General features: G+C 34.0%; 12 protein-coding genes, 1 long non-coding RNA gene, 1 other non-coding gene and 1 pseudogene across 24 annotated transcripts; 6 read left to right on the top strand and 9 right to left on the bottom strand.

Annotated features, from left to right (window-relative positions):
• The first annotated feature begins 12,514 nt into the window (after positions 1-12,514).
• LOC7491262 (histidine kinase CKI1) lies at positions 12,515-17,256 on the top strand. The gene is made up of 7 exons (XM_052447142.1): positions 12,515-12,568; positions 12,814-13,050; positions 13,181-13,849; positions 14,081-14,456; positions 14,554-15,110; positions 15,262-16,602; positions 17,035-17,256. Exons 1-7 carry the CDS (start codon positions 12,515-12,517, stop codon positions 17,254-17,256), a joined length of 3,456 nt encoding a protein of 1,151 aa, XP_052303102.1.
• A 2,632-nt stretch (positions 17,257-19,888) lies between these two features.
• Positions 19,889-22,730, bottom strand: LOC7495218 (pentatricopeptide repeat-containing protein At3g62470, mitochondrial). Of its 2 annotated transcripts, none has more exons than XM_024585075.2 (2): positions 22,569-22,730; positions 19,889-22,094 (listed from the first exon to the last, which is right to left on the bottom strand). In XM_024585075.2, exon 2 carries the CDS (start codon positions 22,074-22,076, stop codon positions 20,109-20,111), a length of 1,968 nt encoding a protein of 655 aa, XP_024440843.1. In that variant the 5' UTR covers positions 22,077-22,094; positions 22,569-22,730; the 3' UTR covers positions 19,889-20,108. The 2 variants fall into 2 exon arrangements, with proteins under 2 accessions (XP_024440843.1, XP_052303099.1); XM_052447139.1 differs by lacking the exon at positions 22,569-22,730 and adding an exon at positions 22,201-22,356.
• Positions 22,731-22,842: 112 nt separating this feature from the next.
• Positions 22,843-24,126, top strand: LOC7491260 (uncharacterized). The gene is made up of 2 exons (XR_002977790.2): positions 22,843-22,946; positions 23,716-24,126. It is a non-coding gene; the product is annotated as an uncharacterized LOC7491260 (long non-coding RNA).
• A 3,158-nt stretch (positions 24,127-27,284) lies between these two features.
• Positions 27,285-28,780, bottom strand: LOC7491259 (ribosomal RNA small subunit methyltransferase). The gene is made up of 2 exons (XM_002320268.4): positions 28,354-28,780; positions 27,285-28,283 (listed from the first exon to the last, which is right to left on the bottom strand). Exons 1-2 carry the CDS (start codon positions 28,669-28,671, stop codon positions 27,540-27,542), a joined length of 1,062 nt encoding a protein of 353 aa, XP_002320304.2. The 5' UTR covers positions 28,672-28,780; the 3' UTR covers positions 27,285-27,539.
• A 2,142-nt stretch (positions 28,781-30,922) lies between these two features.
• LOC7491256 (uncharacterized) lies at positions 30,923-44,754 on the bottom strand. Of its 4 annotated transcripts, none has more exons than XM_024584845.2 (25): positions 44,548-44,754; positions 44,224-44,386; positions 41,800-42,163; positions 41,093-41,244; positions 39,926-40,162; positions 39,339-39,448; positions 39,149-39,226; positions 38,960-39,066; positions 38,613-38,707; positions 38,410-38,540; positions 38,189-38,292; positions 38,038-38,115; positions 37,803-37,881; positions 37,436-37,604; positions 36,770-36,840; positions 36,171-36,251; positions 36,006-36,076; positions 35,388-35,484; positions 35,189-35,248; positions 34,753-34,807; positions 34,259-34,659; positions 32,710-34,182; positions 32,026-32,595; positions 31,870-31,928; positions 30,923-31,377 (listed from the first exon to the last, which is right to left on the bottom strand). In XM_024584845.2, exons 3-25 carry the CDS (start codon positions 42,147-42,149, stop codon positions 31,170-31,172), a joined length of 4,836 nt encoding a protein of 1,611 aa, XP_024440613.2. In that variant the 5' UTR covers positions 42,150-42,163; positions 44,224-44,386; positions 44,548-44,754; the 3' UTR covers positions 30,923-31,169. The 4 variants fall into 4 exon arrangements, with proteins under 4 accessions (XP_024440613.2, XP_024440615.2, XP_006375438.3 ...); XM_024584847.2 differs by having other exon boundaries at positions 44,224-44,345; XM_006375376.3 differs by lacking the exon at positions 44,224-44,386.
• Positions 44,755-47,055: 2,301 nt separating this feature from the next.
• Positions 47,056-54,447, bottom strand: LOC7491255 (DNA replication licensing factor MCM7). The gene is made up of 15 exons (XM_002320264.4): positions 54,290-54,447; positions 54,131-54,198; positions 53,977-54,036; positions 53,674-53,897; positions 53,071-53,248; positions 52,667-52,789; positions 52,487-52,576; positions 51,934-52,076; positions 50,915-51,092; positions 50,488-50,679; positions 49,922-50,094; positions 49,451-49,654; positions 48,830-48,995; positions 48,244-48,465; positions 47,056-47,465 (listed from the first exon to the last, which is right to left on the bottom strand). The coding sequence occupies exons 1-15, from the start codon at positions 54,318-54,320 to the stop codon at positions 47,361-47,363; spliced, it is 2,157 nt and encodes a 718-aa protein (XP_002320300.2). The 5' UTR covers positions 54,321-54,447; the 3' UTR covers positions 47,056-47,360.
• A 94-nt stretch (positions 54,448-54,541) lies between these two features.
• On the bottom strand, positions 54,542-54,613 carry TRNAH-GUG (transfer RNA histidin (anticodon GUG)). The gene has a single exon. It is a non-coding gene; the product is annotated as a tRNA-His (tRNA).
• Positions 54,614-59,779: 5,166 nt separating this feature from the next.
• LOC7495217 (vacuolar protein sorting-associated protein 51 homolog) lies at positions 59,780-68,329 on the bottom strand. Of its 2 annotated transcripts, none has more exons than XM_024585406.2 (20): positions 67,960-68,329; positions 67,743-67,882; positions 67,603-67,657; positions 67,382-67,489; positions 66,771-66,869; positions 66,556-66,633; positions 66,005-66,082; positions 65,598-65,756; positions 65,414-65,514; positions 65,229-65,296; positions 63,571-63,644; positions 63,364-63,430; positions 62,954-63,069; positions 62,327-62,590; positions 62,098-62,214; positions 61,405-61,476; positions 61,271-61,321; positions 60,844-61,074; positions 60,577-60,753; positions 59,780-60,336 (listed from the first exon to the last, which is right to left on the bottom strand). In XM_024585406.2, the coding sequence occupies exons 1-20, from the start codon at positions 68,131-68,133 to the stop codon at positions 60,217-60,219; spliced, it is 2,349 nt and encodes a 782-aa protein (XP_024441174.2). In that variant the 5' UTR covers positions 68,134-68,329; the 3' UTR covers positions 59,780-60,216. The 2 variants fall into 2 exon arrangements, with proteins under 2 accessions (XP_024441174.2, XP_002320299.3); XM_002320263.4 differs by having other exon boundaries at positions 65,598-65,753; positions 67,960-68,328.
• Positions 68,330-70,286: 1,957 nt separating this feature from the next.
• On the top strand, positions 70,287-71,576 carry LOC18105274 (bZIP transcription factor 53-like; annotated as a pseudogene).
• A 2,943-nt stretch (positions 71,577-74,519) lies between these two features.
• On the bottom strand, positions 74,520-75,119 carry LOC7495216 (calvin cycle protein CP12-2, chloroplastic). The gene has a single exon (XM_002320262.4). It carries the CDS (start codon positions 75,036-75,038, stop codon positions 74,658-74,660), a length of 381 nt encoding a protein of 126 aa, XP_002320298.1. The 5' UTR covers positions 75,039-75,119; the 3' UTR covers positions 74,520-74,657.
• A 5,193-nt stretch (positions 75,120-80,312) lies between these two features.
• Positions 80,313-86,430, top strand: LOC7455430 (probable glutamyl endopeptidase, chloroplastic). 2 transcript variants are annotated; one of them, XM_024584797.2, is made up of 11 exons: positions 80,313-80,607; positions 81,064-82,033; positions 82,226-82,354; positions 83,078-83,377; positions 83,472-83,930; positions 84,067-84,132; positions 84,611-84,671; positions 84,766-84,915; positions 85,083-85,220; positions 85,444-85,757; positions 86,173-86,430. In XM_024584797.2, coding segments are annotated over exons 1-11 (2,862 nt in total). In that variant the 5' UTR covers positions 80,313-80,333; the 3' UTR covers positions 86,174-86,430. The 2 variants fall into 2 exon arrangements, with proteins under 2 accessions (XP_024440565.2, XP_006375435.2); XM_006375373.3 differs by having other exon boundaries at positions 81,052-82,033.
• Positions 86,431-89,242: 2,812 nt separating this feature from the next.
• Positions 89,243-90,875, bottom strand: LOC7495215 (cytochrome c oxidase subunit 5C). 2 transcript variants are annotated; one of them, XM_024584462.2, is made up of 2 exons: positions 90,721-90,875; positions 89,243-89,645 (listed from the first exon to the last, which is right to left on the bottom strand). In XM_024584462.2, exon 2 carries the CDS (start codon positions 89,626-89,628, stop codon positions 89,437-89,439), a length of 192 nt encoding a protein of 63 aa, XP_024440230.1. In that variant the 5' UTR covers positions 89,629-89,645; positions 90,721-90,875; the 3' UTR covers positions 89,243-89,436. The 2 variants fall into 2 exon arrangements, with proteins under 2 accessions (XP_024440230.1, XP_006375433.1); XM_006375371.3 differs by having other exon boundaries at positions 90,623-90,799.
• Positions 90,876-95,943: 5,068 nt separating this feature from the next.
• Positions 95,944-98,686, top strand: LOC7495214 (uncharacterized). Its single transcript, XM_024584763.2, has 2 exons — positions 95,944-96,562; positions 97,845-98,686. Exons 1-2 carry the CDS (start codon positions 96,118-96,120, stop codon positions 98,393-98,395), a joined length of 996 nt encoding a protein of 331 aa, XP_024440531.1. The 5' UTR covers positions 95,944-96,117; the 3' UTR covers positions 98,396-98,686.
• Positions 98,687-99,758: 1,072 nt separating this feature from the next.
• On the top strand, positions 99,759-101,470 carry LOC18105272 (protein trichome birefringence-like 6). Its single transcript, XM_052447024.1, has 4 exons — positions 99,759-99,928; positions 100,805-100,942; positions 101,043-101,309; positions 101,392-101,470. The coding sequence occupies exons 1-4, from the start codon at positions 99,759-99,761 to the stop codon at positions 101,468-101,470; spliced, it is 654 nt and encodes a 217-aa protein (XP_052302984.1).
• Positions 101,471-101,638: 168 nt separating this feature from the next.
• LOC7455428 (histone-lysine N-methyltransferase EZA1) lies at positions 101,639-109,539 on the bottom strand. Of its 4 annotated transcripts, none has more exons than XM_024584759.2 (17): positions 109,383-109,539; positions 108,869-108,970; positions 108,512-108,777; positions 108,082-108,240; positions 107,442-107,526; positions 107,170-107,319; positions 107,025-107,072; positions 106,814-106,885; positions 105,476-106,143; positions 104,969-105,119; positions 104,332-104,552; positions 104,035-104,166; positions 102,955-103,042; positions 102,807-102,854; positions 102,596-102,724; positions 102,216-102,293; positions 101,639-102,145 (listed from the first exon to the last, which is right to left on the bottom strand). In XM_024584759.2, exons 1-17 carry the CDS (start codon positions 109,419-109,421, stop codon positions 101,954-101,956), a joined length of 2,628 nt encoding a protein of 875 aa, XP_024440527.1. In that variant the 5' UTR covers positions 109,422-109,539; the 3' UTR covers positions 101,639-101,953. The 4 variants fall into 4 exon arrangements, with proteins under 4 accessions (XP_024440527.1, XP_024440526.1, XP_052303088.1 ...); XM_024584758.2 differs by having other exon boundaries at positions 109,347-109,458; XM_052447128.1 differs by lacking the exon at positions 109,383-109,539 and adding an exon at positions 109,301-109,319.
• Between the last annotated feature and the right edge of the window lie 1,204 nt (positions 109,540-110,743).

Below are 110,743 nucleotides of genomic sequence, written 5' to 3'. Positions count from 1 at the left end.
CTAACTCCTTCGCCCTCTTCTACATGGATTTACCCTCTTCTACAGGGTTTCTTTAATCTTTCTCTAATTTTCTGGGAATTCTAATTTTTTGTACCTTTGACTACCCTGTCCTATATCACATATGCTATGCTTTATTCTAACTGTTTTTTTCCCTCTGTTTTTGGGAGTTATGGGAGGTGTTTTAACTTAAATTCGTGGTCGACATTGGTGTGTATGGATGTTTAGCGTAATCCCATCATTAACTGAACCATATGGTGTTTTAGTAGACATTTATTTGCGGGCAGTTAATTGTTTGCAGATGACTGGTTGTTGAAGCTATCAGCATTTCTTTCCAGAACTTCCTTGCTGAAATTTTGACAATCGTTCTTCATTCTTCTTCTTCGGGATAAAAACGGCAATCTGCTTCCCTTTTGGAATGTTATTGTTCCTGTTGTTTTCTGTTTCATTGTCATTTGTTTCTACTGTTGGTAGATATGGGGTAACATGTGAAATTTCTGAATTTGACCTTATTTTATGGTAATAGTAAATCACAGAACTAGATGAATCTGCAAAGTTGTTTCCTGAATGGTGGATATAACTTGAAGTTTGAACCTTGTTATTGTTAAAGTAATTCAGATGAAACATAAAAGGAGGCTAGAATTCTCAATAATATGTTTATTATGAGTGCTTAAGTTAACCTAAATACAAAGAAATTATATATAGGTTAAACTGAAAATACTATTCTACCCTTAATAAATAAAACTAGATAAATATTACTTAACATCTCCCCTCAAACTCACGATGCGACATCTACAAGCATCGAGAGTTTGCCAACTAGAAAACAAAAACGAGATATGAAATGCGTCTTGGTAAAGAAATCTGCAATCTGCAAGGAAGAATGAATAAAAGGCAAAGTAATGGTGCCATGCTTGAGATGATGACGAGTAAGATGACAATCGATTTCAATGTGCTTAGTTCGCTCATAAAAACCGAGTTGTGAGCAATCTGAATAGAACTCTGGTTGTCACAATTCATAGGAGTAGGATGAGAAAAGAAAACTCTCATATCAGCAAGTAACCAACGTAACCAAACAATCTCTTTAGTAGTAAATGCCATGACAGAAGCTGAAGGAAAGTCGAAATACCAGATTTTGCAGAAGCAGAAGACAAAATATCACTCCAATTTTTTTTTTTTTTTTGTAGAAACAGAAGCTGATACCAAATTGCAGAAACTGAAGAGAAGACGAAATACCAAAACAATTGCAGAGACAGAACAGAAATACCAAATTGCAGAAGCTGATACCAAATTGCAGAAACTGAAGAGAAGACGAAATACCAAAACAATTGCAGAGACAGAACAGAAATACCAAATTGCAGAAGCTGATACCAAATTGCAGAAACCGAAGAGAAGACGAAATACCAAAACAATTGCAGAGATAGAACAGAAATACCAAATTGCAGAAGTTGATACCAAATTGCAGAAACCGAAGAGAAAACGAAATACCAAAACAATTGCAGAGACAGAACAGAAATACCAAATTGCAGAAGCTGATACCAAATTGCAGAAACCGAAGAGAAGACGAATACCAAATTGCAGAAGCTGATACCAAATTGCAGAAACCGAAGAGAAGACGAATACCAAATTGCAGAAGCTGATACCAAATTGCAGAAACCGAAGAGAAGACGAATACCAAATTGCAGAAGCTGATACCAAATTGCAGAAACCGAAGAGAAGACGAATACCAAATTGCAGAAGCTGATACCAAATTGCAGAAACCAAAGAGAAGATGAAATACCAAAACAATTGCAGAGACAAAACAGAAATACCAAATTGCAGAAGCTGATACCAAATTGCAGAAACCGAAGAGAAGATGAAATACCAAAACAATTGCAGAGACAAAACAGAAATACCAAATTACAGAAACCGAAGAGAAGACGAAATACCAAAACAATTGCAAAGACAAAAAAGAAATACCAAATTGCAGAAGCTGAAGAATCTAAAATAAAGTTTCAGATATTAATTCTTCAGCTGCAAGCACAAAACCTGATCTTCATCCTCCATCTTTTAATAGGTCAAACAACCCATGTCTGATGTTTTGAAAAATGGATCTGAAGTTAAGCTTCAAAAGAATGCATTGAGCGTGCTGGAACATCCTACAGGGAATGAAGTGGATGATGATAATGATTTTGATACGAGCAGTGGCTCTGACATTGGTGAACATGATTTCTACAAGGACAGCGAGTTCCATAAAATTAACAAACCAAGGGTTCGATCAACTAGGCTCTGATACCATGTTAAAGTAATTCAGATGAAACATAAAAGGAGGCTAGAATTCTCAATAATATGTTTATTATGAGTGCTTAAGTTAACCTAAATACAAAGAAATTATATATAGGTTAAACTGAAAATACTATTCTATCCTTAATAAATAAAACTAGATAAATATTACTTAACAGTTATGGATTAAGATGTTTTAGTGATACGTGAGTTATCATTGTCGATGTTAGCACTGGTGCAACAGCTTGGGAGAATCAACTCATTACATGACATAACCAATCTCTGTGGTGTTGTTCTGATTTGGATTTCAACAAGTTTTGCAACAAGGATAAGGTTGGCACCTTCCATCTTGTTTAACTTCCATGTTCCAAGTGTATCGTTTTGAGTTCCTTAATTCATTTATTATTATTTGAAAATTTTTATAAAATTACATTTTTTTTTTTCAATTTCATTCTTATTCAACTTTTTAATTGGTAAGATTTGTTTCTCATTATTTTAATAAACTTGAAAAAAAACACATTAATAAGCTATTTTCCAGCTCTTTTTTCATAACATAACCAAATAGTAGAAAATGTTTTTCAATTTATTTTTTATGACATCACCAAACATCGAAAAATAATTTTCTTTGATTATATATGCATTCAAATTGCTTTGGCATGGAGTATTCAGAACACTATCTTACGAAATTAGGGCAAGGAGTGATCCTATGTATGCATCTAGTTAAGAAGGAGATCGGTCTGTGAAAGATTTTGAGGTGCCCTGTGTGGCCAATGCCAGTAGATATAGGGGTGATTGGAAGTGTGGTCGTGATTATTTTTTAAAGTGTTTTTCGTTTAGAAATGCATTAAAATAATATATATTTTTTATTTTTAAAAAATTATTTTTCACATCAACACATCAAAATAATCCGAAAACATTAAAAAAATATTAATTCAAAGTAAAGAAAAAAAATATTTTTTTTCAAAAACAATTTTAAAATATAAAAATAAACAAGTCCATAGTGGTTTTGATGCACATTTTGTACGGGTTAAGGAATCAGGATGCTACAACTTGTGTATTGTGGATGGTCTCCTACTGCTTGAGCTTTCAGGAGTTCAAAGGAATTTGAACGAAGCTTCTTTGTAAAGGTTCTCCAGTATTGGGGGCTTTATTGAAGGACATTTGGGGATTGTTTGGCCTGGTGTATCTCACTGTTTTGTTATGTCACAATGGCCAGAGGCAATTACCTAGTCTTCATTATACTTTGTTTCGTGGTTGCGTGGATAAGGCGTGAAAAAAAAATATTATTTTATATACAATGAATTTAACATGGATAAATATATGATTTTCTTTTAATCTTTTTAGAATTACTTCTTGTACCAAGACGTATAGGGATGTATTACTTACCAATACAACTTTTAATTTGAGCACCAAAATATCCTAAAAATTTGTCAAATTATTCTATAGTTTAACTTGTCAAACTCGCGATCCAGGTAATAAGATCAAGATAACTTCATATAAAAAATTAAAAACAAAACACAAAACTCAATTTTCAACTAACACAATGTTGAAGAATAAAATAAAACAAAAAAAATCTAAGTTAAATCAAGTTAACTTGTTAAACTCGCAATCTGAGACATGTGACTAATATAACTTCATAAAAAGCAAATAATAAAAATTACGAAGCTCCATTTCTGACAAGTTCAATGTTACAGTTTGAAATCAAGAAAAAAAAATAAATTTATGAGATCGAGATGACTCCACAAAAACAGTTTGTAAAAAAGATATGAAGTTCAGTTCTCAAACAGCTTAGTATTAAAGGAAGAAATAAAAAAAAATAAGATCAAAATAATTTCATAGAAAAAAAATAAAAAAAATTAAGAAGTCCGATTAAAAAAAATATTCAATTAAAAAAAAAAAACAGAAAATAAACAAAGTTAACTCCAGTCAACATGTCAAACTCGTGACATGAGTTATGAGATCAGAATATCCCTGTATAAAGCAAATAAAAAAAAGATATGAAACTTAATTTCTAACTAAACCAATATTTAATGATGAAATAAAAAAAATTAATTAAAAAATAACAAAAAAAAACCCAACTAAAGTCAACTTGTTAAACACGCAAGTTATTTCATTAAATCAGGATAGATTCATAAAAATAAATAAATAAATTATGAAGCCTCACTTAAAATTATTGAAGATTGAAATTGATAAAAAAAAAAAATTAATTAATAAGAACAGTGTATAACTCAATGAAAAAAATTAAAATTAAAATTATAAAACATAATTTTCAAAATAATATCATATTAAATGATAAAGTTTAAAAAAATTAAATAAAAAAAATCAGGTTGTTAAAAAAATAAATTAAAAATAATTATTACAGTTACTAGTATTTTGTGTGTTCGTCGACACTGATTCAGCCACGACTTTAGATGTTTTGTTAGTATTAATAAAGACGAGTTAGCAGAGCAGTAGGGGTTAAGTAAACATTGATTGTATGGAGTTTGAGTATCAGTCCACACATTGAAATATGGCAAATTTGCAAACTTTTTTTTTTTTTAGTTTAACGTGGATGTCCGGACCAACTTGCGCGTACCTCAACTAATCTCACGAACCCTGAAATTAACGACAAACTTGGTAAAAGACATCTGTGCTTTCATTTCCATTTAATGCAGTATCTACTGGGTCCACGAGTGAGTAATTGCTGCATCTCATTCCATTAATTGTGATTTTTTATGATTTTGGTTTGTTTTTGTGTTTTAAAAATATTTTAAAAAAAAATTAAATATTTTTATTTTAAATTAATATTTTTTTTGTATTTTCAGCGTGTTTGAAAGTGTAGTTGTGATTGCCTTTTAAAATACTTTTCACTCAGAAATGTATCAAAATAATATTTTTTTTATTTTTTAAAAATTATTTTTGACATCAGCACATCAAAATGATCTGAAAACATAAAAAAATATTAATTATATAAGTAAGAAAACCTGATTTTTGTGTTTTGATAATTAGTTCTTGAGAAAATAATAGAAATTAAAAATATTGATTTTATATAATTCATTTTTCACAATACATGCCCTACTATTTTTTTATAAAAAAAACCTGTATATAACAAAGCACCAAGGACATCGAATCCTTCATTTAAGTAAGTAATTGAAGTTTAGTTTCACTTCTTGTAGCATCAAATATGTTTTGCTTTACAATCTAAAAAAATTCTTTACCTAGTAACTCATGAGTTATTATTCATTATAACATACATATCATCAAAAAATTATCATTTAAAAAAATAATTATTTCTCTTGATATATATAATACTAAAACAAATAATTTATTTTCATGGTCATAACACACGATATAAATTAATAAATTACATCACTCCGAACTTTCTTTTAGGATTAACAAACTTACTAAAATAAATTATTTATTTTCATGATAACAAATAATATAATTAAATCAATAGAATAATAAGATATATATATATATATATATATATATATATATATATATATAATAATAATAATAATGAGTTTAATCGATCACTCCAAACTTTTAGGATTAACAGACTCACTGTTAATCTAAAGATACGATCAATTAATAATTACACTTAATAATTTGTTGTTTTTTACTAAGAAAATTATCTTCTCAATAAAATATATATAATAATAAATTTAATCGATCACTCCAAATTTTTAGAATTAATGAATTTGCTGTTAATCTAAAGATATGTACGTTCAATTAATGATTACACAATAATTTGTTGTTTTTTACTAAGAAAATTATCTTCTAACAAATAAAGTTGTACGGGAAATAAGTATAGAGTTTATATATATATATATAATTTAGTATGGTCTTAAGTAAATTGAATTTAGGCTTTCATGTCTGAAAATGAAAAGGAAAAGGAAAAAATCCATAGCTATTTAATTGGGTAATAGCATACTTTTTAATTGATATGAATTTAGCTTTCATAGCTATTCAGTATTCTTCTATCTTACTATTTATTAATATTTTAAATACAAGATTATTTAGATTATAAGAGAAGACTAGATTATAGAGCAAGATTTGATAAGTAATTATCAAACAATTAGAACTTACTTATCAATGCATGTTTTTATATTTGAATTCGTTTCATTAATTCTTTTAATTGCTTCCATATACAGGTGCTAGCTAGTGCAATTAGTGCAGATAGGGAGGTTGGTGGCAAAGCTTTGCATGGTTAGATGAATAAAATACGCGAGGACGTGAAAGATTTCTAAGCTTCCAGGGAGGTTGTTATCATTTTTTAATTTTTTTTTTGTTTGTCATTGAAAAAAAATTGATCTGTAAAATATTTTCTAATAAAAAAAAAATTGTTTGATTTTCAGAAAAGTATTTTCCTTTTATTTTGGATAAAAAACACTTTCCAGAAGTTGTGAAAAATTTAGAAATATCATATTATTTGTTAATTATATTAAATTTGATCCTCAAACTTTTGATTGCTATATATTTTGTTTGAATCTTTTTTTTTTCAATTTTATCCCTTAAAATTTGATTTTTACATTAACTTTGGTCTTTATTTTTATGATTGTTATTTGTTTTTCTCTTATTATTTTTTTAATTGAAATTTTTTATCTATCAAATTTGATCATCATTTTTTTAATTGTTACTTATTTTATTTAAAATAATTTATGAAATTTTAATTATTATTATTTTAATTTCATCATTTTTTAATTTTTTTTATCTGTTAGATTTGATCTCTATTATTTTGATTATTATTTATTTTATTTAAGATAATTTATGAAATTAGATTTTTTTTTAATTTTATTCTCATTCGACCTTTTAATTTGTAAAATTTGTTTCTTATTATTTTAATAAACTTGAAATAAAACATTAATAAAAAATTTTCCCAGCTCATTTATCATAACATAACCAAATAGTAAAAAATATTTTCCAACTTATTTTTTATGACACTATCAAAGATCAAAAAATAATATTTTTTTTTAGAATTCACTTGTAAAAAAAATATTGCATTTCTACAGACAAACAGGACTCATTTGTATCTTCTTTCCGTTACCGCTGCAAAGAAAGTTCAAAATTGTATATATTGTGCTTGTAAATTGGGAAGGAAGCATCACTGTCTTGCTAAGATTTTCTCTTTGTTTCTCCGTTATCATCTCGCATTCGTGTGCACGAGGCAATTTTTTTTAATGAATGTTCTGGTTTTAATGTACATGGCATTTTATAAAGCATATAGTTATTAAATCCGGTTTAATTTAATAAATCGATCGAATAACCCATCTAACCCTATGTGACCAATTAAAAAGAGATCTTTAAGCCTTTTTTGTTTTTTTTTATCAATTCGAATTCAAAGTTGAGGTATATGTTAAACACATACATGATGAACCCTAGCTTTAAATATTTCATCCAGAAGCTTTCACTCTTCTTTGCCGACTTGGGGTGTGTACGTACGTCTTTGCTTTTTGTATTGCATGGGAAATTATGTGGTTAAACTTAGGTGATCAGGCTAAAGCTTAGATGAGATCTAGAGTGAATAGTTTTTGTTTAAGTTTTTATGTAAAATAATATCATTTTATTAAAAATAATTAATGGACTTGTGATAACTCGTTAATTCGTGATTAACTTATTAAACTCATAAAAAAACCAATTAAAAAAATATTTAATTTAAAAAAAACTCAAAAAATAAACAAAGTTAACTTTGATTATGAAATCGAAATAATATCATAGAAATCAAATAAAAAAATATAAAACTTATTTTTCAACTAGCCCAATATTAAATAATGAAAAAAAATCAACTAGAAAAATTATAAAAAAAATCAACCCGAGTCAACCTAGGTTAACTTATTAAACTTATAACTTAGGTAATTAAATTAGGATAAATTCATAAAAAAGTAAATAAATTATGAAGTCCTACTTCAGAGGAATAGATCTATTGATAAAAGTTGAAAATAAATAAAAAAATAAATAAATTCATAAAACTGGTATATAACTAAAACAAAATAGAAATAATGATTAAATATAATTCCTAAAACAATTTAATATTAAATGATAATTAATTTTTTTTTAAAATAAAATAAAAAATTATGCTGTTAAAAAATTAAATTGAAAAATAATTTATTATAATTAATAGTATTTTATGTGTGCAGCTACGTCGATTCAGCCACAAACTTTAGATATTTTGTCAGTATTAATAGAGACGAGTTAGCAGAGCAGTTGGGGTTAAGTAAACATTGATTGTATGGAGTTTTTGAGTATCAGTCCACACATTGAAATATGGCAAATTTGCAAACTCGGTAAAAGACATCTATGCTTTCATTTCCATTCAATGCAGTATCTACTGGGTCCACGAGTGAGTAATTGCTGCATCTCATACCTTTAAGTGCCATATTTTTTAATTCTCAATAAGTAAGAAAATCCGATTTTTGTGTTTTGATAATTAATTCTTGAGAAAATAATAGAAATTAACAAATATATATTAACTTTATGTAATTCATTTTTCGCAATACATACGCTACTATTTTTATATATATAAAAAATAAATCTCTTGAATGTAACAAAGCACTAACTACATCGAATCTTTCTTATAAATAAGCAATTAAAGTTTAGCTGAGATACGCTGACCCGGACATCCACATTAATAAAAAAAAATATTTTGCTTTACGATGTAAAAAACATCTTTACCCAGTAACTCATGAGTTATTATCCATTACAATATACATATCATCAAAAAATTATCATTTAAGAAAATAATTATTTCTCTTGATATAATACCAAAACAAATAATTTATTTTCATGATAAAACACGATATAAATCGATAAAATAATAAGATATGTATAATAACGAGTTGAATCAATCACTCCAAACTTTTAAAATTAACGAACTTACTAAAACAAATGATTTATTATCATGACAACATATGATATAAATTGACAGAATAATAAAATATGTATAATAAGGAGTTTAATTGATCACTCCAAACTTTTAACATTAACGAACTTACTAAAACAAATGATTTATTTTTATGATAACACACGGTATAAATTGATAGAATAATAAGATATGTATAATAATGAGCGCAATCGATCACTCCAAACTTTTAGAATTAACGAACTTACCGTTAATTTAAAGATAAAATAATAAGATATATATAATAATGAGTTCATTCGATGACTCCAAACTTTTAGAATTAACGAACTTACTGTTAATTTAAAGATACGATAAATTAATGATTATATTTGATAATTTTTTGTCTTTTACTAAGAAAATTATCTATCTAGAAGTAAAGTTGTACGGAAAATAGAAGGTACATGATTTTTTTAAAATATAATATTTTATTATGGTCTTAAGTAAATTGAATTTAGACCATCAGTATACTTTTAATTGATATGAATTTAGCTTTGTTACATAATTATATTTTTCTACACACAAAAATACATTATCAACTTTGTCTATAAACCTGTATCCCCCCCCCCCCATATTTTTTAAGCCTTCTCATATTAATTTCTTTCAGGCCAAGAACGGCTTGTTTTCATGAATTTCTAAATATACCAAGATCTCGAAAGATATTAAGCAATACAATGTGCTCTTAAAATTTCTTTTTTTAATTTTACTCCATACAATTTGCTGCCATGCTGGTACCAATACTGCTTGATTCTCTCATTCTCTCTCAATTAAATGTCTTAACTGTATATAGAGAAATCAATATATAGGGCTGAGAAAGGAAAACAAAAGGAAAAGAAATTATTGGGGTCAGTACCCCTAGTATTGCAGAAAATAACCCCTGGAGCTTATAGTTCTCCCATGAACAAGAAAAAACGAAAATAAATTATAAGTTAATTATTTTATTCAATTATTTTGTATGTATATTTCGCTTTTTTCAAATCAATTCATGCAGAGATTGTTGTTGCATGGAGCCAACGTGGTGCTTCTATCCTAAAATTTGTCAACAAAACGATAATTACCTTGCCATATATAGCTTAAATTTGTTTATTTCAATTAGTTGCTTTTCTGAATGATCAGTCCTTGGCGGCCAAAATTATCGAAATTCCCATTACTTACCTAATATTTTCCTTTTTTGAAGAACAAACTTTTCCTTGTAAATATACACTAAATATTGCTCAATATTTGTCTATATAAGTGTCAAATCTTCCTTGACAGACATGTTACTACCTTAACGAGCTAGAACAACATACTTAGAAGAACAAAAAATCACAGACAGAGAGTGAGGTTTTCTGCTTCAAACGAGGAAGACATTGAGAGAGAGTTGGAGTTAGGCATAGGATTTTGTGTCCGTTTTTATCCCCTCTTTTGCGGCGCAGTCAAAGCAGGTTCTCTCCTTTTTCTCTCTCAAAACTAATATCTTTCTCTACGTTTTTTTTTCCTTGTGTTTTTCCGTCTATGTGTGTAGTACGTAGTCGATCTTCTATGTCCCTCTATATCATATAAAAAAAAAATATTAAACGATTGAATCGTCTATATATGTTCGTAGAAGACTGAAAATTAAGGATAGTTGATATTTTATAACATTATTTTAAGCATGTGGATATTCTTCTTTAATTATTTTTATTGATGATTTCTTACTTTAGAAATTAAAACATGTTTATGTATATTTATATGGAGAAGAATATTATTCAAAGATTTTTTCATTAGTTTTTAAGAATAATATTCAAAGTAATTCCTAAAAGAATACTCAAAGTTTATTTCTAGAGAGTTTTGTTCCTATAGGGTTAAAAATAAATAAAAAACATGGTTTCCCTTTTTTTTTTTTTTGGAGCAGTAGAATGAGAAAGAAAAGATTAAAAAAAATATATTCAAGCATGTACCGGTTTTTTGTCTTAATTAAAAACATGCATGTTTGTTATTAATCACTTGAATTTCTTTAATTATCAGTACAATATGTGTGTAAATTTGATATGATTTTTAAATCTCCACTGCCATGCCAGATTAAAATAAAAATGTTTGTGGACATATATATATATATATATATATATATATATGAGAGAATTTCTTTAACCAACACGACTTGTTGCATTGATAGTTAATATGAGAGAGTTTTTTTTTTTTTTTTTTGTGGTGAGAATTGAGAGATTTTGATACAATTTTGTTTTGAAAAAGAAGAAGAATACACGTATATCATTGATTGAACTATAAGCTCAGTGATCAACTCAATTCTTTTTTATTTTTTTATTTGAAATTTTTTTATTTTTTATTTTTATTTAAAATTAATATTTTTTGATATTTTCATATCATTTTGATGTACTGATGTTAAAAATAATTTTTTAAAAATAAAAAATAATATTATCTTGACATATTTTCAAATAAAAATTACTTTAAAAAATAATTATTACCCAACTTTCAAATACCTCCAAAGTGCACCCGCTATCAAATTGACATATCCCTTTTAATCAACCTAATTTAGATATACCATAAAATTATATATTAATAATTTACGTTGACATATTTACTGATGTGGCGGACGGCCTATTTTCTCGTTAACAATCTCATACATAAACCTATGAACATGTTTGTATAGACGTTGTCTAACACTATTTTGTTATAGTATATGTAATTATTGCTAAAATACTCATTTTACCAAAACAAGGGAAAGAAGATAAATCTCAATCACCTCTAATAATCCGAGGATAGAAAGGTTATACAGTGGTCGTGGAGTTGTGAAATCTAAAAAATCATTTCATTTAATATTCAAATCACAAAACATGATTTATATTGGGCAAGAATCTCTAAAATAAGTAATAACAATCCCCTTCTCTATCGAAGGAAAAAAAGAAAAATACTTCATTAACATCACAGCATCATTAGTCAATATTATATTTATTTTTGTGTTTTAAAAATAATTTTTTTAAAAAATATATAATTTTTAAATTATTTTTTTATGTTTCTATATCGTTTTGATGTATTAATGTCAAAAATATTTTTTAAAATTTTTATTTTGTTTTAATACATTTAATAATAAAAAACAATCCTTATCACCCCAATATTTTTCCCTGTTTTTTTCTTCGTCAAAAAGGAGGATTTAGAAGCAAAATGATTTGATAAGAAAGGAAGTAGAAACTAGAAACGTTAATTACCATGTATATTTAAATATCAATCAGATATGATTTAAATCCTCTTACATACAGTCATTCATGAAAAAGATATATATTCTTCTAATTATGAATAACGATATTCAACCTTATTAAATGGCAATATTATTGATTTGATTCTCTATGGTTTTCATGGATGCAGAGAGTTCATTTCAGCCTTGTTTGATTACATCTACAAAATCCAATGAAACTCAGCTCATTGATAGCGTCAAGGCCTGTTATCATCTTCATCATTCTGGTACTGCACTCGTTCATTTTAATAAAACTACGTACTTGCATGCAAAATTCTTACTAGTTGTTTGATTTTCAACGTAGCTTATCACTGCATGCCTGAAATATACTGATGAAAATATTTAATTTCTCCGATGATAATCACCTATGATTTAAAGTGGGTTTTCATCTGATATTTCTTTAACAATTATTACATTCCTTTTCTTTTATTCCACGGAATTGCACTCAAGGTTTGTACAAACTTAAATGCAGGTAATTGGAGTTTTGCTACTCCCTTGTGTAGTGGTACCATGGTGGTATAATATGACCAAACATATGAAGAAGCACATGGATTTCAACGCCCATGTTGTTCAATCTGGATTGTTGTCTGAAATTGAGAACATAGCTAAATATTTGCACCCCATAAACTCATCTGCAATAAATTTAGCAAAAGTTATGAGTTCCTCCATCAATGGAAGCAAACTCTCATCATATGATGTTGAGAATAAGGTTTGTGTCCATACTCAATTAATATACTTTAGAAGTTACTAGTATTTGTAATAATAATATGTTACAAAGAGGGGTAATTTACTATTAAGAGGGCTAAGTTAAGTTTTTTTTCTTCTCCTTTTGTCTGCAGGTAGCTCCCTCGTTGTTTCAAGCATTTTCAATAATTCCTTTCATATCGCAGATTTCATATATTGGATTGGGAGGTCTTTTCTTCTCATACTATTATGAAGGCAACCAAACGTTTGCTATGTACTCTAACTCTACAGCTTCAAATGTGAGGAACTTTTCTTGGTATAGACAACCTGTAGATTCAGACACAGGAAGAGTATATGGAGATGCAGTTAAATCCCTTCCTTTCATTACGACTAATGCAAGTTGGATTGAGCAAGCATTAAATAGTAGTCAAGGGTATGCATCATTTGAGAGTGGATGGAATAGTGCTCAAGATCCTCTATTCCTTAACACAGTTAGTTTACGTGGACAAGGAGCCCTCTCTTTAGGGTTTTCCGCTAAAGCATTAACTAGTTTCTTCAACAATGTAGAACTTTATGGTGGGAGCTTGTACTTGGCTACCCAATCCGGCAAAGTTCTTGTAGGAGGACTGCCTAACACTCAAACTGTGATAAAGGAAAACTCACTTTCTCTATACATGACAAAACTGAATGGTGATCAAATTGATCACGTCGGAAATGTTTCATGCATGCCGAACAATGGCAAACTAGAAGATTCAGTGTTGTACCTTGGGGAAGCAAAGTACAGAGTTTTCTGCTCCCGGGTTGAAATCGTGGGAGTGCAATCGGTATGTATCATTCTTGAAAAACAAGTTTTTAGTCACGAATTACTTTCTGGTCACTTTCCATACTTTGTTGTGGTATACCGCTGTGTTTTCATTTAGAGCTCATAAAATTCGAGCCTTTTATATGTGGTTGTCCCTTAAAATCATTCATGCAAGACTGGCTCATAGATTAATTTGAAATTTATTGATAACTGCTTTCTGAATTCATACAATTTATGGGAATTTGGATTGCAGGTATATGCATTGGCTTTCCCATACAATGGACTAGCGAGCAGTGTCAACAGGAGCACTAAAATATCCCTCATTCTATTCATAATAATGATTGCTGCGATTTTCATTTCGATTATTAGTTTCATATTGCTAGTGGTTAGGTCTGCAAGAAGGGAAATGCACTTGTGTTCAACACTAATAAAGCAAATGGAAGCAACGCAACAAGCAGAACGAAAGAGTATGAATAAGAGTCTTGCATTTGCTACTGCTAGCCATGACATTCGAGCGGCTTTAGCAGGCATTACTGGTTTGATAGAGATATGCTATGCAGAAGTGCGTGCAGGTTCCGAGTTAGATACAAATTTACGACAAATGGATGGTTGCACAAAAGACCTAGTAGGTAAGCTTATATATGGACTAATCTTTTTAGCACATTAGAATTATAGCTTTTTGTATAGAATCTTCTCTTTAATAATTTAAATTGCTTAACTGTACAGGTTTGTTGAATTCTATTCTTGATACCAGCAAAATTGAAGCCGGCAAAATGCAACTTGAAGAAGAAGAATTTGATTTAGCCAAGCTTCTTGAAGATGCAGTTGATTTGTATCATCCTGTGGGCATGAAAAAGGGTGTAGATGTGGTGCTGGACCCCTATGATGGTTCCATTCTCAAACATTCTCGAGTGAAAGGCGACAGGGGAAAACTAAAGCAAGTCCTGTGCAATTTACTTAGCAATGCTGTTAAGTTTACATTTGAGGGGCACGTATCAGTTCGAGCATGGACTCAAAAACCCAGTTTGGAGAACAAGATAATGGCTTCCAATCAGAATGGTTTGTGGAGATGTTTTTCATGCCTTTTTTCCAAGAACAAAAAAGAATTTAATGCAATGAAGCCAAAACAAAGCTCTATGGAATTTGTATTTGAGGTGAATGATACAGGTAAAGGAATTCCTAAAGAAAAGCAAAAATCAGTGTTTGAGAATTTTGTTCAAGTCAAAGAAACAGCTCTTGGACAAGGAGGAACTGGCTTAGGACTTGGCATCGTTCAATCTTTGGTACGTACTCAACTTTTGCACAAATTAACTAGTAGTTTTTTATAGCACATTAAGTACCAAAGATTGTTTAAATCCTCAAAACGTTTTCCTTTCTTGTTTATGCTTTTGATTATATTTCTTCGATGAACCTTTGTTAAATAATTTTCACCAGGTGCGTCTAATGGGAGGAGAAATAGGAATCGTGAATAAAGAGAATGGCGAGAAGGGAACTTGCTTCAAGTTCAATGTTTTCCTTGACATATGCGAGATATCTTCAACAGATAACAAAAATGCTGAAGTTGAGATTGAAGGGGATTCAATGCCCGGTGGTGAACATAACTATTCGGAGCTGACTATTAGAACTCCTTCTCCAGGCCTAGTGATTCGCACCCCGAGTCCTAGGCTGTCTATACTTGGTTCTAGTCCCAAGATTGAAGGATCCCATGTTGTTCTCCTGATTCAAAATGAAGAGCGGCTAAGAAGTTCACAGAAATATATAGAGGGTTTGGGGATAAAAGTATCATCTGTGAAGGAATGGGAGCATCTTCACTCTACTCTAAAGAGAATAAAAGCCAGGCAGAATGTTTCTCCACATAGTTCTTCAGGAAAATCTGATTTGGGCTCAAGAAGTGACCATTTTAACTCTAGATCAATGAAGGACGTGCCTTTAAGTTCCATGGACGGGATAGATCAAAAACCATCTGCAAGTGGAAGTAGTAATCTTAGAGGTGCACCAGGCTTTGTATTGCTTGTGATTGATGCTGGTGCTGGACCATTTCAGGAACTTTGTAGAGTCGTTGCTGAATTTAAAAGAGACCTTCACAGCAGTTGCTGCAAGGTTGTTTGGCTAGATAAACCAACTTCACGAAGTATCAATTTGAGAAGCTTTGAACAGGACTTGATCGATCCAAGGGATGACATTTTGTTGAAACCATTTCATGGTTCCCGCTTGTATCAAGTGATACGACTTCTACCTGAATTCAGGGGTCATGGACTTATTTCGAGATCAAAGAGAGGAAGTACAATCCAAGCAACAAATGCTCTTAAAGATCCTGGTTCATCTTCATCAACGCATTCACAAAAAACAAAGTTAAAGGTTCCATCAACTTGTGAAAACTCATTTCAACAAGTGGACTCACAAGCAGAAGGCAGCTCAAAAAATGAAAAAAACAGGAAGAATCCTTTGTTGGATGATCCAGATCATTCTCATGTTAGATCCAAATCAAGACAGTCTCCAATTGAAAGGCTCCTAGTTAGATCATCAGAGATCCAAGAAGTAGGTGGTAATCTAAGCAAAGGCAAATCCTTAAGCGGGTTGAAATTCTTGGTCGCTGATGATAATGAAATATCCCGCAGAGTGACCAGGCACATTCTTAAAGGGCATGGTGCAACTGTTGAGGTTTGTGAAAATGGAGAGGAAGCTTTGCAACTAGTTCGCATAGGTCTGCACAACCAAAGGGAACATAGCCACTCTATTGTGCTTCCTTATGACTACATATTAATGGACTGCGAGGTAAAGAATATGAATCTCATTCCTTTCATGTTGTTATCAATTGTTTTCGTTCCTAAAATGCCTACTTATCTTTTATTTTCTTAAAACATACAACAATGTGAGCACCAACATTAAACTTAAAACAGGCTAGTAATTAGTTGATTGACAAGAAATTTCCTGCAAATCTCACGAAATAAAACAGTATGCTGTCTAACCTTCCTCGTGTTTCCCCCCAATATTATACTGTCAGTTTGCTTTTATTTGAGGATAAAGAGGGGAGAAGGCTATGGAGGTGAGTTTTGACAGCTAAATGATTTATTAGTTCTTGCAACTAATATACTGGATGGAAGATCATGAGGAAATATGTTGCCACTTAAACTTGGTTCATGCAAATAATTTTTATCTTATGATAAAGTTTACGCTAACCATGTTATAATATCTTGTGTTCAACAGATGCCAAAAATGGACGGGTGTGAAGCAACAAGACAGATAAGAAAAGAGGAGAAGTTTTATGGCGTTCACATCCCTATCTTAGCATTCTCAGCAGATAACTCAGGAGGCGAAGGTAAGAAGATGGAGGAGGCTGGAACAGATGGCCGAGTGAATAAAAAAATCAATATGGAACAGCTGGAGGAGACCATCAGAAACATTCAACGAAAAAGAATGCATCTTTAATCCCTTTAATGTATCTCCATTGTAATTTTGTATTGCTTCTACTCATTAGAATAATGCATGCATGCATGTAAAATGAGTCCTTGTACTAATTTATCCTAGAAGTAATGCTAACCTTACTGTATATCCTTTTCAAAAGCAATTCTGAAAATTTCATGCATTGAATGAGTGGACCTTATAAATCCAATGGTTGAGATTTTTCAATAAGAATATCTTAAGTAAGATAACAATACTCCCCCTGAAAGCAATGCAGTTTGTGATAGTTTAGCACGGGAGTTGAAAGAGTAGATGATTTTGCATTATGGCTTTATTTTTCTCTAATCATGAATGCCTCTGCTCATCATTTGCTGTTTGGTTTATTTAATTTCTAATTGGTTCTCCTAGAGTCTTGTTTTTGGCCTATTCTTATTTCAGTTCTTGATGGAGAATGTGGATGGTTACCAGGCAAAACAAATATTTTGAAGGATAGATAATTTACCTGGGCCAGAATCACAGCCAAACAAACTTGCCGAAGAAGAGTAGATTTTCCACCCATGTTAGGACCAGTGAGAAGGATAAAGCCGGCACAACCAGAACCCCCAATACTAATGTCATTTGGGACAAATGCACCCTTTCCCAAAGAGTCGCTCCTAAGAACAGGGTGTCCTAATTGTTTTGCAGAAAGGCACGGTACTTCACTTGACAATGATGAACCTACGATGGTTGGACGACATGCAGGTCCTTCATAATAGTCACTTGCAATTGCCAGACTGATCAAAAGTTCAAAACATCCAGTTCTGCATCATGTGTGACTAGTTTCAGTAAAGAAAAACAAATTGAAATCATACCATGACAATAGTTTCATCCCACAAAGGAGTGGGAGCGCCTGCGTGTTTGAAAGAGAGAATTTGGATTCTACTTGAAATACAATTTGCTCTTGTTAGCTTTCTACAGACATGTTGTAGCGTAGAGAGAGATGCATATTCATAATCAAGATCCTATCCTACGTGAATAAAGTTGGTGCACAAACCTGCAGTTGCAGAAACTAACTGTCTCCACTTGTCATGGTACTTGCAAAAACTTACAATTAACCTCTGCAAAATGCTCTTCAATGCCGACTCCTTTTCAGATTCAACTTGTGAGAGCTCTCCTAAGAACTTCTTTATACTTGGAGTCCAGTACCTGCAGAAGCCCTGCATGTCCCAGGCAGCATGTAGAACAAGACTTTAAACAAGACAGCGACGAGGAAAACCAAATTTCCTAAGACCAGTAAGCTATTTGCTATAGCCGAAGTTAAGATCCCAGCCACAATGTTTCCTTATCCGACAAAAAAGGGACCCAGTTAACATAGATTGTAGTTTGTAATAAATAAATGTAAAATCAGGTCGTTATTATACATGCATACACCATCATTCTCATTCATACTCTTTGACACCTAATCACATATTTGGAACCTGGCAGCTTTTATGGGCATGCTAGCTGATACTGACCCTATCTATTTATATTATAAACCATGTTTACAAGGCCTTTTCTTTAAATATTTCACATGACCATGATAAAAATTAGGCAACAGCAGTATAAACGACTTAAATTCCAAGTTCTTTTGTTGCAATTCCATGGCACAATGACAAGCACATTCTTAAGGAAGCTAAAAAAGCAAGAAACACAATTCATTTGCTTATGTTTGCATATGTGTTCACAATGTTTGTTAATGCATTCTACCACAACAGTATTTGCATCACCACATGACAGATGGTGATAACTTTTCAAATGTTTTTAACAATAGAATCAACAAATTAGATGATGTTACACCTGTCACATTGATTAATTGGCCAATCACTTGCTATTTTTTCAAGAAAGTGTCATAAACCAAACATTCAATATGCATCACTTACCTTTTTGGATGAACGCAGCTCATAATCTTGAGGAATACTACCACGCAGATGTTCAGGAACTTCTAACAGGTATGCCTCTTTTCCAACTGTGACATAAGTAATCTGTAAAATAGGTCATGTAATGAGAGAACATGTTATTCACTAAAACCAATTAAGAGAAGACTAATATTTCTGGACAGGATCTTACTGATTTGTCCCCTAGTAATTTCTGTTGTTCCTTCAGGTGTCTAGCCAAACTAGATTCAACCTCTTAAACATTTTTACCTCTGGGGGTAAATTTTACCTCTGGTGAATCAAATGTCATAACGAGTGTGATAGAACCTTGGACTCCAATGCTAGCTGGCCAGCCCTAAAAATTTGTACTTTAAGTTATAACATCATAGCAGTATGACCTTCCACAACCAGTCATCTGAAACAATTCAATTAATTGCCTCAGAAATTTTAGATCATATGATTCATTAGTGATTATAGCTGTGGCCTCAATCTTGAAAACTAACTTCTGCAGCAAAATGGTACATGGTTCAGATGTTCAGGGGATTTCACTAAACATTCACCCATACCCACGTCAGCCATGAATTTAACCCATGCAGCCTCTACTTTCTTTCAAAAGTGACCCAGGAAATTCACTTAAATGATTTGTTTTACCTTTAATTAAATCAATGCAAACCTCAGCAACAACGCTAGAAAATGGCAGAGAAACACAATAGTTTTATTCGCTACATGAAAGAAGAGATCTAATGCTTAATAGAAGAAAAATCATAGAGAAGGAAAGTTCAGTACCAATAAAAACTGGCCCAATTTATATTGCATTAAAGACAAGTGACATATCTCTTGAAAATAACTAAAATAAGAATTAAAACAAGAAATGTGGGACGTAATGAATACAAAAATATATAACACAAACCAGCACCATTGGTAATGGGCAATCATTAAAAAGATATTCATCAGTAAAGAACAGGAAGAAATGATTTTCGCCATCCATCATCCATCTGCCATCTCATAAAGAGAGTACCGTTGGCCTTGGGCAAGTTGAGTACACTTTCTATTACCAGGTTCTCTTCTCTTAACTCTCTTCTTCATCATCTCAGCCCACCTGGCAAACACATTAGAGACTTCGAACTTGCCAGAGAACTTCATTTTTTGAGCTAACTCCTCAAGTATATCAGGCTTCCCAGCTCGGGAGAAATCAGCCGCGAATTTGTTGTAGTCTAGTTGAGGAGCTTTCATTCCCTTTTCTATCATCTCCTCCAAATATTTGCATGCCTCTTCAGATCTACCCTGACTTATAAGCCCTCCAATGAAAACAGTATAGGAGTTATCATCAGGGCAAAAACCTTTCTTACTCATTTCATCCCAAACGGCATGACCCATTTCATAGTTTCTTATTCGAAAGTAAGATTTCATTATCATATTGTAAGAGTGGATTGAAGGTTCAATTCCATTTTGAATCATCTTCTTGTAAATCCTCACTGCATCATCTGGCATTCTCTGGCTGGTCATCAACTTGATAAGGGCATTATAAGTTTTCCCATCAGGTGGACAGCCCTTTTCTTTCATCTCCTTCAACAATTCATAAACCATGTCCATCCTCTTATGATTCCCATACCCTGTCATCAAACATGTGTAAACTGCAGCATCAGGATGACAACCGGAATCAACCATCTCATAAAAATATCCAACTGCCTCTTTCATCTTAGTTTGTTTGCATAGATCCCGGATCAAAATTGTATAGCTTCGAACATCAGGTGATGGGCCCTTGGCTTTCATGACCTCAAAGAACTTGATTGCATCAGACCTCTTTTTACTCCTTAACAACCCTTCAAGCATAATATTATGGGTGACAATATCAGGCTTAAAACCCTCATCAAGCATCTCGTTCCAAATCCTCCCTGCCTCCATTAAATTCTTCACCCTGCACCATCCATTAAGCAATACAGTATATGTCCTCAAATTTGGCGTAAACCTACCTTCCAACTTCCCAAATAGTGCCTGAGCTTCTTTCCCAAGCTTGGCCCTCCCAAGACTATCAAGCAGAGCATTAATGGTCTCAACACCCACTCTATATTTGTGATTCTTCATTAACTCAAAAATACCAACAGCCTTTTTCCTCTCCTTTGCAGCAGCAAAAGCTCTCATTGCAATGGAAAATGTGTCCAACGTCAAAAGCCTTTTTTCACCCATCTCTTCAAGCATTGACATCATAGTCTCAAACTGTCTAGCCTTAGCAAGTATGATCATCATCGAATGGTAAGTCCTTGAATCATGGACAAAACCTGGCTTCTCCGCTGCCCAACAGAAGAATCGGAAAGCCGGTTTTCTAGCATGACGGAATCTTTCCAACACCTCTATGACCAGGTCATGTGATAAATTGATCCCACATTCATCAAGAACTGCCTCCATGTTGTGGTCCAATGCAAACAACTCATCAATCACCTTGCATACCTTATGAACCTCAGCAGGATCTGCAGTTGATTTAACAATAGCACCTTTGTTTTCTCTTTCACAATTATCACTCTCATCATTCTCATCATTTTCAGCATCGGAATCTGTATCATCATTGCTGGAGCTAGAAAACCACCTAACACTTAGCTCTGAAACTTTTCCCTGTATAGTAAAACTGGGCAGTAAAGAAGTTTTGGATTTATTACTAGCTGTTGAGTTTAGAATTCGGGAGAGTTTTTCTTGTAAAATTGTTCTTGGTGCAGAGGAGTATGGCCAAACAAATGGGATTTGACCGTGAGTATGACCAACTCTACGATCACGAGAAGAACAACACGAATGAGAGAAGGGCAGAGAGCTACAACCCGGGAGGCACACTTGCTCTCTGCTACATTGTCCTCCTCCTCCTCCTCGCCCTTGTCTCTGATAGAGGGGGATTAACTTTGTGTTGGAGTAGAGTTGGCCTTTGAAACTTGAATGCCAATTGGAGTGCAAGCAGCACCGTATCATTTTGTACTTACCAATTACCTGAAAAGGTGAACCAAGAACAAGTTTTATCACTGAGTCTTAGAAACATAAAAACACAACCTTTCATAATTAGACCAATCCCAGCTGACTTAGGTAGGAGTCGGACCTTGAAAAGCCAGCAAGGGGCTTCAAAAAGACTAAATTTTTTAGCAGAAATATTGCTGGAACAAAGTATGAAGGATGGCAGCTTTGATCAATGTTGAATATCTACAACTCAAAATTCATATATAAAGACGCAACAAAATTTATGAAATCAATAACTCAAGTGAGAGGGTGAAAAAAAAAAATCAATCTTCAGGTTTAACAGCATCTTTTTTATAGTTTTCATTCACTTGTCCATTATCTCAATCCGAACAATCAAACTTGCAAATTGCATAAACAAATTCATAGCTCAAGGAAATATGGCAATAAAAAATAGTAAGTATTATATAAGCCCACAAAAAAAATAATCAATAGTGGTAAAGAAAGCCTAACCAAATAAATCGACGGTGCGAGGCAGTCGAGGGAGGAGAAGTAGAGGGATATCCGACATAAATAAATAAGTTGCTTTTGGAAACCCACATAGGGAGGGAGAAGGAGAAGACAACCCAAAAGCACTACAGAGTAAAAACCAACCTGTAAGTAAAACAAGGAAGTAAAGCAAGGGTAATAAAATCAATGGTCAAGTCGGGCAATTAATTAATGAATAGGGGAAATTTCAAAATTCTTTTTAAATATGCTGGGGGCAGAACTGTAATTATGGTGCGGAAAGTAAGATGAAGAGGAGAGGTGGAAAGGGAAAAAACCCTTGCGTAATCTCAGCTGCCGCCTCCTGTTCTGTCTTCATTGCTTGTGCTTACTAGGAAGGTCAAGGTCAGTTCCTCCTCCTCCTGCTGCCACTTCTTATTATTATGTTTGGGATTTAAGCCTTTTGTTTTGTGTTTAATACCACCCAGTAGAATGGCTTTCACTTTGATTTTTCTGCTGAGTTGAGTTTAAACTCCTCCTCCTCCAACTCATCAACTGCTGAAAAAACCCTTCTAAGTATTTTTTTTTCCTGCACAGCTACTTTATCTAATTATTTTTTCCTTTTTTCTGATTTTTTAAAAATCTTTGGTATTTATTACCTTACATGGATTAAACTGTATTGCAAAACCCAGTGAATTTCTGTTTTTTTTATTCCATTAACCAGTTTATTTTTTCTGTAATTGAATTACGTAAATATAAACAATTTTGCTTACTTTTCCGTAACAAAAAAGAAGTGAAGTAACCCTTTACTTGAAGTCACTGCAGCAGTCGCCTGAATTGTTTATTTGCATGTTATACAGATCGATGACCTCTTGGGTCTGTATCATGCCTTTCTGTCAACGTTAAAAAACTGTTATCGTTCTTTTTTCTTAATGCATGATATGTTGATGATTTGAAATGCTTTGTGACCCATTTTTTCTAGGCTTAAATCATATTATGCGTTACTGCTACGATTTCTCCATTTAAGCATTGCTTGTACAATGAATTATATTATAGGCTTTTATTCGATTCAAGTTGATGCACAGAAACTCAAAGGGAAGTGTAGGGTTGTTACAATTATATGTATAGTACCACTGGTGAAAATCTCATGTTGAATCCACCGGTTAAAATGCAGTGTTTGCGAAGGAGACAATGGCGGGACAAGCTGCTGACAGCATTAATCAAGGGCTTCGTGTTAAAGCAACGCTTAAACTTGGGTCAGAATTGTATGCCGTCAATTCATGCAATGGTAATACTGTTTCTGAGCAATTGGTTTCCATGAAAGAGCAGAGCATGAGCATTTTGAAGGAATTCATCACTAAACATAATGTTCCTCATGATGTCCCTGATGAAATAGCTGAAAGCTCTTCAGAAGATGAAGTCCTTGAGAATCCTCGAGTTAAAACGAAGAAATCAAAACTTACTTGATATTTCCTTTTTTCTTTGCTTGAAGTTGAAAACATGGAAGTTAAGCTTCTTTTGTATGATTCTCGTTATCCTGAACAAAATATTCCAAGTATTAAGAATAGGTAGTTATGTTGCTTGATATTTCTTAGTCATCGATCGCCTTCTCTCGCTTCTCGCCGAAACAATATGTGATGATAACTTTGGTTGTTTAGTACCCACTAGAACAAATGCTGAATTTGCAATACAATTCTAGCTCAAACACTTGCAGTGAAAATACTGAGAACTGGATAAAAGAGCACGGTTGAGCAGAATATGACTTTCAGTGTTCAACTAAGCCGAGGAACACCGTGAAGGCAGACGCCTATCTCGTGTGCCTCTTCCTCTGGCTGGTCGAGTAAGGAAGTCAAAGTTCTCTATGCTAAAGTATTGAATGCTTTCAACACGTTACTAGATCTAAAGTCTCTCCATAGCCTTCTGCTACTCTACACTCTGTGACGCTTCTATATATGTCGATGGCTCTACCACTTTCTTCTCTGGCTTACAAAGTCCTGCAATGAATAAATCCACTATCGGTGCAAAACAAAGCCAAGGAACACTGACAAGGCCGGTCTTGTAGTCTTTAAGTGATCAAATCCTCACTTTTACAGGCGTGCTAGACTAGCACAACCCAGCGGGAACAAATTATCCCTACTCTTGGCTTCAAAAGAGATTGTGTAGATTTGATTAAAAACATGAACCGAAAAAAATTCTCAACTGATAGCTATGGGTGAATGTTTAGTGAAATCCTCCTGAACATCTGAACCATTTACCATTTTGCTGCAGAAGTTAGTTTTCAAGATTGAGGCCACAGCTATAATCACTAATGAATCATATGATCTAAAATTTCTGAGGCAATTAATTGAATTGTTTCAGATGACTGGTTGTGGAAGGTCATACTGCTATGATGTTATAACTTAAAGTACAAATTTTTAGGGCTGGCCAGCTAGCATTGGAGTCCAAGGTTCTATCACACTCGTTATGACATTTGATTCACCAGAGGTAAAATTTACCACCAGAGGTAAAATTAAGAGAAGACTATATTTTTAGGGCTAGCCAAACTAATATTTATGACATTTTTTTGCCTTACCTTTTAACTGAGATTAGTTTGTTGATCTGACAACTTTGTGGAATTTAATTTTAGGCTGAACAGAGTAACAAAGACATATACCGACAGGCCAGGGCTGTTACTTTTCCACTAAACTTTGTTTTAAGCAGTTCTAATTTGCTCCAGAAGTGCTTCAAAATTTGAGTTGGGCGTTTGGTGTTGAATGCAAATTCTGTTACCCTCTTGTTTCGATATTAATTTCGATTGATCTCTAGGATTGATTTGTGACGTTACTTGGTTTGCTTGATAAGGATCAAGTATTGGATCTGATAAATTATTTCTGTGGTTCTTACAAAGGAATCAGCGGGGTGAATTTGAACCAGTATGCTCATGTAGCAACTGCTGGTTATTGGTTTTGTGTGGTCTAATTATTATCAGTTGTACCGTTAAACAGAGGACCTCATTTTCTGAACTATGCTTGATTACTTCTGCAAAGTATACTCACTGGCTTGCCTGGATGAGATATTTTGGATTGAGTCCTTTATGCAGCATTGAGATATTCATTGGTGAGTTTGATATATTTACTAGCAACGTATTTAGTTGCTGTTCCTCCGGAGGTGCTTCATGATGCTAAACTCGGAGATCATCAACTGGTCTACTCTGTTTTGTTATTGGCTTGACAACATTTCACTTGATCCGCACTGCTTTCCGGTATGATTAAGGGCCAATGCTTTGTTTGATTGAGTGCTTTCGTCTGAGATTGTTGACTCTAATGTCCGGTGTGATCAGATGCCAGTGTTTTTGACGATTTTATTTCAGGCCTCCACCAGCCTTGCCTCCATGCTTTGATTTGGAGTTATAATTCTAGTGTGGTTATTTTTTACTCTTCATTCTTGAGTTACTAAGCCAATGGTGTTATTCTTATTGCCCTCCCTTATCATCACTCAAGACTTCTGGGATTTCTCTTAACAATATTGAATCTGATTTGCCCCGAGGAAAGGAACTTTCCTTTAGGAAATTATCAAAAAAATAATTAAAAGCATCTGTCTTTCTCTGAAAGCTTCTTCTAACATTTCCACGAGAGAAGTCCCATATGAATCATTTGATGAAAGTCATGTGCGCCAGGTATGGTGAGTTTCTCATAATGTAAGCACCACGGGTGCAAGTGTGATTATAGTGGTCGAGTGCGGATGTTTGAAGGGATTTTGTTTTCGACGTTCTTTTGACTTTCGTTGCTGTTGGTCTTTAGCTGCCTTTGTGATTCCTGTTATGGACGTTTTCTGTGAACATCACTTCTTTCAAGTTTCTACTGTTGTCCTATGATTAGGTGGTCTGTCTGAGTTCCTTATACTCCCATTAGTTTCTGCTGTTGTCCTGTCTCTGAGTTCCTTGTTCTACCATTATTTTGATCTAGCTTTTCCTTGTAGGTTTGAGGTTTCAAAAACCATTATTAAAATAAGAGATTTCAAAAATAATGCAATTTAAGGTCTGTTTGAAATTATCACTCGGTTGTTTTTCAAAGTATTTTTTATGATAAAATACAAATGAATATTTTTTTTATTTTTAAAAATCATTTTTAAAATCAACACATTAAAACAATTTAAAATATATAAAAAATTTAATTTTTAATTAAAAAAAAATTCTGCCTTTCCAAAGAGGCTCTATTTAACGCAATAAAGTTCCATACTGTGTTTTCATCAAGATTTCAAAGAGCATAACATTAATGGAGTTCCTCTTTTTAAGAGACACTCAGGTATGGGAGAGAAAAGGCCACATTCAGCGTGCTTCGCTACACTGTATCATTTTTTCCCACGATTCTTGGATTTGTCATGTCAGGTTCGTATCTCCCTGGAAATGGAAGGCATCATCATCATGTTCAAGGTGAGGTCCTGAACCTGAACTCTCCAAAACAAGTAATCACCCCAATTGTAACGGGCCTGGATATCAAATTATCAAAGCAAACATAAATCTCGACACTCACTAACACTCTACAGGGACACTTTGCTTTGCTTCTTGTAGTGCAGGATTGCTACCCTTTGAAGCTTTGCTTTCGAGCACTACAGTGTCTAATCCGAGCTCTCTCAGTTAGTCTCCCGAATAAAAACCTTGACATCAACAATAAACAGTATAGCATACTACATTAAGTATTGACATAATAAGATACTATAATTCGCAAGTTGAAAGCTGTGCAGCAAATTTTGTGCTAGTTAAGCTTCGGAAAAGAAAGAAATTTTTGAAATTGTTAATTAGGAGTGTTTCAACAAGAGGGTATAGGGGAAGATAAGGGGAACATAGCATGTGAGACAAAAATTAACCTCCTACTACAGAGGACTATTTACATCCTGAAATCAATGCTCAAACTCAACCATTTGAAAGAACACCATAAATAAGATTTGTTGTAGCCAAGCAAACAGCAAACAAAATTGGGTTAAACTTCAAATGAAAAGGAGTAACATCTGAAACTCCAATCAGGAGAAGTGTATGCCAGCCATATTGAACTGAGAGAGCAAGTGTAAGAACTCCTCTTGCGAGAGTTTGGATGACCTCTTTTCAGAATAATCTCTCTCTTTCAACACAGCCAAAACCTTTTGCTTGAATTCAGAGGCCTCACCGTCTGCATCACCATCCTCCACCTCCATTTCGTCATCCGTTCCATCATCCATGTCCATGCTTCGATCCTCCTTAGATTCTCCCAGTCCCAAAATGTCCATCTCAGCATTGGTACTCCCCGAGGAACCATTTTGCAATTGCTGCAGCGCCTGAAGGGTCTTGTAGTTCTTTTCAAGCATGGAGAGGACATTTTTTATCCTAAAAATAGAACCAAGTGTCTTGTTCTTTCGAATGAAACAAATCCTTATGAATCCATCCCATTCCTTAGGATTCACCTGGGGACGTGGTTTCCTAGGCTCAATTCGAACAACAGAGGAATCCACCTTGGGAGGAGGCCTGAAATTGTTCTTCCCAACTTTGAGAAGATGGGAGACTCTAGCATAGAGTTGGGTATTAACAGAAAGACGACAGTATAAGGTATCACCTGGCTGAGCAACAAGTCTCATAGCAAATTCTCTCTGAAACATAATGATGGCACACCTGAAGGAAGGTTGATGATTCAATAATTTGAACGTGAGGGGTGAGGATATCTGATAAGGGATATTTGCCACACATATATCGAAATAAGGAAGGTCTGTCTTTAGCACATCACCCTGGATCACCTGTGAATGCCGAGTGATTAGTTTTTTGTAAGAGATAAACAACTTGCCAAATTAACAATGATAATGATACCTTTAAGCGATTAGAGAAAGCGGTGCCTTGAAAGCGGCGTTGAAGCTCGAGAACCATGCGAGGGTCGAGCTCAATAGCAACAACCATTTTGCCAGCTTCGAGAAGTTTCTTGGTGAGATTTCCAGTACCAGGACCAATCTCAAGAACAACGTCGGTGCTCTTGATGCCTGATTTTTGGACTATGGAGTCAACAAGTAGAGGGTTCTTGAGGATGTGTTGTCCTTTGGATTTGTGGAAGGATATGCCTCCTTGGTAGTGATTTGAGGAAGGTGCCCCCCGTGATGATGGCTTCTCTTTTCTTATCTTACCGCCTGCCATTGCTGCTGCGGCTGCTGGTGGTAGCAGAGATACGCTACACTATAGATTATAGAAAGCGAAGGAGGCAGGGAATACAATACTGGGCTTTAGGGTTTGACGCTTGATAATTATTTCTCGATGGCTATTAAAGGCAACGCCTTTTTTATTTTTTCTTTTTTTTGGGGGGGATGACAAGTTCAGCCCCTCAACTTATGCTAAGTATGTCGGTTTCGTCCCTAGAGTAAGGTAGACAGATTTTGTGAGGAAAAGAGAGGTTCTCCCATGGAAACGAAGGAAAAGCAAGTTAAATTAGTTGGCTTAATAACATTTTCAGTTTATGAATTTTTATTTTTTTCTATTTGAGTATCTCTACTTTTATTTTTTCTATTCGAGTTCATTAACTTTCAAATATTTTATAATCAAGTGTTTCGTTGAGTTCCGTCTACTTTAAGCTAACATAAACCCTAGATACACATGACCTGATGACATGTTTTCCAAGTGTTCATGAACATTTTAGTTTGTTTCTAGCTAATTGTTTTTATTTTTGTTTCTTTATTTAAATATTTATACTTTTAGAAAAAGCCATATTTTTTTAAGGAAAAATTACCCTTATTATCATTATTTTTTATTTAATAACGTAAAAATAAAAAATAATATCATCAATATTAATATTATAACTTTGTTATCAAATTAATATTACAACTTGGCAAAAAAAGACTAAATCAAACACTTTATGTGCAATATAAAATCGACGCTACTTCCATAATTCTCATAAATACAAATGCTATAAAATCAAATCTAGCCACCCAGGAACTTCATAGAGTACCTAAGAGGTTGCATGTGTGATTCATGTTGTCAGGGCTTGCTCCAAATTCCTGAGAAAGGAAAGCATGCGCTTGTTTTCTTGTTGTCAAGATTGTGTTGGAATTTTAGAATGCTTCAAAATGAAACGGGATGATCTTGAAAACAGCTCTGTATTTGTTCATCATGATCCTGCCAGACTGCAAATACCAATGCAATAGAAGTAATGGATTTAGACCGATGAGAGCACAAGAGTGCAGGGATAGCTATATTCATGTTCTCCATGGTTGTCCTTTCAAGGCATCTATCAGAATCTTCCAAGGGCTTTGATTCTCCAAACACCAGTAGTCCCGCTGAAACCAAGGAAATTCAGGAATGCACCATTCACTTGCTGAATTTCAAAGTCTCAATTCACCAAAACACCAACTTAATTTCAAAGTCCCAAACTTTCGACAAATTTTGGCAAAATTAGGAGAAATAATTATTGAGTTTTCCAAAATTGAGCATGAGTTTTGATTAATGATTGTTAATGTCCAGAGGGAAAGAAGAGATGGAGAGAGAGAGAGAGAGAGAGAGAGAGAGAGAGAGAGATAAGAAAGGAGAGAAGGTAAGAAGGAAGAGACTAAATAATATATACAAGGATAATTTAATTATTTTATTAAATTTAAAAATTTATGTTTAACCAGGGTGTAATTGATAGTTTTTCAAATTAGAACAGGTAATTGTAACAGGAACCAAACTATTATGTGCAAAATGTATTTTTTTTCTTTTTATATAAAAAAATAATTTGATTAATATTTATAATATTGAATGCTATCTTTGTAATTTTCATAAGACTCGAAAAAATATAAATAAAAAATTAAAACAACAAAATAATATATATATATATATATATAAATTATTCAAATTAAAAAAAAACAAAAAAAATTAACATGCCTTGAAAAAAAAAGATTTTAGACACATTCAATTTCCTCCACTTTTTCCATGATTAAATATATCTCTTACCTTTATTTTGGTAAGTTAAAAAATTAATTATTTTTTTTTTCAAATTTTTATCCCGTATGAAGATGTCAGTTGATGGAAACATCAACTACTGACTAATGAATTACAAAAACACTCGATTTATAAATTTTGAAAGTTTAGACATTTAAATATAAAAAGAGAAAGGTACACGACACTAAAAAGAAAAGTGCAAGCACTCAACTAGTTTGTGTGTATTTGACAATCATGTCACGTGTCAATCTTATGGTCATGTGAGAACAAAATAGATGGAATCTGAAGGAAACATAGTATTAGTAAAAATTTAAAATTCAGATTTTTAGCAAACAATATTTAAACCACGTTCTTCTGACTTTGATGCACCGCCAGATAAAAAAGTCTATTCAGGTTTGTTCACACACAAATTCCAGTATTGAACCCAGCCACTCGTTCAGAATCGACCCAGTTAACTCGTTAAGAGGTCATCCAAGAATCCGACTAAATATCATTTTCATTTCTTTTTTTTTTCTATGAAATGCAATGCCATGGAAGCTATAGTGACCTGTACATTAAGGGAAACTCTCACCGTATCCATTTCCCCTCCCATTCTGTCAAAAAAATGATTGCAACAGCTATTTTCATAGGGCATTCTAGCATCCTAAAGTTTGTAGGATTCATTTTACAAAAATTGGACAGATGAGGAAGGAAAGCTTAAAAAACTATAAAAACAAAGGGAAAAATTATTGGACTTCCAACATCTTTGATAATTTCCTTGTAAACCATTCAGAGAGGCGCTTCATTTTGTGTGATAGCTCAGCGCTTAACTCAAAAAAATCTTGGGCATTTTTCATCATCACCTGTATGTCATGCTTCACCGCTTCTAAGCTCCGATAATAGTTGCTTTCTAACCTCGACCGGATAATTTCAGGACACAGAGGTACTGAAAATCTGCAAAACTCCCACAAAACCAAAGATCAGTTGAAGAATTTCTACATCCACACCAGCAAATGCAGCTCTAAATAGCAAATTGTATCGACAAGTGAATACAGAGCACTACATTATCTATAGATGCCTGCATAAACTGCATATCCTTTCTAAAGGGATGTAGCACTGCATTTGCACAACCCATCAATTGTAAGGTTTATTAGAATCTTTAAGTTATATCGTGGAACATAAAAGCACACACTAACTTCATAATCTGTTGTTTCCAGAGGCTGATTGAGTGGTTACCAGTAGATGGCAGGAAGCGACATTTCCACAGACTAATATCTAATTACATTTGAACCTTTTTCAACAACTCTGAATACAAGCTGGTTTCTTTGTAGTAGTACATCACGACAGGAGAAAAAAAAATTGTTCGCAAAATAAATAGAGTAATGACCCTCCTAGGCCAGAGGGGTGACAGATAACAAAACAAAGAGGAAGCTTCATAACATATACCTGTTAAAGAAATCCCACTTATGAGAAGCCTCATTCAATTTTTGAATTCCGTAAGAATCCTGCAAGATTTAGAGTAGAACCATCAAAACCATGAGAAAACACTTTCCATGTTCAAAAATTCAGATAGAACGGATTTTCAGATGAAAACTTCTCTACCTGATTTTTCTTTGCTGATAGCTCTAATTTATTGAACAAAGATAGTAGTCTATTTGTTATATCAAAATCTATATGGGGGTGCTCCCATGGAATGCCAAGATCATGCAATTCCCATGGACTGTGTTTGTGTAAAGTTGGATCAGACGTGTATATGACTTCATATCTCTCCCAAGGACTATCCGGAAAGTCAACAGATTTTGCCTGCACAGAAACAATATCCCCTTCCCACCATTCACCACCTTCCCCATTCTCATTCCTCCACCACACCTCACATCTATCCCTGGTATTCCAATCTCTATTGATGGAAGCATCATATCGTGTTTTTTCAACAATAAAATCAGGAAAATCAATCAGTTCAGGCAGGGTCAGCTTGAATGCTTTGCCAAAAGCAACAGATGAAGGATCTACAAATCCAAGTGTGATTTTACAGCAGCTATCCCCCGAACCAGGAACTATGGCATAATCAAGGTCTTCTACCTTGCAAATTTCCACTGCACTTAGGCGTCCCTTGATTAAACTCCAAGGACCTTTTTCTCGTAGACTATATAAATCAATATACTCTTGGTGGCCCTGGGAATAACAAAACCATTGATAATTCATTAAAATAGAATTTACTTCGAGAGAAGCACAGAACTCAGGATTCAAAGACACAAATGCCATAAATCAAGAAAATAGAGAGAATACCTGTCTCAAATAAACAACTTCGTCGCCCAACTGGGGGATATAACGGTATCCATCCTCATGCTTTGACAAGCTTAACCATGATAATTTTCTTATGGGTTGATTTGATTCTCTTCTAATAAATCTCGTATCATTATCAGAATACTTTCCTCTCTTGTTTTTAGCCGACCTTGGTCTAACTGCTGTTTTCGAACTTGACACCCACTCTTCAGATAGGAACTCATCACCTGCAGCATTCTTTGACATCCCAACCAATTCATGGCCCATTTTCACCCCAAGGTTATGATTTTGAGCACTTGGTTCCCGCTGGGTTGCCTTCATCTTCATGGATCTTGTTCTACGTATTGCATCACCATTTTCAGCTTCAGAGAGATCAGTTCCAGAATCACAATGGTCATTTGCTGGTGAGGAATTTTCTTTTATAACACTATCAAAACCTTTTAAATCAGATCTAGCCTTGTGTGTCTTTTCCCTTTTGTTTACACCATGCAGAGAAATTGATCTGCCCAAACTTTCTCCACCCCTCTCTGGTACTCCTGATATTTTATCCTGTCCCAGATAAGAGGGAGTTTCAGACATTACATCACCTCCATTGCTAGTTAAGTCACCACCTGTTCTCGAATATTTCAATTTAGAGGGACTGCTTGAATCCTTCGAAATTGCTTTTGTTTTTATTTTTAACCTTGTTATCTTTGGTGGAGGGTCCACTTTCAACTCCTGAGAATGGTTTGTACCAAAAACTTCACTTATATCTACTGGGTCACAACAACTGTGTTTATCAGATCTGGACCAATTTTTGTCTCCCTCATTACAAATTTCATTGCTTGAAGCTGTGGAAGCACCAGTAAGATCACCTCTAGTGTGGTATTGAGACAGTCCAAAGCCAGACACATTCGAAGAAGATGCCCCTGGATCTTCAGAGCTTATCTTGATGTTATTTTCTTCAATAGGTCCAGAAGATAGGTTAACAAAATCAATATGATTTTCACCATTGAGTCTGCTCTCTTCTGGAGACACAGGCTTCTTGGAGTCACGTAATGAGAACTTCAAGACTATTTTTTTCCTATTTCCCAAAACTGATTGAGATTCAGGGAGTTCAGGAGGCTTGGCCATATCCTCAACCAAAACAAGTTTATCTTCCTTCGTACATTTTTCTTGTGCATTCTGCAAGTATCCATCTCCTCTGTTGTTTTGGACGGTCAAATCTTGAAGCCCTGACTCACAGTTGGATGTATCGTCTTCTGAATCATCATCATCTTCATCTGTAGATGTTCCAGTAATTTTGGAAAGCATGTTTCGAGCATTGCGGGCAGCAACACGCTGAGGTCTTGATGACTTTGCTTTGGAAGACTTCCTCTTAGAGACTTTCTGAACACCTTTCAGTTTCTTACCTCCATTACTTCCAGATAATGAGCCATCACGCTCATCCATGTTTCGTTTCTTCAATCGCCTCCCAGAAGATGTCATTAGTTCAGCCTGAAAACCAACAACTTCAGTATTTTGTATTTATAGAGAAACAAGAAAAGAGAGATATAGACAAACCACTACTTACTTCAGTCTTGTGTTTTCTCCTCCTTGACCTGCGAATGCTATCCTTTTTACTGTGTTCAGCATCAGTGTCCCCTGTACTACAATTGGGATCGCTGGGAGAGCTGAAACACAAACTACCCTGCTCCTCCTCACTGGTGCATTCCTCTGCAACATTATACTCAGAATCAGTGTTGTCACTTATGACTTCATTTTCTGGTTCCCAGTAAATGGCATCCATGAACTCAGGCAGTGGGTCAAACATTCTTTCTAAATCTTCCAATGGAGGCATTTGATAATCCTGGCCTAAACCAATATCCGGACCAACAGCAAATTTGATGGATGAAGGACGCCACTCAACTCCTAGTGCACCAAGTCGACGTTGCTGAAACATGGTCTGATAAGGTTCTGGGTATGGAATCATACCTGGAGTTTCCAATAAGCGATTACATTAGGGGAGGTGCTGTCTCGGAATAACATTTCAAAAAATTAACATACATAAAGGAGCCATAAACATACTTGAGTCACACAGAGGATCTTCAATGTTCCTTCGATGCGGAGCCAGTTGTGTCTCCTGCACCAGAAATGATCTCATACTAATAAGTTATTTAGCATTGAGAAGAGTCAAAGACACTAGATAGAAAGATCTTTGACTACTAATCTCCCATTACAACTGAAAAAGTCAAAGACACCAGACACAAACAAGCTTAGCACTCCAAATTGACCACGTCAACAAAATCAATTTTCCAAAACTATTCATCTGTGCCAACATGATAAACTATCAGAAATAAATCCTCGAGAATGGGGAAAAGGTCACTACTTCAATTTTGATGACTTTAAATCTTGCAGGTTGTTAGGGTGCGCATATTAATCATTATCCGCATCCTGTAGTGTACTTTTCTAATAGACCAAAGTAAAAAATTCTTCACAAAGAAAGAATGCTGCAGGAGCTAACCTGATCGAGGACATTTCCTGCAGCATCACGGATAAGGGGTCTATAATCCCCAAGGAAAAACTGCATGAGAAAAATAACCAAAACAACCATTGTAAAGAAACAGAAGAATTATTATTTAATTAATAGGAAAGGGAACTCCGGCTCACCCAGGGAAGCAGGAGAGAGGTGAGAAGAACTGCACAATTAAGATTTCGTGTACCTGGTCATATTTGGCATCCTTTTGAGACTCACCCTGGCCTGTGTTTAGCAAGTATATTTGGCCAACATCATCAGAAAGCACAACAGATGTCCCATCCCTATCACAAAAAGAAAACATGTCAAATCACCAATGGAAAAACCACAAACCAAACACCACGTGTGAAGAATTCTCAAGATTCAGCCAATTTTTTTTAAAAAAAAAATGTGTGCATGACAAGAATATCACATCATTACTATATCTCAAATCCAAGGCAAATGCAACACCTGGAAGCTGACTGATATAAAATTACCCAACCCATAAGAACCTCATAAAGGAATGAAGCACACCGTCCAAAAGCATATCATTTAGACCAATGCTCATATGATGCAATCCCACTATAAATAATTGAAATATAAATGAAAAGATTAAAAAAATCCAACCAGTCATATTTGACATTTAATCATCACTTTCAAGAATAATTTCCAAATAACTGTGATGAGGGGTCAAGTTTAGGCATAGCCTAACAAGTCAAAACCCACTCGCTTCCTCATACTTAATTACCATAATCTGAAACATATTAGCTGAAGGACAAAAAAGAAAGGTAAAATTTGATTATTGAATATGTTATGGTTTACTTACGGAGAAAACTTCCCATCAATCAACTTGACATGACCAATTTCATATGTGCGAATAGGAATGCCCTCCCATATCTATCATATAACATGCAGAGTTACATAAAAAATAGGCACTGGTGGAACAATATCAGTGAGTCAACATGAGGAACTTGTAGAACCAGAGACTTACATCCCACACTATCATTTGACCATCATACCCAGCACTCATAGCTATCCGCGGATTGAAAGGATGAACATCTAAAACATAAGACTGCCAAAATGAATAAAAAAACAGTTAATTAATGACATTAAAAAAATAAAATATCAAATTAACAAAGATTCAATGTAAGAAAAAAAATAAAATCACAATTGAACAATCAGATGGAGCAGATAGAGTGCCCAGATGACCAAGTAAACTAAGATTATGTGAAGTATATGCAGAACAATTGAGTTCGTGCCATTCTGTGAAATTCAGCTAAAATCTATTGAACAAGGATTTGAAGCCAGTAAACAATACTACAAGATTTTGTTGTGAAGATACTAGAAGTAATTAAGATCAGATGAGATGTCAATAAGTTTCCTCCCAATGTCACAGATTTTGGAGATTGACCATATTAAAATGATTGAGAAAAAACAAGGACAAAGGAAAATAAGACATCTAGAAGGATGACTTCAGATAAGAAGGAAGGAATCAACCCATAATGATTCATTTATTCGAATAGAGGTCAAAATAAGCACATTAAATATGTCAATCCATGATGGGGACCAAAAAGTTCAGAAAACACTTACAGACTCGGTATGGCCAGTCAAAGAATGCACTAAGCTACTATCAGCAGCATTCCAAACACATATTCTGCAATCTGCATGTATGTGGAATAATTGAGGGCCACCAGAAGGTAAGGACAAGATTTAAAGAGAGCATTAAAAAATATTCACATCCAAAATTCATAAAAAAAATTGATTGTCTGTAGATCAACATCCATAAGCACAGATTAGCCATTTCTCTACATCAACTGGACTGGGCAGACTTGCAACAAGACAAGTAGAAGTTAAGAACTTAGGAGTTTTGAAGCCTTAGACCTCATTTTAAGATGGCTAAGCCAAGACATCGACATAGAGTAAACACATGCTCTGATTGATCTTATTTTTGAATTTTCAGACACTACAAGGACCTAATCTAAAGATCCATGTTGAAATAAACATTAAAAACCATGTCCACAAAAAAAGTAAAGGTGGGAAGAATCTTTGCATCCAAACGAAAGCATAAAAGACAGAGAAGCAAGAAGTTATTTAACACAATCAGGATTCTATAACATATGGTATGTATGGAATAAAGTCACTAACTTTTCATTGCATACAAAAGAAGAGCATAGCAAAATACAAAGAAACAATACACAAAAAGGGGCGCCTTAACAAATGCTAGAGGCCAATCCATACTGCAACAGTAAAATTTACCCATAACAGCTGCTAAGACAAAGCGCTTATCAAGACTCCACACAATCATATTAACACCACGAGGAGTTGGAAGAATTCTTTGGCGTGGTCCTCCCCGAAGAGGTTGTGGAGGTAGTGGAGGAGGTGGAACTTTCAGATGATAAGACATTGTCCAACGTACAGATTTTCCCTGGGGCAATAAAAAGAAAAGACAAGTAAAAAATCTTTCCATGAAATTCATTAACTTCAAGCTTAGCAATTCAAACATTGGAGAGCAGAAGGTACAAATAATTCTCCTAAGGTTCATAGAAATGGAAACATTTATAATATGCCTCCTCCAAACTACACACTGAAAACCATAGTGGGAAACTATTTCAAAGGAACTCACATGCGATCTCCGTGATATAGGTCTCCATATGATTGCACTGCCATCACGGGAGCAGGTGACTATTTTGTCATGACAGAACCTAAGAATCATGAAATTTAAGCAATAAGTACCCCATAAATTTGCCAAGTATGTACAGGGTAAATTGTTCATTCTATTCTACTTAAAATCAAACTAACTATAGAAATGGACTATTGACATTAAATAACTGAGAATGGAAAGGAATATATTGACAGACCAGGAGGTTTTAAATTTCGGAACACTATCCTCCTTCAAAGTGTCAGACATTGAAGATCTTGGAGCCACAGCACAGCCACTGCAGATGAAAGCAGATGGTTAAGGGTCAGACACCCCAAAATAAAATAATTTGCTAACAAGGAACAACTAACCTGAATTGAACATAATTGACATCGTTCTCATGGCCGGATAATACATCCATCTCATGTATAGGTTGTTCTGACTCATCTGTGTTAGATTTACATGCATTCCAAACCTGGAAATATTTTGTTATTTGAAACACATCAAACAAAACATATAGTAACACCAACAAAGATAGTGATGAAAAATGAACCTAAGAAGTTATTTCAAGAGAAAAGGCATTCAAACACACCCTAGCATACGTATCAGAGCTTCCAGTGACAAAAGCAGTTCCATTGGCATTGTAAGCACAACACAATATCTGATTGCTCTGTGGACCATTACTCGAGGAAGGTCCATTGCTAAAAGTACCACTGCTCTTACCTGCAAAAAAACTCCCATTTACCAGGCCTGTAATCAACAATACAGTACTAATGTAAAAGGCAACCATCTAACCAGTAAGAGCATCTGAAGGCTTTGGAACATAAATTCGTGGACTACAATGGGAATATCTAGCATCCCAAACTCGACAAGTTCCATCATCTGATGACCTACAAATAGGCATATTAGCTGATTAACTAACAATGCCAAGTCAGATAAATACACATGCCTCCAGCCAGAAGGCAATAGAAAAAAACATCCCCATATCAGAACATCGCATTGAAGAACTCCAGAAAAATCACAGAGTGACCCTAGCCAATACAAATGAAATTTTTACATGAAACTCAAAACGATCACAGAGGATCAACTGAGTATATGAACATTTTTTAATTACTATCAATATCTCTAGAAAAAGGACTCACGATAAAAGGTGATACACAGAGCCAAGCCTGGGACTAAATGCAATGGCAGTAACAGCTCCAGTGTGCCCCTGCAAGACTGAAATGGGCATCCCATCTGGCAAGCGCCACTGCATTATACCAAAAAGAACTATTTATTTATCAGAGTGAATGAAACTTGGAACGCTAAAAGATGAGGTAGAGAACTCCTACCACTCGAATGACAAAATCATTGGAAGCAGATGCCACTAAAGCATTGTTGGAACTTACAGCCAAGTCAGTAATGTCACCCTTTAGTACATACAACCAAAAGAGTAAATTAAAATAAATAGGACAAAGATATTTTTAAAAGCATTTCAAGCCCTCACAATCACCATATATTACGTATGCAATCTGAACTCACTTCGTGTCCTCTGCAGCTGGCCAGGCAAAATGCAGTCTCCATTGACCAAATCTTGACAAGACGATCATCCGAACCAGTAATAACATACCTTCCTGAGCGATCAAATATTGCTAGAGAGATACAGGCAATAGTTATACTTGTTAATAGACAAAAAGGCAATGAAACCCATACAAGCAAGGAAATGGAAACTGTTGAACGAAAAAAGTTCAGTAAATTTCACCATAATTCAGTTATCACGGTAATTGCAGGTTAAGAAACAATATATAACCATTTACAGAATTTTTGGTTGGTAAAACAAAGGTAACGCATGCAATAATATGTTCAAAGAAAAATTGTGAACCTTTTTAAATGAGACCGGTGAACAAAATTTTCAATCTAAGAGACCAATCAAAATGATGGCTCCCATTTGCTCTCCAAGAAAACAACTAGGGAGACTACAAATGCCATGGGTAATTACTGCTACCATATCCTAAATATCATCCTGTAAAAAACACTTAATAAGCAGGCATCATCTGCTAAAAATAGAAAGGAGAATTCCCATTTAAGGCAAGATGTCAGTGTTCAAATTCAAAGCAACGAATCCTTACCACAATAGACAGCAGTACGGTGTCCCCTTAACTTCTTTGTATTTTGCATCTTTTGCACCATGGTCAATGGCTTAGCAATGGCATAAGAAGCATAGCGAATGGATGGAGCACGATGGTGCTTTGCAAAACCACCTCCGAGTTCCCTTAAACTCAGCCCATGCACCTGATCAATCTGCATGTGGGGCCAACGCAGGTTTGCTGGCAGGGGCATAGCTTGCTTATGCATACTCTTCTCACCTGGATAATAGGACGCAACATCAAGGAAAAGCAAAGAAAATAGGATAAATCTTAATAAATAGTCACAAGGCAGAGATATTGAAAATCTAAGTCCTAACTCATAATTTATAGCAAATAACCAAACTTAGAAAGCACGTGATGAAAGGGCCTTGATAAGAGGAACCGTGCAGAAAAGAGGGAATGTTCCAATAACTAAGAAAATAAAATAATTTCAGATAGCAAAAATATAAAGGCCAAACCTACAATAAGAAGAAATTGCTTTTGTTGAGAAATCTAGCCCCAAAACTAATAGTAAAGTACCGTTAAGGAAGAGAGAATAGTGAAAAGCGGAGTTAGTTATTTATATCCAAAGCATATTCTGCTTAAGTATCTATCACCTAAGAATGCATGTTCAACCAAAAAAGCTATGAAATTTGATGAATGTGAAGAGAATTTGTTCTTTTGATTAGCAAATGAAAGACATTTCTGCCTAGGAATTGCAAGGTAGATTCATGGGCCTCATGAAGGCCATGCCACAATCAAGGGCATGGCAAGTAATTAAAAATCAATTTCCCAGGACCTGACAATAAAAATTTGTTATATCTGAACCAAATGAGAGACTTGTATCTTGGAATAAAGTGGCTGCTCTCATGTCCTGAGTCTACATCTTAGTTACAACCTTTAAGACCTATACTGTTACACAAAAGCATGGCTAATTCGAAAGACCAGACTAGTATAATAATTTACTGGAAGGTGTTGAGATGAAGGATGAAAAGTGGGAAAGGCTAATAGAAAGAAAGACAACTGAAATGCAGCCAAAATTTCAGGCATGAAGCAATATTTTCAGTGGGACACATGTTGAATTCAATTGAGAAACAATCACATTGGAGGAAGAGTATTTTTACTGGCATTTATCTTAAGAAAGAGTAAAGCACTGGACGGAGCACATACAATCAAGAAGCGAAAAAGAACCAGATCCCAGTATTGTAGGAACATGAGCTGCATTTAGAGTATTTCTTCCAGCCTCGCCAAACATAGAATCTGTGTTCAGCAGCAATTGTTTCAGAAGCTTTACCAAATGATCCTTCTCAACATGAGGATACCTGATAGTTATGTAAATGACAGCAGTTACTCCATTATCACATTTGAGGTAAAAAAAAAGTAGAAAAGATCCCAATAAAGTGTAAGAAAATTACAACTTGTCAGTGACGAACTCCAACAGAAAATTACAATGGTTAAGAGTTATCAGATGTACTTTATAAAGGAATTTCAAATTAATTGTTAAATTTCCAAATTATGCAAGAAGTTAAGAACATTGGATGGCATTACTTTAAAGAAAAGATTATGGAAAGAGGTCTCTATTGGCCAGTTTATCTTCCAAAACCAAAAACAATTCCTGATAGTTTAGAACCAAATTTTATTCTGCAACAATGTTGCCATCATTCAACTTCAGGAAACAAGTAGTGAAACACAGAGGTACACCAGGAAAAATTGTATGGAAATACAAGTGGCTAGCATGGCATATAAATCAATGGCATCAGAGGAAAACGAATAGAAATGAGAATGGAGGAAAGCCATTACCATAAAGTTTCTCCCACCAGGTTATAAATTATATGACCAAAGATGGAAAATAAAGAGTAAAATGAACCTTATTGTACCTTTCCACCAATTTATCATAACTTAAAGGAAGAGAGACACCATCATTGTTATCATTCCCATTATGTGCACCACTTCTTGAAAACCAAGCATGATATCTTCTTGGTAGAAGCTCATGTCCTAAAACTTCATCCTGAAATTGTCTAAAAGTCCTATGGAATGGCCCGGAAGATAGAAAATGCATAATCAAAAAGTAAATTTCTCTATGGTCTACATCTATTTTTTTCTCATTAACACGAACTCTCCCTTGTTGTTCAAAATGAGCCTTCTCCATCACCGTATTTGAAAAATCCAACAGTGGCTTGCCAATGGAAGAAGCACCACCAGAAGATGAGCGATTCCAGATATCCATATTTTAGGTAAAACCTGAGAAACAAGGAAGCACTTGTTCATTTATCTTTCATAAACATAGACATAACAATTGAAAACATACCAACAGAGTCTACAGAAAGATACAGCTGATAAATAAAAGATTAGATTTAACAGGAAAGTCCTAAAAAAAATAATCATGCTTTATGACAACTGAGGCTTGTAACACCTAGTTCCCCTGCTTCTAGCCCCAAGGCAGTCCAGGAGGGAGTGAGCTCCTGGGAACTGTACAGTAACCATCTCCATTGTATCCTTTGATTGTGCAAGCAACCATGGATAATTGCATGCTATTGTAAATCTAATCTTGAAATAGAGTCTGTAACACATCCAAGATACGAAGGTGTATCTTAATTGTATAATTCTTCACACCATACGAGAGATCTAGCATTAAACATCACTCAACAATAACTTGGGCTCAGGGTAATGAGAGGGCAAGGATTACCTCCCATTGAGTAAGACAATAATGTCAAAGAACCATCTCAACCCAAAAACTTAAACAAAGGCCCACACTACCTTATGCTTAATTTTATTAATTAGAATGAGGTGATAAGATTTGAACTCGTGATCACTTAGTCAACAAGACTTTAATATCATGTAAAAGAATCATCTCAACCTAAAAACTTAAGTTGTTAGGTGAGGCTCTAAGATATAATTTATATTATTCTCTAACAAACAATTGATGGAAAACAACATGTATGGCACAATGTGCATCAATGAATGAAAAGGTCATCATATAAAGACCGGAATCCAACAGACAAACAGACTTCAAGTCCATCAGAAAGAACCCAAAGGCCTAACAAAGAGCATGCCATATTGCTTTCCATAAAATGTTGAACCCCAACCTCTCATTAGTACCTCTAACGAAATTGTGATGTATATGTATATCCCAAACGCTATTGTTACAAATGTCTTCCGACTATTAAATGTCTGACATTATAATTCAAAATGGGCTTTGACATGTGGCACGCCTCTAAAATTGCAGTTGCAAGAGGTAGTTGTGGATCTAAGTGTCAAGACGCTAAAAAGGGTAAGACCCCTTTAACCAACATGTTCTAACATCCAACACATAAATCTGATTGTAAAAGATTCATGGCTCCAAATTTATTCGATGCCTCCTTACTACGCGCTACATCATATGATGTATCATGATGATGCAGTGGCTCGCAACCCAATCAATATCGATTACAAGAACACAACCCTGTCTGATGAATACAGACCCGTTGAAAAGGCTGACTTAGATATTTGAGAGTTGGGAAATAGAGATAGAGACAAGGGAAGGAAGCTGGGAAAGTTTTTGTTGCCGTGAGAGGACTGGTCAAAGCACAAGTCAATAGTAGCCATCTTTTCAATATTCTTCATTTAACAGAGCATTTTGGTCATCTATTCCCATGAAATACTAGGATTACACATAATGGCATAATTTTATGTTTTTTTTCTCATTGTTCCTGATTTTTTCATCTTCTTCTGGTTTCGTATTCAAAAGATAATCTTAGATTTACCGAAGCAATAATCAGTTGTAGAAACCCAAATTGTATAAATAGTTAAGTTTCTGAGACTACTGTTAATTCACATAATGTAAAACAAGCATTTTAAGATATACTCAAGCATGAGGTTTCACGGTAAGCAAAAGGGGGGCCAGAAGAGACATTGCCACTGCAAACAAATCCCTATAAAATTATAATAACAACACAATTGACACTACAAGCAGTATAATCCATTAACACTATAATTTAAGCATATGAAATGAATCATTTACATAAATGATGATGTACGTCATTTCTCCTCCCTATCTGCATGTCAGTTACCCTATCGGTTCACTTCCACCTACCAAAGGTCATTAGACGAGCTACAACTCAAGAATGTCAAAATTACCAAAAAAAAAAAACAAAGCTGAAATGGCAATAATTTCCAGTACCATAGCAGCTAGAGAAATGCCACGTTAATTACGTCAACACCTGATGAAGTTGGATATCGAGTAGTTTGTTTGCTCACTAACAAAAACCCGACTAAACTCTACAGCAAAAATTAAAAACACATTCAAAATAAAACCAGATTACCTTCAATTACCAAAGATTACAAGGAATATGTTGTCACTTTCTCCCAGCAGTGCATCAACAAACACCCATGACTAGTTTTGAAGGAATTTCATGACTTAAGAGACCAAAGCAATCAGCGGTGTCTTTTAAGGAGATGAATGGGATTAAAAGCTAAAATCATCAACTAATTACGAAAAAAACATTAAAATTAAAGGACCGGGGATCTAATCTAATCTAATCGAAGAGAAATGTACAGAGCAGCAGAGTATTAGACCAAAGGGAAAAAAATTCTGAACAGAGTAGTTACTAGAGAAAAAAATTAAAAGGAGATCTTTGTTTGCTTACCTTATACAGACAAAGAGTCAGTTAAAGATAGTAATTAGCATGGTGGATTGGAATATATTTCACTGCTGCTAAAATTTACGAGAAACACTGGAGACTTGCAGATATTAAAAAGTTTGCTTGTTGTTTTCGTGTTTTACTCTGTAGAGAGAAATTGAAATGGGGGGATTTAAAAAGGGACGTTTCGTTTCTTTTCTTTTCTTTTCTTCTTTTTTTTTATTTTTTTTATTTTTTTGAGAGAGAGAGAGAGAGGTGAATTAACGGAAATTTTTTGGAGATTAATTAATGAGTAAAATGATATACTTACTTGAAATAAATAATGCGATAATTCTTACTATTATATGGCCGCTCCGGAACTAGATGTGCGGGACGCCGTCCTGGTGAAATGACTACCATGCCCATGGTCAATGATGCTTTCATTGGCAAGTCGCTAATGGGTCCAGGTTATTATTGTCTTCTTGACACTGTGGCGGCTGTTATTATTTTATAAAATGTTTTTTTGTTTATAAATATATTAAAATAACATTTTATTATTATTTAAAAATTATTTTTGATATTAAAATATAAAAAACTAATTTAAAGTTTAAAAATTTATTTTTAAAAAAATATGCACAAAATTTTAATTTTTTTTTTGTCTTTTGTGTGTGTTATAGCTGCGTTCTTCATGTAAAAAAGTTGCTGGCAAGGATGGTAAAATGATGAGAGATTAGGATCACAGGGAGGGAATAGCGTGCATGTTTTTTTTTTCTCTCGCTGCGAAAAAGCACGCAAATTTAAAAATTCAACTCTTCCCGTATCAGGAACAAGGCCGTGTTTAAAATTTCCATTTAAATATACCTTCCATCCAGATTTAATTTTATTTTATCTTTTTAGTTATACCTTAGGCCCCTCAAATATATGTGTTAGAAAAAGAAAAACTAGTTCCGTGTCAGCTAAAAAAGAATTGACTGGATGCATGCGATATTATTTAATTTAATAATAAATTGGCTGCGTGTTTTTTTTTTTTTTTATAACAAGGAACATGCTCGAATTAGCTTATAATTCTTATACATCAATTTAGACTGTCATGTCTCGGTAACTCCACAGCACTTTAAAAAAACAAAAAAAAAACTCCACAGCAAGCCCCTGTTGTTTTGAGAAAAATTCAATTGGCAGATGACATGTTGTACAGTATTTCTTGAAAAATAAATCTGAACGACATGTCGCTGGTATTTTCAAGGTTTAAAATCAAAGGTGTTAATTTCATTCTATTTTGTTTGGAATAGGCGAAAGATTTCATACCAATTCAAAAAATATAACAAAACAAAACAATTTTCATCTCATTTCAAATCCCGGTCCATTCCGGATTTTTCGGTTTCATTCCACATGTTCCGTTCTGATCTTGAAAAGCTATTAAATCAAATTGCACCTAGTTCAATTTCATTAATTAAATCACCCAAGTATAAAAAGCTTTTTTTCATTACTATTTTCAATAACAATGATATTAATAATAATATTGAAAATTATTATTACTATTTTCATTAACAATTATATTAATTTTTTAAAATTAGATTTATCACTGATATATACGATTTATATTCATGTTGTTTTTTTCATGTTTGTACTTTGTAAGAATTTGAGCAAAATAATTGATAATTTAGATCTTATTAACCTTGATAACATTAACCTAGCTTTATATTTAAAATATTTATGTTAAAACATTTTTTTTTCATGATATTTTGTTTAAGTTGAATTATTTTAAGTTAAAGATCTATTTAATCTTGACTATTTATAAATATTTAAAGTTATATTTGATTGACATTGTGTTTGTATTGCATAATTTATTATTAATTTATCTTGAACTTAAATTATATTTGTTATATATATAAATAGCATAACCCCGAAACAATACATCAAAACACTCCAAAACTTCATTCAAATTCAATAAAAAAAACACTTATCAAAACAAAATTCACAGAATTAACAATCTTAGATTTAATAGCCGGAAAAACAAAGTCCGTGCTTTTTTTACTGGTATTAAATCTCTTTAAAAAAATCCAAGAATAGGAATTTAATTCAATTAAAAATGAAGCAAGAAATGATAAACTTCTCAAAGTAAATTGGAAGTTAATAAATCCAGACGACTATTTTCACGAAGAAAAACCATCATAGTAATTTGTAGCAAACCACACGAGATAACAAAGGAACGGCGGTGTCAGCACACATTTGGTTTTATCATGTTCACTTCTAAAAAGGTTGTTTTGCATTTTTTATATATAAAAAATATTAAATTAATATTTTTTAAGAATTTTTATAATAAAAAAACTGATTTTTTAAAATAAATAATACTTTTAAAAAATATCATACGCCCGTAATAACAATATGCAAATGTATTATCCGTGAAGAGAAATGACTGATATCGATGCAACAATCACAGGAACCTTGACTGTTCAGCCTACAACTCTAACCCCAAAGAGCTAAGCTTGGAAGAATTGGTTCTCTTATATGCATTTATCCAGAAAAAGATCACGGTTCATCAAAACGAAGAAATCAATAATCTTTTTAAATCTCCAATCCATTCACTTCCTAAGCAAATCTAAGAAAAAATGAGCACAGCACACTGAGACGCATGTAAAACAATTTGCAATCCTACAGTCAAGTTAGAAGCAGAATTGTTCAGATACACTATCCATCTTAAACCTTTCAAACTCTGATAGCTGAAAACCAGAGTCTACAACACTAAAAACAGCCTTCACAATCCAGCTAAATTTGGAAGTTGGCTCAATGACAAGCTCAGCAAGATATGACTACAACACAATAATTAAGAGCAACCCACGTCAGGCATCGATAAATCGAATATCAAAGGTGTGGGGATGTATCTGCCAGACATTCAAGGATGCATATTCCTCTAAACATTCTTTCAACTGCGCTTCACTGTATCCCTGTTCACAAGCAAGCAATCAGATTTATTTGGACTTTTAGAAACAAAATGTAAATTTTGCTAGGTTAGTAGAAGAATCAACTTGGCTCAGGTTGGAAGTCAACCCAACATAGCCAATAAAAAGAATATCCTAAATCCTAGAGCCAAATTGGGGCTCAAACATGTTCTTGATCTGTGATAACTACTTTTGCAAAATTTGATCTTGTTATGCATTTGTAGTCTTTCCCAGAAAATTTCAAATACTGGAGGATTTACACAGACTATATGATCCAATTATTCAAAATGGGGTTGCACTTGGTGGTCACGATCCCTTGATAGAACTATACATTGTTGACAAATAAGAAAACAACGCTCAGGAATTGAGACATGAATAAACCCAATATTTCTAAGTCAAACACTGGAGAGCACATCATGTTATAGACTGTAGTTTCAGAAAAAGCTAATCTCTGGGTAAAATGAAGCTGGAAAGCATCTTTTAGATGGAATTGCATTCTAGAGTTTAAGTTTGAAAACTTCAAGTGCCCTTTAATTTTCTAAATCAAATGCAAAGCAGGTTACATGAATTAGCACAAAGAGTTCCATCAAAGAAGCTAAAGGATTCCAAAAGGAACTGCCTGCTGATGATGTTAGGAAGGTTCCTACCAGGCAGGATTAGCAGCAGCAAGAACAGCAGTTTTTAATTTCAATCAATACTGGGATGACATGTCGTTTTGCGTGTCCCTTTTTTCCTAGAAGCACTAGATATTAACAATTAAATTCAATCAATAAAATCAACAAACCTTTCTAGAAATCCAGTTGAGTGCATGGGCATAGCTCACATCCATTTTATTGGCTCTTGCAGCTTCATCCCGCAAGATTGAATAGATGTCAGAGATGGCATCCAGACCAGATCTCTGACGATCATCAGAATATAAAGAGAATTTTGACATCTGCATTAACCTCAGTGCCTCATCCACATCACTCTGAGCCACACTTTCAGAAAATCTAAGTCTTGCCAAGGCCTGTAACCAAATGAAATCAACTTCAACTGGTTGATACAACTCAAAAATCAAGATAAATTTGACATGTCAACTGATTTATCCTATGGATGGGATCAGGTGTCTTTGGTCTAGCTATCAGCAGCTTAAAATCAGCTTTCTACAATACAGCTGAGCAATTTTCAACCTGGACTTCGTAACCTGAAGTACAAGCCAAATTGGACCTGCAAAATGCTGCCCTCGTTAAGGTGGAATCCTGGTTATAATTTGTCAAGGAAGTAGCCCCGCCCTTTGCCCAACCTAGACCAGATAGTGTCCCATACCCCATTTCGATGCACTAGAACAGCCATCTCTTATGATTAGAGAACAAATGAAAATCAGGACTTACAGCTGATATGCGGAGTATGCTAAGCAGAGTTCGGACAGTCGTGTAGGAATGAGGAGTATTCGATTTAGCTTCTTCTTGCCGCATGCCCGAGTATGCAGTAGCAATGTATTCCTCCAGTTCCTTAGGCACATAAGGGGACAATCTTCTTGCAGTAGAAATATATGCCCTATGAAACATTGAAAGACAAAGCAATCAATTTTAAGGCATTTAAATGCTGGTCACCTAGAAACCAGAGTCAATTTTACTATAGTCAGTATTTTTATTCTAAATACCTTCAACATTTGGAATGAAGCAAAAATCAATTTTTTAAACTTAAAGATCTTTTTCAAATGCCAAGGCCTCCCTTAATCATCATGAAAAAAAAACAGAAATTAAAGGAATTTAAAGAAACCAATAAAACAAATGTAAATATATAAAGAGCGGTAATCAAAGGAGCATGTCTACACCAGACAAAGAACTTATATGTTTGAGCAACTTCAATATTGGGAGTGTGAGTTACAGAGCAATTTAAGGATCCATGGTGAGAAAATATAAGCTACTCAATCACCTGGAAAATTGTGAAGTGAGTCATCCATAAAACTTGGTACTGTCAATTAAAATTAATTATGTAGAGATGTATACCGGAGAATAGATGGTTCAAGTGGAGTGAAACCAAGAGCAGGAGATTCTTTATTCTGGTGCACGTAAACAACGTGCCTAGCCATTTCAAGGTCGCTGTCCATATCTGCTCGATCAAGGATCAACCACAGAAGATCAAATCGTGATAGGAGAGCAGGAGGTAGATTGATATTTTCAGCTGGAGTTCTCCGTAGATCATATCTTCCCCTTCAACACAAATAACAGGACCACCAAACAAATTTAGACTAGTTTTTTGTGCATTGTAGCCAGGGCATTTGTACTGTTTAAAGCAAGAAATTTATATTGGCTTATTTGTGCACAATAGCTAAGAGGTCTTGTTTTGTTCTGTTTAAAGAAGGGAAAAAAAAGGAAAAACTGCCATGTACTTAGAGCAACATATTTAGGTAAAAGTAATGGAAATAATATGGAATACAGCAAGTGAAACAACTTTGAGGATGTTAGGAAGGTTCGTACCAGGCAGGATTAGCAGCAGCAAGAACAGCAGTTCTCGCATTGAGTGATGTTGTAATCCCAGCCTTGGCAATGCTGACAGTTTGCTGCTCCATAACTTCATGAATTGCTGTACGATCTGATTCATCCATCTTGTCAAACTCGTCAATAGCACATATACCCATATCAGCCAGAACCTGAAAAAGATAAATGTTTTTATTTGAACCAAAGACATCTTCACAACAATTAGATTTAAGAACCGAAGATTATGCTAACATAATTAGATCAATATCAGATGAAACCATTAAAATTAGCTAGCTAAAAGTTAGTAGGTCAAAAGACTAAAAAGTGAACTATAACATAATTAGATCAATATCAGATGAAACCATTAAAATTAGCTAGCTAAAAGTTAGTAGATCAAAAGACTAAAAGATGAACTACAACCAGGCCAATGTAAGCTCAGTGGTTTGTAATTTATGCATGCATGGCATTAAGTAGTAATGATCTTTCCAAAGCCATCTCTTCACATGTAGATAACTAGTCAGTGTCCTTTTTGAAAAAGTTAAATTTTACACAAGTACAAAACTCACCAATGCTCCTCCTTCCAGGACCATCTCGTTTGTAACTGGATCTTTCTGAACAGCAGCAGTTAGACCAACTCCACTGCTCCCTTTGCCAGTTGTGTACACTCCCCTGGGCGCTACATTTATTATATGCTTCAGAAGCTGACTTTTGGCAACACCAGGATCACCCATCAAGCATAAATGTAAATCTCCTCTAATCTGCAATTCATTGAGCTCCTATAACTCTTAGGCTATCACAGAAAGCAAACAGTATAGAAAACACTGAATAGTCTTCTTGTATTACAAAAATGTTCTACTCATCACTTATACATAGAGGATAGAAATGATATATAACAAGCAAAGTAGTCTATGTAATGTTATAAGTATCATAATGATTGGCAGAATACATCTGCTAACAAATATGATGTGATCTCAAAGAAATGCATGCATTTACCTTCATCCCATCCTTTAACTTTCGATGAGGAGCACCCACGAGAAGAAGAAGTAAAGCCTTTTTAATATCTTCATGTCCATAGATTTCAGGTGCCAATGATTGTGCCAACTTATTGTAGATATCTCCATCCTCAGCCAGACTTGCAATCTGCTTTTCCTCGTCTCCTCTAAGTTCATACCTGCAGTACAGAACAATTGGATCACAAATTGAACTCTCCTTTGATCTCACTCACAGGCGAAACAATAAAAAGCCTTGCCAGTGTGGCTTCATCCAAGATGGACATATCTCCTCAAATACTATCAATAAGGTGAAAACTCACTCCACGAAACCCTTTAGATTCTAAACACCATTTATCTGCACAAGGTTTACCATAATTGCATATTTGAATTGTTAGCACATGGATTTATTTGGACAAACTGAACTTATTTTTATCTAGACCACAAAGATGAGTAAGAAAAAAACAAGAGAAAGAAACTTATCAGTTATCATATACTGGATTATGAAGTGATTATTTGATCTTTTTATCCAATTCAAATTGTCAAGTTCCTAATAAATAAATGCAGATAGAATGACAAGTTTGAAGAATTATACGTTAATATAGGAAAAATCCCAAAGAAACTGAACCTTCCCTCACTGGCAAAGAAAGCAAATTTAAAAGAGAACAATAGAAAAAACACGATGCTTTCCCTCCACTTTATCATAGAGAAAAAGTTAAAGACTCCTTTTGCATCTTCTATTTTCCCCCATTTCTTTTCTTACAAGTTTTGTTCTTCTTATGGATAAACCTTCTATTAGGCAGAAAGGTGACAAAGAAATCTAAACCATCTACCACTAGAAAAGTAAACTCCATGGAATAAAGGTGTCAACTCACCAAATAAGCTACTGTTCAAGGTTCAGTAAGTTATGGGGAAACTAGAGAGAAGTTAGCTTCATGTTGATAAAACTCAGTAAGCAAGAGTACTTCACTTGATTCAAATAATTACAATTGTTTTGTGATAAAGAACAGAAAAATGGCCTACTCTTCATATTTTTTCTTGAAATGAGTAACAGACATGGCCTCCAAAAATGTGTCGGCAACTAAGCCAGCACGCATTGCTCTGAAACCAGTGTAAGGAATTGGAAGGAAGATCCCTGATAATTCAACGACATCACCTGGTGCTACCTGGAAATTTTAAAACCAGGTAAGTAAAAGCTAAATGTGCCAGTAGCATGTAAGACATTCAAACTATGATAAAGCAAATGATGAACCTGTTTGCATGTTGCAATTAAAAGGACCAAACAAACATCACTTACTTTAAGGACGCATACAAGAAACAATTTCACATTAAGTTACTCGCTACAAATTCTCTCTATTTTATAGGCAATTCACAATAAGAGCAGCTAAAAGGGTAAACAAGATTTCTCCAGAAAGTGTGATCACAACACCAAAAAAACTTTGCTACCATCAACTAGAGATGGGGACTTAAAATATGAAACTGATGACCGGGAGTATAAAGCTACTGAAGGTGCTTTTTCTCTTGTACTAAAAGATATTGACACCGTTCCCTCAATGAAATTCTTGAAATTACCAACCTTTCTTGTGAGTTCTCCTCTGAAATGAACAGTCATCGATCGTGGAATGTGGCCTTTTGGAACATGTTCTGCTAGCTCTTGCATTTTGGCCTGAAGACAATCATCTTCATGTTACAACCAAGCAGAAAGGTTGGGTTTGCCATTAATACATTGTTTATGACTGAAAATTAAAATAGTTACCTCCTGAAACTTCAGAAACTTTGATGCTCTGAGTTGAAGAATGAGGTTCCCCTTTGTGTTGTTTGTTTTGCAGCGCTTAGTTGGGCACTCAAACAAGGGCATGAAGACTCGAGCGGTTACTTCCTGTTCAATGCACAAGAGGACAGATGAATGGAACAGAAGAAAAGAAGGCAGCAAAAGAATTTCAAGAACATAATATTATCAAATGAAATAAATAATAAAACAAATCAGCAAACACTACCATCAACAAATTTCTTGTCAATCAAATTAAAGAAGATGTTCATTTCCAACAAGCTAAGAAGGTAATGGTGAAAAAAGAACACTTTAAGAGCTAAGAAAGTGTCATTTACACAACATAAGACATAGTTGATGAATCAGACAAGACAGCTTTGCTTGTTAATTACCTGGTAAATTTCAAAACCACATTCTTCACATGTATACACAGCTACCTGCATCAGTGGTTTAACATCTGAACAACGTGTCACAATACCAGATATCTTCACAAGCTGGCCAATGTTTGAAGCCTTGACCTCTCTAATGGTAGATGGCCGCCCTTTTGAAGGTGCTCTAATATAAACTTCACTGGAAGAAGAAAATATACACATAAAGAGACAGAATAAGTTAAGTGACAGCACAATACACCTAGAACTAGAAAACATGAGATGCATAAGCAAACCCTTCACTAAACACGAGTAACCATTCATTCTATTATAGACGCCAATAATTGATGTGAGAATGGTTTTTATCAAGACTAGACTATCCTGCAAAATTTGTTCAGAATCTCATTACATGCTAAAAATAATAATAATAATAATAAATGATTCTGGGCTAACAAACAGAAGCGGTCCAACACTTATCAATGTAGGAAACAAAGATATGCTGCTCAAATCAGAGACAAATCCAGAAATTAGCTGCGAATTCGAACCCAAACAAAAAAAAATCAAAGACAACACTAGAACAAAGAACAAATTCAACAACTATAAAGAAAATGTCAGGGTAATGCTTACAAGTAACGCTTGATCTCTGAAGGCATCTTCTGATTCGCATCAGAACCTTCAACGTTCTCAGTTGCATCCTCAGACCTCTGTGTCATTAAAATATCATGGTCATCATCCGGAAATGCTTCAGTCGGCTTTGGCAACACTTCGTCGATAGCATCAGCAAAAATCCCAACATATCGACGTGTGTTCTCAGTAACACGTCTAAGGAATTCCTCATCCAAGTCCTTATACTGTGAAAAAAGAAATAGAAAAGAAAATTAGCGTTTTTAAAATCTCAACCAAATAGAGGTAATTATAATAAGAATTTACATTAATGAGGTCTTCGAGATCGATCTGGACAGCGCGGAACTTATGATTTGCAACATCTTGCTGAAACAACAGAGGGATCAGGGTTAATTCGATGATATTTTATATATAATTAGAAAAATGGAGGGAGAGGGAGAGGGAATAGGGAAAAACTCACAAGGATGTTCATGTATTTAGATTCGCCATTTGCGTCGGCGAAATTTGAAAGGAAATCCTTGGCGAGATCTGAAAGGACCGAAATGAACATTACATAAACAATAAAAGAAGAAGAGGAAGAGGAAGAGGAAGAAGAATGGACAGAGGGAGATTTTGTTACTTCTCTCTTCTTCGAAGCGAACGGGTTTCATGGTTCTACGGCAGAGAAGGCACGGAAATTAGACAGACGGACAGAGAGGGCAGCGGCAGTGGTAGAGATTTGAGTAGATGGGAGGGAAAGAGGGGTTTGGCGGCAAATAATGATAGGTAAGGGAGGCTTTTGGCGGGAAAATGTGGTGTAATATAATTATGGTACAGGTGGGATCATGTGCGGACCCGCTTAATGGGGCAAAAAATATAGTAAGAGGTAAAATGTGGCTGCTGGGATTCGAGCCCAGGTCTCTACGGCCACAACGTAGAATTCTTACCACTAAACTACAGCCACTTTGATGTCGAGGTTTTGTAAATATTATGTTAACTCTATTACAGTAGAGTAGAGGGTCCCCTTCCATCGAGATTTGATTAGATGCGCTAGAACTAAGGCCACGTCAATTGGTCCAGGCTATGTCATTGGCTTAAATTTAATGCTGTTGGATCCACCTTATACAGCAAACAACGCTGTGATATACGATATGACATTGTAACATCATCCTATTACATCCTCGATTTCACTTATTGGATTGAAATCTTTTTTTTTTTTTTATGTCTATCTTGGAAATCTTATTTTAGCTCTTAATATATTTTTATTTACCATTCTTTTATCATTTTAATGTAGAGATTGATCGAAAAAGTATTATCATGTTGTATTTTTTTAACATTCTATTTTAATTTTAATAATGTTGGCCTTGAAAAATAAATTAGATGATAAAAATACGTGAATAAAGCATAATTACTAGTGAATGTTCATGATGGCTTGATATATGAGCATGTCTAACTTGCTAAAAAAGGAAGACTTAGGAGTGTTTATGAAAAAATATTCTAGTATTTAAGCCAACAAATAATACATGAGTGACAAAAAGGTTTAAATAGAGTATTCTAGTATTGGAATTATTTCATGTTTGATATCGAGTTAGCTTTTATTTTTATTTTTTTTTGTCTGAAAAAAATATTAAATTAATTGTTTTTAAATATTTTTCGATGATTTTAATATATTGATATTAAAAAAATAAAAAATATATAATTTCTATATATTTTCAGTTAAGAAACACTTTTAAAAAATATATCATACACCACATTAATAAACGAACATTAGTATTGACAAATTACCTATGTTTTGGAGAATTTTGAGAGAGAAAAAAAAAGGTTTCTTGCAAGTTTTAATAGATAAAAACTCAATCTATGTATTAAGCTCTCCGTGAACAATAATAGCACCACCTCCCTGGTATCTACTTCAAATTGAGCATCATGCAATGTTGAAGCTTTTCAGATAAAATGAGATATGAGTGTTAAATTTTACTGTGATTGTGTTTGTGTTATGGATTTTATTAGCTTCGTAATGACTTATTGACAAAAAAAAATAAAAGAAATGAAAAGGTCAATGAAAGAAAAAGTTGAGCCTCTTATAGGAATTATGGATTTCAGCATGGCCTTCGTAGTAAGAGTCATGTGTAGTTTTGATTAACTATCCTATTAATGATCCTTTACCTCCTGCTATAATCCTCTCTTCATATCTTTCAATTCCTTCTTCATGGGTATAGTTTAGATACTTATTAACATCAATCATCTTACCGGTTATAATATCCTGTAATGCAACATCATATTTGTAGGAACAATATATTTCTTCATACCAAGCTCGCACCATTTTAGTTATTGCATCCAAACTGCCAATTTCCTTGCCTTCATTATCATGCTTGTTATCCACATAATTATTCCTTCTAGATAATGCATTCGTAACCAAGTTTTCTCTGCTATTTCTATACAGAACCTAATAATTCAAACTAAAAAACTTAATTAGCCCTTTCTTTTGAATTGTTGGGTGGATCTTTTGATCCAACAAGTATTTAAGACTCTCATGGTCAATTTGAGTTATAGATTGTTCTTGTTTTAAATAGTGTCTTCATTTGTATACTGCCATTAAAATTGCCAGATATTTCTTCTTATAGAAGAACAGTCCCAAGTGTCTCATTTCCAAAGCTTTGTTGAGAAATGTTAGGGGTCTTCCTTCATGACCAAGTGTTGCACCTAAACCAATAGCACATGCATACGACTTTAACACAAACTTTTTATTAAAATCAGGTAAAGCCAACATTGGAGCCTTACAAAGGGCCTTCTTCAGAAGGTTAAAAGCTTCATATGCTTCCTCGTTCCCCTAAAATTATTATTCTTCAATAGATTTATCAGTGGTTTCCTTATAACACCAAATCTTCTAATAAACTTTTCATAATAGCCAGCTAACCCCAAGAGTCCCCTCAGTTCCTTAAAGGGTTCAAAAACTAACTAATTCCTCATTGTCTCAGTTTTATTAGGGTCACATGCTAAATCTTTTGCTGATATTACATGCTCTAAATATTCCACTTGTTGCTCACCAAATATACATTTGGAATTATTTACAAACAATTGATTAGCTTTTAGAGTCTCTAAGACATGTTTTAAATGGTCTACATGTGCCTCCAAATAAGAATGGTAAACTAAGATATTATTAAAGCACATTAAAACAAACATTCTTAAGAAAGGATCTGAAATATCATTCATTAATGCTTGAAAAGTAGCAAGTGTATTCGTGAGTCCAAATGATATTATCTTCAATTCATAGTGTTCATGGTGAGTTCAAAATATTGTTTCTTCAACACCCTCTTCACTCATGCAAACTTGATGGTAACCAGAGCTTGAGTCCAGTTTGGGAAAAAACTTAAAATCTTGCTGCTTATTCATGAAATCATCTATAAGGGAATTAGAAACTTGTTCTCTATTCTCATTTCATTCAGTTGCCTATAATCCACACGTAAATGCCATGTATTATCCTTTTTTATTAACCAATAATACATGTGAAGCAAAAGAACTCACACTGTTGAATTATGTCACTTCCCAACATCTTCTTGACCAGTTTCTCAATTTATCCTTTTTTAACAAAAGAATTTTTATAAGGCTTACAATTGACAGGTTAAACCCCTAGTTTGAAGGGAATTTTATGGTCAAACTTCCTAGGCCTTTAGGTTTCTTGAACACATGCATAATCTTCCAAAAGTTTTTCAATTTCTAGACTGACTATAACAATCTTTAGTTCTTCCATTACTTCTAGAATAATTGTTCTACAAACCCCATCATTGATTTTTTGAAACTTTTCCGGACTTTTTTTGCTATAATACACTAAAGTCCGACTCTATTTACAATTTCTTTTAACTTTATCATTCATCCTTTTTTCTTAAAAGATATTTTTATCTTAATTAAATCAAATAGGATTGGGGAGTAAATTCTTAACCAATCTACCCCCAACACAAAATTACACGTGCCTAGTTTAAGAATTCTCAGGTCTGTTAAAAACTCATAGTTTTACATGGACCATTTAAAACTAAGAATATAAGAGTCACACAACATGACACCACCATTTGTTATTATCACTGCTAACATAGAAGACTTAACAATTGAAGATTTTAGCTCTTTAATAACATGTTCATCAATAAAGCTATGGATACTTCCACTGTCAATTAGAATAATCAACTCATTTCCTTAGCAACTTCCTCTAATTTTGATAGTGTTGTGAGCATAACTATCAACCAATGCATTTAGTGACATACCAAACTTCTAAATCTTATTATTCTTTATTATACTATCATTGTTGTTATCTATCTCAATATCCAAAAAATATTTACCTTCATCCTTATTACCTTCAATCAGTTGCAATCTTTTAGTAGTACATTGATATCCAGGTACAAATTTATCTCCACACTTAAAACACTACCCTAATATACGCCTTTATTCATACAAGGTTCTAGAAGTATTTTTCTATCACTGACTTTCATTCTTATATTGATTAAAAGGTTTAACTGGAAGATTATCTACTGGCTTCTCCATGTGAATTGGAGAGCTAATTCTAGGCACAAAATTGTTTTTTCTTGCTGAGCATTGTTTGATTCTTTCTACCAGTTAACTTGCTCAAAAGCTGTTATTAATGTCATTGGTTTGAGTATCTTCAGCATATATTTAATATCTTTCTTTAATCCATTAACAAAACTAGAAATATAGTAAGTTCAGACGGTGAAAAATTCACAGCATGCATCAAAAATTTTAATTCCTCAAATTTCCCTATATATTCATCCACACTGCCTTTATGCACCAGTTTGTTGAATTCTTCAACTATATCATCTTTACTGCCAAACCTATTGCACAATTTACTATGCTTTCCTACCACATATATAACTCTCAAACCAAATCTTTACCTTTCCCTCGAGTAAAGTGATCTTTACCCAATATTATATAGGAATCAAGTTGATCTTGAAAAACTTCATGCATTTCGCATTTCGCCTTGAAATAAGAAATCTTATTGGTACTAGGTATCAAACAAAAATAACAAAAATATAGTAAATAAAAATAAGTAGTAAATAGAAATGGATAAATAAATAGTGGGTTCCATCGTTTCTATGGTTATTTCTTAAACGGCGAGGTCCTCTCTATACACCGGAGCCCCTTACTTGATCGAATCAATGCTATTGTTAACTTGTACAGTTTACACTTTTTGGCTCTACCCATGAATTCCCCAGTAGTAGGTCTTTCACAACGAGATCCGTTTTTACAGTAACGGTATTTAATTTCCTCAAGTTATTTCTCTGTAATGGTGATAGATTAATCCTTGAAAGAGATGGATTATATCATGTCCTGTGATGTTTTTGATTATTAGTTTGACCTTTCACATTGCTTTTGAATCCTTGCGATGCTCATTCTTGATTGATGTGAATTCCAATCTCTTTTCCCATTGTTGGAGTGTTCAAAATTCATTTAGAGTTGGCTCCAATTTCTCTCCCTGCCATTTGAGTAGCAAGAAACAACCTGAACTGATTTGATAATGCTTCAATCTACAGATTAATCTGATTGGCTCTCTTGCTTTGTTCCACCCATTGTTCCTACCACTTGCTTTGCAGATCAGCCATTGATTCTTGAATTTCCCGATGAAGGCCTTGTAACCTTTCCTCCAACCTTCTGCAATGTTATTCAACAATTTTCACCTTATTGTTTTCTACCATTTTGAGTCAAGATTTACTTCAAGCCCAGGATAGGCTTTGATACCAATTGTTAAGCTAATAGCTTAACAAGGAGAGAATTGAGAGGAAGAATGAAAGAATAGAACAGAGAAGAAAGAAGAAATGCACTGAATTCTTATTCCTTGAGAGTAACGAAATCCATCTTACATCCTTTATACAATTCAAGTTCAACAAGTAACTTGACTAACTAACTCTGCTGTCTTCTAACTAATTCTCAACTAACTACTAATAGTGCTTAACTACTTTTAACAATATGAATCACGTGGAATTTTGCTCTGCAATCCATTTAGCAGCTGTTTCAGTAGTTGCTGTTGCTACTGTCTTTCTTCTTTACTAACACGTGCATTCCTTGATTATAACATGTGCAGAATGTAACATAAATGATTGTGATGCAATGCAAATTGATCGACCAATAATTAGACAAAAATATTGATGTTCGATTTGGAAGCATGAAAACTATTTCTTCCCTACCATAAAAAATTTGAGATAATAGCACGGTGATTTATACAGTGTACAGGCTACATGATTCCCAATGGACAGCAACATTCCTATACTAATCATATCATATATTCTTACCAACGTGGACCATGAGAGCAAAACTGCAGTAATCAGATCATGAACCATCAAAGTTACACCTTCAAGAGTAAAATCATGAAAGTTTGCAGGGCCATTATCAGGAACCGGGAAACATATACCGTCCTTTTGATACTATCTTACCACCCACACCCATGGCACACTCATCGGCTTGTGGATGCCTGTGAAGCTTCTTTGACTTGATCATTCCATTCAGAAATACACTTTCCAGTTTCTGGTTACTCGAGACATTCTAACCACTGATTCGACCTTCCTCTAATTACAGAGAAATTGGAGTCTGTTCCTTCTCTTTTGCCAACTTTGCTTGAATTAGTTTATCCAAGATAGGAGGCTCTAAAGGAATTGGATCAAGACAACGTTCCGAAGCACCAACAATCACCTGCTCCATAAAGAAATCAATGCATGCCATTTATTGTTAGAAAGTTTCAAAGTTAACCACAGATATCATAAACTCTGAACTCAAGAACTACAAGTAAAGGAAAGGAATCCAGCCCCCATCGATCTTTCCGATATCTACAACACATTTTCATATAATAGAACAACAAACAAACATGAACTCCCATAGAAGATTTCCAGGATTAAACTTCAAATTTTTTAGTCAAGTTATTCCTTGATTTACCTCATCAAGCAAAAAGTCAATGGCAGCTTCGTCTTCAACAATTTCCTTAAGAGAAGCCCTTAGGAACTGAATATCCAACTGAATTTGCTGGAATCCACTCCGGTTGAAAGTCTGGAGTCGAACAAATTCTAGTAAACTCTTAAGACAAAGTTTTACTACAGTAGTAACAACAGATTCCTGCAAATCAAGCAGAACCGGTCCACGTTACTTCATAGTCCGTACCAGCAATTCCTCCCTTAATAAAGTTGAGCAAGTATAGTTTCATACCTGTGTATATTCAGTTTTTGTAAAAATCTCAACTTTTTGCTTGAACAATTTTGCCAGGTGGGTTTCAAGAAGTTGACTCCTGGCCCTATGAGTGTTTGACCGAATCATTTTGTCCTCTCGTAATGGATTGCTGCGAGAGGAAGCAGTGCTTCCATTGCTTTCAGAGCGACGATGCTTGCGGAGTACTCCATGAGGTAATATCTGCTTTGCCTCTGTTCTTTTTGCTTCCAACTAGTCAGGACAAAATAAAAGTAAGTCCTCAATATTTCTTTTTTTCCAATAAATAGGCGTGGGTCCACACACCACAAATCTACAAGTTGTCACGATTGTCATTGTAGGAAAGTCAAATTAAATAAATTTGGCATCCTAATATACCCCCTAAATATCAACAAGATAATAACCCCAAAAAATCAATGAAGCAACAAACCTCTTGAAGGAATAAATCAACAAACATATGAACTTCTCTAGGTTCCTTGTGCTGTAAAAATAAAGAAAAATTAGAGTCAGATATCAAACTAATTCACATCAAAATAATCTTCTAATTTCACGTGTCATACTAACCTTGACCCAATTTGGAGCTGTAAACCTCTTCCTCAGGAGAACCAATATTTTTTGAGTTATCATGTTTATATACTGAAAAACAGTAGCAAAATAGCAAATTGTTAGTTGGAACAGCTAGTAGAAGTGATGTGTGGATGACAAACGTTACTCAAATTAATTAATTCTGCATTGCATTTTCTGAATCAATCTGAGAGAGCAAATGATATCATAATAGCAAAATGGTTAATGAGTTTCTATGGCACCCATGTGGAGATAATTGCCTTTTTTTTGTAGGGGGTGTTGGGAAGGGGGAAAAGAAGGGAAGAAAGCAGATTTTCTATTTTCATGAGGAATGGGGTTTTTATTTTTGAGAGATCATGGCTCTGCTTCGATCCCATCTTTCTGTTGCATGATTGGGCAAAATTCAAAACCGGAAAGATTCAGTCCCTGATGCTGTGATGGGACCAGTTGTGAGCAAGGGGAAAGTTTTCAGCTATCCTCCAACAGACAGGTGTTTTGGGAGCGGGTAGTGTGGAGTATAACTATGTAGTAAATAAATTTATAGGAATTTTTAAAGCAATGAAGTAGTGATAGTGCCATGAAAATCCAAAATTCACCACACCACCATGAAATTTTTTTGAACCATCACATAAAATAGACACTTAGACATTGCTTCAAGAATTAAAAGATCTGAATAGAGACTTTAGTTCATACATGCTGTAGAAGTATTTCACCATCTGAATGAAAGGTTCGACAAATTTCACCAGGAACAAGTGCTGGCCCATTTTCAGAAGCAAGACCACCACCACCAGAGAAATAAGCAGCTATTTCCTGGCAATCAGGACATTCAACTTAAAGGTAAGCCCAGAGACTATAGAATTCTAAATTATGATGTTGTACCCGTTAAAAGGAAAATGAAATGAAACTGTGAGTGGCTCCTTGCCTCAGTAATTCTAGGGATGGCAGTTTGTTCAATAAAGACAGACAGTTGAGCCAGCACAAGGACAAGGCCTGGAATCACTTTCTCAACCTGCATACCCTCTGTGGAATTTTCATCTTGACTGGCAGATTTATTTTTCCCTGAAATCAAGAGGAGCCGATCATGAAGTGCCCTGAAGAAATCTTGAAATCCTTCTCGAACCCACACAATAATCAAGTTGCTCAGTTGAAGCCCTCCTAAGTTTTCCTCAAGAAGTTGGCGGAAGTCCTGGAATGAATGAGCCAAGATATTCAAAAAAGCTAGGTGAGGATGTCATGTAGATGACAGATAATGTGCCTGTTGGTGACAGAAATATCGAAATAGAAGAATTGAGGAAACACGCGCACACAAATCATTAGAGAAAAAATAGAATGGAAAGCAAGGCTGTAATATCATCGCCATATATTTGTTAAAAAAAACACCAAATAGCAAGCACAGAGAAAGTGATAGAAACAGAGTCTAGTTAAATTTTCAAGGAACATAATAGATATTTCAGCAGGATTTGTAAATATATATATAGCTTTGGTACAGAGGAAAGGTAAGACTTCAGTTATTCCTGGAAGTACTAATGTCTTAATGGCTATTTATTACCAGTAACACATTCACGCTCCCTTGAAGAACTGCAGTTTTTCCTGCCTCAAGGAAAACCACCAAAAGATGCTCTTTTGCTTCCTCCTTTGGTTTGATATGGACATTGGTTAGGGAATCTGCCAGTTCAAACGGAATTTGAGTAAGACTGTTAAGGCTATCTAAAAATCAATAACAATTACGAATTTTCTGAGCTTTTTGGTCAACAAATTTGTGTCCTTTGTAAAGTCATTGGGTGGTGTAAGGTTACAGCCTTATGGGTTCCCACCACTCCAGTATCCTTCATAACCTACGAGACATTCTCAAAAGGTGGACAATTGTATTGACAAGCAAAAGAACCTATCCAACCAAGTTTTATTTTGTTCATGGTTTATAACCACAGAAGTAGAACTTTATTGAAAATGTAACAATACCTGAGATATCATGAAGAAGGTGAGAAAATGTGCTTTTTATATATTGTTTGACAGCCACCTGGGAAGCCTGTGACAATGTAGGATTTTTTTAGTTACAAAGTCCCATAAACAAACAAAATTATTTTTCTCATTCCAGACCAGCGAGAGAAGGAAAATGCAGGTAGGGATTATTATTGAATCAAAGCACAACTGATATTAAAGGACAACCTTCAAAGAACAATCAGGGAGAAGAGCCTCACGCAACACTTTATCCATCAGGTGAACATCTTTCCATATAATTCCTGTATTTGGTAAAGCATTTCAAGAAATCAGATGCAAAGCTTCCAAACAAGAAAGAATCAGCACATGATATTTAATTAACCAAAAGTCATCCATAGGAAAACTGGAGGGAATTCAGAGTAAGGACAGTAAGGAACAAAGAATGTTGAATTGATTTGATGGGTGATGAAATTATTAAAGGAATCAAGCATTTCTTCACCATGATAGTTTTATGATGACACATGCTAACTGCATAAAATTTATACAACAAGGGGAAGTTTCCAGACTCATAGCATCTAACATAACAGGTTTCATTACATGGAAAGATAGCTTACTTTTTAGAAACAAAAGGAAGAAAACTTGCTTTTGCAGGTATAGGATGAGTAAAAAACTTCAGTTTCCCACTATCTTTAGGATGGTGAAGAGACCATTTTACAGACCAAACTAAAGACAGCAAAAACAAATTGCAAGAATGGCTAAAGCAAGCTGGAGGAGCCTCAGAAAACCAAGCAGCTCGATGAGTAAAGGGAACACTGAGGAAGTGCATCACAATTGCAGAGCACTAGGAATAGAAACAACTTAAAAACTCAAGTCCACATGGCTATCTGGCAGTCAAGGAAGTTTTTGATGTTGTGGTTTCTCCCAACAAAACACCTGACATGGCCCCTAAAGCAGAATGGTGAATTTGGTTGCATTCATGTTATAATTACAGCAATTGATGCTGGAGAACAATGCAATCCCAGTAAACAAACTTTCACTTCTCAATGTGTATTTCAACACTCAATCAGTGATCAATCAAGTATTTTAATTTTTTCAATGGAATGTTTCAACTCTCAATTTTTTTCTTTGCAGTTAAGAATTTGAACTCTCAATTTGGTTTACATCAAGTACCAAATTACATCTACTTTTTTTCTACATATTACGCACATATATTGGCAAGTATTTTATTAGTTATCCCTGGTTCTGGAAGTGTTAAGTCACGCCATCACTTAATGACCAAATTATTTTATTTTTAACAAACATCCAATTTAGTATTGATTGTCACAAATTGGAGAGTTGAGATATGTTATTGAAAAAAATAACAATTGAAATACTTGGTTGAAAAAATCAAGAAAGTCCATGTACTTGAAGTGCATTTTCTGGCAAATGATGCATGGTCATAGAGAACTTGATGAAAAAACCATTCGGTAAATTTTTAAAAAATCAAATGAAAATCTTGACTGGTCGGGGAAACGAACATTATATTGCCGTCTAGATTGTGTCGTACGTCATAGCTAAGTTCTAACCTTGCAAGAAGGGGTGCCAAAGAACAAAATAGTTCAATCATGGTTATTGTTTAAGGCCAAAAAAAAAAAAAAAACCCTTTCAATTACACATATTTCTAAAGCAACTTAAATAAAGGACATGAAGAAGAAGAAAACCCTTGAACTCGAGCATAAAGATGCCCCAAACGCATGCTAGCGTGTGTATAGAGAAGTGACATCGTAGAGGAATGACAAACTCAGCAATAAAAATTTAAATTAAAAAGGTAGACAATTTAGAGTAGAATTTGTAGTCCAAAACATGATTTCCAAGAGAAGCAGTGTTGAGAGATCCGTAGTACTTACGAAGAGCACCCAGAAAATTAGCAATTGGAATCCACTCCTTTATGTAACCCGCAGTAATCTCAAAGTGCCTAAAGAAATTGCCAATCATATTACATGAGGAGTCATGTGTGTTTTAAATTCATGCTGTCCAAAAATTGAAAAATAAATAAATATAAAAGCTGTTGTAACCAATTCAATGCCCTTACTTGGCAATCAAGTCTTGAGAAAGTTTAATCAGTTGCTTTTCTGAATCAGGAAAAATTACTTGATAAGCTCGAACAGCTTCAGCAAACTCACAAACTAAAGCCTAAGATCACGCTCAGGATAAAGTTTGTATTAGTATGAGAACTGATTTCCAACAGATATAAAGCTGGTACGTGTTGCACTTACATCATGCGCGGAACCAGGAACTGACTCGGTATTGTTTCCTTGTTCTGAAGGGTTGTTAGATTCTACCAATACATTGGCTATGTCTTCATGCTTGAGCTGAAGGCCTTCAAGAGATTGCTCTAGCTTTTCAAATAGTTTTGCTTTTAAGTTGTCCATCTGCTAAGACAAAGGGCCATTCGTCATCATATGCACACTGGTCTCTCCAACAAAAACATAATAAGAGACACACAATACACATGCCAGGCCAAATAAGTAAAATTTAGCATCTATCAGCAAGAACCAAATGGAGCCTACAACTCATTAGTCAAAAGAAATTAAGAAAAAAATATAAAAAAGAACTGCATCCTCATTAACATGCTAGCCAACCAACAAACAATCTGAAGTGATACATTGAGCGCTATACAAACCGGAAAATTCAACTTCTTAAGAAGTACTGCGGCCTCAGCCCTTGCTTGTATGGATTCAGAATCCAAGAATAGCTTTCCCTGAAAAGCAGATGAAACAACAAGAATTCCACATCAGAAAAAAAAAAACCTTAACTTTTATAGCACATATCAATAGAAGTCAAGCCTCGGAATTAGGATTTCATTCTTTCAGAAAATCTCTTACCTTAATTTGGAAATCTTAAAGACTATGCCCAAAGATATAAGAAGTCTTAAAGATTTATGACACGGTGAAAAAACTTTGTCAGAGGCTTATACTGGAGATTCCCAACCTCAAAGCCTCATGTAAAGAAATCTCAATTTTTTGCAATACTAACGCTATTCATGTTGTATGGTTTGATATGTGGTATCCAAGTACAGAGCACCGTCCAAACATAAGGAGCATCAACTGAATTCAAATTACAAGTAAACAGCTTGCAATCTAAATGGCCAAAGAAAATGCTGGAAAAATAAGAGACGAAGACACCATCCATGGCTCCCCCGTCCATATGTTTAATTGGGAAAGAAGAATATACCTGCAAATTTTTTGTAATAGTGGCCATAGCTTCTTCAGATGCTTGCTTACAATCCTGGAATGATGAGTCCCCATAGGCCTGGTACACCCAAAAAAAAAAAAACTTAAATTTGAAAGTAAAATATGTAATAGAAACAAAAAGACAATTCCCAGAAAAAATCAAGAAAAATAAAAGCTTGAACCCACCATCGAAGGACAAGGTATAAAACGACTAACCTTAAAAATTGGCATTGCTCCAATGTAGATCTTGACTGCATCAGCATATGTCTCTGATTTAATACACTTCCCGAGTCTAGCAGGTAGATCATATATGAACTGCTCTATTCCAGAGAGGAAGAAATTCGTATGACTAGTATAATGCCAAAAACTGAAGTTTTAATTATGTAGAATAAGCGGATCCCATTCAATCCATTAAAAACTTGACTAAAATTATCAAAAAAAAAAATTGAACTACAAGACCCAACGTTAACTAAAAAAATCCATTGCAGCCTTCATTATAGAGACTCTTATGAAACAAAAATGTTGATACATGTGATCATTACTGTCAAGTAAAAACTGGCAAGAGACTAGCATGCAACATGCTCAAAGTTCAACAGCGTAAATAGGTGCACATCACATACAAGTCAACTAGCGAGGTCAAAAACAAAAGTGACTATACAACATCGACGTTATACAGTTCCAATTCAGCATACTTGGCAAGGAACATTCTCTAATCTTCATAAAATACAATTCAATGTTAGTTGAAAATTTTCTCAAAAGTCACCTGCAAGCATGATGTTATCAGTATATAAATATGAATCGTGCAAGAAACGATGGTTTTTGAATACCTGAATTTTTCGAAGAAGGTTGTGTGTGCGATGCAATTTCTCTATATGTTCTCTCTTTTCGAAAAGAGAAGTGTTCACACCATCACTTCTTGATTGTACCGATGTTATCTGCAATGAATTGGTACATTTTGTGATGGTTATAACACTTGGGCACCGGCATTTACATATGTGCAATTCAAAGGACATGTTTAACAAGGGAATATGAGAAATTTGGCACATGCCTTGCCAAGAAGCTGCTCCATACTTGCTTCCATGCCCACAATATTACTTTTCATCCTGTAGGACGAGAGAAGAAAAAAAAAATCAAAATTGCACTGAAAGGAATTGTTAGCAAAGTCAAATTGTGAGTGGGAAGGGATACCTTTTAATTGTGTCGGTGGCGCTAATAAACTTGTTGTAATTTTCATAAACTAGCATTTGCAAATCGGTGTCTAGATTTTTTATCTCAGCTGCCATTTCAACATGCCTCTGTAGAAGCCCTTCCAAATTTGATTTTTGCACCTGAATTCAAGTTATAAATTCATGAATTAATCAGGAAAAAAACAACAATAAATGATCAATTTAAAAAGCAGGCGTACCAGGAGATTCATGTACTGTTCGGCGTCGAAGGAGGTGGTGTTAATGGCATCTAAAGACGCAAATTTGAAAGAATTGCTAGTATTAGAAACTGAAGGGTCTGGAGAATAGAAGCTTGATAACAAATCTCTCGTTCTCTTTGCCTTATCATCGAACGGCATATCGTCTTCCCCCATTTCGTGAACTATAGTTTCGTTTCGTTCCGATTTCACAGATTCGATTGGTGAAGCTTAGATTTTTATTGGAAATCAATCGATTCTAGGTCCAAGATAATGGCGATGGGTTTGATAATTTGGTTGAGGAGAAGTTCCAGTGAAGTAAGTTTCGCTGCTTTTACCATGAACGTCTGACGAGGTGCATGGCCGCATGGGCACGGCCTACAGAGAGGCAGCACCAGTCTACAAGCTCGTTCCATTATGGCCCAATACTATGCACTCAAAGCCCAGCATCATGTAAACGTTTAGTTTAGTATAATGTTAGTTTGTTTTTTATTTAACCATAAAGAAAAAACTGTTTGGTTATTTTAAGAGTTTAGTATTGTGGTATAGATGTTTTTTTTTAATTAAAAATATATTATAATAAATTATTTTTAAACATTATTTTTATATTAGTATATCAAAATCATTTAAAAATATTTAAAAAAATCAATTTGATATTTTTTCATGTAAAAATCACTTGAGACTACTACAATGAGAAATGAGCATTTAAGTTATGTTTATTTTTTGATATAAACAAGAAAAATAACAAAGTTCAGGAAGATGTATACAATGTATGTGACTTGTCATATATATTGCTAGTGACTCTCTTTAATTGTTAAATGACATTGGATGATAAAAAAAAAAAGAGATAAAGTAAAAGATCTTGAAAGTATACCGAAACTCTAATGAAAACATTATTAGTACTGTCAGAAAATTACCTCTAAATTATTGTTATATTTTATTAATGAGAATTATTCTAAACTGAAATAAATATATTTATCTAATTTTTTTAAAAAAAATTACTCAAGTCGAATCAAGAATTTTTAGTATTTTTATAAAAATACTTTTTAACTGGCTCAAATCTGTTTTGATGACTGTTTAGGCCTTACATGGACTTTGAAAACATGTTTTGGATCCAAACCATGGTTATGGGCCAATTTTTAAGCCCATGCCCAACGCCCTTGTGGGCGTGGTGTTCAAGCCTAGTGCCCGAGCCTAGGTGTTAGGCCTACGCCTAGCACCCTTATGGGCTCATGCACCAGGCCCAGACCTAAGTGCCAAGCACATACCCAGCGGATCATGGGCTCCAACCTCATGCTCAAGCTCAAGCATGTTGATGGTTGTTCTTAGGCTCAATGCACATCATAGCTTATTTTAAGCATGATTTCTTGCATAAACCCAATATTTTTCTCCTTAAAAGGTTTTTTTTGTCAAATCTTGATCTTTTTTATCTGAATCGTACTAGATATGCACCTTTAGGTACACAGAAATCTCCCACGACTTACCACTTTTCTATCTCATTGATACACATATAAGAAATATTTGTTTTTTATTAATGTTCATGTCAATAATATCTACCCCGTTAATACATAAACAAGGAATATTTATCTTTTTTTAATACACGTATAGAAGATATTTAACTGTCATTAATATTACAATAGTAAAATAACCTTATTATATATTCATTGGTATGTAATATATATAATTACATTCATCATTCTAAAAAGTTAGCATGGTGGTTAAAGATATCAGATCTTAATTGAAACCTAAAGTAACATGAAAATATTTTTAGTAAAAAAAACAAAAAAACTAATCTGCATGTGGTCAAACATAGGATAATATTTGCAACGAATCCAAGCTCTTAATCATTTCCTTTTTGAGTGTTATCTCTGGGCGCAGTACAGTAAAATACAGATAAATTCTTATAGTTTCCATTTAAAGTTTTAAAAATCACTAATATCTATCCTCATTATTGATTCAAGTTTTGTATGGAAAAAAAATATCAATAGCAATTCATTAACTACTTAAATAATCCTCGTCCGTTGATTCAGCCATGATGGCATTGGGTTTTTTCCTCCTTTTGCCAGCCGTTCAGGACTCATGAATGAAAAAGACCAGCAAATCTCCAGAGCACAGGAAGCTTCGTTTTTACACTTGACACGGTAAGAGAAGAATAATTATAGTATATTCCTCCATGAAAAAAAAATACAAAAAAAGAAAAAACAATGGATGGATTGGCTTCCAAGCACAGCTGGCGTCATCCTGCACGCCAGCAATTACACCGATGCCACTCATAACTCTCTAGCAAATTTAATAACCCCACTGTTTTTTTTTTTAAGAATTAAAAGTATTTCTCCACACCGGCTATATCGAACCCTACCTTTTCTATAAAATCCGCAGCCAACAACGGTACTGGCCTTCCTTTCTCTTCGCCTGTATCTTGGTACTCCAATTCTAACGTTTCTGTCCTCCCAATACTCTCCATCTCTTCGTTTCTTTAGCGTGTCGCAAGCCAAGTCTTCCCTTTTCAGTCTCTCTCTCTATTATCTGTCTTCAGATCTAGAGTTTCGGATCTGAGTTTCGGGTTACTTCTTCTTCTTCTTCTGTTTTCTTTCCTGATAATCTTAGGGATCGAATATTAGGGTTCTTTAAGAAAGTACCAATGTTTTTAGAATTTCTATGACTTACTCTATCCTCATGCGACGAATTCGAATTCTCCACTCTTTCTCGGTTGTGTTTCTCTACTGGTTCTACGTGTTCTCATGAGTTAAATCAAATCAAATATCTCTGCTAATCCTGTTTGTTTTTTAGATCCTGATCCCTGATTCTTCATCTAATCTAATTACAACCGAAGGTATTGAATTTATTTGATTAAACTAGTGATTATTTTATCGAAGAATCTAGAAATTGTAAAAAATAAAATGTCTGCAAGGCAAGCAGCGAGCTCAGGATCGGACAGCGATCCACGATATGCGAACGTCGATGAGAGGAAAAGGAAGAGGATGATATCCAACAGGGATTCTGCCAGGCGGTCCAGGATGAGGAAGCAGAAACAAATGGAGGATTTGGTTAATGAAGTGAGCAAATTGCAGAACGAGAATAATCAATTGATGCAGGGTATCAATGTTGCCCAACAACGCTACATGGAGATGGAATCAGCCAACAATGTTCTGAGGGCTCAAGCTGTGGAATTGACTGAGAGGCTGCGGTCGTTGAACTCTGTGCTGCAGATTGTGGAGGATGTTAGCGGACTCTCCGTGGAGATACCTGAAATACCTGATCCTTTGTTCAAGCCGTGGGCAGCTCCCGTGTTCAGTACAGCCTATTATGACATCTGCTGATTTTTTTCAGCATTGATGAATGTGAGCTTGTTCGGTGCCTTGCTGGGAGATTGTGTTTCTTGTTCGGGTCTTTTTTTTTGTCTATCTGGGTCTTTATATTATGTAGTTTATTAGGTCGTAGGTGGATGCTGGTATCGCGTGAATGTGTTTTGATGGGGGTGTGGTTTGATCGGAGTTGTGATGTTACGTGTCCTGTTTTAATTTCTATCTGCGTTTATGATGAGTCAGTTTCCAATCTGTGGCATTTTCTTCACTGCTAATTTCAATGTGATTGCGGTGGTGTTGGTTTTTATGTTAAAACCGTGTTTAGTGATTTTTTATTTTTTATTTTAAATAATTTTTATTTTTATTTTTATAGTTTTAATATATTAATATTAAAAATATTTTAAAAAAACATTATTTTTATTCATTTTTTAAAAAAATATTTTAAAAAAAACCTTCAATACATTATCAAACCATAACTAAACACAATTAAAAAAATTAATGAATTAATATCGAAGTAAATTTTTTCTTTGAAATAGCACAGTTCAACAATGTTATGATCAAACCATGTTATTTTTTGCTTAACCAGCGTTTAGTTCTAAAAATAACACAGAAAATATCAAAACTATCTCGATTACATCTCCTCTTGGGTCTAAACTTGTTCTATTAGTCCATAAATATATATGTTAGGTTATCCACATAATTTGTTTGGGGCAAATTCTCTTTTAGTTATGATAGACTCACACTTGATTGATCGTAATCACCCATTATTGTGTCAACAATAATTTTTTAAGATTTTAATTAGAGTTTATTTTTTAGTCTATAAAATAAATAAATATATATATATTTTGACTCATAAAACATATTTAGAAGAAAAATTTTATAAAATTATAATTTTTTTGTAAAATAATTGATCGATTAATACAATTGGATCCAACCAGACAACTAGTTAAGACAGAAAATTAGGGTTAAGTATGGTATAATTAAATTATATTATTTTATTAAATATTTTTGATTTACTGTCCTAAATTTATATAAAAAAAATCCCAAAATGTCCCCTCATGCACTTTGATTGCCGCACACATGGAAGGAGTTTGGGGCTCAATTGACTGGATGATGAATTATTACCAGCTTATCATTGTTGTTGGTTGCTTTATAGTGGAAGTAATTCAAATAGTTAATCCTGCTTCTTCAACGTGAATTAGTGGGTTGTAATGCTTATATAATGATGCAAGTTGCAATGTCTGCTTACTTGCAAGGATAATTGCTCCCACTGCACCTCATCCTCTAATTAAGCACTGGAAGAGAAGAAAATGGTGTTTGTGTACAAGAACTTTTAGTTTTCTCATCCCTGCATCGGAGATTAAATTTGTTACGTTTACTTATAGATGGCATCTAAGCACTTTGCACCTAGTTTCCGAGTGATATTGCTTAGGCTTGGGTTGGAAGGTACATATTAAGAGACCGTTTGTCTTTGCGTTTGTAACTGCGTTTCATCAAATTTTGAATTTTTTTTTTTAAATTGAGTGCGGTTTGTACCTTTTGGATCGTTTTGATGTACTGATGTCAAAAATAATTTTTAAAAAATGAAAAAACATCATTGGCATGTATTTCGGTACAAAAAGCTATTTGAAAAGCAACCACTACCACACTGCCAAACACACTCTAAGTCGAATGATTGTTCACGGGGTTAATTTTTTTTTTTTCTAAAACTTAATTTTTTTTTTATGTTTTTAAATTGTTTTAATATACTAATTTAAAAAAAAATTTAAAAATATTTTTTTAATATATTTTTAAATTAAAAACACTTTAAACCACAAATATAATTCCAAATAGGCCAAATGCGTTTGTTCACTAGGGGCGTCGTAAACAAACATAGGAGCAGGGAGCGTATCGCTTGCAGCACTGGATAGCTGTTTAGGCATATTTCTTATGGTGGGTACTGTGTGTCTGTTTTGGGAAGTTGAAGGTTCATGGAAATCACTGGAAAACTATGTGCCGTCAAGAAGCTGTGCAAAATGGACTTTCCAGTTGATGTTTGGTGTTTACCCACCTCGTGAATCCCGGGGAACAATGTAGTTTTCATTGCTATTTTCTATTTTGGGTGTTAGGGGTGAGTAGAATCATCAGATGTGTTCCCTATACTGAAGCTTCCGGGAAGATGAACTGCCATGCAAAAGCATGCGAGCTCAATCAGAAATTCAATATGCAAATCTTCTTTGACTAGCAGGCGAGGAAGCAAGGATGAATAGTTGCGTGAGCAGCCATGATTCTTGCTGTGGGGCATGCATCTAGAGTGTTCTCAATACCAATTTGAGACGCTTGTTTTCTGTTGTGATCGATTCTCATCTCTTCTAAAATTAATTTTGCCTAGTCTGACAAGCAATATGTCTAATAAGCTGAAATAAAAATTTAATTGGTGAGACCCGTCACTGGTATATATATTCCTTTCTTAGTTTTTACCCGAGAGCCGCAACCCTCCTCCTAAAGTACACGTAATCTATTCAGTAGTTTTTGTTTTCCGGTGTTTTTTAAAATACGTTGACCTTGATGTTTTTCCTAGTGTTTTTGATGAATTTTCTAGCAAAATCATAAATCCTACCGCATCGTACTGTCATAAAAATCCCAGCCTCCGCCCTAAATACCAACTACTTTAAACCTCTTGACTGTCTTCTTACGAACAAAAGTTAGATTTTATTTAGGGGTATCAGATTTTATATAGACGGTATTTCAAGCATTTATAAATTTATTTTGAATAGCAGTATATTGAAATGATAAAAAAAATATAAAAGAATTAATTTAAAACAAAAAAATATTCAAAAATAACCAAACTGTAATTCAACGAAATAATCTCTTAATACATGATAATGGAATCAGGCTGTTAATTTTATTGTTGGTCATTTAGCCATTGCTTTCTTCTATCGTGGTTCGCCTGGATTGTGCACAAGGATATTCTTGACCAGGCTTGATTTAACGTAAATGGTAGGTCGGCGAAAAAACACAAGGTGGTTAATTCTATCCTAGGTCCTACAGTATCTGAAGAAAAATGGAGGCTATTGCTTGAGGACATGTATTTTGAAGGGTGGCCCAGTAATAGAAAAAAATAGATAATTGTATTGTACTCGTAAATTTTTCCAGCACGTAGGTTACAAAAGCTAACGGTGTGGTTCATTGCATCCAGGCTTCAGCTACATGAGTAAAAAATATATTGGCTTTTTTAGACTTTTTTTTTTGGAAAAATAAAGACAAAATGGCCAGTAATTAACACCAATAATTAACCACCAAATTTATGATATCCACCAATATCTCCATTGTTACACAAACCAATATTAAGGATCCAAATTTAATAAACATCTAAAGTTTGCTTATTAAAAAAAGATGCACCAAGTAAAAACCATTTCAATCCTCGTAAGTGCGGCATTCATCTGTCTCTGGGTTGTCCTTGCAGTACTCCTCCAAAGGATCGGACCCTTTCTTCTTGTCCTTGGCATGGCTAGCAGCCGCACTCAGCTCCTCCACTTCATCCCATGCAGCTGCGCATTCTCCACTAGCTGCATCACCGGAGCACGCCTCCTCCGCTTCTTTTATGCTCTTTTCCACCTTCTCTGATATTCCCTCAGGGGCTGCTCTCACGGGTCGGACTTGCACGCGCCCGGACCCCAGTTGGTAGCTCCTCCTCCATTGTTGGTTTAACTTGATGAGGGGTTGAGCTTTTGGTGTGTCTGTTGCCTTAGCTAAGACTCTAGGGGTCGAGAGGTTAAGACCAGCTATTGTTGCCATTCTTGTTTTGTGTTGAGTTTGTTGCTGTGGTACGGTACAATGGAGATAAAATTGATATTGTCGAGGGAAGGTGACCTTGAGGAGCTTGCTATATAATTGGAACACGAAACATCATTTGAACACAGATTTCTTATCAGGTGACAACCAATTGCACGCTTCCACGTCAGACTGGGGCTCGAGATATTTTAAAGAAATATCACTGTGTCCTGACTTTTACTGCATGCAAAAATAGCTGTATTTATTTTTGCGGTTTAAATTGTTTTTTTTATATATTTTAAAATCATTTTATATGCTTGTGTTAAAAATAGATTTAAAAAAATAAAAACATAGATATATAAAAAAACATTTTCTAATACAATTTCAAACACTGTTATTCTCTAAACAGTTAAACTAGATTTTTATCCAATTATATTTCAATGAAAACACAGCAAAATGCTATTTCAAATTTCATTATTAATTTTTAATTTAGATGGATTGGATTAAAAAACAAAGTTATATTATTGTGATTTTTATGATAAATAAAATCATATCAATTTATTTTAAATTTAATAGTTATAATCAGACATCATAAAAATATATAATATAGAGGAATAATTTGTAGCTGATAGTCTGTGATTTATCGGTTCATCGTAAGTGGAACTCTCTCTTCTCCTCTTTGTTTTTGTTATTCACAATCAATTTATTCAGAAAATCATGTGTTATAGATATCTTTTGGACACTTTAGACTGAATAATTTGGTTTTGTTCCGTATTTTATAAAATGCTTGGACACTTGGCCTCAAAGGCAGGACTCACAGGGAGTTTATTTCATAATTTGTTTCAAATCATTTGGAAAATGGGTTAGCTATCAGGGGATTCTTGTTTGCAGTGGGAAGCAAATTACAAAAGCACTCAAGCTGCAGATGGAGGTGCAAAAGTGTCTCTATGAGCTTGTTTCACAGTGTGGTTGTGGGTGCTTTTCAAATAATTTTTCGTGTCAAAATACATTTCAATAATGTTTTTTCATTTTTAAAAAATTATTTTTGACATCAGCACATCAAAACGATCTAAAACGTACAAATTATATTAAATTTTAGCAAAAAAAAACATTCAATTTTTTTGAAAACGAAGGTTGAAACGCGTTCCCAAACGTGCTCTACATGAGCAATTGGAGGCATGTTTTCCTTGCCATTTGGCATCCAATTAATTTGTTTATTGTCATTTTTTTTCTCTCATCAGTATGATCTTTTATCACCAACCTGGGTTCTTAAACTCCTGCATAAATGAGGAAAAAGAAATAACACAAGTCAGTATACGTTTTTGGAACATGAAAATCATAGCGACAAAAGCAATGAAAGGCAATGTAAATTTGAATGTTTGCTTAAAGCTATTGAGGATTTAAAAAGTTTGAACTTTTGATCATTGTGATAATACCAATTCTTGGAATTTTGGTTACTGAAAGGTGGACAAATAAATAAATAGTGTCTCCAAGGAACGTAGCGTGAAGGCAAAGGGCTTGAAATTTGCACAGCAGGTCTCGCGTTCGAGTCAGGGCGTGCATCTCTTGTAAAAGCCTGGGACAGCCGGGGTTTTGACTCGCTCACCTGGGCCCACAAAATACGCTTTTCGGGGGTAAGGTTTCCTCGAATCCAAAAAAAAATATAATAATAAATAGCTTGCTAAATATATAAATTTCAAACATGAAAAGAATAAATAGAGTTCAAGTTTAAAATTTTCATTTAAAATTATTGGGTTACAATAGTGTAAGTTGAAAGGAGTTGGGCTGGGTTGGTTCAGAAAGCCCAGTACCAAAAGTTTGCTAATAAAGTCTAAAAAAAACTAAGCCAATAATAAGTAATAACCCAAAAAATAAATCCATTTGAAAGACATTGGATTTATTGGTTCTCAAAGTAAAAAAACCTACTTGAACCGATTTCAGGTCGACCCAAATCAAAATTTTTAGAAATTAAAGTTTTATTAGATTTTTTAATCCAAATCCAAATCCGACCGTGAACACCAGCTCTTTATCAGATTCGAGTCCTCCATCGCGTCGAGTGCCGGACAAGGGAAACATCGGAGATGGACCAAATGGCAAAGGGGGGAAGCTCGGTTTCTTGGCTGGGAGCTATTTGAAATTCTGGGCCTGGAAGCAAATTGAAAGCGGTGGTCCGTGAAGCAAGAATATTTTGGAAAATAAATCTAGCAAAGACAACATGGAGATCGAATTTCTTAAACAAATTAATGTATTTATGAGAATTTATTATTATTATGACTTCCTAAAATTTCAACTGCTAAGCTTCCAGAAATTACCACATATTTATTGAAAGAGTAAATTTTACAACCCAGTCCTACTAATTCCCTGTTTTAAAGAAGCAAATTATTTAATCCCTCTTGACTCAGAAAAATCATATTTAATCCCCCTTTTCATTCTTTCGTGGCCGTTATTAGTTTAGTCTTTCATTTAATTTATTTTTATTTAGATGATGAGTTTTCACCTTTCCAATCAATGTTTTTTTAACAATAACAGTAAAAAATGGTCAAAAAAATAATTAATTATTTTCAGAACTAAAATTACTAAACCACTTGTCTCTTAAAGATTCAGAGAATAAATTACAATTCAATCTAATTAAAACATAGTTTTAACAGAAATTACCAAAAGACAGAGTAAAATGACAAATTTTATAGTTAACTGTGGTGACTGGTGAGTGAGGTTAATAAAAGGATTTTGAGAGTTCGGTACAGTTATTTTTAAAAATCTATTTTGTTTATAAATAAGTTAAAATAATATTATTATTTTTTAAAATTAATTTTGACTTCAACCTTATAAAAAAATTATTTTTTTTATTATTGTGGTTGTTTTTGAAAGTGTTTTTAATTTAAAAATATATCAAAATTATTTTTTTATTTTTAAAAATTATTTTTAATATTAATACATCTAAAAATATAAAAAATTATTATTTTAAAGTAAAAAAAATAAAAAATTTATTTTATTTTAAAAATATTTTAAAAATATAAAAATAAATAAGATTGCGTTGTGAAGAAGCAACTGATTGAAAAAAGAACCTACTTGTAAAAAAGATAAATCCTATTTTTTATTTGATTGAGAGCCATTTGGACGGCGAGAAAAGAGATTCGTTTGGGCACCAATCAGCTCACGATATCAAGTCAACATATATCGGTGGGAGCATCAATCACTGCTACCCAAATTGCTCTCTACAAATCCAATCAAGATGGGTCCAAGTTTAACCATCTAGATTGTGTCCAGTGGTAAAAGTTTGGGATCAAGAGATTTATTCTCTTTGTGTTCTCAGGTTCGAGCCCTATAGTTACTCATATGATGGTCACTGGAGGCTTACATTATCGTTAATTTTAGGTCCCGTGGGATTAGTCGAGATACACAAAAGCTAGCCCGAACACTTACATTAAACTAAAAAAAAATAAAGATAAGCCCAAGTTTGTGTGGCACAGGCTTAATAGCAGATTTTTTATCGAAGAGATTATTTTAACACTAGACGTGACCTTTTCACTATCCACTCAATTAATCACCGTTTATTGTCTCGTATATTATTGTAGATCATAATATTATATATATATTTTTAAAATCTTCGCTTATTTTTTCTTCACAATTAAACCCTATTGAACCAAATTAGAATCGTATATATATTTTTTTTTTGGAAGTGAGAGTTGGGTTAAAAAATAAAGATTTAAAATGAATAAATCATAGGTGGCAAATCTATAATTAATTTATAAAGTTTATTTGCGTTCCTCATCTTTTCAAGTTTTTTGCTAATCAGTTTCTACAATTTAAAAAAAAAATATTTAGATATCAAATTTTATTTTCTTCTCTTTTAGTATTTGTTTTGTGAAGAAAAGAAAAAGGGTTGTCGAATTCTGGTCTAAAGAAAGAAAGTTGGTGTTGGAAAAGATTTAAACCACTAAAACAATTAATTTTTCTGTTAAATGATTTCATATGATGAGGAGGGTTACGATTATGTGTTCCTTTTCAAATTAAAAAAACAGATTCAGGCTCAGGAATATTTTTGATTTCAGGTTTTGGACCGGTTTTTTGTATGTTTTTAGGCTATGAATTGGTTTAACAAGGTTCCTAGTATGTTTTCTAGGTGTTTTAGATCAAACAAATATGTTGAAAATGAGTTTTTAAATCGAAAAAACAAATAACCCTGTTTTTTCGACCACATCAATGACCGAATTCCATGATTTATAAACGACGCAATGTTTAGTATTTTTCAAAAAAACCGGGGTGGTGACGCATCATGAAACACATTAAACTTAAAAAAAAAAAATTAAAGGTTTGCATGCGAGCTCTTTCTTGATTAGGCTAGGCACATGACCTCATTCCTTTTTTTTTCAATTTTTTATATGTATTCTTTCAAATATTTTTTTTAAATTTTAATTAATACTCATTCTCTATGATGTTTTCTAGATTTTTTAGTATTGCTTGAATAATAATAATTTTTTAATTATACTGGATGTGTTTAATTTTTTTAGAGGTTAGCATGATTTATTTGCAATCGTTTTTGTATATTTTATATAGATTAAATATTTTTTATAATATTTTTAATATGTGCAACATTGTATTTTTTTTTTACTTTTATTTTGTTTAATAGATTTTATATGTGTGTTAATCTTTATTGCAAATTGATTTTCATAAAATAATTATTAGACACAATCAAGTAAATGAGTCATGTTGCAATATTAAATATTTTTATTAGCACTAGTATTTTAATTTTTTCAATTATATTTTTATTTGTCGTTGATTACTTTGTTTTTTGTTTTTACACAATGATTAATGATTTATTTAATTAAATGCGTGTATAAATTTTTTGATATACATTTATATTTTTCCATGTAAAAAATCGAGTTTAAAAATTCAACATGTTCAAATTTATTTAATTATGTATTGATGTTTGTAATTTGATCTTTATTCTTATGATTTTTTTTTATAATTATCTTATAAAAAATTTATTCTTTTTAATTTTATTTTTTAATCCAAGCTGATAGTATTGTTTTTTATTTAATTCTTATTGATTAGTTTTTTTATATTTATATTTTCTCATTTGCTATTTTTTTTAATATGATTAAAAAAATCAATTTATTTAATTGATTAGGACTAAAACACGCTGTCAACATTAAAATATTTTATTATAAAAACAATTAAGACACGCATCGTGTCGCAGTCACAAACAACTAGTGTGTAGAGGTAGATTCTTTTGCAGGCGGTCAATTCTGATTGAATAGTTTCAGCGTGACAACATTATTACTTCCCGTCCCCATTTAAAAAAGTAGCAGGTGGTAAATGATGCGGCTTCACAAAGTCTATCATCGCCTCACTCTCTTATCTCTCTCCCCATCCTCTCCACCACCACCACCTCCCTTGACATCATCTCTCAGCCTATTCACGTCCGTTCGTACTCCTGGCCACCTGAGAACTCATCACTCTAAAAGGTTCAAGTCAATTTGTACTATGACTTCTAGATTCCCCAATCTAGTGCCTCTAAACTCGATTGCAGCCGAAAATGTTGGCGGTCGCTCTAATGACTCCGTTTCTTCCGCGTCTACTGAAGATGAAGGTGCTCGCTACTTTTCTCATCAATTTTTTTTTGAAGTTTTGGTTTAAATATAGTTGTTTTTTAAACTGTTTTTTTTTTAATAATATATTTATATTTTTAAAAATTTATTTTTAATATTACCACCTTAAAATAGTTTTTTTTTTTTTTTTTAAATAATCATGAAACGTGTTTCAAAATAGCCCCTTATTGTGCTATTAATCGTATCAGCTGACTAGATTCTTTGAAAAACATGAGTTTAAAGAAATTGGTGAGAAATAAACGATGATTGCTTGATTGAGAATCCTTAGGCTTAGTAAAATAAGCTGATCACTAGTCGAATATATCAAGCAATTTGATTATTTTGCGTAAATTAGGCCTCTGCTTTTGTCAAATCTTAGTATTTGCGGAAGAATCGATGATCATAGCTCTTATCTAGTGTGTTTTTTTTTTATTTGTAAAACGTAGAAGCATTGGCAGGTAAATATCAGCTTCCCCCACCTGAGATAAAAAACATTGTTGATGCCCCGCCTCTCCCTGCGTTATCATTTTCACCACAAAGGGATAAAATACTTTTTCTCAAGCGGAGATCCTTACCTCCACTGGCAGAGCTAGCAAGACCAGAGGAGAAGCTGGCTGGCATGCGTATTGATGGGAAATGTAATACTAGGAGCCGGATGTCATTCTACACTGGTATTGGCATTCATCAGTTAATGCCTGATGGTATACTAGGGCCTGAAAGGGAGATACATGGATATCCAGATGGTGCTAAGATCAATTTTGTCACCTGGTCTCTTGATGGAAGGCATTTGGCCTTCAGCATCCGATTTGACGAGGAGGACAATAGCAGCAGTAAACTTAGAGTATGGGTTGCTAATGTGGAAACAGGGCAAGCTCGACCTTTATTTCAGTCACCAAATGTTTACCTAAATGCTGTTTTTGATACTTTTGTATGGGTGGATAACTCTACTCTATTGGTTTGTGCCATTCCATCATCTCGTGGAGATCTACCAAAGAAACCATTGGTGCCATCTGGTCCAAAGATTCAATCTAACGAGCAGAAAAATGTCATTCAAGTTAGAACCTTTCAGGACTTGTTGAAGGATGAGTATGATGAAGATTTGTTTGACTACTATGCGACCTCTCAACTTGTGTTGGCTTCTTTGGATGGAACAACGAAGGAAATTGGAAATCCAGCTGTATATACATCAATGGATCCATCCCCTGACCAGAAGTACCTTTTAGTTAGTTCTATTCACAGGCCATACTCTTTTACTGTACCGTGTGGAAGATTTCCAAAAAAGGTAGAAGTATGGACAACTGATGGGAAATTCGTGAGGGAAGTCTGTGATTTGCCTCTAGCCGAGGACATTCCCATTGCAATCAGTAGTGTGCGCAAAGGGATGCGCAACATCAATTGGAGAGCAGACAAGCCTTCAACACTCTACTGGTATATAAATGAAAATTCTAATTTTTCACTGTGCTTTGTGCTGGAATTGGCAGGATTACATGATAGCTGCATGACCCTAGTTACATAACAGTATTAACGAACAGTTTTAGCATTATGTAGTGGCATGTGGTGCTGCATGTACTTGTTACTTTTGTTCCTTATTTTTTTCATTGACTCCTGTTGACGTTTTAGGGCAGAGACACAAGATGGAGGTGATGCAAAAGTTGAAGTTTCCCCAAGAGATATAATTTACACGCAGCCAGCTGAGCCGTTGGAAGGTGAACAGCCAGAAATCTTGCACAAACTTGATCTTCGCTATGGGTAAGATATGATCTGCATGTTACTTGCTTTCTTTGCGAAATTTGTTTACAATGGGTTCTTAAATTGTGGATGGCTGGGATAATTTTAAAACTTTTGGATCATTTTTTTTTATATGTTTTGACAATGATACTCTCATACTTCGTAGAAAGAGCTTAATCTTGCAGACTCACTGACATTAAAAAAAATTCTACAACCAATCACAAGATTCTTAAGGATAGGTCTAACGCTAGCTTGGACTAGCGTTCACTTCTGTCAAAGTATATGTTTGTTCTTGCTCCAAGCTCTAATTACATGTTGCCTTCTCTCAGGCACCTATTTCATCCTTACATTTCCAATTTTTTGTAATTATCTAGAAACATGCAACAGTTGCCGAGGAGGGTCATTTGAAGACATGACTGTGACATTTTGTTTGATCACCTTATGGGTGGGTGTGGGTTTATTTTGGAAGACTAATGCTACAGATACTAAGAAACTTTTACTAAAGTCTCTAACTAAATGAGGCATTGTTATCACATTGGTGATCTTTGCTATGTAAATGGCACATGATTTATCACTTAGGGAAGATTTAAAATTTATTATGATGTGCCGTTCACCTATATGATTATTTAGCAAGATATTTTAGCTGGAAAGTCTTAAGTTTCTCTATCATTATTCTTTTTGAAAACACGCTAAACGAATAAACTTAGGTTCTTGTTTTGATTTTTGTTTCTTTCACCTCCACAGTGGGATTTCTTGGTGTGATGATTCACTGGCACTAGTTTATGAATCATGGTACAAGACAAGGCGAACAAGAACCTGGGTGATATCTCCTTGTTCAAAAGATGTGAGTCCAAGGATACTATTTGATCGGTCATCAGAAGATGTGTACTCCGATCCTGGCTCTCCCATGCTGAGGAGGACTCCTGCTGGAACTTATGTGATTGCAAAGATAAAGAAGGAAAATGATGAAGGCACTTATATTTTACTGAATGGAAGTGGTGCTACATCTGAAGGGAACATCCCCTTCCTTGATTTGTTTGACATGTGAGTTTTTCAGAAAAGAACCTTTCGACACATGTTCCTTACCTGGTCCCCAATACTCATTGCTCTCATAATGATCTATACCAATTTCTTTCAGAAATGCAGGCAGCAAAGAGCGAATCTGGGAGAGCGAGAAGGAAAAGTATTATGAAACTGTTGTTTCTCTTATGTCAGATTACGAAGAAGGAGATTTACTCCTTGATCGGTTGAAATTATTGACCTCCAAGGAGTCAAAAACAGAAAATACACAATATTCCATCAAGAAATGGCCTGAGAAGAAAGTATGTCAGATAACAAATTTTCCACACCCATACCCACAGTTGGCGTCGTTGCAGAAAGAGATGATCAAGTACCAGAGAAATGATGGGGTTCAGCTCACTGCAACATTGTACCTGCCACCAGGCTATGATCCTTCAAAAGATGGCCCTCTTCCATGTCTGTTCTGGTCTTACCCTGGAGAATTTAAAAGTAAAGATGCTGCAGGACAAGTTCGTGGTTCTCCTAATGAATTTGCTGGCATAGGTCCAACATCTGCTCTTCTTTGGTTGGCTAGGAGGCATGAATTCTTCCCTCCTTTTCTTGTTATGTTGCTTGTACTGTCTCCATCATCAGCTGATTTCTGCTGCACCTTTACCACGGCTTGCGTGATTTGAACATGCTGGACCTCATTATAATAACTTCACATCCTGCAGGTTTGCTATTTTATCTGGACCAACAATCCCTATTATTGGTGAGGGTGACAAGGAGGCGAACGACAGGTAACTTAATATATATGTATCTTACAGAATTCTGTTTTTTTTTTTTTTCTAGTTCATATGAATATGATTATGTGGATTTTCTTCATGTACTCATCGAGTTATTGTCATGAGTTGCTAATTATTCACATAACTCAAACTCTTGCATTGAGTGGTGTATACATGTATGTTTTCTTGAAATTATGGTTACAACTTACAAGTGAAACAAATTATTTGTTATATGGCAATCTTTGTTCCATGGTTATTAACATAAAGCAAATGGTTCAAGAAATAAGAGGATAGCGTTAGTATGATGCCTTTCCCCTTAACCCGTAAGTTTTTGCAACATCCATAATATTGAACAAGGGGCTAACTCTTCAGTTGCTCTATGTTATCAAGAGCATGTTTTTAGATTTCTTCTTAGGTATAATAGGAGGTATCACTAAATGAACTATGCTGTAGAGTCCCTGCAATTTTATTTCTAACTAAATGCGCCAACTAGATATGTAGAGCAACTGGTTGCAAGTGCAGAGGCAGCTGTTGAGGAAGTTATCCGACGTGGAGTAAGCTAGCTTCTTCATTTGTTCTTATATGACTATTAGTTCCATAGCACTGGATGAGTTTGTGACAAGTTGTTTTGGTGCTGAATATTTTAAGGTTGCTCATCCCAACAAAATTGCTGTTGGAGGACATTCTTATGGTGCATTCATGACTGCAAACCTCCTGGCACATGCCCCCCATCTTTTCTGTTGTGGAATTGCTCGCTCTGGAGCTTACAACAGAACACTTACACCTTTCGGTTTTCAGGTAACAGAATAGTGGAACAGATGTTTTTTTCCCTTTTTTTGCTCTGGTACATACTGCTAATTGAACAACAGTGTTTCTTATATTTTTCTTCCCTTGATTGTTATTTCTGTCATAATTTTGGTCCTTTGTATGATTTTTTTTAATGCTTTTCATCTTTATTGATATAGAATGAGGACAGAACTCTTTGGGAGGCCACGGGTACCTATGTTGAAATGAGTCCTTTCATGTCAGCAAATAAAATTAAAAAGCCAATACTGCTTATCCATGGAGAAGAAGACAATAATTCAGGAACGCTAACCATGCAGGTATTTATATATATATAAAATTCATGGTTCTAACCTCCTGTGCCGATTATATAAATTTAATTGGACTATCCATCAGTAGAAATTATTCTATCTTTTATATTCTTACTAGTTGATTCTATCTTTTTAACCGCTGATTTCTCAGTTTAGTGGTTTGTTTCCAGCTTCAGTTTGTGTTCCCCAACATGTTTACTTGCTGCTTATCTTCCATTTTCACATGATGCAGTCAGATCGTTTCTTTAATGCCCTGAAAGGTCATGGTGCCCTTTGTCGCCTGGTCATTCTACCCTTTGAGAGCCACGGGTATGCTGCACGAGAGAGCATCTTGCATGTTCTATGGGAAACCGATAGGTGGCTTCAGAAACATTGTGTGTCAAATTCTTCTGATGCAAGCGCAGAACTTGATGCCTGTAAGGACGAGGTGAGCAAAGGAGTTACAGACTCTGATAACCAAGCAGTTGTTGCCAGTGGAGGAGGTGGGCCAGAGCTGGCAGACTTTGAGCATGAAGGATTCTACTCTTTACCAAGGTCATTATTATGGTAATTTCGCCATCCCTATATCTTTATTGACAAAATATTCAGTCCACTAGTCTGTGATTGCTTTGTTATGAAATCAACCAAAGTGAAAGCCGTGTTCAATTTTATCATGCTGAAACTTTAAATCAGTGTGTTTAGTTACCCGTCTGAACTCTAAAGCACACTACTATCGTGTAGATGGTTCGCCATTGTCAATACATCTTTGTTTTGTCAAAACTACTGTTTTCCCCCCAATTTCAATCTCTTCATCTTATTCATATTGTGCCCATTAATTTGTTTAGTTAAGGTGAATTTTTTTTCGACTTGCATTTATGCATAATTTTCGTGTCTGAATGACCAATAGTTCGTTTATTTCTGTTTCCTATGTTCTTGCATGTTTCAATTTATTAACCTTGAACTATCATCAATGTCTGTTTAGACTTCGATGGTGTTTGCCCGCTGGGAGTTGATGTTGAGCAGCAGCATTATCGGTCTGTGCTTGGATGCAACAGCTACGTCGCGTGCCCCCTGAGTACAAAATAAACATCAATTTTACCGGCCATAGATCATTGATCATGAAATGTATCATCCACGATTGATTGTCGTGTTACATAACTTGTAAAAACACCACCCTTGTCAAGTTTGATGTATTCGCCACCCAAACCAGTATGATAATCTTACTACATCCATTGCATGATTTTGTGCTCTCTGGAAAGATTTTGTACAATCCCTGACTCTCGTGGAACTATTAAAATACTTAAGCGGCGGAAAGTGGTTTAAATTTTCCTGTGTTTATTTGCTATTAAAAAAATTAATCAACGGAAAATATTTTCCAGAAAAAAAAAAATTTAGCTTGATTTTTAGAAAAATGTTTTCTTTTTATTTTAGGTGGAAAATACTTTTTAGGAGTTGTAAAAAATTTAAAAATATCATATTATTTGTTGATTATAACAAATTTGGTCTTTAAACTTTTAATTACTATATATTTTATTTTGAATTTTTTTTTTTAATTTTACCTTTTAAAATTTAATTTAATTTGATTTTTATATTAATTTTGATCTTTATTTTTTATAATTGTTATTTACTTTTCTCTTATTATTTTTTAATTAAAATTTTTTATCTATTAAATTTGATCTTTATTCTTTTGATTGTTACTTATTTTATTTGAAATAATTTATGAAATTGTAATTATTATTATTTTAATTTCATTATTTTTTAAATTTTTTTATCTGTTAGATTTGATCTCCATTATTTTGATTGTTATTTATTTTATTTGAGATAATTTATAAAATTAGATTATTTTTTTTAATTTCATTCGCATTCAACCTTTTAATTTGTAAGATTTATTTTTTTTATTTTAATAAACTTAAAAAAAAAATATTAACAAGTTATTTTCTAATTTATTTTTCATGACATAACCAAACACAACTTATTTTTCTTGATGCTTTTCCAGGAATTTCCTTTTCAAAAATCTATTTTTTTTAAAAAAATTATTTCACGCTAACAAAGCCATAGTTACCTTTGCATACAAGCATTTGAGCTCAGTTTATCATTAGTTGATTGTTCTTGCACTTGATCGGCAAAACCTTACCGCAGAAGTTTCAGCGCCATACCAGGACTATTTTAGTGTTGAATTGAATTTAACAAAGGCCTTTTCACATTGAAACCTATTGCTATCCAAGGATCATCCCAACAGCAAGGTGCCTATCAATGCTCGTTTTCCCGTGCCTTTCTCTCTTCGATTCAAACGGATGTTACTCTTTTTATGCTTGCTTAAAGCAAACTTGTTAAAATCCACCAGTGAAATATGAATTAAAGAATAGCCTTCAATCAGGCAACGTTTTAAATAAATTAAGGGTGTGTTTGACTTGATTTATGAAAAATAAAATTGCTTTTCGTAAACAACTTGATATATAAATGAGTTAAAGAGTGTTCTTAAGTTAGAAGTATTCTGGCAGGAATAACTCAAATAATTTTTAAGAAGAAACGTAGTCGTATAAGTTGAATTTCACAAGTAAAATGTTATTAGTTTTTTTATTAAAGCAGGATCTTGATTTAATTTTATAAGAGACTTTTGATTTAATTTGAGCTAGAAAGTTAATACGCATTTCATGGAGCTGTGCTCTTTTCACAATTCAAATCTTGAACAAGAAATGAGGGAGGGCAGTTTTCTTTTCTTTTTTAAGGTTGTTTAAGCTGTGAAAAAATCCCACACAGATACTTGGGACCCTGGTGCTTACCGTGAGCAGTCCACAAACACTTCCAATTTTAAGGAAAGCCAATGTGATGATAAGATAACTGAACATGTTTTGGGCACTTCAACATACGGAGGATGGTTCTGTAAGAATACGGCCTCTGATACCAGCTGGAATTTGTCTCTTCTTGCTCTACTCGTTCATAATTTCAACTTGGAAGCCTCTGAAATGAGTTTCGATTGATGTTTTCTAGGTTCCCTTTTGTCGGTTAGGAAATATATGCAGGGAATGTCTTGTAAATTCTCTTGCTTTGCTTCGTAAATTCTGCCACATTGTGTTTGCTTAGAACTTTTAAGGCCATGGTATCCTGCTGTATCCCCCTTCATCGTTACTGTTAATGTATGCTTGTCGTCAGACATGGCAGCATTCCTAACTGATTACTGTTTGCTGATAAATGAGTTCATGATTCTGCAGCGGTTTGTCTTCATGGTTAATACTTCTTCTCATGTGAGATCTGTCCTAAAGTTATACTGGTTAGATTCACTATTTGAGCTGTCCTAAAGGTATATTTTTGGATAACTTAGTTACCCTTGTGCCCTCCACAAGTATTGAATTAATTTTTCTACGTGGAATCTGCGAAAGATAACTTGTGTTTAAATTACGAAATGTTACTCCATATCTTGAGTCAAAATAAAGATATATAGACATAACATGAGGCTTGTGAATCGCATATGTATTTTCCTTTTAGCTGCTTTTATCTTGCACATGTGCTAAGATGCCATAGACAGAACTCCTTGCAACAGGCCGTTCGTTTAGCACCCACTAGGAATATGGGCCAAAAGGAGATAAAGGGAGCTTTATCGATAGTCAACTATTTTGGTTTTGAGTCTGATTTGAGACAATGCAAGTTATGTTAGCAAAGGTCTATGACATGGTTTTACAATACCCAAGTTATTTCAATTTAGGAATTTGGAAGTAGAAAAACTCTTGTTTATAATCTCTCATATCGACAGTAAAATTACGATGAACATTATTAGTTAGCTTGCATGCATTCCATTTTTCTTTCATCGCCGGGGAAGTAAAAGCTGCCTCTAATGGATCTAAAGCATTTTGGGACCTGTCCCAAAGTTTTTATCTGGGATCATAGGAAAACCCGAGACGTGTTAGCATGGCAGTTAACCCATCAAGCTTCAAGTTTTATTGCATTTCTATTTCATGATCTAGCTGTGCACAAATTGCACAACCAAAAAAGAAAAACTAATATCTCAGGTAACAAAACCATAAGAGAATCACGATAAGATAGGAGATAGCACATGACAGAGTGAAAGGCATTAACTTCACACATTCATGTAAAACAATTGTGTGCTGCACATCTCAAACAAGAAATTTATTCTTCAAAGTCTGAAGGCTAAGCACCCACAGCTTAAAATTATGACATGGGAGACAAAACAGAATACTTCTGAAGCTGTCCATAACACAATGGCAGAGGCAGGGGAATAGGACATAATTTATTCTTCCACAACAACACTGATCTCACCTTTTTCCAGCAAGTCATAAAATGATCTCACTTTCCTCTGCTCGTTCCAGTGATGCATTTTCCAAAGACTACCAGCAACCAAGCCAAGTGCAAATCCAATACAAAGCTCCCTGACAACACTTGGTCCTTTCAAGGTCACATGAGCAACCCTACCGCCAGCCATTTCACTTCGCTAGTAATCTGCAAGCGACATTTTCTCTGTTCTTAGCACCCAAAGAAGAATTCACGAAAAGTATAAAAATGTACTATTGCAATAAGCCAATCAGTGTCTCTCTGTGTGTTTGGGGTGGGGGGGGGGGGGGGGGGGGGGGGCGCTCCTCTATAGACGCATGTCTATTAGCATAGACTAAAACTACTCCATTGCCCCTTCAAAAAAGAATAAGCATGATTGGCTACTTCTAGAAGACAACATATGATACCGGACTCCTTTTAACGAGTGAAAATATAGAGAAAAAAGGGAGCAAAACAATGGACAACAAAAATAAGTAATGCAACTTGTAACCAAGATTCCTAAATTAAACAATTCAATCAAGCAACAGATATCTACCCTGTAACAGATATAAGTGCAAGAGAGCGGCTAAGAGAACAAAAGGGAGATTGATTCGAATTACATTGCAAAATTTGATGCAGACACTTAAACAAATCTTATGGCTATAACTATAAAACATCCAGCCTATTGACAGAGAGCTGAAGCAGTAAGTGTGTAAACTATAAGATATTATAATTCTTCTACTCATGCTTGGTTTTAATTCATAATCCAATCACTCATTTCAAGTTTGACCCATCAGTGAACAAGTTGCAAACACCCAGCTTTTAATTTCTCTTAGACATAAGAGAATTTTCAAAAGTGAAAAAACCCTCGTCTATTTCATTACTTTCCAGCAAGTGTATTCACACACATCTATTCGTTTTGCATAATTATTAATCAAAATCACGATTAAATAATTAATATCAAAATAGAAATCTGTAAACAACATCCCGATTGCGAAAATTGTAAAATTGGATTTCTTTTCTTTTCTTTTTTGCAAGTGCAAGATTGAATTAAAAGAAGCAGATAAAGCGAGATTTCTTCCAGTGACATGTAAAGTTACAGTATAGAAACTTGAACAGTAAGAACAAATCGCGTGAAATTAAAAAATAGATAGATAGATCGAGACCTAAATAAAATGACAGGGTGACTAATAAAGAGAAGAGTTCGATCCAAGATAGATCGAGAGGGAGGGAGGGATGGATGGAGAGACTAGGGTTTGCTGACCTTAATTGAACTGCGCTGAGAAGATTATTACGGAGGTTCAAGAGAAATGAGACGCGATAACCTGCGTGACGTTTACCTTTCGTGTCTTTCTCTGACGCTGACGGCGCTTGTTTGTGAGGCTATTTGTATCCGGAACCGGGGCTAGGAATAACGTTAATTGGAGGACCGCATGGGCCCATTTGGGATGTATAACTGGGCCATTGCTGGGCTTCTGGATTTAAAATGATTCGAGATAGGGAATGGACGATAAACATTTGGTTCAAATGTATTTTTAGAGTGTTGATTCTTTGAGAGTATAATTATTGTTGTTTTTTAAAGTGTTTTTTATTTGAAAATATATTAAATTAATATATTTTTATTTTTAAAAAATTATTTTGGACATCATTACATCAAAATGATTTAAAAATCAAAAAAAATATTAATTTGAAGTAAAGAAAAAAATCAAAAAATTTCAATTTTTTTTAAAAACACTTTTGAAACACAAAAATAAATATACCGTTTTGTTTACATGGTGTTATATATTTTTTTTTAACTATTTTATTATATTAATATTAAAAATATCTTTTAATAAATAAAAATATAATTTTAATATAATTTTTAAACAAAATACTATACCAATATCTTGTAACAGAGAATGTTACCGGTCCTGCAATAAATCATCGATTCTTCCATTTGAAGTCTCTGCTGAAGCACCAGCCGCTATGGACGCTTTGGAATTGTTATCTTGTTAGATAAATGGTGTGTATGAGAGTGTGGTTATGGTTGTTTTTTAAAGTATTTTTTATTTAGAAAAGTATATCAATAATATTTTTTTATTTTTTAAAAATTATTTTTAAGATCAGCACATCAAAATAATTTAAAAACATCAAAAACATATTAATTTTAAAAAAAAATCAATTTTTTAAAAAAATATTTTTCAAACACATTGTCAAACGCCCTCAAGTGCTTATATATGGTAAAATTAGTGTTCTAAATTATTTCCCTTTTGTATACTAAAACCAGATCCATGTTTAATTAGATTTTAAGTAAATCATTCGTGCTGAATGGACTATTATTCTCATAAGTAAATCATTAGATTTTAAGTAAATCATTCCCTTAAGTAAATTGTCATGAGTATCCTATAATTTAATCATTTTTTTTTATTTCTTAGAAAATTGTAGTTTATATCCTAGATTAATTTAATTTTAAAATTTAAATAAAAAATAAATATTTCTTTTAGTAATAAAGATATTCTCATACCAATTTTCATATAATTTTCACCCAACAAAACTATTTCATCTACTTTTAAATAAGTTATTCATCATTGAAAATATATATTTATAAAAAAAAATATTATATTTCAATACCTCTTAGCAAAGAAACACACATTTATAAATCCATTATGATAGACTAATGATATACTTTCTCTAAATATTATTTATTCTTTGTTAATAATAATAATAAAATTCATTATTGGTTCAGTCTACTCCACCCAATAAAGTCCAAAAATAGCTCCCATCACTCACTCCCTATATGTACCTTTGTTGTATTGACAGCACAACAATGCCAATCAATAAATTGTCTTTTATTTCCATGGCTTTACTTCTCTCTTTTTTTTCCCTCTACGGCAAACCGGGAACATCCCACATAAAGAATAATACGATGAAGGCAATTTTCTTGAGACAAAAAACCAAAGTTTTTGTTGGGAAAAAAAACAGTAAAGTCATGGTTTTTGAGAGAAAATTAAATTAAATATTTCTGTAATAGTATTTTTATTTGAAATCAATCTATTTTTATCTATTTTTTAAGATTTAAATTTTATTTGGAGTTCAAATTAATACTCTCAAAAGAATTTCAAATACAAGAATTGATTTAACTATGAAAACTAAATTTAATCTCAAGAGTTCAAAATAACTGATAAAATTCAGAATATATATTTCATGTAATTTTCAAAACAATAAAAGCAAAATATAAAATAATATAAACTAACTATGAGATATTTGGTGTGATTTTTCCATTAAAATATTTTATTTTGAAGCACGTGGATACCTCTAGAATTGCTAATGTTGAAATGATAAAGGGTGTCGGTAGGTGGTGTTCATGGATGATGGAGATCAGGTGGGGATCATCACCGAAGAAGATAACGAACAATTTGTATAAAGATTGAACTATTACTTGTTTTAATTTACACTTTAACACACACTTTTTTTATTTTAATATTTAAATTATCTGATGTTTGAAATAGCACCTCTTTATTAGGATTCTATCACTATTATTTACGAGAGCTCCACAAAATGAAAAATTTTGCTGCCATAAGTTTATTAATACATAGGTTTGATATTGTGTTAATTTTGTGGTTTGAACAGGTATATATATATATATATATAAATTATATTTTTTTTATAATCAATATTTCAATAAATATATTTAAGTAAGACCCACATGAATTGTTGATTAATCAAACACCTTTTAAAATATGATTAGGATAAAATATAGTTTCAACTACATTGTGAAATAATACATGTTGAATCCAACCATCACTAGATTTTGAGACTTGAGAATTTTAAATTTCATCTTAGATTTTCTATTTCATAATGTTGTTTGTGAGGTCAAAAGAATTGTCTGGTTGGTATTTTGGAGTAAATTGATGACCGGAATAGTAAAATCAGAGAGAAGAACGGTGGTGGAAAGTGTCGTAACCTGAAGACTCAATAGTTTATAGACTATGATCAAGAGAGAAGAAAAAACTATAAAACACAAATCAAAACAGCCAATAATTTACAGGTTCTCTGTACATTTTAGCCGAGGATTTTGCAAAGTGTTCTGGTTGAATCATATAAGTGATATATTGCTTTAGGGTTATGGATCATTGAAAAAACTCTCCCGTAATGAATGAGCTACAGAAGGGAAACAGGAACATTCGGTCTCTGATTTGATGCTGGGAAGGTCCGCAGGAGATTCTGGGTGTAACATTTGGGGGATAAAACACTAATTACATATTAAATGAGAAACAACATAATTTTTTTAATATAGTTTTCACTTGGAATTTCTATCAAAATTTCAGTATAGTCTCTTTTATACCGGAAGGTCCTTAGTTATCGATATATAACCTATTTATATTTCTAATATCTCACATCTTATAACTCAATCACAACCATAATATTTATAACATATTGAACAATAAATATCATTATAGAAGAATAAATAAGATAAACACGCGTATATGGAACATGATCATATGAACTTTAAAGTTAAATTCATTTATTCCAGTTTAAGTTATATAAATGTTTGAATATTATAAAATATAAGGATATGCTTCCTAGAACTATATAACAAAAAGTGAACAAAAACTATGAACCACTCCTGTCATGCATGCGATGGTTCTAAAACAAAATTCATATTATTGAAACGTGAATATCACAATAAGTATAGTAACATAAATATTCAATAATTTTAAAAGATAAACATGTATTCATATTCTATTCACATAATCCTAAACACACATATATCCTTGTGATAACAATAAACTTGTAATCAAAATGATCTGCATAGTTTAAATCAATAATTTTCTTTTGCCAGACATCTTCCATGTGTTTTCTTGCACTAAACCTCTAAATTATCAACGGAGACACCATTGATGGTATCTTCACTATCATTACTGTCATTGTATATGATATCACTATCATCATAATTATCATTATAAATTGATAGAGAATATTAATCCACGTTTATCTCATCACGTGTAGGATCACCAAAATCTCCATAATACCCATCTTGATAAAAAAGATGTTTGTTATGTTCGTACCTCAAAATAGATTCTCAAAAACGGTTATGAATTTGTGATCACTTTTTTCATGCTTCTCCAATTTTCTCTTTCTCATTTCTATCAATTGACAAGATAATATTTTAACTTGCCTCCATGACATCATTTCTAATCTACGAGTCAATTATGCAATTTATTTTTGTATGTCTTATATCACAAATTCTTGCACGTCTCTTTACCGTTAAAGAAACACTCTGCAATCACTAAAAATCATTGATTTTTGATACCATATTACACAAAGCTCTGATATCAATCAATGTAGATGAAGAGAGTGTTTGAGAGTGTGGTTGCGATTGTTTTTTAAATGCTTTTCATTCGGAAATGTATCAAAATAATATATTTTTTTATTTTTTAAAATTATTTTTGATATCAACACATCAAAATAATCTAAAAACACTAAAAAAATATTAATTTTATACAAAAAAATAATTGTTTTTTGAAAATTGAGGGAACGTTGTTTGCACCGCGTTTTCAAACGGTGCTGAAAACAATATAAGAAAGATAACAAGCATAATAATACAATTTTTTCCAAAAAAACAAATCATACGAAAACATTAATTTATAATTTTATTATTGAATATTTATTTTCAAGTATCTTTTCTATCTAAGAACTTTACAGCTCTTTAAACAAACAAGAAAACAAACTTAAAAACATGAAAATAAAAGAAAAATAATAAAAATTCTAAACAATTAGAAAAAAATAAAATAATTATATATAATATCTAATTTTCTAAACTAAATAAAATATAAAGAAAAAAATAAAGAAAAAAATAACTTTCTTTAGAAACCTTGGTAAGATTAAAAAATAAATTAGTAAAACTACACGGGTAGCATTAAAAAATATTAAAATATGAAATAGAAGTGTATCATCTATCAATGTCATGTATAAGGCCAAGACTACACTTTTTCTATTAGTTTCGGGGTGCTCCGATTATTATTATTATTATTTTGCTAGACTTCCACTGATTAATTAATTTATCATGTTAATCAAATACATTATGAAATAAAATCCGGATGGCAATGACAAAATCAATAATCAAGCCATTTCCATAAAAACCAGCATCACAAAGTAAAGTAGAATTATCGAAATCAATTTTTTACCATAATTAAATTTAATTACAATATTAATTTAATTAATTAATAAATAAATTGAATTTAAAAACTGAAAAAAAATAAAATAAAATTCAATTCATTTTATTTTTTATATTACTATCATTATCATCATTTTATTTTTTTAAGATTTTTTTTTAAAAATAGATAAGTATTTTTTTTAAATAATTTTATTTTAAATTATAAATAAAAAAATTGAACTCTAATTTATTTTTATAATTTTTGAAGATAAAATTCATTTATTTTAAAATTCAATTCTTAACCATCAACATATCTTATTTTATTAAAACATTTTACTTGAATCCAATTAGAAAAAGTCACATCCATGCTGTTAACCAGCTTATGACTCCATATCTCAATACAAAAATCCAACCACCAGGCTGTTCCAATCTCATCTCTACCCTTTGCCCATCTCTAACTTCTATTGCCCCACTCACGATAAAATCAGAAGCCCAGGGAGACCACTCTGCTCCATCTCTACAACAATGGCCTTTTCACTCTGCTCTACAAAGACCCTCCTCTTTCTCTTGCTCATCTCAGCCATTCCTATTGCCTTTATTATCTCCATGGAGCTCGCCAAGCCGCCAACCCACGTGTACCACTACCACAGCTCAGGATTCTTCCGCGAGAGCGCCAAGTGGGATGATCTAAACCGTCGATTCCTCGTCTCCTTCATGGAAGGTGGCATCGGCGAGATCGCCGTCCCCGAAGATCATGGATCGTCATTGGAAGAGGCTGTTTTAAAGGAAGTCACGGTGGTTAAAGACCCTGACTTGACCGGGAACTCTTCTCTTGGTATCGTGGTTGACCGGCCGAGGAATCGCCTTCTGGTGGCTATTAGTGATGTATTAGGGAACAACTACAACGCCCTCGCTGCTTATGATTTGTCCACGTGGGATCGTTTGTTTCTTACCAAACTTGGTGGCTCAGGCACGTTATTATCCTTATTCTTCTGCTCTTTTGGTTCCTTTCCTTTTGTTTTTTTTGGCTAATCACTTTTCCTGTCCGAGTTGAATTCGATACAATTTTTTATGAATGCCATAGACGACACGCAGTCCAGTTTCTCGAGGGATGTTAGGGCAATTTCGTAATTAAAAAGAAAATATAATAAGGTTGCTTCTTTCAAGAAGGCTCAGGCGTGCTTGGTTAAGGTGTTTTTTTTATAAAAATCAAAATTATTATTTTATGAAATTATTATTTTAATGTTTTAGATTGTTTTAACCGGTGTAAATTTTAAAAAATAAAAAATATTATTTTAATATATTTAAAATAAAAATATTGTAAAAAGCAATGATACCTGACTTTAATTTAGAAGGAAAAACGGATGATATTATATAAAATAAGACATGTATTACCCCATCTTTGACGAAACTTGTCGAATTATATTGATTAAGGAGAGTCACTGAAAGGAAGTCTTGGTCATGCATGGAATATTTGTTCATGGTAGGTTTGTTTCTAGAAGCAGAGAAAAAGGACTCTAGCAAGTTGCGACTCTGAATTGAGGGTAGTTTTTCATGACGCTACCTGCTAATAAATTATGGTGGTTGAACCACGACGCGACACATTCTCCGAAGACAATTTTACCCCTCTGGCAAGACACAACAAATTCCACCAGGGTGGTTGGCCCTCCCAGTGATTGTACCATGCGGCTGGGTGTCCATTATTCAATTAAAAATATTAAATGATCTGGGGGACAAGGTAGGTAGTGCTAGCTAGTGGCTGTGACGGGCATGCCACCCCTAAAGTCTTAGAAAGATTCCAGCTTGTTCATTAGATTTTTTATTTTTTCTTGATGGTTGAGCATTTGGCGTTCCCAAAAATTTCATATTTCCACTTCCATCTTTGATTCTTCTAGAGGGTTGTTTGTGAGTGAGTGTGGTTGAGATTATCTTAAAACTAAAAAAAAATTAAATATTTTTAAAAACATCATAATGCCAAACAAAACTTAAATTTACAGGGAGGTTTCTTTCATATCGAAACTAATCCGTCTAAATTCAACTCATTTTGAAATCATCCTACTAGTTTCTTTTTTTTTTTACACCCCCCTTATGAAATTCTAGTTCCTTCCTCATCTATAGTGAGTTAATAGAATGACGCACCTTATGACATTTGCCATCTAGGTTTCTTACTAATTGATAATAAAATGATGACCTGAAGCATGCTTTATGATTTTTAGTTGATTCTGCCTAATTCGTTGCATTCAATCTTGTAGACAATGAGAAATCCTTTGCCGATGACGTAGCAGTTGATGCAGAAGGTAATGCCTATGTTACTGATGCCAAATCCAATAAGATTTGGAAGGTTGGGGCGGATGGGAAGTTCGTATCCTTTATCAGAAATCCACACTTCGTTGCGAAAGAGTGGTACAAGAACCTGATTGGGCTAAATGGGATTGTTTACCACCCAGATGGGTTCTTGATTGTCATCCATACCTTTAGTGGCATGTTATATAAGATTGACATAGCCAAGGAAGATCATGAAGTCAAGTTAATTAAAGTAGCCGGAGGCTCACTTGCATTTGGAGATGGTCTAGAACTCTTGTCTCCAACTAAACTTGTAGTTGCCGGAAATCCTTCCGGGAGACTGGTGGAGAGCTCCGATAGGTGGGAGACGGCGTCTGTTGTGGCAAAGTTTAAGGGGCCTGCTCATAGGTTGGCAACAGCAGCAACTGTCAAGGATGGGAGGGTTTATCTTAACCACTTGCTTGGTATGGGATACCCTAAAAGGAAGCATGCTCTTGTCGAGGCTGTTTTTTCTATTTGAGAGGAGGGCAATTTGAGTTGTTGGTTATATGATCCGATTGAAGTTTCATGTAGCAAAACTGGCTCCTTGCTGGTTTTGGATCTGTAATATTGTATCGCTACAGACTACAGAACATTTCAGTTCACTAGTGAAGCATTCTGTTCTCCAAGCCTGGCCTCAACTTCCCCGGGAGAATCCTCGGGACAGATCAGGATTGTGTATTGAAAATATTCTTGTTTTCGTGTTATTTTAATTACTTGCTCACCAAGGAGGACTGGGTTTTCAAAGTGATATAACATTATGATTTGAATACATGGTGGCAGAGTTTACAATAGAATGGTTGGTGAGGTTGGTCTCTCGAATCAAACAGATCAGAATTTGACGACTTTGTTTACTACGTACATCAATCTATTGATTATTCCACGTCATTGTCCCATCCAGCTGTGCCTCCCATTCTTGCATTTTCTTGGTTACAGACGGTACACTGTTAGAGGTATTTTTTGTTTTGAAATACTAGAATAATAAAAATGCTTATAATTTGAAGAAAAATAAATAATTTTTTTTGTAAAATATTTTTAAAACATAAAAATAAAAATGCATTTTCTTAGTATTATTCAAGTTATTCTCCTGAGAGAACGACAAAGGAGAATTAAAAAAAGAAGAAAAAAACATAGATACCTAACACGAGGATTACCTTTCCTTTTCTTTCTGAAAAGTTATATGTTAGTTTATCTACCCCCACCACACACACCGAAAAAAAGGGTTCGATATGCTCGATGATCGAGCCATTAAAGCACCTAAAACACTTTGAATTTATCAATTTTTTTTTTCATGCTCGTCTAATTTCTAAACCTTTTGGATTAAAAAAATAAAAATAAGAACGTGGAGGAGGTTTTTTTTTCCCCTCCCCTCGCTAGTGCAGGATGACATTTGCTAGTGCATGATGATATTTGAGAGTGTGGTAATAATTGTTTTTTATTTGAAAATATATTAAAATAATATTTTTTATTTTTTAAAATTATTTTTTACAGCAGTACATTAAAATGATCTGAAAATATTAATTTAAAATAAAAATATAAAAAATTAATTATTTTTAAATATTTTTAAAATACAAAAATAAATAATAATGTCGTTTGGTTTGATTGTGTTGGAAATGTGAGATTGGATAAAGATTACATGAGGTGGGGATGGCAACCTCAAGACTGCAACATTCCAAGGTCCATCAATCACATCATACAATCTTTCTTTCCTTCTATTTTGAAAAACCAGGGACTTGACGACTTTAATTGAGTGTATAGTTGGTGGAAAGGACAAACGTGCAATGTTGAGAATTCTCTTCTTTTCGTGGGGGGTTGTTCAATTCCACAGATTCAAGGCGACAGAAATGCTGGATTTGATTAGAGGGAAGAGGCTAGTTTTTGTTGGCGATTCAATTAACAGGGATCGATGGGAATCGGTGCTGTGTATGTTAATGGGAGCTGTTAAAGATCCGAAGAAGGTTTACGAGACCCATGGAAGGAAAATCACCATGGAGAAAGGGAATTATAGCTTCAAGTTTGTGGTGAGATCTGATCTTGCAATACTAACAAGTTACTTTGTTGGATTTGTAGCTGTTTTCTGAGTTTGGTTTTGCAGGACTATAAATGTACAGTTGAATACCGATAAACTTAAATTTAACAGGTTTAAAAAATTATGAGAATTATCCTTTCTTGAATTCAGCAGGAAATAACCCTCTTTCTTTGGCAAGACCAATAAAATGAGTATCCTATAAAAACAAAAATAAAGATAATTATGCATTTTAGTTAGGAAAAGAAAATAAAAAATAAAAAAAATTGATCATTGACAGAAATACAATTATTATAAGTCTACATGCACCACATTTGATCACTGGGTGGTGTTACATGCACCATCTGCATGGCGAGAACACCTCATGATAATTTTAATTACACAAAATATCCATGTGAAAATATCAAAATATCCCTAAAGACAATTTTTTTTTTCTAATCTTTTCTAAGGTTAAAAACCTGAAATACCCTTGTCCAATAGCCTATTTTTTTTTTTTTTATCTTGGAGACGAGAAAATATTTTTACTGTTATGAATATTGTAAAACCCTTGGTCAACAGTTTTAAATTTTGTTGACTCTAGAGGTGAAAATGTATTTTTACTGTGTTAAAAAATTTTAAAAGACACGTATACCTCCAAATAATCTTTTAATGACCATCGAGTTAGAGAAAAAGATCAAAATACCCCTAGATGAAAGGCTTAAATTTAAGTCACTTAAGGATAAAAGAATAATTTCACTGTAAAAATCCATAATAATTTATGTGTAGAGCTACAGTAAAATCCCCATGCAGTTTAGCTTTTGTTAATATCTTTGCTTCTTTGTGTCTATACTGTGTCGTTTGTAACATCTGCTGACCTTGAAACAGGATCAACTATTACCAGGAAGGTAACCAAGTTCATCCCCAGCTTGATGTGTCTATAGCTTTCAGAAGAGCTCCGATGACTTGGGCATCGTGGGTTGATAGACACATTAATCCGAGAAAGACTGAAAGTTTTCTTTCGAAGTTCGGCGCCTTCACATTTCAGGCTTGTTTAGTGCTGTCATGATCAATGCTTTAAACTCCACGTATGAAATTGTTGAGTGGTTTTTGATGCGTCAAACAGGGGCGGAAAATGGAATTCGGGTGGGCATTGCAAGGAAGCTACTCAACCTCTCAATGAAACTTCAAGTATGGGCTACCGTGAAAAGAATTCCGTTGTAGAAGAGATTATCGAGCACAAGAAAACTCCAGTAACTTTCTTAAATATAACCATTTTCTCTGGATTTTGGATAGATTGTCATCCATCCATATATGCTGGTAAGCGCTCGAGCATTCAAGATTGCAGCCACCGGTGTGTTCCTGGTGTTCCAGATACGTGGAATGAATTTTTGTATTTTCACCTGCTATCTAAACGAGGGGTTACGTCTTGGCTTGTACATTCTTTTAGTTTTTTCTGCATCTTAAACTTGTAGGCAGGCATGTAGCGTCTCAGAAACACAGGGAAATTCTCGTTTTCTTTCTTTTGCGAAGGAGGCTGAGGTGTTTGGTTGAGATTCAATTTAATGGAAACTGAAAGAAATTCATCATTCTGGAATCACCAAGCCTCTCACACACACGCCTGGGCGCACCGCGCACAAATAATGCACATTAGATGCTTCGAAGCTTAAGGTTAAAGTCAAAACAATTGCTAAACCATCTCAAAAGAAAGAAACAAAGAAAGCAGGAAAAGAATATTGTCTTCTTAACATGGCAATTATAAATGGAAAACAGCATATTTCATCCTATATTGTTGCCTTCTACAGGAAACTGAAAGATCAGTTTCAATCTCAATATCTATAATAATGTTTGACCTTTGCTAGCCTGTCTTATTGAAAAAGTCAAATTCACAGGAAGCACGCGCGTGCATATATATGTACAAGTAAATGCCAGGCATAGCTCAGTATACGCTTATGTTCATTATGACAAGTGACTGGTAAAATACACCCTACAATTACAGAAACATGCTCCATAACATCAAGCCATGCCAATAATCAATCAGTGAGATTGGTGTTTCTTTGCTCTACCTTGGGAAACTGTGGAATCATCTCTTTTGGAACCTTCAGGTTTTCGAGCCCATGCAGGTGTCTGGTCTGGCCCATAACGATAATCATAGAATAGCTCCTCGCTAGCTTCTATACGCTCGTTTGCAAAGATGCCTACTCGATGGTCTCCTACTACCAGCATTACCTAAATAATTCAACATATTAGCTCAGTCAATGTCGAGGAATGAAAAACTAACATGTCGAAACTTGAATACCTTTGCATAGCAATTAGGATTTGATGAATGGTTCGCAAATTTCAGCTTATCCCCCTTCCGGTAAGCATCAAGGACAAACTGATAAAAATAAAAATAGCAAGCCACATTAATTCACGAGGATGGCCACGAAAACAGATTCAGAAAATCACATTGAAAATAGATCCTGTAATATATATATATATATTGATGCTGCAAATTGCATTGAACTTCCAAAACTCTAAACCAATTTAGTCCTCCATGTTAGATATCATCACTCCAATGCTCAGTTGTCAAAGAGCAGTCATTTTGAACATGAGGTGAATTTGATCTCAAAGGATGACATTATTATTATGTTCTTACACATGGAATTATCTATTTTGTAATAATTAACTATCACTTGCCTGATCATTCAAGTCAAAAAGGAATGATGAATTGGCACGGTCGTAAATCTTCCCACGCTTATCTGCTTCTCGATGAGAGATCAATTCACCAGTATATTCTCCAAGATAATCATTTTTGTTGACGGGTTTCTGAAATCACATCATCAAATTCATTGCACAGAACTAGTACACAGGTAATGAAGAACATGGAAACAGATGCAGGCAGTAATACCTTTAAAAAGGCTCCCCATCCAGCAACATCAGATTTTGCCAAGAGGATCTGAAGAATGAAACATAAAGAATGGGAAAACAGAAAATTTCTTTCAGAACATATCTATAATATTAGTACAAATAACAGTAAGTTTTTCGGAATGACTTACCCTCTGCTGCTGCCTTAGAAGAAGCCTCATGTTTCCACATTGGCCATCTCCTCGTTTCGGAGGCTCTCCTAATGAACCATCTCCACAGCTGCATAAAAACAAAACAAATTTGAAAAAATAAACAAAAATTAAAGGAAGTGGCAGTTAATGGGATGAAAAGTCAGCAATCATAGCCATCGATAGATGCCCAGGATTAATTAACTCAAATCAGAGATCAAATTGTAAAGGCTACCAGATCATGGATCAAATAGTTCAATTAATCAGATCCATGACACTGAATAAGAGTGCATACTAACTCAGGACAGAAAGGTTTCCATGACTGACATAATTAGTCAAACAACTAACGCTTTACTTTCTTTTTTTGATATGTAAAATCCCTCAACCGTCACTAGTACCAGATAGCTCCAAAACTGGAGACTTTGAAATAAAGACCTGGACTGATGCATTGTTCAAATGTTTGTTTGCTTGGCTCCAGTTCAGGATTCAAAACACTACTTAAGCCCAAGAACTCAAAATTCTTACGACTTGATAAAATGAGATCAATTTCCGAGACCACTAATCTTCAGTTGTGAACCATCTTTTTCAGCGCTAATCTTTTAACCGATGACCTACCCAACCCCTGCCCAACCATCTAATCACTTGAGACAGCCTATGGGCCTAATATCCAGTCATCTTATGGTGACAGTCTTTGAAAGGCTTCAAATAGTTTCATACCAGCTGTTTAGACCACCATGTAAATGTTCCTATAGTTTGGAAGGCATGTACTGGTCAGGCCAAAAAAAAGGGCATCTCATCAAACTTTGTTCTGGAGGCAACATGGACTTCAATCTGCCACTCCTGATGGACACTAAGGTCTTATAGTATGGTGTGCGTGCAGCATAAACTATCATTCTCAAAAATTTTGAGGATACAGAGATTGCGTTAATGCCAAAAGGTGATGTGTAGGCATGAGAAACTTGACAATTTGATGACATAATTTTTAACAGAAGCACACTCATATAAGAACAGAAAAGCAATATAGGTATGGATATTCCCATATGAAACAATGCTTATCAAGTATGATCATATAAAATTCTTTACCTAACCCAACAATTCCTACAAATATCCGGGTCACATTCGCGTCCAGCAGCAAAACATGGGCATTGTCGACTTCTGCATTGGCTCTTTGCACAGTGGCATCCTCTGAAGCGATTTTTGCAACTTTTCGAGCACCTGAAGAATTTAAAGTAGACTGGTAATAAACGCTGTCCTAATTCAAATACTACTCATAAAGATGCTGTTTAGTACAAGTGCACAAGAAACTATTCTACATGATATACATGTTGCATGAACGTCTGTAGTAAGTAGTAACCTTATGGAAAGATACTTAAAACATACCCGCAATATTTCTCACAGCAAGTTCCATTATGCAGACAAGGGCACTGTTTTCCACACATTGACTGGCATCCACAAGGTGTATACTGCTTACAGGACTGATTTTTGCAATCAGCAATTCTTTTCCAAAATGATGGATGACCAGCAGACTTCCAAGAATATTTAAGTTTCCGTGCTCTTCCCCTCCTACGAAGTAAACGTGATCTTGTTGGCATATCTTGCTCCTACAGGAAACAAAAGGTAAGAAAGAGATGGGTTTATAATGCAGAACCAACTCGTATGGATGAAAGGTCAGAAACCTACAGGAAAAGAAAATGGATAGTGATAGACCCCTATGGAACTGGAAGGAAAGAAGACAGAGAGAGGAGAATGGAAAGTAGTAAAGTATGACAATATATTTAACAGAAACTGCTAAATAATGTTGGAAGTTAATGTTACTATTCTGACAAATATATGAACATGATTCTCTACCACCCTTCTTTGTCAAGGGAAGCATATCTTTTCCTGAAAAATCGTTTGCAAGACTCCAAGAAAGACAGGAAACTAGAGATAGTTGAGACACTTGGTGTCCTTTAGAAAAGCAAACTTGAGAATACAGTAGTATAATCCTTCCTGAAATATCATAAATAATAATGCATACCGCATAATCTATATCAATCTTCCCACTGTCTTCTAGAAATGATCTTGGTGCAACAGATCTATGAGGCATCATAGCTCCACTTTCACGCATGTAACTGGACACCTCTATACAAGTCTTTAAGCCTGAAAGTAAGTTCCTTGCAATAAGACAACTGCAAAGCACAAATCATACTTTGAGTGCAACATGAAACATAAACACATAAAAGTTTTGTTCTGTACAAAAGAAAAGTGTAGTTATATTGAATTTTTCAATTCCAGTAAGTTAATTAGAAGAGGGATGAAAATTGCTGCTCTTTTGGAACTAACATAATCATATTATATAACACTTGGTTAATAACGTGAATTTATAGGGTACATCCAGATTCCTAATAACTGAACATGGATTGCTCTTTCCTATTAAACAATTTTCAGTCATTTGACACCTACCAATGAGAAAGGCATCTCAAGACACATATAATTGTTACCTGCATGCATGCATGAAATGTTATTTATATAGGCAACCCCATACCTGTTTTTCCCGAATATCTCCACTCCCTTTAGATAAAGTTCTTTTTCAATAGGCTTCCACTCAGACTTTTTTAAAACCCCTTCCACTTGTCTTTCTACTGAGGATGACCGTTTTGGTTCGGGCACTTCAAAGACATCCTTTGATCCATCCCCAATGTTCTCCTCAGTGCCAGAAGAAGCAATTTCAAAGGAAACATTGGTAGTCTTTTTTGTGGTCATCTGAAATTCAATTTGATCAGTTGCTTTTTTAGCAGTTGACCCGCAATCAGGACTTGATATATCTTCAGCAGCGACATCCAAATGCAATAATCTTTTCTGTTTCTTACTAAAATCCTGCGTATCTTCAGGAAACTTTGACGAGTCATCTGATGCTATATCTGTACATTGTGACACTTTGCGCTTTCGCATGTATTCTTGGTTATGTATCACCATAGCAGAAATATCCAAATTCAGAGCTCCAGAAGCAGGTTCCAAGTTACCAACAGCTTCTGAAATAACATTTATTTCTTTCTCTGAAATATGTCTTTCATCTATCATGAGGTCAACACTGCTTGGCTCTTCAGCATCTGAGGCTGCTGCAGTCTTTTTTTCCTCTGCTGAAGTTGCAGTTTCTGTCCTATGCAAGGGACTATTAACAGAACCTTCAGGCAAGTCTTTGAGAACTCTTAGCTGAAAGGCATTTATATTAATGTCAGACTCTAAATTTTCCAAGCAGAAAGCAAGAACTCCAGATGAAAACTATAACAGAATATGCAGCAGAAAAGATATATTAGAAGTCATTGGTAACCACATGATCAGCCAAGTCCCTGGGGAGTGAATGAATTTTCAATGACAGTAGTAAATAAGAGTGTGTGCATACAGACACAATAGCACAAATAATCTATAAAGAATAATAAGTACTTAAAACAGAATATGGTACAACTTTCCTGCAGGAGCAGCACAGACACAACAAACAAGTTAATTTGGAATAAAAGAGTAACTTTGAGTGGCTTGTTTACATGAGCAGTACAGACAGCACAATTAGTTACCAGCTCCATATATGTAAATAGCAGTCTCATATTTCAGTAATCATGAAAAAAGATTAAAAGAAAAGGCAAAGGAGAGCATAGAATCATATACCACAGAAAGTTGACCTCTCCTATTCCTATTCCCTCTTATCTGCAGTTATAATAATTTTTGGCACGTATAAGACTTCATCTGGCCTACTGTTTTTAATTTAAAGCTCCAATCAGTTAAACACAGATCTTGTTGACCAGAAAAGCATCACACTATTTTTGCAGAAAGTTTAAAACGTTGAAGAGAAATTTTTCACCCAAAAAGCTCAGATAAAAAAAAACACCTGAAGGCTACATTGATCACTGCAAGGTTTCCTGTCATCTTCATATTCAGACCAGCATGACTGCTTTTCACTCTGCCAAGCAAAGCCTCCTATTAGATATAAAAACACCTCTGTGTGTGTGTGTGTGTGTGTGTGTGTGTGTGTGTGTGTGTTATACACACACACACACACACACACACAGAGCGCATATATAATGGAGGTTTCTACTCACAGGATTGATCAAAGTTTGGGAACAGCCATGGAGGCGGCAGTCAAATAGCTGTTCAATATATGCAAGATGAAAAACATCAAGGTTGATGTAATTCAAGAATCATTTCAGTAAAATTCACCTCATGATTAAGGCCAGAAATGAGTACCAAGCAACGGCGACAGAATAGGTTATCAAAAGAATCTAAAGCAGCACTAAGGCTCTTTTCCAGAGATATGCCCCTCTCAGATACTGAATCAATAGAATCTTTGACATTTTGGTCATTGCTATATTTTTCGGCGAGCATCCTACAACGCTCCTACAATATCAAACTCAGTAAGCCACAGGAAACCATTCTCAATAACCTCAAAGTAATAGAAGCAAGGAATGCTGGAAGCAGTTCAAAACACAAAGTTGTTGATATAAATTCTTTAATACTACCTGGATTTCTGAAGTGCCAACTCCAATAAACTGGCTAACAATATTCAGCACCTCCTCAGCTAGTCCAAGTTCCTGAAAGACCATCCTGCCAAATTCGACAGACACATTGTGAAGTACTTTGACTGGTGGTAAGTAATTGTTAATTGATTACAATTGGTGGTGTCATCAAGATCAGACAGATAGCATATTTTATGTATTTCTTCCTCTGGTTTAAGCACTAAAAGCAACAAGTTTGATGATACAGGTACTCTAGAATATGAAGAACTACTATTACCACAGCCTAGAAGACTAAGAGCGACAATAAGAATCAAATGAACAAGAGTCTTATGGCTTTCAAACTGATCTTCCTTAATTTTAATTTGGAAGACTAAGAACGACAATAAGAATCAAATCTAAGAGTCTTACAGCTTTCAAACTGATCTGCCTTATTTTTTATTTGGGTCTTAATTTTTGTTCTTGACATATTCTCGTGTGAAAGTTAATTTGATTTTGTTCAACAGCATAGGTTGCTAGTTTAGTGAAAAAAATGGAAAGAGAGCAGCACAGTTCATTATTAAGAATGTAACCATGCTATCCTGAATTTTAAATGGCAGATATTGCATTCAAAATATATGTACCAAAATCAAATCAATCAGATTACCACAAAAAGCGATCTTCGCCCTCAGAAAATTCATGTTTCTCTTCCTCTGGTTCTATGTCTTCTTCGCTGTCACTACAAATCAGAGCTTCACTGCCATGTCGATCATAGTATATGCGTCTCCTGCCAACCACTGACTGGTCTTCAGCCATCCTCTGATTCCTGTGCTGCATAAATGCATACTTGAGATATAACAGAAAAAATAAAATCTGCATATGTACAACTAAATGAGAGAGCCAACATAAACATTAAATGCTTTGCATTATTTTCCCTAACACATTGCAGGTTAAATTTCTCCAAGTTAAAAAAAGAGAGGAATCGACACCAAACAAGAACACTCAACAGGTAAATTCAACTGACATATTGTTTGTTTGCTTATTTATTCATCACTGGGTAAAATATGTTAAAATTGAGCATGTACTATCTGACATACTTGTCCAAAAATATCCAGGTAGTATACGGAGGTATCTTCTCTACAAACGGAAGCTTGGTACTTGTTGAGACTGCTACTTCATGACCATTGATAAGATCTCTATCACCCGATCCTTGAGCGAATCCACCATACTTACAAAGAGGAGCTCCGATCCTCAAAGAAATCATTTTAGAAACTCCATTCTGCCCCACAAACGTTCTTGAAGTTGCTAATCTTAGCTGAGAAACATCAGCTACAAGTTTCCTTCTGTTTCTCTCAACTTTATCCTGTACAAAAATCAAACATGAATTGCTTTGCAGTATATGATTATCGACCTAGTCATACACTCTTGAATATGATAAAACTTCACCAACTTACCTTTATCGAAACAACCCTTTCCGCTTGAATTTGTTTTTTAAGCTGATTCATCTTGTATGTCAGGTTTCCAATACCGTTATTTGACGGTTCTCCATCTGATTTCTGCCCATACATATCAGCAATTTGTAAAAATAATAATCAAGAACGAAAAAAAGTAGTAATTGAATATATAATCAAGGAAGAAAAAATCAGAGCATAAAAGCAAGCAATTATATAATAGAATCACAACTGTAATTAATGGATTTTGTATATATCATTATCAGCAGCTGGACAGGGCACACATTCAATAGATTAAAAAATATTAGGAGATTATCAGATGCTCCAAAAATAAAAACTGATAAGATTGATAGCTTCAACTAATTTTCATTATTTTTTCTATGTGAAAGTGTGGATCATCATAATTATGTTAATTCTGGTCAATCAATAAATGACCTTATCACACAAGGATCACGTAAAGGAAACCTGAAAACAGTCTTACAGATATCAGAGAAATGAATATAGTGAGGAAACTGACTCTGAATTTAGAGGCAGAGTCGCTTGATTTTGACACCATCGCTGCTCTGCAACTCTCCACCGAGAAAGTGAGTGGCAGAGAGAGTGGAAAAAGTAAAAAAAAAGGTCACATAAGAGATCGACACGTGTTATGTGGTATGACGTGGCTTAGTTTGTATTAATAATTGAAATCCCCAAGGGCTAAGTTCGTATGGTGAGGACTAGTAGTACCTTAACGTTTTGATTTTTTAGAACCAAACATTGGTACATTCGAACTTATTTTGCCCAAGTAAGTTTAAGATAACCTATTTTTTAATTTTAATTTAGTGTATTTAGGAGAATAAATCCAGTTTAATGTTTAATCCAAAATTTCAAACTGAAAAGGTTAGAATTAACTTAGGAATGTTATAGTAGTTGTTTTTTAATTAAAAAAAACATTAAAATAATATATATATATATATATATATATTTATTTTTAATATCAGTATATTAAAATGATTTAAAAATATCAAAATAATTAATTTTAAAAAATTAAATTTTAATAAAAATACAGATTAAAACTAACTCTCAAGTCTCAACCTGTACGTTAATCAGGAGACCTATCATTTGGAGTTAATTCCCTACTATTCTGTTTTTCATTTAATAATAATAATTAAAAAAAGCTAAATTGTATAAGAATCCTTTGAACTATTAATCAAAGCATCATTGATGAACTAAATATTTTATGTCAACAATTCTTGTAAATCAGTGAGAATTAGGTTTCCGTTCAAATCATTTTGTCAATTTTTTTTTCATTTTATTGGGAAAAAAATCAAAATTATATGTTAAGGTGTTTTTCTACTAGGTCATGTGATTTTCACAAGCGAATTCCTTAACCGTTTGAAATTTTCATTAACATGGATTAAATTAGATCAAATAATTAATACAAGGACTATTAGCATAGATTTTATTTTTAGATTAATGTGGGTGTTTGAGTCAACTTGCGCGTACCTCGACTAATTTCACGGGCCCTGAAATTAACAATCATTTAAGCCTCCAGTGACCTTCAGGTTTGTGAGACTCGAACTGGTAACCTCCGGGGAGCAAACCTAGAGCCTGACCAGTTGACTTACACCTCTCAAGATTAGCATAAATTTTTTAATCAAATTTCAGCAGGTTTGTTCAATTTAGCTTATGATAAAAGATTTTTTTCTCCTCTATGTTTAGCTCCTACTTATTTATATTTTGACTCAAGAGAACAATTAAAAGCATTAAATTGGTGTTTTGGTTAGAGACATTTTGATTCCTTTGTTTATCGTAAATTTAGCTTTAGACTTAAAAGGAAAATAATTAAAATTATTAAATTGGTTTTGATTAGTGACATTTTAATTCCTTTAATTTTTT

This window comes from Populus trichocarpa, chromosome 14 (assembly GCF_000002775.5).
Source record: "Populus trichocarpa isolate Nisqually-1 chromosome 14, P.trichocarpa_v4.1, whole genome shotgun sequence".
Lineage (NCBI taxonomy): Eukaryota > Viridiplantae > Streptophyta > Magnoliopsida > Malpighiales > Salicaceae > Populus > Populus trichocarpa.
This window is presented reverse-complemented; position numbering and strand designations above follow the sequence as displayed.

Coding starts and splice junctions, on each gene's coding strand:
- LOC7491262 (XM_052447142.1), top strand. CDS start 12,515: ATGAAACTCAGCTCATTGATAGCGTCAAGGCCTGTTATCATCTTCATC. Junction 13,051..13,180: donor CATATGATGTTGAGAATAAG/GTTTGTGTCCAT, acceptor TTTTGTCTGCAG/GTAGCTCCCTCGTTGTTTCA. Junction 16,603..17,034: donor ACATATTAATGGACTGCGAG/GTAAAGAATATG, acceptor TGTGTTCAACAG/ATGCCAAAAATGGACGGGTG.
- LOC7495218 (XM_024585075.2), bottom strand. CDS start 22,076: ATGATACGGTGCTGCTTGCACTCCAATTGGCATTCAAGTTTCAAAGGC.
- LOC7491259 (XM_002320268.4), bottom strand. CDS start 28,671: ATGGCAGGCGGTAAGATAAGAAAAGAGAAGCCATCATCACGGGGGGCA. Junction 28,284..28,353: donor CTTTCTCTAATCGCTTAAAG/GTATCATTATCA, acceptor CGGCATTCACAG/GTGATCCAGGGTGATGTGCT.
- LOC7491256 (XM_024584845.2), bottom strand. CDS start 42,149: ATGGATATCTGGAATCGCTCATCTTCTGGTGGTGCTTCTTCCATTGGC. Junction 41,245..41,799: donor TATGATAAATTGGTGGAAAG/GTACAATAAGGT, acceptor CATAACTATCAG/GTATCCTCATGTTGAGAAGG. Junction 35,249..35,387: donor AGGATGCCAAATATGACCAG/GTACACGAAATC, acceptor TTTCTCATGCAG/TTTTTCCTTGGGGATTATAG.
- LOC7491255 (XM_002320264.4), bottom strand. CDS start 54,320: ATGAAACCCGTTCGCTTCGAAGAAGAGAGAA. Junction 52,790..53,070: donor GTGGTTTTGAAATTTACCAG/GTAATTAACAAG, acceptor TGCATTGAACAG/GAAGTAACCGCTCGAGTCTT. Junction 52,577..52,666: donor AGTTTCTGAAGTTTCAGGAG/GTAACTATTTTA, acceptor GATTGTCTTCAG/GCCAAAATGCAAGAGCTAGC.
- LOC7495217 (XM_024585406.2), bottom strand. CDS start 68,133: ATGGGGGAAGACGATATGCCGTTCGATGATAAGGCAAAGAGAACGAGA. Junction 63,645..65,228: donor TAATTTTCTGGGTGCTCTTC/GTAAGTACTACG, acceptor TACCAAATACAG/GAATTATATGGAAAGATGTT. Junction 63,431..63,570: donor TCCCTGATTGTTCTTTGAAG/GTTGTCCTTTAA, acceptor ACATTGTCACAG/GCTTCCCAGGTGGCTGTCAA.
- LOC7495216 (XM_002320262.4), bottom strand. CDS start 75,038: ATGGCAACAATAGCTGGTCTTAACCTCTCGACCCCTAGAGTCTTAGCT.
- LOC7455430 (XM_006375373.3), top strand. CDS start 80,334: ATGATGCGGCTTCACAAAGTCTATCATCGCCTCACTCTCTTATCTCTC. Junction 84,916..85,082: donor TTACACCTTTCGGTTTTCAG/GTAACAGAATAG, acceptor TTATTGATATAG/AATGAGGACAGAACTCTTTG. Junction 85,221..85,443: donor CAGGAACGCTAACCATGCAG/GTATTTATATAT, acceptor CACATGATGCAG/TCAGATCGTTTCTTTAATGC.
- LOC7495215 (XM_024584462.2), bottom strand. CDS start 89,628: ATGGCTGGCGGTAGGGTTGCTCATGTGACCTTGAAAGGACCAAGTGTT.
- LOC7495214 (XM_024584763.2), top strand. CDS start 96,118: ATGGCCTTTTCACTCTGCTCTACAAAGACCCTCCTCTTTCTCTTGCTC. Junction 96,563..97,844: donor TACCAAACTTGGTGGCTCAG/GCACGTTATTAT, acceptor TCAATCTTGTAG/ACAATGAGAAATCCTTTGCC.
- LOC18105272 (XM_052447024.1), top strand. CDS start 99,759: ATGCTGGATTTGATTAGAGGGAAGAGGCTAGTTTTTGTTGGCGATTCA. Junction 99,929..100,804: donor AAAGGGAATTATAGCTTCAA/GTTTGTGGTGAG, acceptor ACCTTGAAACAG/GATCAACTATTACCAGGAAG. Junction 101,310..101,391: donor GATACGTGGAATGAATTTTT/GTATTTTCACCT, acceptor TTAAACTTGTAG/GCAGGCATGTAGCGTCTCAG.
- LOC7455428 (XM_024584758.2), bottom strand. CDS start 109,421: ATGGTGTCAAAATCAAGCGACTCTGCCTCTAAATTCAGAGTCAGTTTC. Junction 107,320..107,441: donor TTGGCACTTCAGAAATCCAG/GTAGTATTAAAG, acceptor TTGATATTGTAG/GAGCGTTGTAGGATGCTCGC. Junction 102,855..102,954: donor TTCTAAGGCAGCAGCAGAGG/GTAAGTCATTCC, acceptor TTCATTCTTCAG/ATCCTCTTGGCAAAATCTGA.